This window comes from Bicyclus anynana, chromosome 2 (genome assembly GCF_947172395.1).
Source record: "Bicyclus anynana chromosome 2, ilBicAnyn1.1, whole genome shotgun sequence".
In the NCBI taxonomy this organism is placed as follows: Eukaryota; Metazoa; Arthropoda; class Insecta; order Lepidoptera; family Nymphalidae; genus Bicyclus; species Bicyclus anynana.
The window spans coordinates 2,644,828-2,789,006 of NC_069084.1; the positions used below are offsets into that span (position 1 = coordinate 2,644,828).

Here is a 144,179-nt window from a genome sequence, read left to right on the forward strand (position 1 = left end):
AGCGAAAAATTACATCGTGTGTCCGTGCTACCTACCTTCTGATCACTCTGAAGGCGATTATACCAACAAAACAGTGATGCACTAATTCAAACCATTTAAATGATGAAGTTTCAGTATTTCAGTCAGTTCTTTCCCGTGGTTCCTTCAGAAACGGCTTTAATTAATACGCCACTGGCTAGGCACCGTCTTCAAAGTGATCCGAAGGTAGCACATACGATGTTATTTTTCGCTTTTTTGTGTTTTTGAAGTCGGTTATTTTTTTTGTTACAAATATTTTATACACATTTTGACTACTTGAATCTCCTACCGTCTATTTGAACAACGAATTCGAATAGAAGAAGACAACAGAACCAGTACTTTGCGTTTGTTCGGTTTGTGGATAAGTAGGTACCTTAATAAAAGATTTCCATTTTTAATTCTTCTTTAGCATTTTAATTTTATATAAATAAACAATATACACTTACTGGCATAGGAAATAACTGCTTGAAACTTGTAGAATTGACAAACTTGTAAACCACTAATTTAAATCTACCTATTCTAATTATGGATTAGTTATTCAAGTTTATACATACTTTGAAAATATAATTACTCGTTTATATCATATACACAATACACAATAATTATAAGGAATTTAAATATGAATAACATAAAATTGTGTGAAATATATTTACAAGAGTAAAATTTATAAGTTTGCATAATATTGCACAGAATCACCAGAGAACTACATTGCACCCACTTTCTATACTGAATACATATACAGAATATTCAGAAAGCATGTTCCAAAAGGCTACTAGGATATATTTTACAAGCTACAAACATGTTAATAACTGGTTCTTTTAATTTTAATTATTGTTTTAACATTACTGAGTAATAAGTACTTTTTGTTTTGTAAGGTAACTACCTACCTACTTCGTTTTAACATTAATTAATTATTAATAATAAGGTAAACATTTAAAACAAAACTGCTTACAATCCCTAATACCAATTCTTTCTTGGGCCTTATCCAGTTATCCCTTTCTATGTATTCTGTGTTCTAGGAATATACATGAGCAATAACAGGCGGTAATAAATTTGTATTTCTGGCTATAATAGTAGATACTAGAAACCTATTCGTATTATATTATGCACCTATACTAAAAGATGTTTACATTAATTATCTCAGACAAATATTTACAATTCAACTTTGCACTTGTGAGAGTGGGACCTACCTAATAAATAACTTTAATCTTATCTTATGGGAAATTTTATCACTAAGCTTTTCTACAAACAATAATAGCATCTCAATCAATATCAATGAATCTAATGGAATTATCTTGAAATTCTACGAAGTTATTGTTCTACTTGACACGTATTTATTACCTAATGCATTCATAATGACAATGACTATTATGTTCATAATAATGATAGAATAGAATTAATTAACAACAAGAAACTATGGAAAATACTCGCCCGATTTGATAAACGTTCTATCAAACGAATTGTATATAATATGGTAGGTATTTATATTGAATTAAGCGTAAATATAAATCTATACTACTCACAGTATAAAGAAGAAAGATTTGATTATTTGATTGACACACTCGTACATATACTCGAAAAACATAACCCTATTTTGACAATCTGGTAAAACATATCGGTATCATTTTCTTTTTATCCAAAAGCACCGAGCCCAGTACTTGTACTCATATCTTAGCATACTTACTTTAAATTGAGATCTTTAAATGTTAATTTGTAATCAAATAAATATAAGTATAGGTAAGTATCTAAAATTAAATGATAACCTAAAAAAAATACAACCATTTTTTAATTGCCTACTACATACAAAGCTTTTCTACAAATACAATTTAATAAATACTTATATTCTAAACGTTATTGACTTATTTACAAGTATACACTTCCATAGTGGTAACACAAGTATTACAATCCACACGGCAGCACCAGTGGAACTTGCACTCGCATCTCTCTTTAACAACAATCTTCTTAGTGTTGTAGCCCCGTCCGCAGCACATTAGTGAGCACCCGTCAATGCCTGCTGAAGTTTTGTTGCACTCTCTGCCCATTGTTCCAGGTGCACCCTGGAATACATAAACTGGTTGATGTTGGTAATCGTAACACCTGTTTCCGCACTTTAACTAAATAAACTCCGAGAATATAAAATACAAAAAAGGCGCAATAAATTGGAATTCATTGAAATAATTTTGAACATAAGTACTACACAGTTAATAAGAAATGGAAAATGAAATTTCAGAAGGGAAATTTTCTTCTTTTTTTGAGATACTGTATGAGAGACAAAACTATGTCGCAATCAATACCACCCATCTGGAGATAAGAGGTCGTAAACATGTATATAAATGTAAGAAATAAGTATAATTAACAGTTATTAACAGTAAATTATAATTACAAGTTTTAAAAAAAATATATTAAGGGTGAAGGAAAATAAAGCAAACGATATTAGTTCTACAAAACAAAATGTGTATTGTATAAGTATCCAAAACCAATTCATTATATTCTAACACACAGTATTTATTTACCAAAGAAATATTTCGAATGCAGTAATTTGGTGAGTCCTCCAAATATACAAGATCTTGAGCAGTGGGAAGACTGTAGTTTGGGTTGCTCAGCCTCAGTTTTCCACGTCGAGACACCTTCACCTCCGTGGCACCTTCATATTTATCGCGTAGATAGTCTCCTAATAAAATAAATATAATTAAGAACTAGGCCAGTGAATCCTTGCTTAAACCAAAAAGCTCTTGGATAAGTAAGCAAAACATCGAAAGTTTATAAAAAAAACAGTTGCTATAAATGCACCTGTTGTATGCTGGTCTATTCGCTATAGGCTAACTGGTATTATTAATTTTAAAAAGATTGGTAAACATTTTAGTAGTAATGATATGCCAATCAAATCAACATGATTTGATTTATTCGTTATTCAATCATACAAATAGAGAGGGGTTTGTTGAAACGGGTTACGGGAGTAAGTAGGTAGTAACAGCTTATTAACTCTGCTGGCTTCTAATATTTTGTTTCGATTTTAAACTCAACGTGCTTTTTATGATAAGGTTTACGATGTAGGCAGAGCCAGTAAAGCGCGAGAGGTAGCCGTGACTGGTTTTTGCCAGGTCACTAACAAATATTAGTTTGGAAAATTTGATTTCATGATAATTTGTGTTGCACTAATGAAACTAACGCACAATAGTCATTTCACATGTCCCAAACTAATATTAATAATATCACAAGCAATTGTCTAATAATTTCTTGTATTATAAGAGAATGTACAGTGTACTCTAAGCTTAACCCACATCTATTGTCTCTGGTAATAATTTCAAAATAAGAACGTTTTTAACGTTCGTTATGTAAGTTGTTTAAACATGACTGCAATATTAGCTATTATTCTCATGCTAATATTAAGAATAGTAAGTGACCGTTATTACTTTTGTATTGTTTGGGGTTTTTACATAATATATTTTATAGCTAGACACCAAGAAATGTTCTAATAATTTACAACGCCATAAAATTTAATGAGACCACATCAAACGCAGCATGGATGATAGAGCGAACACACAGTTAAAGAAATTAATTTTCCATGTACTAGGGACAGCATGAAGCGACAGGAGAATTAATAGAACTCATTAGGTGAACAGTATCAGTTGGAAAGTACAATGCAGAAGCATTTACTCAGTTACGGAATGTTAGTTTTGGTCTCTGCGGCGAATGGTCACTTAATAAAGTGATTTGTGAAATGTAATGTATTGGAGACGATTTATTTCAGACTTGTTGGTGCAGTTTATACCGACGTTACTGTCGAATGATTATGGTCGCCTGGTATTTATGATGTTTTATATTTTGGAAACTAAGGGTCTCTCTCTACCCGAAAGATTTTTTGATTTCTCCATATTTTAGAGCATCAGAATTTTAAATTTCTATAATGTACTTCTCATCCAGAATATTCTATAATGTATTACTCGGGAAGCTCGAGAAAAGTGATAACTTAAACCTGCTGTCGTATGCGTGAGAGAAAGGGCAGCCAGATAGAGTGGTTTCCTGTGAAAGGGTAAACCGTAACGCGTTACGGTTACCCTTTCACAGGAAACCTATATTAAGATATAACAAAATGTTTCACCGATCTCTCTGAATGTGGCCAACTGTTGCCAGCAGGTGATGAGGCTGCAGGAGCCGGACACGCCGTGGCACTTGCACGTGACTCGCGACTTCTTTATGACAGCCTGGTGACATGGAACACAAACTATTAGGCACTTTAACCATTATAAGCCCATTTTAACGGCCCAGTACCTGGGCTAGGCAGTGGCGGAACTACCCCTTGACTCGAGAGGATGTGACCTCAAAAGTAATCTAACCCTCCCGCCACACACTGCACGAGTAGAGTGGGAAGTAAGCAGAGACGTCGTGTGGTCACGTTACTCTTTTTGCCGCATTTTATGCCCATCGCTCCAATTTTTGTCGGCGCGAGTCAAAGGACTAGTGTTACGAGTTCCTCCAGTACGAGTGGTATTATATTATTGTAAAAAGGAGGTATTTGTATGAAGTTGTTACAATAGTAACAGTAAAAATAAGAGGGTATTTGATGACTTGAGTTCAGTTGTTTGTTAGGCAGCGTGAACACGTCGAATAAGCCGTCACGCTGCTAGTCGTGTTAGTGATTTTGTGCAATAATGTTTTGTAATTATTAATAATGTTAATGTTTTATGTTGTAATTATTGACCATAAATTGTTTAGTGTGGGCATGGAGAACATGTCGGGCAAGGAAGGTGAGTAATGCATTCTAAAGGGATCCCTTAAACCTACACCCAAGGTCACAAGTCCTGGCACCTGCTCGAGGTGTTTCCTCTACCACAAAATGATGGTACAACTATATATTATCGCTGCTCGTCACGTCATACAAGAATATTAGCGCGAGTACAGTCTGTATGTACAGTGTAGCAACGCGAGCAAGCAGCAAGCCTCGGGCATTGTGTAGCAGCGGCATAACACTAAAAAATACAAACAGACAATTTTTCTGGAACACCAGTCAATAAATTTCCCACGGACTAGTTACGCCACTGGGGACAGGCCCTTTACAGATAACTATTTTAGGAGTCACGGAATAATATAAGCAAGTGGTCATTCGATTCCAAAGAAAATATCAATAGGTACAGTTTTAAATCTATCGTTATCGCTCTTTTTACAACCAAAGAAAACAACAACATAATACATAAATACCTATATTAACATCAATAAATAATAATAATTAATTAAAAATCCACGCATACGGTGACGTCAAGTTTTGCAAAAATAGTTTCACACAAAATACATACGAGTAGGTACGAAAGCACGAAAGTTAATACTTCACGGGAATACGTAACGTTTACTTAACACGTCCCGTGGTCGCCCCGTCCACGTCCTAAGTCCGTTCCGTAAAATTGATATAGCGTTCAACAGGCTACTCTCGTATTACTCTACAAATGTTATGTATCCCTGGTACAGTAGGGTCACTTCAGAAGAAAAAATAATAAATTTTCTCCCTAGAGAGAAGAGGGACCAATTGATTTTCACGTAAAACCGCCCAACATGTTTGGCAATGAAAACAATAAATGTGTCAAAAGTGCTTGTAAACTAAGCCTAATTTTGAATTTTGACTTTAGAATTTAACTAACAGTTTGCCATAAAAATAAGCACTTCCACCAAGTCTTGGTCATCTTGGTCAACGAATGTTAGACAGAAGGTAGGTATTCTTATCAATCTCGGATGACGGTAATCGGATCTAGAACGTAAGCTACCATACAAATATTTCTATGACCACTTCGGAACGTAATTTCACAGATAGAATATAGTGTGAAACCGCCCTAACGTAATCGCAACCGCATAAATGGCATCCAAGCCTCTGAAACCGTGTAAACGTTGCATAAACGTTACTTAGTCATTTTTAATCGTATTCAGAGAAGTAAAATTCATACCCGCCTGCCAGCTTCATTGTTGTGTCTATTCATAAGCTGCCTGCCCTGTTCGCGGCTGCCTCTTTTCACTTTGCGTTCCCTTTCCCGAATGTCCACGAAACCTTCCGTGAATCTGTGGACAATTTTCGTTTTTTAAACTTTTAAAAATAACTTTTTTTAAGTAAGTAACATTATGCTAGTAAAATTTTCATTACAATCCCATTTGATAGGCCGTTACACGAGAATACTTTCTAAATTCCTAAACAAGATATTTGGATATATATTCGGATTGTGATTGAGATTATTTTCGTTTAAATTTTAAAAAAAGTTTAGTACAATAACAATACCAGTACATGAAAAAAAACTGAAAACAGAATTATTACCATTTGGTACCTCAACTTAATGCTACAAATTACAACTTCGTATAAATCCCGGTTCCCAACTTTTACTCCTGGTACATGAAACTTTACTATCGCGAAATATATGAAAGCTTTCGCGTAGAACAGAGATGGCGAAAGTTCGCATTTTCGCTTTAAGCCACGCCCACCGCTACGACGCTACGTAGCTGCTTAATATCGATTTGTAGCAAATTGGACGTGTTTCTACTTTTGAACCTTTTGATTCTTGATATAGAGTCGTATTTTAATTGCTATTGGAAGTCAATACTATTTTTGCTTTAAATATTATTAAACTTGACCTTTGACCGTGTGGGTCAAATGTAGGTATTTTCTTGTAGTAATAATAATTATTATTACAATTAATTATTAATTTTAATTACGAAAGATGGCACTTTAGACATCTGTCGAGCGTGTCATCGTCCCTCAGGTATATACTGTCTGGGTGTTCTCACCTTGCTAACGGCGAATACTTACATAGAGATAATCAAGTAGTCAAGATAATCCACCAACAGCTTGCTCTTCAGTATGGCCTTATCGATTCTGTGATCGATGACCGAACGATTTTCACTGACAGGTATATTGTAGCCAATAGACCTGATATAGCACTATATCAGTACAATCATTGTTGATATTACTGTTCTACATGACGATAATCTAGTGAAAGCCGAAAAGGAAAAAGTATCTAAATACTTGGACCTTCCTCACGAGATTACCGCCATGTGGAATGTTGAGTCAACTATTATTGTTCCAATAATTGTTTCAGTCAATGGTCTTATAGCGAAAAGCTTCGACCAACATCTTAAGAAGCTTTCACTTAACTGTTGGATCAAGAGTCCGATACAGAATGCAGTGATTCTTGAGACGGCGCGTATTGGGCGGAGATTCCTTTCTCTGTAGCCCTGACCACCGGTTGCTTAGGCACTCAAATTCCACATAACGGGAAATTGATTTTTTTTATAAATTATACCTATAAATTGTTTTTTTTTATAAATTGTACCTATGTTATTTATAAACAGTTTTTTTTCCTTGAGGAGGAAAATGTCTCTACGGACTCCTGCCTGTCTACAAGTCATGACCGACTTGTACGGACTAAAATAACCTCCCCTGTGAATGGTGACACAGGACCGCAATTCATTAGTTTATCCCTCTTACGATTTTTCTCTCTTCCTCTTCTCATCTTTTTCTCTAATCTCTCTTCTCCTTGTAAACATTGTCAATTAAATTAAAACAAAAGTGTAAATAAATAAATGAGAGAAAAAAATAGTTGACGGACCAAGTAGAATAAGTCAACCTAATGGACTTGCCATTTAAATGGTAAAACTTTGCGGAGCATGTCCTCATGCGCCTCAATAATTAATGATAATAATTACTAAAATTTAAACTATCGTGAGTGTTATTCATAATCAATTAATAGTAATTAATAGGGTATAAATAAGGATAGGGTAGAATTTGTAACGTGCTCTACGATTCACGGTGGTGTAACTAACTTCCAAAGTCTTGCTACTGAATTAAGAAATGAAAATTTATTTTATTTTGTATTTCGAACACTAATTGGCAATAAGCTAAAAGTTTGTTATATATATAACTTACTTTGAATGCCAATAATTGTTTGAACATGCGTTACATTACGATTTTTTGACCTTAAATCTACGGTTTCACCCGCGTACTCGATACGGTGATAAAAAATTGCCTATATTACTCCTTACAATAACTGGTAGCTTATTGTTGGTGAAAGAATTTTTTAAATCGGTTCTGTAGTTTTGAATGTATTCGTTACATAAAAAATATAAAATTTTTCCTCTTTAAAAGATCAGTATTACAAATATAATATAAATAATGTAATGTATAGAAATAAAACATGAAACTTCAAAAATACATATGTTTGATAAAAAAATATTTAGTTAGTTAACTATGAAACATAGACACTCCAATTTCCAAGTACGGGAAATGTTTTCCCTCAGGGCGGGCGGCCCGGAATCCGGATTATACGCGTACACACCTCTCAGAAAGCTATGGTATCCTAGTATATGATCGCGGATTTAAACCTGCTTAAGCGGGTATACCCGGCTTAGCCAGGTTAACCCGGTACTTACTTATAAGTAAGTAAGTGTAAGTTGACAAATAAAACAAAACTGAAAAGATTTTCTTTACTAAAATATTTGGTACCATTTCTTATAAATAAGAATATTTATGTATTATTATTTTTTGTTACCAACAAGCTTAACAAACAAACCAAACATAAGTATAACAAAATATCGTATAACTCCGGCTGTATGATCAACGATCTTAGCGTGTCCCCGTTATGGACAAACTAAAGATGAAATATAAATGTCGTAAAACGTAGCAAACTTTTTTTAACAAAATAATGATTCCATTATTAAAGTAGAATTATCAAGATTTTTTTAGATATAAGTAAATTGCCGGGTGGTTAGTATAGGCCTGGGCCGGGGATTGGCATCCCTTTTGTCATGAAAGATGTTAGAATCCAACACATTCCTATAAACTTCTTGCCATCCGCTGTCGTCCTAGTATAAAAAATACTCGAATGCGGGAAAATCTCCTTTAAGATGTTGAGCACCCACAATTTTCCTTTAAGTTTTTCCCCCTCCCCTACAAGCTGAAATTCCTTGCATACCTCTCATAATTTCACAACTTCTTTCCGTGCTGAGTTCCTTATCAAGAAAATTCAAAGAGCTAAAAATATGTAGTCGTTTTTGTCAAAGGATTTGCAAATAGAGAAAGGCTGAAAAAAATAAGTGCTTTTCTAACTTATTATTTTCTATTGTAGTTTGTAACCAATTTTCACATGGAAATTATTTCGGCATATTACCAATATATTATAAATAATTAAATACGTAACTTATACTTAATAAATAGTTCCCGATAGTGCGTTGGGATATGAACACGCGTGACGAGGTTCGTTTTTGAAAACTGACCTGAAATTGTACCTAATTATATAATTTGCAGCTTGCTTGTTTCGTTAAATAATTAATTTAAACCTAAAATTATTATTATAATATATAGTATTTAACAAAAGTTAACATTATTTTTAATGAATAGGTTTTATAATTATATGCAAGTTAGTAGGCACAATATTGAATGTTTTACCACGTTAGTTAAAGATTAAAAAATTGTACAAATTCTCCTGTACTTATGAGTAACAAAACTATTTTCTTTATTTTTTCTAAATTTTAGCTTTAATAATTTCGGAGTTAAAAAGAGAATCGTTTTCAAATTTGAACTAATATTCACAAGTATATTTTATTGAATAACTTAGAAACCATTTATTTCAAAATTACAAAAAAAGAATATTGAAGATACTCATAACAAGCTTTTTCATTTGATTATATAACACGCTGCAGTTTAATTTTTATTTATTTATTTTTAAGAAAAATCAACAGCGTTACCAAGAATACAATTATACAATATTTCCTGTATGTTACAGCCATAATTACAGATTTTCCATAGTTAGAACAATTTATAAAAAATCACAATCTGAGAATATATTCAAGATAAGGAAATAATAAAAAAAAAGAGAAAGAAAAAAAATCACATTAAAACGTATGTATGAGTGAACGTTGGTATGAGAAATTGTGTGTGTGTGTGTGGTTGAGTGCGGTGTGTTGTGGGTGTGTGTGTGTGTGTGTGTGTTTGTGTGTGTGTGTGTGCTTTTTTTTCATGTTTTCCATGTTACCTCCAAAAGTGACTTTCATATTTAAAAAAATCTTGAGTTCTGAAGTTTTCCGGAAATCTTCAAGTGGAAAGCCAACTTCTGTATCTTTTTCAAAATTTCAGGTTTAGTAGTTTCTGAGAAAAGGGGGATCGCAGAAAAGAAGAAAGGGCTTTTCTGAGAAACTACTAAACCTTAATTTCTTGAATAACTTGGAAACTAATTATTTCAAAATTACAATTACAAAAGGGCATGTCAATTATCGTTTATTTGTTTAAATAACTTGAAAGCTGTGTTTTTTTAAATCAAAAAAAAATGTATTTTTAAAATACTCATCTTCATAAAAAGACCTTTTGTTTGATGTATCAAATAAAAGGTATACGATACACTATGTAAGACGATACACTATAAGGCTTGTAAAAGTTTTTTTTCAACTTTCAATCGTACCCCATAAGTGCCCCCATATTCAAATTTTACCTATTCACGATGCATCCCCGTATTTGTTTTTTTTTATTATTTTTTACAAGTTAGCCCTTGACTACAATCTCACCTGATGGTAAGTGAACACAAAGTGGGTCACAAGAATTGATATGTGTACCTTTCAACTGGATTAGTCCAGTACATTCGGAGAAAACAGACAGACATCAAAATGTGCGCGAGTGATAAGAGTTCCGTTTTAGTACTACGTACGTTCGGTACCCTAAAAAAACAACAACAGAAACTGCACGGCTATTCTCTAACGATGATAAGTATAAATCGCAAGTGCGAGTTTCGAATTCATCTCTATCTTTCTCATTCTATAGTGTCGTGATAAATAGAGAGAGATAGAGGTAAATTTCAAATTCGTACTTGCGAGTTATAAAAATATCGTTACAAAATAGCCTAGCTGATTCCTAAAAACTGATAAGGGTCGTTGGGGGACAGCTAACAATACACTTAAGTTATCCTGTCTGTTTCAAGTCTGAATAAATCTCGGGTGTTTATAACTATCGGAATATTTTACCAGCAGAATAATCTCTTCTTTTCCAAGATAGTAATTGCACTTAATTGCTTGTATTAAGAACATCACGAAAAAATAGCTGCCCTTTGCATTTTACGTCAGGATTCATACCTACTCATAATTTTACGTTTGAATAGCAATGTGAAATCTGTATGGCGATTGATTTTATGAGAAAAATGGTTTGGTTTGGCAGTCGCCTTGCGAGAAACGAGTCGGACTGCTCTTAGATTTTGTTATCCTGGTATTTCCGATAAGAAATATGCAGAAAATTCCTGATTTTCTGTTGGAGGACCCTTAATTAATAACCATTTTTTCTTTTACCGCTTTTGCCATCTGAAGAAAGTTTGTCGAAAGTAATATTTTTGTGTAATGACGCTTTCATGAACTGAAGTTAAACTTTTGTTACAACAGAGATTATTAACGGTCCGTTAACAAATTTATAATAATTAATAGTTGATGGTGCAAAATTTAAACGAAGAAAAACGATCACTTTTTTCTACTTAGTTGCCGTTGTACAAAAAGAAAAGAAGTTTTCTTTCAACCAGGCATTACTGGTAGATTTTACAATCTTGTTAATTATTTGTTTCTCCTGTCTATTTACCTACTGTCTAACTTATTTTATATAAAACAAGTTAGAAATTAAGAAATTAATGAATTATGCATAATGTATAAAATGAATTAATTCTAAACAGATAACGAATCGTAAAGAAATATTTTCAAAATATGAATGAAAGAATATTCTTTTCCATTTAAAGCTTTATTGCTCTATAATTCAACCCCTACATTTGTAATGTAACTTCCTCTTGTCTCGTGCAGTCCTAGTACTCAACCTGTCTTAAACCATGCTTTGACACAACCATGAAGCAATTTTGACAGCAACCCTGAAGCATTAATGAAAACAGTTCCCTAATGTTTGTCATTATATGTATGTTTTAATTACACCAAACCACAGTAGATATAAATTAATGAAAATTATTTAATTTATGCTTCATTTGATTACGAATCTGCAATGTCTTTCGCAATTATATTAATTTGTGTCAGACACACTTACAATTAATATTAATTTTAAATTATCTATAACTTTTTTGGAATGAAATTGCTATTTTCACCTGCTCGAGATTAGAATGAAAGTAAATTTTTACCTGTCTTGTGTCTCACCTGAGAGTACTAGGAAAAAATGAATTTGTAGGAAACGTTTTCTACCTTGACAAGAGAAATGGAAGGGGAATACTTACTCATAAATTGCACACAGGTGCAAGCCCAGGTGAGTTCACATTTACCTTGGGTTTTGTAGTGGGTGTGGAAAATTACAAACACACTGAAATAAATGATAAATAGAGACGGAAGATATCTTTTTTCTTTCTGGCACATAGGGAAAACTTTAAGCGTTGTGGGTATACACACATCAAAGGCACGTACATCGCATACAATTCGCCAGTATTTGCGTGTATTAGTGTGACGTGCGACGGTGCTACGTGCTCTATTTACCTTCTATATTTTGTTGAGCTCCTGGTAAACAGGTACAGAGTAAGTCAGGTGTTTTACCTGTAGCAAACTGACCTTTAAATGTTCGGTAGTTACTTTAAAATTCAAAGACTACAAACAGTTTCAGAATTAGTAGGGCACAAAAGAGTTTCTTTCTTATTTGGATGAAATATAGTACCAGGGCAGCATAATTATTAAAATAGTTTTACCATCAGGCGATTTAAATAAAGATAAAACAGGGTAGCATAAATGATTGGGATGTTAGTTAGGTGTTTCAAAATATTTATTTTTATACTAGGGGTATGTAGATAGTTGTAAAATAGTTAAAGCTACGAGGGTAGCAGGATCACGCGGATATCTCTATAGTTCGTACTTGTATTCATAGGCGGGGGTTGAGTTTATAGATGAAAATCGAGAAAATTAGTTACACTGAACCATGATATCGCCTAAGAAAAATCACATCTTTTATGCGATGTAAGAGTCTGTCTGGTCATCATAGTATAAATCATGACCTCAGTCGCTTATATTTAGACTTTAAAGCTTCGCGGCAACCTTTCCTCACTTAGGTACCTATGTTTAGACTGACCATAATTTTTTTATTTCCAACACCTCATTTTTGCAGATAAAAGAGCTTAAGAGTAACGTGCACTAGTCTGAATTCTAGAAGTGCATCTCATTCGAGGTTGTGCCCACACCCAGTTGGAATGTAGATGCCGCAGACGAGCCGCGCGGCTGCAACCGCACGACGCCAGCCGTCCGTCTCGACACGCGCGGCTCATCGCGTGGTTGAACGCTAGTAGTAGAATTATCTCACTTGTATCCATACTCGAGGTTGTCCCCACAGCCGCCCCACACCCAGTCGGAGTGCAAATGCCGCGGCCGAGCCGCGCGGCTGCATCCGCACGACGCCAGCCGTCCGTCGCGACACGCGCGGCTGATCTCCAGGGACACGCCCGCCGCTGTGATCGCGTGGGTGAACGCGGTTTCTCTTGACGCTGCGTAAAAGACAATTTTTTAATATTTGTAAATACACTTATTAGTAAAAGTGTGGGGAAGTCCTATTTGTGAAGATGCAATTGGTGCAGTTATCATTTTTATAACCCTCACAGAAGCACTCGATACATGAGTATTATTAGCGACGAAATCTGACTGCTATATCATCTTCACCATAAAAGACATTGGGGCTTGTGCTTTTCATCGGTTCCGTGACATCGAACCGGAATGAAGTGAAAGCATTGTATCGATAGATGACCGATTCAATGTTTTAAATGAAAAAAAATGTGTATAAAACCAACCCCCCGTATAGTGCTTAACCTTTATCTTAACTTACTAGATACTTTGTTTTAGACAAAGTGCGAATTGGACTATTATTTGGTCCAATTAGAGCATATAAATATTGAAACTAACGCCTATATTGCCGCATTATTTTTATTTCTGCCGTCAAACACTAAACTTCGGGCTTTGTAAACAAATGGTGTTTTATGTAAATAAGAGAATTATTTATCTCATTTTGTTTCTGTAATTACTAGTACAGTCAATATTAGATACAGCATAAACAAAAGCTAATCTTCGTGAAAGGAAATAAAGTATTGGCAAGGGAATAGGTTATAGGATCGTTTGTACAGTTTTTACGATGTTTTTATTATGTTTTATATGAACGGCTCCTTTGGCCTTTGCTTACGTAATTTATTGGAAGTTTCATCTTCATAAACAACTTCTGTATAAATCTGGAACTAAAATCTCTTGAGTAATAATAGTAAATAGTAATAAATAAATATCAAATTCATAAAATATCTATGTGCCTATATACTATACTTAACTCTACTTTACTATTTAATAGAAAACCTTGAATTCAGGGTAGGGGTAGGGTAGGGGGTAGGGTAGGGGGTAGGGTAGGGGGTAGGGTAGGGTGTAGGGTGGGGTAGAGTAGTGTAGAGTAGGGAATAAATTTTTTTAATAATATTGAAGTTTTTACGTCAAGATGATTTGTTAACATTACTTATCTTTGCTTGTTTTGTAGAGCATGATTTCTCAGTAGGTAATCGGGTTTCATTCATTTGTACTGATGTCATAAACATTCGTATTTACTCCTCACACTAATATTTATATCTATTCTGAGATTTTCTCTTAGGTATTTTTCTAAAGATAGGTGGTAAAGTAAAGGGTAATTTGATCACATTAGAAGGCTCCTTTCAAAATGTTTGTCTGTTTGTCTGCTTTCTTAGAAATCACTCAAAAATGTGATGACCAAGATTTCTGGTTTAAAAAAATGAACTTACTATAAATTTTGAATCCTTTGTGGAATTCGTAACAGTACCTACGCTAAGAGTTCAAAGTACCAGGACTGTATAACCCGTAAAGAGAACAACATCAATATTTAACATTTTGTGATCTTCAAAACTTTGTTCTCGCCAGTTGTTGTCTGCAGAGTTGGAAATACAGTTTTCATGTAGAAGACTTTTTTAACAAAACAAAAACTTTTCACAACTAGAAATTTCAAATCCCGCGTTGAGCTGGGAGCTCTAAATCTTCGGTAACCAACGTCGGGCGCAGTCGACAGGCGCTGATTTATGGCAGGACCGGCTCCTGCTTTTATTTTAAAAACTGTTCTTTTATTTATAGAGAAGTTCCCACGAACAAGAATTTTGTGTTTACAGCTTTCTCGTAACAAAAAAGTGTCTACTGGTTTCTATTCTCTGGTCATTTTTCTGGATACAAACTTTATAGATTTATCGCTTGCACACTGAATTGTTATTTTATTATTTCTAACGCGCAAAGCATTGGGCGGTAAAGTGTTAATGTTACACAGGTATTTTGTTAAAAAAAAGCTTTGACAAACATTTCATACATGTCGTGTCGCTTGTTATTCACAATACCGTCAGGCAATTTAAAATCATCCATTTAAATTCAAAAAAATCACAAGTAAAGGTAAAGGTACGGACAACTTGATGGGGTAAATCAGCAAGAGTGTATGTCCTCCCTCCCTGATGTCAACAGCAATGGACTCGTTGGCCGTAAGATGGCATTAACACCGTTAATTCTGACTGATATTGTTAAAGTACCTACTAACTACTAACCAATCAATGTCAAGGGCCCAAAGACTTGATATTAGCACTCCTGTATAGGCCTACTCTAGAGTTGACACATGGTGCATAGCTGCATAATGTAACCATTGAACTAACGACACAGTATTGACGTAAGTGAACACTAACCAATGAATGTCAAGGGCCCAAAGTCCACCGCTTGTACTTGATACTGTTCTGAGACTGTCCTGTATAGAGTTACCCTAGAGTCGACTCAAGATGTAAAGCTGCTCAGCTAACAACCGGGCCAACGAAACATAGTTAACGTAAGTGACTACTAACCAATCAATGTCAAGGGCCCAAAGACAGTCTCGTCAGCAGTGACGGTGCAGTTCCACCGCTTGTGCCGGAACTGGTGCTGGCACTCCCTGATGCCGCGCAGCACTCCGTCGCCGACCGCCGGCATGTGGTCCTTGTGTCGGCGGCACACGCGCCGCTGGCCCGGAGTCAGGCCGCGCAGGTGGGCACACACCCGTGATTTTCCGGAGAATACCACCGTCTGGTTCGACCATTCCTTGAACTCGATGAGGCCCATGTTGCTGGAACAAATAATATGGTGTCAAACTCCATTGAAGAAACGTGTTATCTTAGATCAACAATGTTAATCAAAGCGAAGGTGTTGGTCAGGAATCAGGATAAGAATCTGAATATGGAATCCAAAGGTGTTCATTAAAAATGTAATTTTAAAACCTCAGTTTCAAAATAAAAAATAATAATTTGAGAAAACGACTTTAAGGGGTGTACTTATAACATTATTAATTATTGTACGTAATGTTATATTATTATTTAATATCTATTCTAAAAAGAAAAACTGTAATCTTAATTAATAAAGGATTTTTTTATTTTACACATTGCCTATTTAGATTGAGAGCTGCGATTTTATAAAAACTGAAAGTATATCATAACCGTGGTGACTTTGGGACATAGGTTTCAAGAGCCCAGACCCTCCTAGTAGGCGTAATTTAATTTAAGCGTATTTTTTTACATTTCAATTAGGCATTGTACCTATTAGATAAGAGTATAAATGCTCCTATTCGCCAGTCCCTATCTTCGATGTAACTCCTCGGAAAATACTTGGTATTAAAGCTCAAACTTTAAGGGTTCACTTTACCTTTAGCGAACGAAGAGTTACATCTTCCTTACTAGTACTACCTTACTACTTAGTATTACCTAAAACAAACTTTTATAAAATAACGAAGGTATGGTCATCACAGGTTTAACTCCATTATACATTCCACGTATTGACTTTTAACTCGTCATAGTACCTACATAACATATGATTTCTTAGTAACTATCTACATAAGTATGTACTTAGTTTATTTGGTTATCACGACAACTTACTAAGAAGACAATAAAAATCAAACAAACCGTTACAAGAATTATTATCACTTGTTCTAGATTGTTTATTAATATTCTGATTCATTGGAAAAATATAATATATTTTAAAAGGAGTGGTTCTTGGTGATAACTGATACTGATACGAGTATGGTATCTAGGTTAATAGGAAAATAAATAAACGTTAATATTTCATATATTTTCCTCTAGACTCTAGAGGATGTCAATATAAATAAAATTTAATTGCTAAATTGTGTTGTTAAGCGCAGACTAATTTGGGTTATATAATATTTTTAATTTTTCCTTCATCGTTCGAGTTCGTATATTTATTTTCTTAAAATGCACATAGCTGAAAAGTTAGAGATGCATGCCCTTGACCGGATTAAAACCTACGCCTTCCGATGAAGGGGCTACCGAAACTCCGATGGAGGAAAAATCTCATGAGAAAACCTGCATACCTGAGAGTTTTCTCAATTATCTACGTGTGTGAAGTCTGAAAATCCGCATTTGGCCAGTGTGATGGACGAAGGCCTAACCTCTCTCATTCTGAGAGGAGACTCGTGCTTAACTGTGACCCGAATATAGGTTGTTAATAATGAATATTTTTCATACTTTTAAAAAAGGCTCAAGAAAAGTTCTTACTCGTAGAGAATGAACGTAAATATTGCGACGAAAACAATTTTCTTTCAAACCAAAAATTAATTCTAAATTTCCTTGTTTATGCTATTATCTGTTGAACTGTAAAATAATCTATGTATGTATATATTGTGAGCATCAAGATGAAACTGTTAAAAAAACATATTCAATTTCATATAGTCAGAAACATGGATTGAGATTTAATCCTCAATTTTCATGTAAAGTGGACCTACATTACTGATTAAAGGTAACTTTACTAGAAATTCGAGATTTAAAACCTAATCCATGTTTATAAATAAGGCCGTACGAGTTCCATATTAACTACGGAATCCTATAAAATATAGTGTTATATATTGTTTACCTTGTACTGTTAGTCTGTTGAAAACAAACCGACGTAACTGATAACAAAGTGATAATACTACCGAGAACTGTTATAAATTATAATGTATCTACTAATGAACAATAATTAAATTCTTCTCAGACTTATCTTAGGAATGTAACTGTCATATACATTACATAATGTAAAAAGGAGATATATATATATAGTTATTATATTATATGTAACAGAAAGATATTTTAGCTGTGGATGGTGACAGCGAAATGATGATTTTGTATGAAAACTTAGAAGAAACAACGCTCTTATTATATTTAGTGATTCAGAAGGAAACGTAAGAGATCGAAACACCCTTAATGATGATGATCTAAATAAAAAGCATTTATTTATTGTTAAACTAAAAACAAAAACAAAAGTCATAAGCAAACAATTTAATAAATAAAAATAATATTTACAATACTTTGTTTAAATAACAAAAATAGTTTTTATATGGCAAGACAATACAAAATTAAATTTTAAGTACCAGGGCAACATAACCAATTAGTATCTTCCGTAAATAGTGATGGTGAAGTTGAATCCGTGACTTCTTTGACTCTTCAGCTTGATTTTGACGAACCGTTGTCCCACACCGCCGGCGGATATAGTGGGGTAACCCCCCGTTCCATCGATGTAGTTGTCTTTCACGTAGATGGATTTTATATAGGCGAAGTTATGCGTCCCTGGTTCTGGAAACTCTATGGTACTGGTCCTCACTATTAAGGGGAATCCGTATTTGTATTCGTTGACCTTGTATACAACTACGTCACCGTACGTCGCTTGCCCTAGAACCAAGTCGTGGCTCTGGCACGAACCAAGGGCTAATACACACAGCAGGGAAAGAATCGCTAGGACGCGCATTTTGGCTGCGTTCGTTCGTTTCACAGTTAACACTGATGCTCTAATATAATTTGCGATGTGCTTTATATATTAAATGCGTGTTATGCAAAAGTGAAGCAATATTTACTACCGGTGTGATTTTTTCATAAGTTTAGAATAACGGAAAATCTTTTTAATCATGAGATTTTCTAATAAGGAGCAATAATGTGTAATTCATTTAATTCAAAGTTAAACAATTCATAGGGAATGGGATAATAATGAATTATTATCTTATACCGACTCGATAGTTTCAGAGATTCACTGAATAGGTTATTTTTGCAAAAAAAATAATGAAAATTTTAATAAAAAAAATTCAACCGACTTCCAACTCAAAAATTAACCTAAACTAAAAAGCAAAAAATAACATCTTACCTATGTGCTACCTTCTGATCAGTTTGAAGGCGGTGCCAATCCAGTGTCATGTTTTAATTAAAGCCGTTTCTGAAAGAACCACAGAAATTGTGTAATTTAAACTACTTGAATTAAAACATCACTGGCTTGGCACCGCCTTCAAACTGATCAGAAGGTAGCACATAGGTAAGATGTTATTTTTTGCTTTTTAGTTTAGGTTAATTTTTGAGTTGGAAGTCGGTTGAATTTTTTTTATTAAAATTTTTATTTTTTAATTTTTAGTGTTAGCACACCTACTGAGTGTGAACTGACTGTCCTCCGTCTTCATCACCAGACCCCCTATGCAGTCACAATCCATATGGGTGGAAAGTTCTCATCAATATAAAATTTATCAAGTCCAAACACAAGGTAGCTACTGTGAACCGTCGAGGAGTTCCCTTAACTCTCCTTCATCTTCATCACCAGACCTCTAATACAGTCACAACCTATCCAGGTGGAAAGTTCTCATCAATACAAAATTATCAAGTCAAAACACAAGGTAGCTACTGTGAACCGTCGAGGAGTTCCCTTAACTATCCTTCGTCTTCATCACCAGACCCCTAATACAGTCAAAACCCATCTAGGTGGAAAGTTCTCATCAATACAAATTGATCAAGTCCAAACACAAGGTAGCTACTGTGAACCGTCGAGGAGTTCTCTTCACTGTCCTTCGTCTTTATCATCAGACCCTTAATACAGTCACAACCCATCTAGGTGGAAAGTTCTCATCAACACAAATAAATTAAGCCCAAACAAAAGGTACCTGCTGTAAATCGTTGACGAGTTCCATCGTCTGTGTTTCGGCTCCATCATCAGACCAACTCCAGACCTTCATAAAATTGTAGTGGTTTAAAATACCTTATGGAAACACTAACAAACGCACTAGCCGTCTCAACGATTTTCGAAAGTTCCCCTCGATTTCTCCAGGATGCCATCATCAGATCCTGACATGAAAAAAATGGGACCACCCTGGAATCAAACCCTTCAAAACAAAAAAAAAATTTTCAAAATCGGTCCACAAATGACGGAATTATCGCTGGACATACATAAAAAAAAAAAAAAAAAAAAACATACATACAGCCGAACGTAGAACCTCCTCCTTTTTGGAAGTCGGTTAAAAAGGTTAACGACTTTTACTTTAATAGGTAAAGTTATTGATAATATAAAGAAGTTAGACTATATTTTAGTTTCGTAATAGGTACTTAGACAAAAACAGTTTTGAACGTGACAACGTATTACAATTCGATGGAGCCAGCATGCACACTCGAAAAAAAAATTAACGTCATGCGTCATTCCCTCACTCTAGGGTTGCCTACTTTTTTTACAAAAAATAAATTATATTCTGATCTATGAAGATCATTAAACAGTATTTTAGAAAAACTAACATTTTCTTTTGAAAAATGCAACCATTTCATCAGTATTTTCTTATGACGTTGTGACGTTCAACTATCGTCAGTAAACCGGCTTTACAGACAACTTTTTTTTAATAACAGATAGTTTTGAACTAACATGGAATGAAGGAAATAATGATGGCATTTTTCATTTGGTAGCTGTTTTTTAAACGCAATCGTTGTCAACCCATATACGGCTCACTGCTGAGCTCGAGTCTCCTCTCAGAATGAGAGGGGTTAGGCCAATAGTCCACCACGCTGGCCCAATGCGGATTGGCAGACTTCACACACGCAGAGAATTAAGAAATTCTCTGGCGTGCAGGTTTCCTCACGATGTTTTCCTTCACCGTTTGAGACACGTGATATTTAATTTATTAAAATACACACAACTGAAATGTTGGAGGTGCATGCCCCGGACCGGATTCGAACCCACACCCTCCGGAATTGGAGGCAGAGGTCATATCCACTGGGCTATCACGTCTCTAAACGCAATACAAGCTGCTTTTTACGTAATATAAGCTGCTTTTTACGTAAACTATGCTGGTTATTACATAATCCTGCATACTTATTGTGGTCTATTTTTTTTAAGATTAATAAAACCGAAATTGTTCTGTGTTGCATATAATCATCCTCGGGTGCAAACAAAAGGACACTATCATCTACATCTTATTATCCATCACGTTTGAGACATGTTATATGACGCGGGTTTCAGTGTCACCTGAAGTAAACAAACATGTAGGTATATACATTCCGTCACTGGTCACATTGTTCTATGGAATTAGGTACATAATGCACGTATTTTGTTGTTGGTTACACTACGCGTGTTAATATCGACCTCTCAAGAACTTTAGTCGTTTCAAAGTCAAAGTCAAAGTCAAAGTCACAAACCGTGCTAAGTTTTAAAGAAATTGAAATTAAGTAAAAATTTTATTAGGCTACCAATTTCATTATTCCAAGCAACAAAGGTATTTATTTATTCATGTATTTAATGTATACATTACTCTATACATATAATGTATCCATTATCCGCGACTTCGTAAGCGTGAAACTCGATTTAAACTTTCAACTAACCCTACCCTACCCTACCCCTACCCTACTCCTACCCTACCCTGCCTGTACCATACCCCTACCCTACTCCTAACCCTACTCCTAACCCAAACACATCAAAAACAAAATAGTGAAATCGGTCCAGCCATTCACGCGTGATGATGTGACCAAGGGATATATGGATTAATTTTTATCTGTTATCTTATTATCTGTACGAGATTTTCAATTTACCTTGTTTCGATAGGTGTTGTTGTTTTAGAAGTCAATCAGTATTAATTATTTTTATAATGTTATATTTCTTTAATTTCTTATAAATCAAAATTCAAAAATTCAAAATTCAAAATTCAAAATTCATTTATTTCAAGTAGGCTCAGTTTACAAGCACTTTTGACACGTCAGTTGACTATTTGTAAAGATTCTACCACCGGTTCGGAAGGCAGGTTCTGCTGAGAAGATACCGGCAAGAAACTCAACAGTTGCTCTTTTGAAAAAGTCATACAGTATTACAATTTACATTTGATAACAATTAAATTACAATTTCTTATAGTTTTATTTCCTGTGTGAAGGTGGAAGCTGATCCAATGGCCTCCATGCACCTTTGTCGTTAAGGAACTCATCAATAGTGTAGTAACCTTGACTAAGTAAATGTTTTTTAACACATTGCTTAAAGTTGTGCATTGGCAAGTCCATCACAGTCTTGGGGATCTTGTTATAGAAGAGTACACCCAAACCCACAAAAGATTTTTTAACTCTTTGGAGACGATATGCAGAAATAACTAACTTATGCCCGTGTCTAGTAAGACGTGGGTTTAGATCTCCTTTTCGTTTGTACAAATTAATATTTTGTCTCACATAAACTATACTGTTATATATATACTGACAGGCTACTGTTAAAATGCCTATTTCTTTAAACTTTTGACGAAGGGACTCGCGTGATTTTAGTTGATATATTGCTCGAATTGCTCTTTTTTGAAGTACAAATATAGAATGTATATCAGCAGCCTTGCCCCACAACAAAATACCGTAAGACATTACGCTGTGAAAGTACGCAAAATAAACAAGTCTAGCTGTATCAACATCAGTAAACTGTCTTATTTTTCTCACTGCAAAAGCAGCTGAGCTGAGTTTACCTGACAGTTTTTCTATATGAGCACCCCACTGAAGTTTAGAATCCAAGGTCACTCCCAGGAAAACTGTGGAATTCTCTATTTCTAGTGTTTCACCATTGATCATTATAGACTTATCTAATTTTATAACATTTGGTAATGAAAACTCAATACATTTAGTTTTCTTTGCATTTAAAAGTAAGTTGTTAACAGTGAACCAATGCGACACATGCGATATGGCACGGTTTACATCGTCGGAATTATCTTTACTTCTGTCACTCTTAAAAATTAGGGATGTGTCGTCAGCAAACAGTACTATCTCACAGATGCCGCTAACATGGTGTGGTAAATCGTTTATGTACACTAGGAATAGAAAAGGACCCAGAATTGAACCCTGTGGGACGCCCATTGTGTTAGAAAAACCGCGAGACTTTGAATCATTTATGCATACCTTTTGTGTTCTATCACTAAGATAAGAGGCGATGAGATCGAGTGCAACACTTTTTATGCCATAGTGGCTTAACTTAAGTAAAAGAATGTTATGGTCAACACAATCGAATGCTTTGGACAAATCACAAAATACACCAATAGCATTCTTAGCATTTTCCCATGCATCATATATATGTTTTAAAAGTTTAGCACCTGCATCAGTTGTACTGCGACCTTTAGTAAAACCATACTGTTCAGGGTGAAATAAATTATTTAAATTAAAATGACTTAAAAGTTGATTTAAAATGATTTTTTCAAAAACCTTACTAAGTGTTGGCAGTATTGTAATTGGTCTATAATTATTAACATCAGTTTTGTCACCTGATTTAAAAAGTGGTAACAGTTTGCCATGTTTCATTAGGTTCGGAAAGATACCCAAATCCACGCATTCATTAAAAATAATAGCTAAGTGGGGAGCAATGACATCAATGATGTTAGATATTACTTTCACTGACATGCCCCACATGTCTCCAGTTCTTTTTAATTTTAACAGTTTAAAAGTTTTTTTAATGTCTGATACAGTTATATGATGAAATTCAAAAAGAACGTTGCACTCTTTAACATGGCCTCTTAATATCCTCTGGGCTTCCGTAGCAGAAGAGGAAATATTCTTTTCAATGGCTTAGTAAGGCATAAAACCTATCAAACACAAAGTTAAGGTACATTCTCGAACTGTAGTGAAAATGGGAAGTCCCACAATCTCGGAAACAGGAGGTGGCGTAGGAAAAAATTGCATGTTCTAGTTATTTACACTACTAAAACACAATCAGACCATTTTAAATTAGTCTGTCTGTCTGTCTGTTTATCAGGGTTAACTCAGGAACGACTGAATACATTTCAATGGAACTTTCACTGGAAGAGACGAAGTCGCGTGCATCCGCTAGTAGCCTATATAACACCATAAAAAATACAATTTTTTTTTCTGTTTTAGTATCTACCATTTCATATTTTTTAAATACTAGTAGACGCCCCGCGGTTACACCCGCGTAGCTCCCTAGAGTACGACGATAGAATATATCATATGACACTCACAAATAACGTGGCTTTCTAGAGGTGAAAGAACTTTCAACATCGGTTCAGTAGATACAGTGATTATCCCATAAAATACAATAAACTTTACCTCTTTATAATATTACTAAAGATGACCAATCGTCCTGTAGGTCTGACATGCGACCAAACAACGTATTTCACGATGAGAATTAGACAAATGTCAACCAATAGCAACACAGTCGGGAATACTTTCGTTGCGTTGGGACGAAATAAATGAGACTGTGGCATTTGACATTTTGTCTATTTCTCTCCACGAGATAATTTATGTCGTTGGTCGTATGCTAAGCATATTGATCCCCTCCAATTAGTCGGCTTGTATATTAAGACCTCTATATACTTAATGCTGTCGTCTTCGTTGTGTCCAGCAGACGGGGATCGAACCTGTGAACACCCGGCTCTTTTTAAGGAGGAGCTATTGATTCTTCAATATTGATAAAAGATTGTTGACATCACAAGCGTACAAAAGGAATCTTGGAAGGAAAACAAAACTTCATAGGTATAAAGGAAACGGTAAAACCGCGTTTTCCTCGTCTCATGATGTCATCGCTGTCTCATTCAAGGTGTGTATTGTATTTGGGGGTCTTTCATTTCTCTTACCTATTGTATATGTATGTCATAATACACATTTGTACACATACGTACCATCGTATTACGTCATAATTACACGTTCATAACATTTATACACATATTCATCATCATCATCATTATCAACTCATATTCGGCTCACTGCTGAGCTCGAGTCTCCTCTCAGAATGAGTGGGGTTAGGCTGATTTACCTGAGATTATGTACTTAGGTATTATTATATCTCAAACACACGTTAATCTATTAATAATAATAAGAGCCGTATTAGCCCAGTGGATAGGACCTCTGCCTTTGAGTGGCAGAGCATGTACTTCCAACTATTCAGTTGTGTGTATTTAAATATCACGTGTCTCAAACGTTGAAGGAAAAAGATCGTAAGGCAAGGCATACCTGTCAATTTTTTAATTCTCTGTGTGTGACGTGATAGCCCAGTGGATATGACCTCTGCCTCCGATTCCGGAGGGTGTAGGTTCGAATCCGGTACTGGGCATGCACCTCCAACTTTTCAGTTGTGTGCATTTTAAGAAATTAAATATCACGTGTCTCAAACGGTGAAGGAAAACATCGTGAGGAAACCTGCATACCAGAGAATTTCTTAATTCTCTGCGTGTGTAAAGTCTGCCAATCCGCAATTGGCACGCGTGGTGGACTATAGGCCTAACCCCTCTCATTCTGAGAGCAAACTCGAGCTCAGCAGTGAGCCGTATATGGGTTGATAACGTAAGTGTGTGAAGTCTGCCAATCCGCATTAGCGTAGTGGACTATTAGCCTAAACCCATGTTATTCTGAGAGAAGACTCGTGCTCTACAGTGAGACGAATATGGGTTGTTATTTAATAATGACACGTTTTATGTTATACCTATCTAGCGTCCCTCACGTAACACCCGTTCCCGAGGGATACAGGTGTAAAATGTGTTACTCGTTGATAATGTAGTTCTTTTCGGATATCCAATTAATCAAAACCATCATTGTATTGATATGATGGAAATTCGAGACTATCAAAGCAAGGCGCTTTCCTTGCTGTCTGACCAAAGAAAAAATTTAAATCCTTAAACAGTGATTTTTCATATGAAATATGTGTCAATAAATAAACACCCTAAATATCCTTTTTTTAATTAACAAAGAATTGTTAAATAAAACGATTTACAACATAAAAATATAATAATTTATTTTATTTAATCCAACTTAATTTATTTAGTTAATATTATTATAACAATTAATTAAGATTCACTTCCTAATATTTCCTTGCAAACTGAGTGTCAGCATACATTGGCGCAATAACACCGCCTTTGTTGTGATACCTTTCGTTCGGATTTTCAGCAAACACTTCTATTTCAAATCTGTAGCCTCTTAAAATAGACGGACTTTTTAATCCAATAGTAACACTTTTACCACCAACACCACCACTCTCGATATAGGCTTCACCATCCTTGTATTCTCTTAAATCAGTGACAAAAATGGCCGAAATTATTTCATTATTCGGTGCATTTATAATAACATCATCTGTTCTCTTCCACAAAGCTGGGTTTGCTTCCTTTATTTCACTGTAGACTTTTCTAGAATTAGCTGAAGTGAAACCTAATCTAATATCGTTTGCAGCCACGACAGTTACACAGAAAAACGATAATGCTAAACTTTTTGCAAACATTTTGAAAATTTATGTTTACAACTTGATGGACAACTACCAAATGATTGTTCTTGGACGATCACCCCCTTATATACAGGTTAAAAAACATAAATATGGTGGTATGAGATCATGGTATTGTCAACAAAGCTATGATGTCTCTTTTTAGATGCTATTGTAGCATGGATCTAATTTTACATGGAACTTACTACTCATTCCTTATTAGCACAATCGTAAAGATATATTAGTGAGAACTGACTTTGCTCATCATGCTTATATTTTGGAAATCAGAACACATAAATCTGACGTTTTTAAGCCATTTATAATCAATGTCTTCTTTTAAAGTTTTTTTAACAAACGTTCATTTGAGTTTCAGTTAATTACTAACTCTACATTCTCTGATGCATTTTTAATCTACCTATTCATTCTTTTTTGCCTACAAATATCAGATTTTATGTAGATTCTGAAACTACTAAACTAAAAAACTATTCAAAATCGATTCAATATTGTCAAACTTTTAACCATCTAAACAAAGATTTTTTTGTTTTTGAATTCTGATTTTTTTATCAAACAGACAGACATCAAATGGATTTTTTTTGTACGTTTACTATATATGCTTCCTTTTTGTAGAGTAACTTTATTCATTAACACCTAAAGCCGTTCATAGAATATGATTTCACGACAAAGTGTCAATTATTTACGTAATTTATTTGTTACGTATATTTTTGCGTTCAAGTTTAACATTTTCGTTACAAACATTTGAAGTTACAGACGCGTTTTTGTCAAAAATGTCGAAGATTTCTATTGCCACTTTACTTTTGGTCGTAGTTTCATCGAATTGCCATGATTTATTTCTCGGTTACCCAGATCTGACTTCGAGGGTGATCTACAGTAAAGTCCATCAGGAAAATCCAGCCATTTGGATTAGATCGGAGACTTTTACAGTGAATTGTTCGAGACATGAGGTCATCAATGCTATCAAAGTGATGGACTTGAGGCATGACAAGTGGGGAGAAGCGTACATCAAAGAGGGTGGCATTGGGCAGAACTACGTGACAATTGAGTTGAATAGTCCCAGTGTTTTCCGTGGATTTAACTTCCTCGTCGAAGTGTACGCGATTGAAACTGGATATTTTATGTACAATCATGGAAAATAATTTATCTTAGATTAACAATTGATTGGTCATGGTTACGCTTTGCTGTGCTAGGTCACGAACTATCCTAAATCTATGTTGTTAATAAATATTTGTTATAAAATTTCATGTTGAATCTTGTATGTGTCATTTAATTTATTTAAGTGCAGTAATATCATTAAACATTAGTTTTCTTTCGTTTGATTTTTATTTCTGAATACCAGTCATCACCAGTAAAACTCCATTGTTCTTACAATCAGTTTTCTTTTATTGACTTCTAAAGAAAGGCTTATCAAAGCGTCCACGATTGCGTTAAATTTTGCACTACAGCTCACCTTACCAAGTTTTTGTTTTTTTTTTTGTTTTTTCATTTAATTTCATTCTTTTTATTCCAACTAGACGACAATGAATATTTAAGACCATGGTGTACTTGGAATTAAAATAAGTTTTTACAATTTCCACTCAATTCTGTAACCATTGTCTAGCGTCTATATTTAAGTGGAGTCATAGAATATATGATATATTTAATTGACCTCCATTTATCTACTGTTTCAATAGTCAGCAATTTTTATTACCTCAGCTTCTAATTGACGTGTATAAAATGTATTAAATATCATGATGTAATTACTTTCCATATACAAGTACGTCTGACCTTGTCATTATTGGATGTAGATTGGAGATGAATCATATCACAGTCATTTATTAGTTACTTGCGTACGTATCCATATGTCAGAGGCTCGTGACTTTACTTGTACTATTTATGCATGATGGATTCCTATTCCTAATTTTACCTAAATCACAGACGATGGCATCTAAGTTTATTTTAAGTTAGATTGTATTGCCAATTTATTTACTTCCTTTTTAGTTAGGTCCAGGTTTAGCCAGTCTTTCAAATTTTATTTATCCTGATTAGTTTAACAAAAGTGATTATCGAAAATTTTAAGGTCGTCCTCTATTGACTATAAAACTAATATATTATTGAAACACATGGAAAACATCAAACATTTTAGTTAATCAAATTAAATGTTTGAGCATGGTTTGAGCATGATAACTTTATAACACCACTGTATCATAATTATCTTCAAATAAATGCTGATCCAAAATAGGTATTACATAACGTTCGAAATAATAACGCAACGTATTACGTAATCATAAAACAACAACAGTTTGGAACGAATGAGTATCGATAATACATCGAAGAAAAGCAAGTAGCTCACGCTAATAAAAGTCATGATAAGTAAGAAACATTTACATCTGAATTATTAATTAAAAGTACATAATTTAATTAACAAAAATGAAATCAATTAGGCGAGTTAAAATTGATTGAACATTCGGGCAAGTTTTGCCTATGGAGTATCTTTTTAGAGCACTTTTTTCCATGTCTATAGTAGTAATCAAACAAAGACAAATAAGACTTCAGTAGATATACGTAAATATAAGTTAGATTTATATTTATCAGTTGGGCATTTTAGAACTTAATCGAGTCGTATTTTGCGTTATTAAACTTGTGTATAATCTGTGGCATCATAAATCTGTCTATTTATTTGTATTTTTCTTATCTCCTTTTGTATGTGTGTCTATATCATCATCATTATTGCTGTTGAAATGTGTTTGTTTTAGATTTTCACGTATTTGCGTTTAAAGGTCACTTGATCAAGAGTTTTCAATGCAATTTTACCAAACAATCAATTTGGCGTTAAGAGAAACCATCGGACATTTAACAATTTTATTTTACACTTATTGAGGTACTTAATAGTAAAGCACAAAGAACAACAGTTTTATTACGAAGTCTTTATTTTAGAATCTCATTTAAACCAATTGAATACGAGCGATGAAATAATAAAATCACTTCACAAAAAATACAAATCACGCGTAAATTTCGACAAGGAATCTGAAACCAGAACCTCTTTCACTCTTTAGCTTTATATTCACATTAGGGAAACCAATCCCTCCTCGAGTTATGGAAGGTTCAGCTAATCCATTGTCCAAGTCCTTTATAGCTATCCCTTTTATCTTCTGATCTCCCACTGGGTATTCGAAGTACAAATCCTGCTCCCTTTTTATAAACGGTATACTAGTAGCTTCGACAGTCTTTTCGTAGACTTTCCTCACTTGGCCGTTATAGTCCAAAATTTGACCAACTATCACAGTCTTTGAACTAACGATAGCAACGAGTGCACAGAGTAGTAAAATTCTAAGAAACATCTTGATGTGTCCAGTTCTCTTGACTTGAGGTAATGTAATGAAGTAGATCAAGTTCGCTAGTGTTTGTGTGTGTGAGATTGAAAGGTCAAATGTGTGCGTTCAATGAAGTTTACCGGAGATACGTGGCTGTGGTTACATGGTGCAGTTATTTATAAGGCAGAACGTGTGTAACGCGATGTGACCAATTACTTTATTCTAGGTGATTATTATGGTAAATATTAAAGTCCAAGGGAAAGTCAATAATTACTAGCCCTTTTTATATTTTAACCTCCCTCACTATAGGAGTGGGATATGGAGATCGGAAGAACAAACACTCTTTTACTATGCGGGTTTGCAAGCTTAGGGTGATAATGTGACAGAAGTTAAAATTGACCGAACATTTTTTTTTAAATAATATTTGCCATATCTTTTTAAATATGACCAATATTATCATTACTAGTCGGGAAAGACTGTGCTAGGAGTGGGTACGACAATAGACCAACGGGGATTGAACCACCACCCCTCGGTAATGAGTCCGACCACTCTTACCGTTGAGCTATTGAGGCTAAAGACACAGAGACATCAGTAGGTTACCCAAATATAAGTTAGATTGATATTTATCAATTCTGGGCGTTTGAGCACTTAATAAAAATCGATTCATTTTTGCTTTATTACCCGATTTCGTCAGACGGAGGGTAATGTTTTTCGAGCGTAGATATGTGTGTATGTGTGTAATGTGTATGTATGTCCATTTCTTTGGCACGCCCTACAGCCCAAACGGCTGAACGGATTTTGACATGTGAGGTGTCATTGAGTTCGTTAGAGTTGGGGTATTGACATTGGCTATATAAATTTTCAAAATAGCGCCCGTAAATGAAAAAAGGTGGGGGGTGGATAAGTTTTTTTTAATCTACCCTTATAATATGGGTCGTAAAAAGACAAATTCAAATGAAAGGTCGTAAAAAGACAAATTCAGCGTGATGCCCGGTCAACAAAAAATACGGATAGACAGACAGACAGATAGACAGACAGACAGACAGACAAGAAATCGAAAAAAAATATTTTTAACTTCAGTATAGTAAAGCACAAACAATAACACTTTTATAAAAAAGTCTTTATTTTAAAATCTCATTTACACGAATTACAATATTACGAATCGAATACAAGCGACAAAAAATACAAATCAGGCGTAAATTTCGATAAGGAATCTGTAACCAGAACCTCTTTCACTCTTTATTCTTATATTGACATCAGAAAAACCAATCCCTCCTCCAGTGATGGCAGGTTCAGCCAATCCATTGTCCAAGTCCTTCATGGCTATCCCTTTTATCTTCTGATCTGCCACGTTCGTGTCGAAGTACAACAACTGCTCCCTTATCAGTAACGGTATGGCAGAACGTTCGAGACGCTTTTCGTAGACTTTCCTCACTTGGCCGTTAGAGTCCGAAATTTGACCAACTATCACAGTTCTTGAACTAACGATAGCAACGAGTGCACAGAGTAGTAAAATTCTTAAAAACATCTTGATGTGTCCAGTTCTCTTGACTTGAGGAAATGTAATGAAGTAGATCAAGTTCTCTAGTGCTTGTGTGTGAGTGATATAGAAAGGTCAAATGTGTGCGTTCAATGTAATTTACCGAAAATAAGTCGCTGTGGTTACATGGTGGAGTTTTTTTATTGCAAACTACGTCATAAACATTTCAATTTAACAACCAATTCATCGTGGGTTGAGTGGAGGCGAACGCTTGAGTGAATCACTATTTTATTACCAGCTGGGGCAAGGTCCGTTTATATCTACAGCCACAGTGCGTCACAGACAAGCAGCGTGGCAGACACCCACAGACACCGTCTTTTCAAACTGCCTAGCAGGTAGCTAGAAACACTTAAAGTCCTTTTTATGAAAGAAGTCCCCCAGATGCGGCGCTAATGTCTTAATGGCGCTGATTATCATTTGGTAATGGCGGTCTTCTTGTCATTTGTGTAAGGCGCTGTCAATTTATTTCAGGTTTCATGAAAAGGAAAAGGAGGCGAAGACTCCATAGGCGCGGCCCGTGTCGATCAACGTCTGCGAAACCGCGTTACGACAGATATAAATACGTTAATAAACACTGTATAGTAGAATATTGTTTTGTCTGCCACGGCACGTGTCTAGCACGCTAAATGTCTGCAACGAACGAAAAGTTCAGTAATTTATAGCCTGGCCCAGGACTCGAACCCAAGATGTTGTGATCCATAGCAACTTAGCATAACTATTGGACCGACGAGTATCTAGCTGTAAAGGAAAAATATCGCGAGGAAACCTTCATACCTGAGAATTTTCTCAATTCTCTACGTATGTGAAGTCTACCAATCCGCATCGGGCTAGTGGTGGACTATTAGCCTAAACCCTCTCATTCTGAGAGGAGACTCGTGCTCAACACTCAACAATGAGTTGAATATGGGTTGGAAATGATAAATAAACTTCAAAGGGAGCTAGGAAATTACAAATTCCCAAATCGCAACATCCGAAAATATCTATTTCGCATTATTTAAAGCTCCATTAAAACTTAAAAAAAAAATAGCCGCATGTAAGCCAACTGTAACATACTGGCCGTCAAGTAGGTACCGGGCGTATCACAACAGGCAGAGGTCAGTGCTATCGGGCCATTTGCTAAATTACCCGAATGTAGCCCCTACCCCGCCGAGATAAGAGCTTTTGTGTTCGAGCCAATCTGCTTAATGCACGCGCTCGGTTTATGTTAGAGTTCCGCACTCAAAGATTAAAACGACACCATATTACTAAGTCCAAGACTCCCAGGTCCTTCCAGATGGTCGCATAAAAGGTGGAGGATGGATAGATATCCATCCTCACTTTAGATTACTAGTAACACCTAGCATGCGAGCATCGACTTAGAAATAAAGAGATATAGACAAAATGTCGCAACGCAACGAAAGAGATGGCCATATTTCCGGTTTCGCCGCTGTTGGTTGACATTGATTGTCTATTTCTCTTCACGAGTATCGTCGTTTGACCGGTGAAAAATACATTATCTCATGACAGACATTTGAAATTTTTGCTAACTTATTTGTGTATTTCTGTCGTCGCTTTATCAACAAATACTAAAAATATAACAAAATAAATATTTAAGAGGGCTCCATTCAACAATAGATAATGATACGGAACCTCTTGTACACGAGTCTGATTCGCACATGGCTGGTTATTAGGTAAAGTACCTACCCATAAAATGTTAAACAAACCCCATATTGTTGACATAATACTCGTATATTTATCATTTTGCATACGGTTTTTCTTTATTTTGACTAACCAATTTAAAAGTAATCTTATCACACTAATATTACAGATGCAAAAGTTTGTATGTAAGTCTATATGAACCTATGTTTGCTACTTCGGTAGAAACTTGGAATGGAGATAGACCCATAGATAAATTACCTTTTTCACACTGGATTTGTGAAAAACAGTAGAAGAAATAAGTACATGGAAGATTAAAATTTCCCGTAGATGCGTGCCGTACTATGTACGTGCCGTGCCGACGTATGGGCTAACTGGTTCAATTAATAGCATTGGATGATGTGATGAATTGCGGTTAAGTTTTCTGTAGGCGCCATTATGTTATTTGTTACAAATACGTTGATTGGCCTTGTGGCTCGTTGGTTCATATCTATAGAATATTAGATCCCAAGTTTGAATCCTGAGTCCTGCGATGATAACTAGACTATTTGATTTTCTTTTGCTTTTCCGCCAAAAATAATATCTGAATACATTTGGAGTTGCTTTCATAGATTTTGATAGTAATCGATACAGAGGCAGACATCCACAATCATGTTATGAAAGTCTGTTTCTCTATTACCGTTTTACAGCTAAACCGCTGAACCGATTATGATGAATTTTGGTATAGAGATAAATTGAACCTTGTAGCAGAATATAGACAACTTATATCCCGCAAAATTTAATGGCGTCTGCTAGTTGTGTATACCTACTCGTGCTATATACTATAGGTACATTACTAGTTACAATAGTGGCTAGTCTATGGTATGCAGTAGCGTTTACACCATAGATACAAAAAAGGGTTACCTGGACTGAATTACGCAGGATATATTATAGTGCACAAGTGTGTGCGCAAGCACAGGTGCACTCTCTCTTCCCTCACTCTCGAAATCCGATGGGACGGCAGACCGACACGACCGGTGAGAGATCAGGCGCAGGACCGACGGCTTTCGTGCTCTCCGAGGCACGGGGTTACTAACACCGCCAACTTCCCAACTCCAGCATGCTATTAAATCCCAAGAACCTATTTTTTTTGTTGACCTGACCCGGAATTCGAACCCTGGCCCACATTGTCCGTAGCTGAACCAGCTAACCACGGTACCGATGAGACAATTTGTATTATGCCTGGGTCGACAATATAACGAATTTCACCGGCAAACACTGGCTACTGAAGGCAAAAGACCGATCAAAATGGCAGCACCTGGAGAAGGCCTTCACCGCAAAGTGTTCTTCTTTTAAATAAAAGGAAAAAAGCATTTAAAATGCAATGCAATAAAATTAACACACTTAGCTACCTAATAACACTATTATGAACAAATTAAAGGCTTTTTTATTTATTTACGTATAATGCCTACCCTTGTTAAACGAACCAACTTTATGCACGCCACTGATGGTATGGGAAATACCACTTGCTACTTTCAATGGATGACGTTGAAGTGCTACTACGAGTATGCTAACGTGAGTGTTTGGACTCTCCCCACAGACGTTGAAGTGGCACCTTAGATTCAGTGCCGGACTAAGCTAGCGTGGGGCCTGTAGCAAATTTAAACAGGGGCCCTTTTAGGTTAAAAAAAAACAAATTCTTATTTGTCTTTTCCCGCCAAAAGTGACTAGCATATTTGAAAATTTGAAGGTCTAGATTTTCTTAAAATCTACAAATAGGAGGAAGCTTGAGAGATACAAGTTTGAATCAGGCTTGAACAATACGAGTATATATCCTTGAATGACGCATATCTCACTCGAAAACCTATTCATTTTGAAATGATCCTCATATGAAGCTCTTTCATTTAATGAATAACACTATGCAGTTTGCAAAAAAAATAAAATTGTCCAGATTGCCGACCAAAATTGACCTTCACATTTTTTTTCTCGGGCACGTAGCCCCCTATCTGCAGGGTTATTATGTAACTCGGTGTACCATTCAAGTAAGCAGTCACTACATCGTTTTTCGTTTTTGTGATGATTTAAAATAGTTACTTCAACGAAATAAGCTTGACTGCACTATTATACATTAAGTGCTAATGTTTTTTTTTGTTTCTACGATCATCTAACATGATTATTTCAATACAATTACGTCAATACCAGTTTTTTTGTTAAAATAACGCTACTATCTGCCACTATCACTACTTTAATAATGTTATTTTATGTAAAATGACGATAATTGTGTAATTTCATTAAAAACACAATGTTAGATGGTTGCAAAAACGAAAATACGATGAAAAACGATGTAGTGACTGATTACTTGAATGGTACACCGAGTTACATAATAACCCTGCTGATCGCGGGACCTGCTGGCCTATTTCCTATTTTGGTCTTTATTATCAACCCATCAAAATAAAAAACAAATCAATTGACAAAATGTCATCCACATACTATGATACAAATTCCAAATGTCACCCGGTACTTACGGTGTATAATCATTTAATATGTAGATGACACTTTGTTGTCCACTTCAATAAGTTGATAATAAAGACCAAAATAGTGAATTAGGCCACTGTAGCAAATGCTACCGCCCTATGGCTAATCCAGCGCTACTTAGATTTTGTTTAGTACGTTTGGATTCTCCGCAACATCAATTCTTCTGAGCTCCCTTATCAGGGTTACATACTTAGCAATCATGTTTCAGACCATGATACTATCTAGTATCAGAACATTATCAAAAATATCTTCTAAAACGTACACCTTATCTCTCACAGTGTTCGTTCGACACGTGATACATAGTCGCCATTATTTGCGATTATATCAAAAATACAACTTTGCTTATAGAAAATCTTGTTAAATTACTTGTTAAATACTTTACTCGATAGTTATTCTATCAGTTAATTTTTATTCTCTGTACATCTGACATATTGAATAGTAAAAAATATAATAAAAAGTGATATATTTAAAAACAATATGGTGTCTTTGTGTAAAACGTTTCTCTTGTGTCTAGTGTTTTATAGTGTAAACTGCTCAAGTGTTTATATTGGAACGAAAACTCAAAAAGACAGGCTACTACACAAAAGTGAACATGTGAAAATACCGAACTATTACATCCGTACCGCGGATATCGCTTTCCCAAAATATTATGAAGAGAACGATAATATTATATCAGCGATACATATTATAGACAATTCTGATTCTGATCGCGGCGCTTCTGCGGAGGTTGATTATGGCGGTGTTGGTTTGACGTATGCTAATGTTCATTTAAGAAGTGCCCTGTGGGGGGGATTCAATTATACTGTGGAAATTTATGGCAGCAAAGCGGACTATTTGGACTATATCCCTGAATGAAAGTGTTAATAAAGTTTACAACTTTCTTTTGTTTTTATGTTTATTCATCATCAACATCCACCCATATTCGGCTCACTGCTGAGCTCGAGTCTCCTCTCAGAATGAGAGGGGTTAGGCCTTAATCCACAACGCTGGCCCAATGCGGATTAGCAGACTTCACATACGCAAAGGATTAAGTGAATTCTCTGGTATTCCTCACGATGTTTTTCCTTCACCATTTGAGACACGTGATATATAATTTCTTAAAATGCACACAACTGAAAAATTTAAGGTACATGCCCCGGACCGTATTCGAACCCACACCCTACGGAATCGGAGGCAGAGGTCATATCCACTGGGCTATCACGGCTCATGTTTATTACCTTTACGATATTAATATTGAAAAAGAACACTGTCATTTTAACTTTCTTAAAAGAAAGAAGAGAATTGAAAATTTCTTAGAAGAAAGAAAACCTCAGTATCTCATAGCCCATCTCGAAATTCGAACCCAGAACCTCGTGATCTGAAACCGCATAGGCTAGCCAATGGGCCACCGAGTCATTCTTTCAGTTGCGTCTTAATGACATAGCCACAGTAATATTACTGTGGCATAGCCTTTACTTTAATCAACAACAGCAGACGCCCCGCGGTTTCACCCTTGTAGTTCCCGTTCCTAGGAATACGGGATGAAATACAGCCAATGACGGCCGCGTGGCGCAGTGGGTAGTGACCCTGGTTTCTGCATCCACGGCCGTGGGTTCGATTCCCACAACTGGAAAATATTCGTGTGATGAACATGGGTTTTTTCCAGTGTCTGTGTGTATTTATACATTATATAAGTATTTATATGTAGTATATAAATGTATATGAATATTATAATATCAACTATGTTAGCACCCATAACACAAGCTACTCTGTATGCTTACTTTGGGGCTAGATAGTGATGTGTATTGTTTAAGTATATTTATTTATTATTTATTTATTATTAATGACACTCACAAACAACGTGGCTGTCTGTAGGTAAAAGAATTTTTAAAATCGGTTCAGTAGATTCAGAGATATGGATCCCTCTACAACCTCACAAACTTACAACGCGTTTCCATGGGGCTGGGAAAAATGCAAGTGGGGTGTCGAGTTTTAAGGGTAGTCAGTGCATTATTGCATTTTTTTTTTAAATTTATTTTATTGATAAGATATAACAATCATTTTACATATCGATACTCTCGCCAAACTGTACAGGCAGTTGGCGAGTTGACGCTCATTATTCTAGTTATTTTTTAAAAGTAATTGCTAAATCTAATTTTGATAAGATAATTAAAACTAAGGTAACCTAGGAATTTAATATTATAAAATGAAATAATACCAAAAAAAAATTACAAAAGGTGCAAAACAATTTCTATAAAGTAAATCCGTCAGTGATGGGGTCCCCAAGGAAAACTTTCTTTAATTTCTTCTTGAGGACTCCTTCACTGATCTCCCTTTCTTTTTTGAGCCACTTAGTTTGATAGAGAACCTTTAATAAAGTGAGTCACAAAATAGGCTGTAAAGTCGGCTCTATAAATATTTTTTGAAGGCGTTAATTTATTATACTAAAGTGGACTAATGAGGGTCCAGTCTCAAAGGGTGGCGGCAAGGGGCCAGACCGGTTTGAGGGACTCGGCTTATCAATTAAATTGGATTCCTTGCTTTTATAGCATAATCCACACTAATAACATATTGAGAGTTACTTTGTTACGTTACGTTGTGTCTAAATCAATTTTGACGGAATCCGTGGCGCAGTGGTATGCGTGGTGGATTTACAAAACGGAGGTCCTGGGTTCGATCCCCGGCTGGGCAGATTGAAATTTTCTTAATTGGTACAGATCTGGCTGATGGGAGGCTTCGGTCATAGCTAGTTACCACCCTACCGGCAAAGACGTACCGCCACGCGATTTAACGTTCCGGTACGATGCTGAGTAGAAACCGAAAGGGGTGTGGATTTTCATCCTCCTCCTACCAAGATAGCCCGCTTCCATCTTCATCACTTACCATCAGGTAAGATTGTAGTCAAGGCCTAACTTGTAAAGAATAAAAAAAAAGGATTCCTTGCTTTTATAGCATAATCCACACTAATAACATATTGAAAGTTACTTTGTTACGTTACGTTGTGTCTGAATCAATTTTGACGATACGTAAATAGACTGGAGTTTGGAAGCGGATAGGTTATTTGACAAAAGACAAGCTCAGTATTTCACAGCTCGACGCAGGATTTGAACCCAGTACCTCGTGATCCGAAGTCATATAGGCTAACCACTGGACCCAAGGAGGTAGATAGATACAAGTAAGTACACTAATAGCAGTTCCAAATTATTGAAAAATTTAAAAAAAAGCCATATTATATTCTATCATCATCATCATCATCATCATCATCATCATCATCATCATCATCATCATCATCATCATTATTATTATTATATTAACCAATGGACTGCATGGACTTCTAAACACAACGGTCTCGAGCCGAGAGCATCCAGCGGCTCCCTGCGTTCCGCGAGCATCCAGCGGCTCCCTGCGACTTGCTTGATGACCTCGTTCCACCTAGTGGGGGGTCGACCAACACTGCGCTTTCCGGTGCGGGGTCGCCATTCTAGCATCTTGGGACACCAGCGAACTTTTTGAGCAAGAAGAGTGATAAAGAAATGTTTTTTCTTCAAGCTGCAGCGCAAAGGAGTAACAAACTTACACACTTACACACAAACTTTCGTCGTCGTCGTCATCAACCCATATTCGGCTCACTGCTGAGCTCGAGTCTCCTCTCAGAATGAGAGGGGTTAGGCCAATAATCCACCACGCTGGCCCAATGCGTATTGGCAGACTTCACACACGCAGAGAATTAAGATAATTCTCTGGTATGCAGGTTTCCTCACGATGTTTTCCTTCACCGATTGAGACACGTGATATTTAATTTCTTAAAATGCACACAACTGAAAAGTTGGAGGTGCATGCCCCGGACCGGATTCGAACCCACACCCTCCGGAATCGGAGGCAGAGGTCTTATCCACTGGGCTATCACAGCTCTCAAACTTTCACCTTTATAGTATTAATGTGATCAAGTACTTTTGGTAGGAATCGGCAAACTACATGGACGAAGTCAGGTGCCCGCTATTAATAATACATACTCGTGTACAGTTATTTAGTTATCGTTTTTATATCGTAATCAATTGTCATTAATTTATTATCACTAGATAATGCATTATCATTCCGCGATGTAACTATTCGTGTGCGTCTAATTAGTTTTCAATTAATAATCCTCCACTGTTTTTAATTAAGCATGTTTGAAGAGATCGATTTATACGCGGCACGTTCAAGAATAGTTTACTAATGGTTATTACGAGGAATTCGATCTTTTTGTTATGTTTCTTTCGCGTGTTTTTCTGTGCTGAACCGGTGGTTGACTCGGATGGTGTGCCATATTTAGCTGAAGTGAAAGAGGAGGAAGTCTTTCCCAGCGATGTAGAGAATGAAATACTGAACGCTACGTTGTTTAGAACGATTAAAAAGTACTACTGTAGCGTGGAAACGGAAGAAGGTAAGAGAAGAAGAGAGAAGGAAGAGTCTTTTAAATCTTGTCATACTAGCTAGTGTTTCTTTGTGGAAGTTACTTATGAAAAATGCTATATTAATATATAATGTTATATTGCTAATTTTCGCGGAAACAGATATAAGTATATAAATATAAAGACCAAATAAAATGCATTGTATGTAAGTTTTATTGCATAATTACCGTAAATTTGTCGGTTAAAGTAATATACTTAAATTCCATTTAAATAATACAATTATTCATTACAAACTGTTAGGTACATTTTTCTTCATTTTTTATTTGTATTGTGAAGGATTAATCACAAATATAGATTTTTGTGATCAAATTTCACATAGGTAGGTTTATATCTATTGATAGGTGACATAGTTGTATGTTTATTTTTTCATTGATAATGTACTGTTATCATTATATTTGTTTTTGACAATCTTTGTAACGCTACAAAGTATGTTATAGAGGTTATATAATAACATAATATAGTCGGATGCAATCTTAATGACGTCTCCGAAATAAGCCGCAGGTAGCATTACCCACAGCTCATACGAGTAGGTGCAGTTCTGGAATTAGCCTATCAGCTATTAAAGCAATAATTTCTTAGGGCATCCCTTCTAGGGAAGCAACAGAGACGAACGAGAAATCCGCGCAAAATTTAAATTCTCGTTTATTGGTTTATTCTGCCTACAGTACCTACGTATGTATTAACATTTAAAAAAATATATAGATCATCATCATTAGCAACCCATATTCGGCTCACTGTTGAACACGAGTCTCCTCGCAGAATGAGAGGAATTAGGCCAATAGTCCACCACGCCGACCCAATGCGGATTGGCAGACTTCACACACGTAAAGAATTAAGAAAATTCTCTGGGATGTAGGTTTCCTCACGATGTTTTTATTTCACCGTTTTAGACACGTAATAATTTCTTAAAATGCACATAACTGAAAAGTTGGAGGTGCATTCCCCGGAATATTTGAACCAACGTCCTCCGAATCGAAGGTAGAGGTTATATCTTCTGGGCTGTCACAGCTTGTGTATAAGTATATTTAATTATTAATTTCTCAGAGCAAGAGCTCCTCGTGTACGGCACGAAGGCTTGGACGTTTCCTTCTCAGGACGTGAACCTCCAGTTCCGCTACCCTCCGGAAGAAGTAAGTTCTGTTTTTAACTTTACTTCAAACTAGCGAAACCTCGCAACTCGTTTTTTTACTAATCACGCAGGAACCATGGATTTTTTCTGGGGAACGAGTAGCCTTTATCTTGCTCATTACCCTCCTCAATTTTACAGTGAAAGTCCCATTAAAATAAGTGCAACTGTTATAGAGAATAGCACGTAACAAGCAGACAGAAAGACATACAATTTAAAAAGTTTGTTCGTGTTTTAAAACTGTTTTAACAACTAGCACTTGTGGCACTCAATACATTAAAGAGAAAGTCTGAAAATGGCGCCAGTGACAGAAAAATTGAGGAATACCAAGCTAATCTTCACCTTGGTATGGACATGTGCTGCGGAAGGATGAAAATCATATTACTAGAAAAATGTTGAAGATGCAAGTGAAAGGACACTAGAGGAGAGGAAGAACAAAGAAGAGATGGTTGGAATGTGTGAAAGACGTGTCTTTAAAGGGAGTGGATGATGAGTTGACGAGTAACAGAGACGAATGGAGAAGATTGACATATTTTGCCGACCCCACTTTGATTTGATTTGATTGAGTTGAGGGATTTACAATGGTTTTCCTTTACTAATAAAACTTTATTGTCGCAGCAAACCGACCCGCAAGGAGACGAAGATAGCACAGTCTATATGCTGACACAACTCAAGCTAATTTTCAATCTGTCGGGACCTGATGGTAGAGGTTACATCACTAGCGGGGGCATGCTACAGGTAAGCTCCTTTTAATACATAGTTATGTTGGAAAAGCTTTTCTAATAAAGCTTTTTAATGGAGTATCACTGAATGAGCCAGAAATAGAGAATGTTGTAATATAAAAGAAAATATGGTGGCTTAAATCGAGAAAAGTATACATATTAGTTTGGGCACGTTGAAAGGAGGATAACAAAAGGGATAAAAGTGTGAATGTGAATAAGCTTGCGCTAAAACTATAATAATGTTGAAAGGGGATGTGGAATTCAGGGTCTCGTCAAACGATGCCACATAGGCTAAGCACTGTACAGTTATGTGTATGAATATTTTGTTAAAAGAAAAAGAATTTATAGAAGTTGCAGGGGCACCCCCGAATTTTCAAATGCATAGAGTTTAAATTCGACAAGCAGCGGTTGAACGATCCCCTGGGGGCGCCCCCACTACGGAAATATCTACACCTTAATGACTAGTTTTTATTTCCTATCTACCAGGAGCACATAGGCATGTCGTTCGTTTTCCGGAACATCACCAGCCTCGCATACCAGTTCTACTTGCACGGCATCCCGAGGAAGACCAATTTCACCGAGAATTACGCAGTCACCCTTAACTTGTGCTAAAACTTTAATAAATGGTACGATTAAACAATAATAAACGATGTATTTCTATCCATTGATGTATTATTTATAGATTCCCAACAAGAAGGGGCGTAGCTGTTGCCGTATCTGCCGTATCAATTTATGGCTGGTGGGAGGCTTCGGCCGTGGCTACTTACCACCCTACCGACAAAGACGTTCCACCAAGCGATTTAGCGTTCCGGTACGATATCGTGTAATAACCGAAAAGGGGTGTGAATTTTCATCCTCCTCTTAACAAGTTAGCCCGCTTCCATCTTAGACTGCATCTCACCATCAGGTGAGATTGTAGTCAAGGGCTAACTTGTAAAAAATAAAAAACCATTGATACGGGGCCCCGGACTATAGGGGCGCCTTAAGTGTGAAAGCAAAAATTTGTAAAAAGTAATCTAAAACAAGTATTACTTAATCTGGTGGTGATTCCCGGAAAATAAATACATTCTGTTGAAAGAGTTAGGGTAGAGTAACTTAATAACTAAAGAGATTTTTCGGGATTTGCCGCTCATCTATTGGGCCCTCCAACTAATTTGGGCCCTTTATAGCACACGTTACGCCACTGCCAATAAGTATAAGTATATATAATAGATTCAAAAACAGCGCAAATTAATGAAAAATTAGCTATTGGGACGTTTCAAAAGCCACGGTGAGCAAGGAAGCTGTGCCAACAATAACTGTTAAGAAATGGTACCATGGTTTGATCCATGCTTGTCACCACATGGTGGCATTACCAACAATAAACAACATTCGCTTAGTTATTCAGATCGGTCCGTCCATTTGGGAGACACGGTGACATAGGCACTTATACCGAAAACATTTTTTGCGTTAAAAGTAGTTTATATGTGTATTCCTGTATGTTTGTTACTCCTTAACGCCAAAACTACTGAAATTATATGAAATGGATCACTCCATGGATAAGGCTACTCTTCCCGGAAAAATACACGGTTCCTGCAAAATTTGTATACAAAACATATAGTTTCGCGATCGCAATTGGAGTCTGCTAGTATTTTGTAGAAATTTTAGCTATCACCATCATCATATCAGCCGATGGACGGCCTCTGCAGGACGTAGGCCTTTTATAAAGACTTCCAAACATCACGATCCTGAGCCGCCTGCATCCAGCGAATCCCTGCGACTCGCTTGATATCGTCAGTCTACCTGGTTAGGAAATTTTAGCTAGCGAAGCACTAAAAAGTTAGGGAGCAAGCTATTTATACGTCAAAATTAAAAAAATATTAGGTGAAAGCACCCACGAATTAATTCCAATAATAAGTGTTGCTATATTATAAAATATTCACCATTTAGGTAATTAAAATTCACCATTTTAATCTAAATGAATATCGAGCAGGTACATATAGTGTAGCACTTAGTTTTTATTGCACGTCTAGACTGAAAGGCTCAGGTGGCCGGTCTACGGAGTAATAACCATAGACGTTATAGTACCAATACAAAGTCTATTGTTTAGTTACAAAGTTATTTGGTTTACGATTTTTTATCCGGAGGGCATATTGTAGTATTGGTATCGAAGGATTTTAGGGTTCCACGTACTTTATTTTGTTACAATAACTAAGTTATTATACTAGTTTCTTACTTAATACTTACCAATTTGATGATGAGCATGGGTGTTTTCCAGTGTCTGTGTGTATTTATACATTATATAAGTATTTATATGTAGTATATAATTGTATATTAATATTATAATATCAACTATCTTAGCACCCATAACACAAGCTACTCTGTATGCTTACTTTGGGGTTAGATAGTGATGTGTATTGTTTAAGTATATTTATTTGTTTATTTATTTTTTATTTATTTATTTAATTTAATTTATCTATTGTTTTACTTTCTGATACTCCGTAGGCTTTTTATGCAACGAATAATTAAGAAAGCTTCAGGAAACGATTATTTTATGATTGTCTGTTACTCGATCACGGTTACTCTATATTATTATGATCTCGAATCGTGGGTATATGGTTAAGTCATCATCATTAACAACCCATATTCGGCTCTCTGTTCAGCACGAGTCTCCTCTCAGTGTGAGAGGGGTTAGGCTAACAGTCTACCACGCTGGCCAATGCGGATTGGCCGACTTCACACACGTAAAGAATTAAGAAAATTATCAGGTATGCAGGTTTCCTAACGTAGTTTTTCCTTCATATTTAATTTCTTTAAGTCCACATAACTGAATAGTTGGAGGTGCATGCCCGGACAGGATTCAAACCTACGCCCAGCAAATCAAAGGCAGAAGTCCCAATAAGCTATCACAGCTTATATGGTTAAGTGTGTTCTCATTACATGCGGACGCCCGCATATTCTCCCGCGTGGAAACTTTAACTTTCAAAACAGTGGATTGATGAATAGATAGGTATATTCTTCGCATGTGCTTATATCAAGTAAAGTAATAATTTATCCCCAATAGGACGAAAGTTATCAAATTTTCATCAATAAACTTTCTTGCTGAATCTCCACTATACTGTACAGAACTCTACTTTATGTAATAAAACTCTAAAATGCAGCAAATCAATGAAAATGAAACCAGAGCTGCATTTAATCAGTGGCGTGCACTTCGTGGACACATAAACGTAATACCCTGAGTATTAATAGAGCCTACCCTAGTTGAAAACCTTGTGAAACTACGATACTACGAAACCTGCGATTGGCTGGTGGGAGGCTTCGGCCGTGTCTAGTTACCACCCTACCGACAAAGACATACCACCAAGCGATTTTGCGTTCCAGTACGATGTCGTGTAGAAACCGAAAGGAATGTGGATTTTCATCCTCCTCCAAACAAGTTAGCCCGCTTCCATCTTAGACTGCATCATTACTTACCATCAGGTGATTGTAGTCAAGGGCTAACTTGTAAAGAATAAAAAAAAAAATAAACCTGCGATTTTCCCGCCAAAGCTCATAATAGACATGATATACTCACAACCAGCTGCCGTTGGTCCAGGGCTCCCTCCGCCCGCGCGCCGCCTGCACCCCCGCGGCCGCCCCCGCCAGCGCCGACAGCACCAGCAAGCGGAACACCAAGCAACACGACATCTTGTGCTTCATCACATTTTACACTGTATTTGGGTTTGTTTAGTCTTTACATTAACACCAAAATTCCAATGAGTTGAAGCAGTTCATATTACATTCTATGACATCACTCAGTTGAGGGTTCCTAGTCTTTACACCAGCGTTCCCATGAATTGAAGCAGTCCATTTTCTATTCTAATACATATCATTTAATTTAGATTACTTTATTTTAAATAGGCACCTACATAGGTCTAGCAGGTTTAGTTTGAACGTGGGAACGTCAACTTGGAAAAAATATTGTGGTGAGATAATATAATGTAGAAGACAAACGACCACGAGGTAAAGATAGAAAGAAAGAATAATACGTTTATTTGAAATTACACCACACATCACAATATCTCCAGTACACCTGGTCATCTAGTCTTTAGTACACCTGGCCACCCTGCGATGTGTGGCATAACCCAGAAAATGACCCCAGCTCAGCATACGTGACCATTTGAATTACGACATGTAGCGCTGATTTTCAGCTGTAACCACAGATCGGGATAATGCCATCTCCATCATCATACCATAGGGTAGATCTGCAACCCTATAGTCGGATCTACGAGTACTCAAAGAATCAGGTGATCGTACTCGAGCAGCATTGTTTATCGAAAGATGACTCACTAGGTGGTCACGATCCTGTCATAGGGATCGACTGAGAGAGGGAGAATTAGTTATAAGCACTTTTGAAACGAGTATGTACATAACTCTACTGTATAGAATACTGTACTTATCTGATAAGTAGAGTCGGCAAGAAACTATATAGATTGATTTCCAGTAGAATGTCACGTAGAAACCATGAAAATCGTTTTACCAAAAGAAAGCTAAGTTATTTGTGAGTGACATGGCTATATTTTATCCTCATATTATAATGGGGACGAGAGCGTTTTAGGTTGGTACCTTTAATACCTTAGTAGTTGGAGTCTTTTTGGCAAAAAATAGTAAAATAGGTAAATCAGTAATAAATAATTTATTTATTGAAAAGGGAAAACGAAAAAGTATCAAAATACTTTGACCTTACTAATAAGATAACCGTACATGCGGAATGTTGAACTGTTACTGTTCCAATAGGCATTTCAGTAATTGGTCTTTAATAGAGAAAAGCTTAGACCAATACCCTATGAAGCTTTTGGCTTAACTGTTGGATCAAGAGTCGGATACAGAAGGCATTGATTCTTGAGACGGCGCGTATTGTGAGACCTGACCACCGATTGCTTGGGCACTCAAAATGCCGCTACGAAAGTCCCGGCTTTTTTGATACATTTTAATAGTGTTTTGTATTATATTTTGTATTTTATAAACATTGTTAAATTTAAAAAATGTATAAATAAATAAATCAGTGTTTAATTGTTTAAAAATGAAAATTTATCAGTTGCTAGGTTTTGAGTTTGCATAACCAAGCTGATATTTAGTTCAGCCCAACTCGAAACATAATATTAATTTTACCGTAGGAGATAATAACAGCTTGGAACTACAATTAATAATTGTAGGGCCACGGTCTGTAATTAGTTTTCGCTCTTATTTCTTTTAATTTAAGTTAATTATTTTCGACGGGCGCTCTTAGCTCGGAGTTTCGTTTCACTTTTACTTGGAATGTTACTATTTGAGATGGTTAATTAAAATAATTACTATTATGAAAGCCTTTAGCTTCGTAGCTGATTCAAAATCGATTTTCATTGTCTATTATTATTATGTACTTTTAGATATTATACTTTCATGCAAACGTGAGAATAGTTTTTTAGTAATATTTAGTTCAGCGACATCGGCGCGAGTAATCTAGCACTGCGCTGACCAACCCGCATGCCCAGCGTGGTCAGTATCGGGCAAAACTTTATATGGACAGAACAAACACAACACAGCCCCTAGTCCCCGGCAGTCCCGCTATTCCTGGCTCTGGCAACGGTTACGGTAACGGCGGGGCAAGAGGTGTTAAGAATTTAAGCGCAGTGTTGGCCGACCCCCAACCAGGTGGACTGACGACATCAAGCGAGTCGCAGGGATTCGCTGGATGCAGGTGGCTCAGTATCGTGATGTTTGGAAGTCCTTACAAAAGGCCTATGTCCTGCAGGGGACGTCCATCGGCTTATATGATGATTCCCGTGGGAATACGAGAATAAAACATTGCCCAAGTTACTCGCTGATAATGGAGCTTTCCATTGGTGAAAGAATTTTTAAAATTGTCTAGTATTTTTTGTTATGGCAGGCATCAAAATTGATATTTAAGCCGAGTGCGCGAATTGTATGCCAAAGTATTAATAGGCTTAATACTTATTATTAAGCAAAATTTATGGGCTACTTTTAACATCAATAATTTCCGCGAGATTTGTGAAAAACTGAATTTCACGCGGACGAAGTCGCGGACGTCCGCTAGTTGTTAATAAAATATAATATACTTAAAGCTTATAGGCTAAAGTCAGTCGTCATCCCTTGTAATAATTTCAATCTCATCAACACAATAGCTCCAAAGCGTAACTAATTTCACCGTGGGTGCGGAAAGGTTGACTTTTATAGCATCCCGACACGACATGGCCACGATTTCAGTACGATATGATCTCCCAATTTGATGTGCACAAGCTTCGATACGCGCCCGCTGATCTATTTGTCTAAGATCAAGTTTATTGACGATCTTCACCGAGCCGGTTACTGGACTGAAATTTTTTAGGTGGAGCTGGACTGAAATTTTTTAGCTGGCTTAATACAAATTTAATTTTATATTAAATACTTTTCATCCAGTAAACCGATCAACGAAGGTCGTCTTTTATCCGGATCCTCGACTACCCACTTCACAGTCATCCCAACGAGATAGAGATAGATAGATATCCAAAACATTTACTAAACATAAGATATATAGCAGCAATTTATCATAACATCATCCATACATTTTCTTTAAAAAAGAAATCATACCATATATTTTTGCAACTGATTTTCTTAGAGACTCTAATTCTCTCTTCCGAAACAATCGAAAATCTCTACAAACAGATAAACTTGACGTTAAAAGTGCTTAAAAACTAAGCCTACTTGAAACAAACAAGTTGAAATATTAATTTGGTTATTTCATAAGTTCTAAATAAAATTTAAATGTCAGTCTGTAATTTCATTTTGTGACAGAAATTTTATTACTGTTTTACATGATACTAAAACAAAAACTATCTTTTTTAAGTTATGTGTCTTTCTGTCTGTCCGGGCTTATCTCTGGATCGGCTTAACCCATTTTAATTGGATAGAAAGAAGATAGAGGAGGTTATTGAGCAACATATGGTCTACTTTTTAATCCGGAAAAATGTATAGGTATTTATAAAAAAAATAATTTTACACAAACGAAAACGCGGGCATCAACTAGTCTCTAAAATCGCCGAGTGTAAACGGATTAATTTTTACGGAATATACTCTACTACGTACCCTACTTGGTTTATTTTCTTTTCTTTTATTATTAAAATAACCTTTGGAGCTTTATGACGTCATAGCTTTTGTGATTGTCATCGGATTAAATTCCGTACGCAATTATTTAATTCTATAGACGAACTTTTATTGTTGGACTTAGATTGTTATTCCAAGGAAAGTTTTATTATCCATAGACAAACCAAGTTTATTTTTATTAAAGATATATAGATGTAGCATACAAACTTTTTCTTTATAATAAAATTTATGTTAATTTATTTAAGTAAATAAAATGTTGAAAAAAAAAAACAGAGGAAGAATCAAGGTCATCATCATCATCATTATCAGCCTACTTTATCGACTCACTACATATCCAGGATTCCCTCCTTATAGGAGAGAAAATATAGAGGTTAGAACCACCACGCTCCAATTTGGGTTGGCGAGAAAATCAAGGTTTTACTTACGCGTATTTATTAAATATACGACCTATCGCTGTCTTATGAAATTATTGAAAATAACAAAGTAAAAAAGTTTCTTTGCAATGCATTATTAAAAATGTTTAATAATATAATTTCCATTCAACAGCTAAGCAGTAAGTATACTTCAATTTTCAGGGAAATTGTTAGGGTGATTTTAATACAAAGATAGTTAATTTTATTTGTTAATTTATATTTTATTTAATCACTATAGAACAGACATAAACAGCCTCGTAAATATTGAATAATTCGATAATATTTTATAAGTTAATATTAAAACGACGCACATGGGTTTATGGTTCATAAACCTCTTTTTTTCTGTTGTATTTAATTTTGGCGCTTATATTGTCTTGTAAAAAGCGCCAAAATTGTTCTTATTATTTCGAATTATATAGAATACAAATTATTATTATCAACACAAAGGCATAGAACATTTTCGCGGGGAAAGTAAGACAACACAACAAAGAATAAAAAAAATCAAAACTTCTTTAAACAAAAACTAAAACCAAAGTTTACACAACTGATAGAACTTCAAGAACGTCGAAAAATATCGTGAAGTTATACGAAAAACAATAGAATCACATTGTAGCCTAACTTTTTTACGTGAAAATCCACTAAAACACAATTTTATTACGACGCCACGATTTATATCACGACGAAATCGGGGTTACATCGAACGTGCACCCCTCCCGAAGGTTTGAATCAAACTGATCCAATGTTTGAATCTTTTCATCTTCGGCAGCAGGGAGTGAACTTGGATTCCTGTATAGAGGTTGTAGTATAGGTGAAACTAGTTCTTGGATACAGCTGCTATTTAGGGTTCCGTAGCTCAAATGGGAAAAACGAAACCCTCGGGAGCTTATACAAGCCTAAAAAAATTGTATTGTAGAGCTTCTTGTTGCAAAGCTATTTTTGGAAGTACTACCACCATACTTCTGACGTCAGTAGCAGCGCTGTTTCGGTCTGAACGGCCTTGGAAGGGTTGCCGAAGAACTTACAGGCATTTGAGACTTGACATTAACATCTGATTGATGGACATAGGGCGGCGCTTATTACAATTAAACCTATTATTGTTACTTCCTGTTGACCTAGAATCATGAAATTTGGCACAAAAGCATAAATAAAAGTGGAAAAAGCTGTAAATGTGTACATATTAACATGTCTAAAAACTTTAGAAAAGGTATTTTCGAAGCGTTATTAAGGAAACTCCGTAAATTTTTTTAGCAGCAATAAACTTTAAGTAGATTTGACGTTAAAGGTTTCTATTTTTTGCTATACTGTATATTTGATTTGGTTCTCTGTAGTTTAAGGGTACTTTTTCTGAATTCAATTATAATACTAATTGTCATTGTTTAAGTCACGGATATAAGATTTCGTATTCATTCAATCATGGATAGAACTGGTAAATTAATGCCACGTACCTGTAAGACAATAGTTTTCCAACGGCAAACATTAACACGACGTTGTAAAACTCAAAACCGTAATGAACTTCAGTAGTATTATGTTTAGGTTTAAGAAATTAAATATCACGTGTCTCAAACGGTGAAGGAAAAACATCATGAAGAAACCTGCATAACTGAGAATTTCCTTAATTCTCTACATGTGTGAAGTCTGCTTTGCATGTGGCCAGCGTGGTGGAATAAGGCCTAACCCCTCTCATTCTAAGAGGAGACTCGTGCTCAACAGTGAGTTGAATATGGGCTGTTAGTGATGTAAGTATTAACTATTGGTACGGAACCCTAGGCGCGCGAGTATAGCTCGCACTAGGCCGGTTTTTTACAACTATTTCGGACTACAAGTTGAAAGTTCTTACATCTCAAACCTCTAATTGGTTTCAAATTAGAATGTTTGTATATATTTTTTCTTGAACAAGTTAAAGCTTGACTACTATCTCACCAGATGATAAGTGATGATGCTGAGAAAATAATATGACATAATCAACCATCTCAGCGTTTATTAATATCTTGATTTTTTTATTCTTTACAAGTTAGCCCTTGACTATAATCTCACCTGATGGTAAGTGATGATGAAATCTAAGATGGAAGCGGGCTAACTTGTTAGGAGTCCACATCCCTTTCGGCTTATATTGTACACGACATCGTAGAGTGGTAACTATCCACGGCAGAAGCCTGCCACCAGCCAGACCTGGAACAATTAAGAAAACCTCTATCGGCCCAGCCGGGGATCGAACCCCGAAACCCCATCTTGCAAATCCATCGCGCATACCGCTGCGTCACGGAGGCCGTCATAATGTAATGATTATCAGCCGATTTTGTCTGCCCAGTAAAGGGCTAGGCTTCCCTCCTTCTAGGTGATAGGATATGGGGCTTAGACCCACCACGCTAGTCCAATGCGGAGTGGTGGGCTAATATGTAAAATTATTTTCTATACTATTTTTATCAAATGCTAATAATAATGAAATATATGCCTGGCATGCGACCAACGACATAGTTTGGTATTTATATCAATCAGTTCAATATTTTCTTTTTCTATAACAAATACATATTAAACCAACGACATTGAAGAATTTATATAAGTTAATTAAAAAGACAAAATGTCAACCAATAGCGGCGGAGTAGCCCCATTCCCATAACTTTTATCCCAACACAACGAATGAGATAGCGATATTTCCAGTTGCGCTGCTATTGGTTGACATTTGTCAATTTCTCTTCACGATATAGGTACGTCGTTTAGTCGCATGTTAAGCCTACAGGCTGATGGTTTAATGTGCTCTCTGAGGTGTAAGTATCTTATCCGAGCTAGAATTTTTAACTGAAGAAAGATGAGCTGAGAAAGATTTTATAGCCTTAACCGGGGCTCGAACGCAGGACCTCGTGATCTGAATCCGAAGCCACATAAGCTAAAGCACTGGAGCAACGAGTTAATAATTAACATTATTTTGTATAGTAGCTTCTTATAGTAAGGGAAGCCTGGTAAATTAGCAAATACAAAGCTTACTAATACTTTATTTTAATAAAGCCTCAGGACCGATTAGATTTGGTAGATTTGGTAAAGGAAGAATTAATGGTTATATATCTTTTCGATTTCAGCGGTAAGGAAAAACTACTAAAGGCAATTTTTATTACTTCTCATTGGCGTATCTAGGATTATTTCCTAGCCTAGGAAATAGCCGAGGTTATAAATGGCCCCCGACATCAAGATTAGTATCATATTAGAATATCATCGGTAGCTCAGAATCCTGGAGTGCGCACAGGTCCATTCTAGGGTGGGCCCAATTTTCAACGGATATTTTCAATTTTCTTTTACATTGTTACATTACATTGTTACGTGTACTTACTTAACGAAAGCCGTGTTTATGTATAAATATAAAAACTTTTCACTGCAATAAGAATAAGAATAAGAATAAGAATTGTTTTATTTGAATAAACTCAGTACATAAATAGCAATGACGTCCTGGCCCTTAAACTAGGTAAGCCCGTGTCTTAAGGGCCAGTGACTTCCCTGGGTACATATGGGTACCTACATCGAACTACCGTTCGATACATAATCTCGCGTTCCTGCACCTATAAAATTGGAAGATATTTTTTAGAAATTATTAATATAGGAAAAACACACGAGTACATACACAGATACAAATAATAATAATTTATCTTTAAAAAAAACTGTGTCCCAAAGACAATAATATATCTGTCTACAAAACACTATAATAATAAGCAATCAATTATTTGTATTTAAGCTAAGATTAGTTATTTAATCAGACGGGAAGACATAGAAGCAGGGTTGTCCAAAATCAAAATTTTCATCAAAAATATTAACTATGGTAGCCGCCGAATTCAACATTATGTCGATAACAACAATTTGAATTAATTTTATTTGTTTCAGATAGAACACATTTGCATAATACAACGTATTCATATCTATATTAATTTACAATAGAGTTGCGTTATATGCGAGTATGAAATACGCACAAAACGCAACCTAATAATATAATATTGCGTTTTCGAACTTCCTTATCAAGCATTCAAGAAACATCAATTAAATCGAACTGTTTTCACAAAGCTAAAGTTTAAGGCGACTAAGGTCCTGAAAATAACAAAAATACCCGAAACAAATCGCCGAAGAAAACTTATTAAAATAGATAGCTTTATACTCGTTTATAGTATTGGTAAGAGCGAGGGCTTACAATCTTTCAAAATGACGACGGTCTTCCCATCACAGACTATAGCTGAAGTTTTCATAATATAAAATTAAGTTCACAGAAGGTGGACACACTTTAGCGACTGGTGCGTGACAACCCTGCTGGCAAGTGTAAAGTGGTCTTAGATTGGAGATGCACGTTCTATGTAGCTGTTGTAAGTGAAGTGTTGACGATTTATTGGATGCGATGTTTACTGAGACACTGCGTAGTTGTGTACAGGGACGGAGTGTGTGCGCGTGGGGCATGTACATCTCACCTTTAGAATTATAGAGACCTAATGCAAAAAATCTAATTTTTGGAAAACAGCGAAGATAGATTCGTAGGTCACGACATTTTAAATCAAATAGATGGCATTTGGATATTGTTTAATCATAAATATTTTTTTACAGTTGCATATCTTAATATACTTATCTACTTACCTACAAATAATGGGGATGATGACTAGTTTTGAATATCAATATATTTACCCGAATGTCTCATAACATATTCATAACATGAATATGTTATGAGATATTCGGGTAAATAAGATCAATGTTAACTAATTTATACGTAAAAAGCAAAGATTGTCTGGATGTTCCTTATATTAAAAACAATATCCGAAAAAAAGTTCAGACATACATCCATACAAACTTTCACGTTTATGATATTAGTAGGATTGAAAAGTCTTTTACCGATAGAAAGCCACGTAATTTTTGAGTGTCATAGAGTATATCTTATAGTTTATCCCCGTATTCCCACGGGTACGGGAACATTGGAAACGAAAACGAAGGATTCTCAGCCCGGAGTTGGGAAGTTGGTGGTGTTACATACTCATGCCTCGCAGAACACGTTAAACTGTCGGTCCCAGGCAGTATCATTAACATCTGATGGTGGTGGTCAATGGATTTAACCACCCTAAGCCCGCCAACCTGTATTGGAGCAGTGTGGTGGGTCTCGACTCCATATCTCATGATCTATAAGGAGGGAGGCCTGGCCTTATAGTAGGCCTATAATTATGGTTGGTTCAATATAATGTATGGAGGCACTTACTGAGTCCGTCCCTGTTCTAATGTTCGTGTACAGTTGGGCAATGTTGCCAGGTTACAATTATGTAGGTAGAACTCGTAGACTCTTTGTTACTTACTACATACTACATGAAAGCGCACTTAGATATAAGTGTAGGTGAGGTCAGTGGCGTGCATAAGGTTTTTAACTAGGGTATGCACTAAAAGTAAAAAATAGAAAATTCCTTGTCTATGTATTCTGTGGTCCGACAAAGGTTTGTATTAAGTCCTTAGGGTAGGCAGTGTTTATTTCATTTAGTGAACGCCACTGGGTGAGCTAGGTAGGTGCTGGAACGCTAAAGTATACCTAATAAACTAAAACAACAACTATTAAAGGTACCTTTTAAATGCGGCTCCAAAAAGCGGTTCTACTCTATTTCTGTGTTTCACATATGCACGAATTATACAAATACTACGTTGACGAATTCTCTGTCAACGGGCTACTAGTTTATAGTACTTATTAGCGGACGCCCGCGACTTCATCCGCGTGGAAATCAATGTAAACTTTCAACACCTACCTTTAGGGGTTGAATTTAATATCCTACCAGATTGTAAGGGAATATATTATGCAAAGATGTTATTAGTACCTTGTTTAATGGTTATTTTTATTCATCTTTAATATTATTAATTTAATTTAATTATTATTATTTAGTATTATTATTACGAGCATCTTTGAATATAAAAAAAACAGTGTCATTGTTTAATGTAATTTTTTTCATTTTTGGCGTTACGACACTGACATCTGTTGTCACACGATGAAACATCTTAGCTAGAGTGACACGCGATTATATTTTAATTATAGTACCGCTACTCACACCTAGATGGCGCTCTAATATTAGCATACCTCTTGTTACCGTAAGATGGCAGTGAGTGTTTCATTTTATACCATCTAAAATTATAACGCTTTTGATTTTTGATTTTAATAAGTAGTATAATTAAATTACTTCAGTCATTTACGTAATATAAAATAAAATAATTTTGAATTAAAAGCTATATTTTGAAAATTTAGTACATAAACCAATACATATTACTTATTTCGGTAAATGAAATCCTACTGATCCTATCTACATATAAATAGGTACTTACAGCGAATATGTAAGATTTGTAAGAACTAAAAAGCCAAAATAGATACAAAATTTGAATACATTTAAGTTAATCTCAAATTATTGAATAATTTTGAGAGTTAAAAATACAATTGTAAAAATCGAATCGAAGTTATTTAGTCATTTAAAAGTAAACATAATTTTAAATAAAATAATGGTAGTTTTCCAAGAGACAGGAGCTATGTACCATATGGCAGCTCAGGTAGGCGGGAAAAAAACGGACACAAAAACACTGGCTGTCAAGTAGCGTAGACTGAATAGGGTTACCATAAAATTATAAAATTCAATTGTGTCACGGAACAACGTGACGCAATAAGAAGTGTCCGCCCCCCTTCTAACACCTATGCGGTTTTGTAAATAATCACAGAAGGAGCACAGGTATAAATGAAAAATAATTAGAAGGAAAACTATATCAGCTAAGCCGCGATTGCCTTCTAATGAGTAAATATAGTCCACCAACCATCTTACCTAGAACACGACAATTGTATACAAATTCCGTTGTCAACTAATTTTCATGCGGTTTTCGCTAATACCTATGTAGAGATATATGTTAGAGGTTTCGGCGTAATATAATTTATTAAGATTTTGAATAGGTAAAATGATTCTTTGACGATAATTTTTTAAAGTGTCGGAAGTCAAGCCGCCTGGAAGTATTCAATGAACACGCTGCCTATAATCTTTTGGGGAGATATAAAATAAAACATTCATGATGTACCTAATCCTCTTCTATAGATATACAAGAAAAGGAGATATTATTATATAATATAGCATAACGGGTAGATTTAAATATAAAGTCGTAAACTAAAACTTATATTTACAGTATTTTTTAGTTATTTAATCTAAGCATTTGATATTTTACATTGTATAGTAAAACAAAGGAACAATTATAAAAGTATAAAATTCAAAAGGAATTTTATACAAGGTTTACAGTTCTTGTTGTAGCTTTTCAAAATTACTAATAAATTAATAATATTGTTTAGTTTGTCCCGAATATGGCCGAATGCTTGTGCACCCTCGTCGTGAATCATACCAACATGAATTCTGATTCAAGTCGTCCTTCAAGGAATGCTAGTGGAGAGTGTTAGAAATTCGAATAAGTTTTAAAATAAACTTCTTAATGAGTTTAAAATTCGTACCTACATTACGATAATATACTCATCTACTAAACGGCCTATATGTTGAATAATTATGTGCACACATTATCGAATGTTTAGCGACGTATCAGGTAACAACGATGTTTTATACTAGATATAGGGCACTAGAGCATCAAAACTGAGACGGACAAATTAATGTGCATAATTGTCTTAATTTCATTTTGTCGCTTAATAAACAACAGAAGTTATTAAAACAAATAATACATAAATATTGTCTACAATGTCGATGTCGATGTCAATGTACTTAAATATATAATGTAAGTAAATACTAAATATATGCACATGGGCTCAGTGGACTAGCTAAATTTGGATCACTTTTTGCCGTAACTTAGTAGGGACGTAAAATATCTATAATATAAAATATCGCTGTACGGTAAGAGGTACTTGTACCACGAGTAACCATAGCAACACCACTATATAGCATCTTGCTTCTAATGTTACCTGCCGAACGACTATCATTTTGTTTCAACTCACTTTCCGAGGTCTATGATGAGGTTGGTATAAGTACAAAAATTCCAAAAAAGCTGAAACCCAGAAAAGTATTGTAAATAAATATTTAGTTCTATCAAAAATCGATAGAATGCTTTTTAAGATGTGTAGATATAAAATTGTGTCCCTATAAAATTATAATTGTAAATCTATTTCTCAACGGTTAAAAAAAACGTAATTTCAAAAACAGAACGAGTCAAGTGGAACGGCCGGCTCTACTGCACGCACGACGTTCCACACGCACACACTCACAACAGCTGATTTACATTTTATGTTTACTCATTCCAATATCATACAAATTTAAACCATAAAATAATGAAAATACGTTTCATATTTCATTGAAGTGTCATTGTTATCTGCTTTAAAATGCAGATGATTTTCAACTCAATTGCATTGTCATAAGATATATATTTCAAAGTCGATAACAAATTCGATGATTCTGTGAATAGTCCATATTGCTAATCTATTTTCTGCTTTATTATTAAGCACAGTAAGTGTATTTTTGCTTAATTTTTATATGCTTCCTATTCTGTTATGTTAAAACAAAATTGTCTGTGTGTGAATCACACTGTAGGTAGGTATACCTGTATTATAATTTAAACATGGCCGACTTATTTTTATTTTGTTTTTTAATAATAATTATAAAGCCGGTAGGTGCCTTATGGAATATTAACCATAGTGGTATGGAAATGTTTATTTTAATTTTAAATAAGTAGTTTGCCGTTATCCTTAATGGACCGAAAGACTGCAATAGACATAATCTCATTTTAGGAAGGTTGAAAGGAGAATGCCGTCTTTTGTATGGAAACTCGGCTATAATAATAACTATACTGCGTCTCAAAGTCACTGCAATACATTAAAATGTGCCTAGAAATATGTTTTGAAAAAATAAACAAGATACTCGACGGGAGTTTGTAATAATCTGACTTTTAAGTTAGCTCTTTTGGAGGTTATTTTTTGCAAATCTCTCAGTAATTACGTATCACTATTTTTACTATAAGATAAAAACATTTCAAAACAGTTCAAAGTATTTGTTTATAGCTGTACCTAAATCATATGTATAAAAGACGTAACTGTAAATAATATAATACTTATACATATAATAATTTAGTTACGTTTTTTAGGTATGGTGACTTTGAAAGATGGCAGGTTTCAAGGGTCCAGTCAATGACATTTTATACTAAAGACATGTTACGCGCCTACAAAATCACCGCAAAAAAGTGATCCGAATTTAGTTACTCCATTGAGCGCACACATGCACAATTTTGAGTTTAAGTACTTATATATTTATGTATATTTTATACTTAGGTATATTATATATTTATTATTTATGTACATAGTTTTTAATTCGCGTACAAGTAGGTATACCTATACAAAAAATAACACAGACTCGAAAAGAACCGCCTTCTATTTTTAAAGTCGGTTTAAAAATACGTTTTAGGTGGACGTTTGTGTGATTGGACTGGACCAAAGAGCCAAAGACTATAAATATAATAGAGATATTATAAAATCTATCTTACTTACTAGTGCGTCGTAACTGAGGCGCACCATGGTGGCTAATTGTCTTAATTTCATTTAGTCGCATAGTAAACTAATCAAACATTTTTTATACTGCAAATTACAGGAACTATAATTTGCAGTATAAAAAATGTTATAAAGGTATGCAACATTATCTATATCTATTTAATTGTCTATAATCTCAGATTTCATCTACAACTCTCATTCAACATATTTACGTATTTAGGTACCAATAATTACGGTTCTTATGGATACTAGTAGACTAAGCAATAGTGCTGGAGATCAATAAATAATCTAAGTACCCTAGTAAGTAGAGAAATTAAAAAGCAAACCTCGTAAAAAACTTAAATTTTAAGTAGCTTACGCCGCGGTTCCTTTCTGGGCCGATTCAATTCGAATTTCGAATATGATATTCAGCCAGCAACCGGTTGCCCTTGTAATAGTTGGCTGATGTTATCAGGCGCCCAGTTTGTGTGACCCGTGTCATAGCTCCGCAGTTTCCTTATGTCATACTCATAGAGGCTGTCGCGGCCAGAGATAGGGCTCTTGATAAAGTGGTCCTAAGCCGTCGGCAAGTGCAACGCGAACGAAAATATACGGCGCGCTGAGTTGTTTTGCCGCCTTATCACTGTGGTCATAGAATATACGGTGGAAATACGAACAGTTTCATGCCTAAAGGTTCAAGTTCTAAGCGAGCTTGATTGTAAGGTCAGTTACATACACTAGGTACATGATAGATTACATTAATTAAGAATGATTTTTGTTCTTCCTTAATTTTCAAAATTGATGTTAAACATAATTACTGCATAGGTTACGTATGTAAAATAATTATTAACGAAGTGAAATAAATATCCGAAGAAATAATGGAAATGCTATGTGTTATACTAAGTACATACGTTTGATTATTATTATGACTCAATCGTCTTAATTACTCGAAAAAATCGTCATGCAATTTTGCATAAGCTTTATCAGGAGTAGGTACAGAAAAGAACAAACTATATTTCGTTAAAACAAAATTTACTGATCCCGAAGGATAGAAAGAAATTATGACAGTTGATCATATCAAATGAATTTAATTGCTTGTAAGTGTTAGAGCTACAAATCTAAATTAAAGTAACATACTTCGATTACTATAGTAGATATTATGAGAAAAATGCTTTTATTTAAATGCGATAAAATAGAATACTTTCGTTGCAAATATAGGTTGTGTAATGTGTAATATCTGTAGACTGCATATTCTGTGAGACGGGCGTAGCGGGCCGCGCGGGACGAAGGCGGGCTCTCGGCCCGCCAACTTAAAAATGCCGCCGCAGAGCCTCCGAATCGATACGTCGCGCGTCACGTGCCGCCGAGCGCGACCAATAGCGAGCGAGCGGCGGGCGGGGGCCGCTCTCCGCCGCCAGTGCACGTCTGAATGCCGAGCGGGACGGTCGCTCGCTCGCTTCCCGCTCGATTTCACCGAAAACCGGTCCGTTGCGATGTGTATTGCCATAGTGTAGTGCGATGAGTGCGTGGACGGAGGAAGTGTTGTCCTGGCGCGACGACCGGCTCGGCCTGACCGAGCTGCCGAGCACGACGAGGCGGAAGAATCGCACCGCGCCTTACAGGCTCCACCGGCCGCACTTACCAGCGGCGCACGTCCCCGAGCCCGCGCCAGAGCAAGGCACCCACATCTCGCGGCTCTACCCCGAGCTGCTGGCGCTGATATTCGAGCGGTTGCCGGTGCGGGACAGGGGACGGGCGGCTCAGGTGTGCCGCGCGTGGCGCGACGCGGCCGACCGGCGCTCCGTGTGGCGCGGAGTGGAGGCCGCCTTGCATCTGAGGAGGCCGGCGCCCGTGCTGTTCGCTTCCCTGGCGAGACGAGGCGTGCGGAAACTACAGGTTCTGTCCCTGCGGCGCGGCCTCCGAGATGCGGTCGCCGCTTTACCCGGCCTGGAGTCCCTGTCTCTCAGCGGCTGCTACAGCGTCACCGATGCGGCACTCGCAAGCGCCTTCGCGGCTGAACTACCAGCGCTCCGACGGTTAGATCTCTCGCTGTGTAAACAGGTCACGGATTCATCCCTCGGCAGAATAGCGCAGTCATTAAAGAATTTGGAAGAGTTGGAACTGGGCGGCTGCTGCAATATAACCGATACAGGACTACTCTTAATCGCGTGGGGTCTGCGGAAATTGCGCCGTCTGAACCTGAGGTCGTGCTGGCATGTGAACGATGACGGCATAGCGCACCTGTGCGGCGGCGGGGAGGCGAGAGGGACCCCCGAGTTGGAGCATTTGGGACTACAAGACTGCCAGAGGTTGACGGACGAAGCATTGAAGCACGCCGCTACGGGGCTTCCGAAACTGAAGTCGATCAACCTGTCGTTTTGCGTGGCGGTGACTGACGCCGGGTTGAGGCATTTAGCTCGACTCTCGCATTTAGAGGATGTCAATCTGAGGGCGTGCGATGGGGTGTCCGACGCCGGCGTCGCTCACCTGGCGGAGAGCGGAAGACTGAGGGCTCTAGACGTGTCGTTCTGCGACAAAGTCGGGGACGAGGCCCTCTCGCACGCGACGTTGGGGCTGTCGGGGCTCCGCTCGCTATCGCTGAGCGCCTGCCGCTTGACCGACGAAGGCCTCGAGAGAGTCGCGAGGCTGTCGCAGCTGGAGACGCTCAACATCGGACAGTGCACGCGCGTCACCGACCGAGGCCTGCGCGCGCTGGGGGAAGGCCTCCGCAACCTGAAGGCGATAGACCTGTACGGATGCACGTGCATCACGCCGCAGGGCTTGGACCATATCGTGAAGTTGCCGCGGCTCAGTGTACTCAACCTCGGGTTGTGGCATGTGCGGTGACCACCACACTAGTCTGTGTTGTGTTGTGAGTGTGTGAGTGCGACGCCATGTTGAACTGAAGGAACCGTCAAGGTTGTATACTGGACAGCGATTATGGAATTAACCAATTATAAGATATTAATAGTTAGGAAACGGGGTTGCTTTCTCGTTCTGTTTTTAGCAAGTTGAGTTATCGTTGGATGATTGTTGGAAATGAACTGTGATTTTTTTTAATGTCCGTTTTAGTTGAGTTATTGAGTTATTGTAAGAAGGTTGCCCCGACGCCTAGTCGCAATAAAAGCTAGATCTTTTTGTCGCATATATATTTGTATTCAAACTATGTCTTACATGTATTATTGTTAAAAGCTGTCTATTTTTCTGGATTTCCGGAAGTAATGAACAAGAATATCGACTCATTGAGTCGGACACTAAGTAATTCTTGCGTTAGTTAAAGTATAATAAGTACCTACCGAATTAGTATGACTATTATACATAAAATGTACCTACCTACTTTATTTGTCAAAAGCAATTTGTTAGCGATTACGAAAAGGTCTAGTTTTTTTATTATAATTGCTCCATTAGGTAGATACTTAGCCATTCTTCTAATTATTATTATTTTTAATTCGACCATGCGCATTGGGAAATAGCAATTTGTTAATGTTTCCTCAATAAGTATGTTTGGTGGCACTGATGTTCAGAAAGCTGTTACGATCAAAATATCTGTATATTCATCTATATTAATAAATATTGTATAATATGTATGTTTGTATATTGATTTAAATGTTACATTCCATATTGCTAGCTAAGTAGAACTTCTTATGTCAGCCAAAGTAGATCAAGTAATCCAAAAAGTAAATTTGAGTAATCTTACATGCCTGTAGTGTTAATGGCTTGACGTCCGATAAAATTGATTGTGTGTTGGTCGCGATCTGCATGATGTCATGCGCATCGCGACCAACACACGATCAGTTTTATCGCCTGTCAAGCCGTTAGTGCTGCAGGCATGTGAGATTACGTGATCGTCAGTGACTGACATTAGAAAAGTGTTGCTCGCACAATTTTGCTCATGATGATGATGAAATGAATTATACCTAGCTATTCATGAATCTCGGAGATTTTTAAAAATTTTGCGAGCAAGACTTTTCTATTCTTTTTTTTGTCAGAAATTCTTTCCATCGTAGTAGAAAATCGCCAATAACTTGACTGGCTTGTAGCTAAGAACTCTCAGAACACTCAGCTTTCAAACAAGAAAAAACGCATCAATTTGGCCCATTTTTAGTCAAATTTGTTTAGAAGCTAGACTGTCGGAGATTTTAAAAATTTTGCGAGCAACACTTTTCTATTCCTTTTTTATTTTTGTCAGAAATTCTTTCCATCATAATAGAAAATTGCCAATAACTTGACTGGCTTATAGTTAAGAACAATCACTCAGCTTACAAACAAGAAAAAAAATGCATCAAAGTTAGACTGTCGGAGACTAAAATTTTGCGAGCATCACATTTTTATTACTATTTCATTTTGTCAATTTTTTTCCATCATAGTAGAAAATCGCCAATAACTTAACTGGCTTATAGTTAAGAACGATCTCTCGGCTTTTACACGAGAAAAAACGCATCAATTTAATCCATTTTGAGTAAAATTTAGATTTAGATGCGTAGGTAGGTAGGTATATCAACACAGTTGGTGACACTATTTCTGAAATAAATGTTAAAATTACTCCCTAAAATTATTTTTGCGCTCAAAAAGAAGACATAACTTTAAAAATCTATGTCGAGTATAATTATTTAGGTAGGCATTAACTTCGTTTATAAGTGTAAAAATTGTCTTCCATCTTCAAATTGTTCTTTTATTGTATTTTGTTGTGCGCAAAATGTTTGTAAATTTCATCAAGTAACCTTGATTTTAGAGTTTCCTTGCAAAAAACTAAGTAAATTACGCTATTCAAGTGTTATATTTTAATAACTAGAAAAGTTACTATTCCAGCCTTAAGTCAATAAACTAGATCACAAAGAACGTGTAAATAATTAGAATCTATACCTACCTACATGTTCATAGTTTTATGAATTGGTTTATTTTAAGAAATACATCAACTTTTCAATGTTATTTCTATTGGATAGTTTCGATTTAAGACTAAGTTACATACAGATACTCTCTCCAATACGATAAATAGGTGATAGTGTCTTTATAAACAATCATAGTGTCACTATGGTGTAAAATAGTTACCTCAAACTATCCCTCGGATTCTAGAAACTCACCTAGTGTAAAGTAGCCAAGTCTCTGTTAAGGTAGTCACATACATATAGTCTCTCCAAGACGAGTGATAGGAGACAGTGTCTTTCTAAACAATCATAGTGTCACCATGGCGTAAGATAGTTGCTAAAAACTGTCCCTCAGATTCGTGAAATTCCCGTAATTCTATTAGCCAAGTCTCTGTATAGGGCTAATTTATACGAAGACAGTTTCCCCAATACGAGTTATCACTCGTATCAAGACGTATCATCGTATAATGGTGACAGTGTCTTTCTAAACAATCATAGTGTCTCTATGATGTATAATAGTTGCCTCAAAATACCTATTCCTCGGATTCTAGAAACTCTCCCTTGTGTAAATTAGCAAAGTCCAAATGTTGAGGTAAAGTTACATAAAGATAGTCTCTCCAAAACGTGTGGTGACAGTGGGTTTCTAAACAATCATATTGTCACTATAGTGTAAAATAGTTGTCTAGAACTGTCCCTCAGATTCTAGAAACTTTTCTAGTGTAAATTAGCCAAGTCTGTGTCAAGGCTCACTTACACAAAGACAGTTTCTCCAATACGTGTGAAAATTTGTGACAGTGTCTTTCTAAATAACAATCCTCGTGTCACTTGCCTACGAAGAAATTGTCCCTCAGATTAGAGAAACTTCTTATAACTAAGCCTTAAAAGTAATAATTCTAATATTTACCAAATAATATCCATCTCATGCATCACTGACGTCATTTTATAAAGTAGACTGTAAAGCCTGGCGCACACTCAACATGGGTCGTTCAACAAAGTTTTATACTGTTAAATTGATTGACACTATGATCGTTGAAATAAAGTCGAAAACTAATTACCAAGACTATTTCAACTTCGCTAGTTTTTAGTATAGCGTTTTGTATTACTCCGAGCTTGTCTTTTACTTATTTCCGATAAGCAACATTACTTCCTTAGTCTGTGAGTATGGTTAGCGGTGAAATGACAGTCATCATGGCTGAATGCCTATACCTCAGTTTGAATGACACAGGACATGTATAATGTTGCAATTCCTGCAAAGTGTTGTTGTTGTTGTTTGGCAATGGTTTTCCACTTAACAATTTATAGACCATCTGTTTATTACATCAACTATTATTAAGTGTAAGTCCGTTTCGTTTTGGATGTAGTGGAGAGATGTCAGACTGTGCTTAGTCTGACATTTCTCCACTACATCCAATATATGTTATGTGTATAAACTATGTTTGTGTGTATAAACTAAAGATTCCTTTTGATAAAGAACTGTGTGCCTAGTGGGAGTTTTCAATATTTTCATACTGTTACCATCACGTTGACGTAAACGCAAATTTATATGGAATTGAAACAGTTGTGCAGTAGTGCCACTTGATGGCGCTGTTTCAATTCCTTGGAATATCGCGTTCGTTACGTAACAGTAACAGTATCAAACTTCTCAGTACGCCCTTTTCAGTAGGTACATTCAAAGCGAAACAGACTTTCAAAAGTGGATAAACTATTCTAAAATAATCCCAGATATACTACATAGATGTTAATTTATTTTCAACTTTATTTCATTGTAAACAATGTATTATATGAATTCAACAGTGATATTATGTACTTTATTTTTTTCTGATTTTGTACTTTCGCTAGGTGTGCGTCGGCCCTATATTAGAATATTTCGAACAAAACAGACAAAATCTGGTCATAAATATTGATAGCTTCAGAACTCAATGCCACGATCTCAATTTATATACGTAATTTTGATATTATATTTTATTTTTTGTATTATACTAATGACGCATGGTCGAATTGAGAATAGGATTTTTTTATTTCCAAAAAATATGTTGTTTTCTGTACAAAACGAATGTAATATAGGTGAATTGTATTAAAAGTCATCGTTTAAGTTGCAAATTAATTAAAGTATTTTATTTCACCTTTTCCTGGTAGATAAAGCGAAGTTCGTGGAAATATTTGTATGATAATGAAAATTGTACCTACTTATTTACAAAGCGATCTTGTATAATGTATGGAATGCCTACATTACTCGTAGCTGTGTAGTTTACCTCAAGAAGTCGTTCTACGAGTATATTAGTAGTTATAACTTGAGAGACAGCACAAAGCCTTTGTGTGTGTAAATTAAAGGAACCTCAACTAAGCAGAAAAGAGAGTGATATGGGAGGAGCCGTGTGGCAAAGAAACCCTTTTACCATCAAACCGTATGTTTGCTGTGCCGTTGGTAAAAGTTAAACGCAAGTTAGACATGTTTTACACAAACGCAGCTCAAGTCTTTCAAAGAAAAAGTTACAATTCCTCAAAGTCGGATAGTTTGACAGATCAACGCATTAAAACATGGTTAATCAAAACTAACGACATTTTATACTATAGACATTACAGGCCTACAAAATTACCGCAAAAAGTGATCCGAATTTAGCTACTCCACTGACTTGTCTATATAACTTTCTTTGTTTACTATGCGACTACATAAAATTAAGACGATTAGCCACTCTTGTTTGCCTCAGTTTCGACGCATTAGTCGCATATCTAATAGTATAAAATCGTTGGTTTAAAACCAGTTAGCTTTAGCGTTCTAGGTTTTGTGGATAAAACATTAAATCAGTGGCGTAACTATATCATTGACGATTGTTGGCGAATACATTATACGAGCCGCACAAAAATCTTCATGATAGATTACCTTTGCTTTGGACTGGAGCAATGTGGTGGGTCTGAGCTCCATATTCCCTCTCTTACATGGATGGAGGCCTGGGGCCTTAGCCATATAGCACATCGATTCTCTATCTACAAATGCTAACGTTTCGAAACTAACAAAATATATGGAGATGACCGATCCGAGGGCCTACTTGCAGTTAGATACGGTGACGATCGCGTTAACGTAAACTTCAATTTCCAACAACTGTTTCAATTCCATATAAATTCTCGTTTACGTTAACGCGATAGTAACAGTATGAAAATATTGAAAACTCGCACTAGGCAAACCGATCGGCAACTTGATCACTTGACCTGTCGATAGTGAATGTCATTCCCATATAACAATATTTAATTTTCGTAGCGTTAGCGTTTGTAGAAAGAGGATCGACATGACACTAGGCTGCAGGCCCTGGTCTTTTAATAGCCGTTATAATAGCCTGATAATGATTTAAAAAATATGATTGTGATTCTTGCATTCCGTCCGCCGATCTTCTATTAAAAACAATGATTTTTTTCTCTTTCCTGTATATGCTAGATTAGTCTCTTAACTGTTAAATATGTCGTTACGAGGCCCTGCTCATCCACTGATGAATCGTCGTTCCAGCATACTAAAATACTGACATAAGTTAGTTGACAAAATTGAGATTATACGTGTATCTAATGTCATCCGTTCCCTACTGGCAACCTTTCGTGCCATACAGTAGGTAGATGTCATTTCAAAGTTGATTTGATGTTTATTTTAATAGATTTTTAATAAAGATCAATTAGTTATGTTGGCCAAATAAATTATGTGTCAAACTTATCCTATAACATATGATTACACAATTATTCGCAAAAATCGGTACCCAAGTTGTCACTTTACGTAATATATCAGGGATAACCTAGTTTTTGTTAATTCAACAATAAGGAATGTAAACCAGCACACTATTCCTAGAACCAGTAAAGAAGGTTGCTTGTCGGAATAACGAAATAATATACGTTTACCTTTATACTAAATTAACTAGCTATATGATATACCGTGCACGCAATGTTTCGTTTTTATTATGACAAAAACCGGCCAAGTGTGTGTCGCCACGCGCAGTTTAGGATACCGTAGGTGCACATTTTCAATAGAACTTTTCAATTAGTACAAAACTTTCCATCTTCAAGTTTACTTTTATCCAAAAAATCTCAATAATTAAATCATAACTATATCAAAAAAAACTTTTTCTACAACGTTTTACGTTGTGACAAAAAATGTAGGAAAAGGTAATAAGTAAAATTAAAAAAAATATATTTTTTTCAAGATTTTATTTTATCACGTTGCGTGATTTATTATTACCCTTTAATAAATTAGCTTCCAAGGGTACGAAGAGTCGCTGAAACTGCGAACACACTGACAGACATGACTACGGAACCCTAAAAAGCTGTAATTTTACAGTTAAATAACAATACGACTGAGTACCGCTTACTATTATGACAATTACTTACCGAGGGTTGTAACTATGGCTTACATTTTAAAGTATAGAACCGGAAAGCTAACTAGAAAAGCTTTCTTTTGTAGCCAATTTCTATGTTGCTGGTAATGTCATCTTTGTTCAGGCATTTCAAGGTACGGCACCTACCTAATATAAGTAGGTTAAAGGTTACCTTCATTAATCAATCCCATACTAACGATATTTCTGACGCAGCTAGCAATGCTGCATTTCACAGAGAGGAACCGACGAGTGGATCGATTCCAAATTCGGGTCAATTTGAAATTTTTAACCGACTTCCAATAAGGAGGTTCTACGTTCGGCTGTATGTATGTTTTTTATCGCCAAGCGATTTAGCCTCATATAAACAGAGATACGAGTATGGGTAGAATCATAGACTTACCAAACCTGCAGATGGTATCTCGCTGACAAACTAAAGCACTATAATGGTGCCATCTATATGTTAGTCTATAAACAGTCTGTCTTTATTTGTACATCTGTGTGCGTATATTATGCGCGTGTACTATGCGAAATGGCATCATTGAGGTGTTTCACTTTTGCGATCAAGAGACGGTACCTAGATTTTTATTACATCAATGGGTAGAATTTTGTCCCTACCTTTACCAAGAAAGCTCACTAGAACGTAAACAGTATCGTCGCGTGACATCAGGTGAAGTCGCTAGGTTATCTTGTCATTGAATAAAGAAAACAGTCCGAGCATGCTTTTAATCTATGGTTTCACAGCAGTCGCCCAGAGATCTTACATTCTGCTGGCCCTTGGTCTTAAGCATGGAAGATAGGTACCTATTCAGCTCTCCAAACTTCCACAGAGACGCTGCTGCGGTTCAATTCCTAGTCTACATAAAATACTTTTTTCAATATTTTTTTTCTTTACAAATTAGCCCTTGATCGCAATCTCACCTGATGGTAAGTGATGATGCAATGTAAGATGGAAGTAGCCCGCTTCCATCATATATTGCATCAATGTTGTAACACTTGTTAGGATGAAAATCCACATCCCTTTCGGCTTCTACACGACATCGTACCGAAACGCTGATTGAAATGAAGTACATTCAAAGTCGCTTTCCAAAGCTACAACGAGCACAGAATGGTCTTCAAAATGTGGTAGTTATCTATAACTTGTTGGCTCCATAAAAGTACCATAAGTACACAGTATCCAGTTTCTGTTGGCACAACCTATGGAATGTGACCTCCACAGCAGTTAACGGGTGAAGCAGCTACTACCTAATTAACTAGCTAAATGAGAGACGCTTTGAAACACATCCGTATACCATAGCACGCGATGTTACGTTTTATAATAACATTGATATTAATGACTTTTTACCATGAATATTCTTGCACGCCTCATAACACAAAGCGTTTAGGTTGTGCTTTATATTATACACAGCAGCGGCGAAGGATGGAATTTAGATGAAGGTAAGCCGTCCCGAAGAAAGCTCATTTTTTAATCGTTAGTTTCAAGTTCGAAATTCGATATAATACAAAAGTTTGGATTCGACAATATTGTTCATAAAGTTTTAAAATAAAAGATGTTTGCTAAATTTTGTAAAGTTTTTGAAAATATAGTATTTTACGTACCATATCAATAATCAGTATATAGTTCCCGTTTCTATGGCAAAACGAGGATAAAACATAGCCCATGTAACTCGATAAAGATATAGCTTTCTAATGTTGAAAGAATTCTCAAAATCGCTCAAAGTACTTTTTGATTTAAATCGTATCAAACAGACAAAGAAAAAATTAAATATTGCTATACCAAAGCCTCTACAATCCAAACAGTCAAACACCATAAATTGGCTACCATACTTAGCTATGGTAGGAACATGGGATGACAAAGGTTCAGCGTTAAAAATAAATATTGAATGAAGTATGTCTGACTATCACATGTTTGCAATCAGTATCCATAATGTCGGCCACTGACGATTAAGTAATCTCAAATGCCTGCAGCGCTATCGATAAAGCACGTGTGAATGTGTGTTGGTCGCGATGTGCATATAGCGCTGCAGGCACTTGAGATTATTTGATCGTCAGTGGCTGGCATAATGATAAGATCCGTATAAACGGTAGGTAAAGTATAGCGCGCCATAAATTTCACGTAATACCTATTCTATTTGGGAAAGTCTATTTGTCTTTGGATGTAGTAAGGCGATAGTATAAACGCATGTGTGTGTGTGAGCCCAATGTGGGTTCATGATCATTTCTCCTCACAAGTCCGTGAGCCCATTATAGGCTCATAGTAGGTAAATACTTGAGAATTTTCTTTTAACTTATTGGTATTTCTGGAGCGGTAAGATAACTTTGTATAGAACTGGAGGCTAAAGGAACGTCAGCAAAGACAACTGATTATAAGGAAATCGGATAAAAATAAAAAAAAAATCTGTTTTTTTGAAGTTTAGTGTCACAGTATGAAACACACAAATCACTCGTTATTTACCTACTCCATAAAACCTTGAGTTTTATAATTTTCAATATTATTTAAGTTATCTCTTACAAATGTATTTTTATTTATTTTACACAGTAACAAAATGTAACCTGTATGGAGTTTTACATTCCCACGACTTTCTACTTTCCCTAAAATAGAAATTTATATAGCTTCTCTTTATTTCACAACTCATTCTTTGAGCTCAATGTCAAACAAAACAATGAAAACGACTTTTTATTGATCCCTATTGTTAGTATTTTTGTGTTAGAATTATACTAACTGTAGTATTTACAGTTTATTATTCTTTGACTAGCAGGTATTCCATATCCTTCAGTTGCATCTTGCTTGCACCTATAACACCTTATATATCACTATCTCGCTCGCACTGTTCCGGCAACACAAACGTCAGGACATGGTATGTGTGCGAAAGGGACAAGGGATATACTTATCAGGTAGCGTGAGCGGGATGCACAATCTGTCAAAAAATCGTAGTGAACTGGAATTCCAGAACTAAAAGGATAATAATGTTGAGATTTTTGAAAGATTAAAATATGTTATTGTAACAAAAACGAAAGCTCTAACGGTATTCATGTAACTAAACAGCTTAACTTATCCTAAACATACTTAGGCTTAGGCCCAAGAACAAAATCTTTATTCATGACCATTCCAATATTTGTATACTCGTGGGTGCCTATTTTATCGCTATTCGGACAAAACTATGAGTATGAGCGTAACGCACCATGAAGTTTTCCTTCCAAGTAATCTTTCAGAATTTGGTTATCGCGGTAACAAAATATAATCATCATTTTCAACCCATGTTCAGCTCACTGCTGAGTTGGTTTATTATCACGTGTCTCGAACGGTGAAAGAAAAAAGATCATGAGGAAAAAAAAGGAATTTTCTTTATACTTTACGTGTGTAAATACTGCTAATCATTTGGACCAGACCATTGGACCAGAGTGGTGGACTAAACCCTCTCATTCTGAGAGGAAACTCGTGCACACTCGTTTTGGGAGGCTTCGGCCGTGGAGTTAGCCCGCTTCCATCTTAGATTGCATCATCACTTGCCATCAGGTGAGTCAAGGGCTAACTTGTAATGAATAAAAATAAATCAGTGAATAAGTGGTTTGGGTTGTGATTGATGGTAAGTATGTGGTACAAATGTCCTTACTCACTAAAACTCAGCTATGAAATTGTATAATACTATTTTAAATTTTATAATCAAACCAACAACCAACCTTATGAAATTACCAGTAGATAGATAGACCTACCTAAATTTAGTAAATTGTAAAATGTATTAAGTGGTAAAATAATTAGGATAGGTATAAAATAAATTAGAGACAGGTATTATCTTATCTCTAATCTAAATCTAATCAACCTACCGTACCTATCTATTCATAACATTTGAAAACTAGATATCTTGCTCTGAGAATCCATGTGGAATGTTGAGTCAACCGTTATTGTTCCGATAGTTGTTTCAGTCAAAAGATCGACTAACACCCGATTGAGTGTTGGAACAAGTATTTGATTTCGGATACAGATGACAGTGAGACTTCAGACGGCGCGTATTGTTGAGAGGTGTCTTCTTCTCAATATTCCCTGCGGCACCCTGCGGCCTAGGGGTGATGACTAGGTTTGAATATATTGATTTTTATGATACATTCGGGTAAATAAGCTCACTGTTAACTAATTTATACATATAAAGCAAAGATTTACTGGATATTTTAAAAATTTATTAATAACCTTTTATCGTAATTAGATGAAAATTCATACAGTTTAAGCTTCCTAACACATTTTCAATTTATGTATAATTTACTACTAATAATTTACTACTAGCTGACGCTGCGCGGTTTTTTATCTATACTAATATTATAAAGAGGTTAAGTTTGTAAGTTTGTAAGTTTGTCACATTTTTTAAATGGGGTAATCTTCGGAACTACTGGTCCGATTTTAAAAATTCTTTCACCAGTAGAATGCTACATTATCGAGGAGTGCTATAGGCTATATTTTATATTAGTATCATATATATTAGCCGAGTTATCACAGTTTTTGTCATACAGGTCGGACTGAAAATCCTCTTAAACAGACTTATTCACATGCGCTGCCTTAACTATTGTGTAAAATTGAAATTAATGTATGGAGACTTTATGTATCTTTAAAAGTTCTACAAAAAAGTCCGCGACACCATATATCTATCTTCTATATATTAGCAGATATAGTACCTTTTGTGTTTTAAAAATTATTAATTTTATATACTTAGGTTTACGTCATTATTTATACAACTAAACTTTAATCCTTATTAAAATAAATTATTTAATAATCACAAGGATATTATGGAGATAAGATTTGCCCTTTACAGTATGTTAATTACTTAAATAGTTTCGGAGATAATACAAAATTTCTAAAAGACGCAGAAATTCCGCTATATGACGCCTGGCGCTTTCATTTACGTAGTTCCCGTTCCCGTGTGAATATGGGGATCAAACATAGCCTATGACATTTGCAAATAACGTAGCCTTCTTTTGGTAAAACAATTTTCCAAATCGGTCCTTACCTTAGATTACCTCCTACAACCACACGAACTTTACCTCTTTATATTATTAGCATAGAAGTGTCTATTTCTCTTGGTCATATCACCACTCTCGAAGGACTGGACTGATTTTGCTAAGGGTAGGAGTAAGATAGAGAAGTTACAGGGTAGGGTAGGGTACGGGTAGGGAAGCGTAGGGGTAGTGTAGGGGTAGGGTAGGTTTAGGGCCGGGTTTAGGGTTGTGGTAGGGTAGGGGTAGAGGTAGGGTAGTGGTAGGGTAGAGGTACGGGTAGGATAGGGTAGGGGTAGGATAGGCGTGAGATATGGGTACGGGTGGGATATGGGTAGGAAAGGGATAGGGTACGGGGAGGGTAGGGGTAGGATGGGGGTAATGTGTAGGTAAGGTAGGGATAGGGTAGGGATAGGTTTGGGGTAGGGTGGGGGTAGGTATAGGGTAGGGTAGGGTATGGGTAGGGTAGATGTAGGGGTTGGGTAGGGTAGGGTAGGGTTGGGGTAGTTGTAGGGTAGGGGTAGTAGTAAAGTTGACATCGAAATTTACGCGGACGAAGTCGCGGGCGTCCGCTAGTAAACTATAAACACAAACGCACATATAACAAAGATATTAGTAATTTTGTTTGACCGCCCATACAAATCTAACGACCATTATGGACCTACGACGTCATTAAATCGTACCATGTCAGAGTACAGATTGACCATATTGTATGGGGCGTTTTTCAAGGATCCGTGGCAGCGCCGCAAATCTGAATCTCTGTAGCTCCGAAAGTAATGATCGTAGATCGTAGATAGATGTTACTTTTACAAAATTGCTTTAGGAGTATTAGCATACTCCTAATTTAGGTACATACCTACAATTTTAAAAAACTGTCATCATCCCTATTAATGAGTCCACTACATCGTTTTTTTTTGTTTTAATGATCATCTAAAATAGTTTTTTCAACGAAATAACTTTTTACATGAAATCGTAATGATTATTATTTATTTGTTACAACGACCATCTAACATAATTATTTCAACGGATTTTTCATAAATAACTACTTTTTCGTTAAAATAACGTTACTATAGGCTACTACCACGACTGTACTAATTTAAGCTTACGTAAAATGACTATAATTATGTTATTTCGTTGAAAACAAAATGTTAGATGATTGCAATACCGAAAATTCGATGAATAACGTCAAACGTAGTAGAGACTTATTGTTTCAATGGAACACCGAGTCACATAATAACCCTGCTGGTCGCCGGTTATTTGGGCACTGAAAGTCTCGCATGGGATAAACTGTTCAAAAGCATTTTTAAAATATAAAAAACATGTTTATTTTTAGACGATTGAGGGTCTGGACCCTCGAAACTTGTCACCGGTCCAATCTCCATAATTAGTTACCGTACACTTTCTGTATTTTTTAGAATTTAAACTATCGTTAAAAACTATATTAATTTATTATGAAACAGAGTCGGAGTATTCCCTACTAGTTTATAACCCATACGGGGCCCTTAGTCATTAGCTGGTTCTTGCACTATCCAAAATTACAAACTGACAGAAACTAGTCGGACTCACGTGAGCTATAAAAGGGTTTCATAAAATTTCAGCTTTTATAAAATGTCTAGATATTGCAGGCTTTCTGCAATACAGTATAATAATAAATTTATAATCAACGTTTTTTCTTTCTTTCTTTCTTTTTTTCATGTTATAATTAACTCTAAAAGCTACCTATAATCGGATGATTAATTCCAGTCAGGAAAATGACAAGTGCAACTGTCACTGAAATGTTATTTTAGTAGTAAAATGACATTTCAGTGACAGTTGCACTTGTCATTTTCCTGACTGGAATTAATAATCGTACTATACATCGTTTTCTATTCAACTTGGTAGGATATAATATAATATATATATATAACGACAGAATCAAGACCGGGAGCCGCAGCAGAAAAAGCTGAAACCGGTAAGTGGCTCAAGTATGCCTCTCTGACAGAGAGTTACATATTTGTACCTTTTGCCGTGGAGACCCTTGGGCCATGGAGTCGCAGTGCCAAAAAATTTTTCCGTACTATTTCACCGCGGCTTGTTGCCTCGACTGGTGACAGAAGGGCTGGCTCATTTTTTGCGCAAAGGATCAGCCTGGCTGTCCAGCGCGGAAATGCAGCCAGTATTCTTGCCACCATTCCACGTGGGCATGATTTGTATAGTTATTAGGATAAGTTAGCTTAAGTTCCTTATTGTATTCTTTCTCAATAAAAAAAAAAAAAAAAACTTGGTAGGTAGGTACATATTAGGAACATTCTGGACTGCTGTGTAATGTTATTGCATTTATATTTTTAATCTTGTTTTGTTCATAATGTTTTATCAGAATTTCCGGCGTTTTTAGTCCGCTTGAGGAGCGCGGGTCGTCCATAGGTCAACGTCCTGATAACACGCTTGCATAATGTAGATACCTATCGACCGACAGTTTCGCAAAATAACATCACGCATAAATTATATACCTACCTTCCTACCTACTAGTTGACCCGGTGGACTTCGTATATCGACGCATGACTGCCGAATTATCGTAAGCGACACTTTTATTGTAAGCGGCAATTTAGGTATAACGGACATTTTCAAAGGGCTTTTAGTATAAAGTATATCGTTAATAAAACTATTTTTAACCGACTTTAAAAAAAGGAGAAGGTTCTTAATTCAAGTCTGTTTTTTGTATGTATGTTAAATCGAGGGGTAAATTCAAAAATTATATGGTTGATTAGTGTGTTCGTAATTTTTTTTATTGAGTAGGTATTTTTAAGCACTACAATTTAATGAAGGTTTGGAATCGATCTGATGGCAGAGTCAAAATACAGATGAGGGAACTCCTCAACGTAAAAACGTACCCACTAAACTAAAAAACGAAAAATCCTATCCTACTAATATTGTAAACGCGAAAGATTGTATGGATGTTTGTTTTTTTGGATGTTTGTTACTACTGAAGCGATTTGGCTGAAGTTTGGAATGGAATAAATGGATATGGATAGATTTTACTCTGGATGAACACATAAACTACTTTTCACCCTGAAAAAATACATGGTTCCCGCGGGATTAGTGAAAAACTGAATTCCACGAGGAAGAAGTCGCGGGCGTCCGCTAGTAACATTATAATATTATTGTTAAGATGGTGCTGTAATTAATGGATGAAATGAAAATGGTCATCTAATTATCTCAAACTAGTTGGAATACTTGGTTGATAAAATGTATGAATAGAAAATAAAATGTAAAATTTGTAATTGGGCTAAAACATAGGGAATGACGGCTGATGTGCTTGCATATGAGGTCGCGGGCGATGTTAGTTTGTTTTAAAAAAAATCGTCAAAGTAAAGCGATTGTATTAAAAATTAGCAGCTATTTTTTTGCGGCGGCCGGCAAGAGGCAAAGTCCTCGGCTGTCGATGACGCGTGTGGCTTGTGACGTCACTCTCAGTAAGATAATGGCCGTCAAAGCGGATTGCGAACTGCGCGTTGCTGAAATACTGAGCCATTGTGCGAAGTTAGACAACATGCTGTGTATCAACCTTCACGATTATGATAGAACGACTGTCAATAGTAAATAGTACCATTACCATAAATACAAATAAAAACTGTATTGAAAATACTCTACTACCAAAATGTTTACCTAATTACTAGAGATGCGCCGACTAGCCGACTAGTCGGCAACTATCGTTGTTAGTCACTAGTTTTGAGTTGAGGTTGGTCATTAAAATATTTATTAGATACTTATTATTTTAAATCAGGAGGTTTATTTAAAGTTTACATTAATTTTTTTTTAATTATTTATAGTCACAAACTATTGCTAGTGATAAGATATCCTACTCCTACCGTAAATTAAAAAAAATAATATATAATAGTGCCATATTTTTTACGCATGTGTATAAAAAGTTGTTTGTATTTTTGTGATAAATTAACAACTATTAACCATGAGTAGTGGATATAATATGAATTGTACATACAGAGTTATAGCCAAATTGAGATTTCTTATACTTTTAGACTTACATTTTCCTCGCAGTAGTGAGAAGAAAAATTTTGTATCGCACGGCAGCAAATTTATTTATCTCTCGTACATTCAAGGGGAATGTCTCGCGATGCTAAGGATTATTTATTTGAATCTTATAATCCTTCACTTGCTCGGCATGCAGTACGCGTGAACAAAAATTAAGAAAACAATGCCAAGTAAACGAAACACATCGTACATTCACTCACACATTACAAATCAGATATATTTAAACTAAGCTTTAGGGATAGAAACCGTGATCGGCTTGGTAAATTAATCGGAATCTTTGCAAATGACTAGTCGGCTAGTCGGAAAAAGTCATAGTCGGTGCATCTCTACTAATTACTATCTTTAATATCAGTATCAGCCTATTTTAACTGCCTACATGCCGCCGATTAACTGTAGGTACTCTGACCTGCTACTGAAAATTTCCTTGAAAAAAAAATCAACAACTTTATTTTCATTATTATTCGACTACTACTACTACACTAGATGAACAAGGACATCATCATCATTATCACCACAATCATTTTCATCGTAGTGGAAAAATACTGATGTAACCAACGACATTTTATACTATAGACATGTTACATGCCTATCTGAATGTAAATCATCTGAATTTAGCTACTCGACTAAAACACAATTTAATAAAACACAAATTTGTGCAAACATGCACAAATCTGTGTTTTATTCCATTATATATTTATGCATATACAGTTTTTACAGTTCCTGAACATACAACTCTACATTGTATACAATATTTGTTTACCTAAATAACTATGCGACTCAATGAAATTAAGACAAATTAGCCGCTTTTGTTTTAATGCGCTAGTGACATAATTATCTCTATGACAAGATCTTTGAATATACCCATAGTATTTTAGGTACTTGTACCGACCCGTAAATGTATGGATATACCTATCTTCGGAATTGCTTATTATGGAGATACATATTATAAAAATCTAAAGCATTGACCGTTTTTGGTCTACGTGGCCAACATTAGCATTAACAAAAGGGCTCACCAGTCACCAGTCGCATGGTCGGCAAACAAGTTCTCTATCGTCGTTTCGACCTAACGGGACATCAAAAACGACCCTCATCTATTAGGGTTGGCAGAAATCTTTAAAAAAATTATTTGTTAAGACGAAATTTTACTGGACATATTTTAGTAGGTACTCTTATTTTGTAGACGTACGAACTTCGCAACTTTATTTATTTAATTTAGTGGTTTGACTACGGATTCGATTCAGGAGGTTAGGCTGTACATATGAAGTACTTAGCGCTTCTCTTTCTTCTAAGTTTTTAGTAAAAATTGTCAGCCTGGAGTTGGGAAATTGGTGATGATACACCCCGGAAAACACGTTAAGGCATCGGTTTTGTTCATTATTTTTAGAAACTACTTTCAGAAGCGTCAGACATCACTCTGCAGGGTTATTATGTTACTCGGTGTACCATTCAAACAAAAAAACCGTTTTTCATCGTATTTTCGTTTTATGTATCACACATTATGTTTTCAACGACAAATTATGTAATTTTACGTAAAATAAATTAGTATAGTCGTGGCAGTAGCAGATAGTAATGTTATTTTAACGACAAATCAGTATTTACGTATATTGAAATTTTCGTTACATATTCGTAGAAATAACTATTTTAGATGATCACTAAAACAAAAATACGATGAAAAACGATGTAGTGACTCATTAATATAATGATACATAATAATAATAATAATAGGTCCGCAGAACAGCATGTGAGTGACTCAAAATTAATTATCTAAACGAAAAACGAACTTATCAGTTAATTTCAGCCTACAAATTACCGTACTAAAACATTTTCTGAAAAAAGAAATGTAATAAGTGTCGAATACAGAATAATTGTCTTTTTCAGGTCGCCTCATACAAGGAAATACGAAAGATGACAACCCTATAACAACGCTTTCAACCAAAGAATGGCGAATATTAAAATATTTTTTTTTGTTCAAGGATTTAAGTTTTAAAGCTGAGCAAGGGACGCTGCGGTGGGATCAAAGACTAGCTTTCTAGTTATTTGCCTTCTTTGTCGGAACTACAAAGGGTGATGCGACTATGAATATTATGGTAAAAACTAAAAAAACTATTGAGAAGAATGAGCATGTAAATAGGTACTTAGAGAATGCTTTGAATTTTAGTTGTGTTTATGATTTTACATTACTAGAGGATCATTGCTGTACATGTTTATTGTCTATTTCCTTTGAATTTTAAAACAACATTACTGCTATGCTAAACCAAAAATCGAAAGTTACTTGTAAATATATAATTGTCAAACTAAAATCTAAATGTTTATACTAATAGCATTAACAACTGAGTCTTAGGGCCATAAATCATTTCTCTATATCTATCTCGCTTGCACTTATGGGTCTTATGGAGCCGTCTAGTGAAGGGTGTAACAATGAAAGACATATTATCGATAAGTAAAGTTTATTATCGTATCTTGTTCACAAAATTAAAAAAATTAACAATATTTGATTTAATATAATACATATTTCATATTATATAATTATTAACTAAATAAAATTAATCTTCATCTGAGTCTTCATCATCAGAATCTTCGTCTTCTGCCAAATTTATTATATATTAGTATCCATAGTGCGCAACGAGTAACACATGAATGTATTTATTTAATTGCAGTAAACACATTTATAGCAAAAAAAATACGCAATGCAATTACATTAGAAACCGACCAATCAGAATCGTCCAAATCATTATTGACTCATCATTAGCACGTGCGCAGGTAGCCGTTTATCGATAATTAGGGTGCGCAGGTAGGCGCGCTGCACATCCCTATCTTTTTTGACTTTTATGACCGGACGACTCAGATGATAATGCGCATACTATAGTCTTTTATCTTTCATACTGTTGATTACATTTACCGAGTATGACGTCAATATTTGGTGGGTAGGTAGGAACATCCCAAAAAATTAACTGCAGTATTTTTTCCCATTGCTGAATCTACTAAACTAATAGGTCACCGCGACGCTCGAGTAAGTAAACGTTTAGTTAGTATCATGGGCTCCTCTACCGCATAGTGCGCCTAACTACCAGGGATTGTTTTGTGACTGACGCTTCAATTGGTTGATGAATTAATGATTTTATACTATTAGATACGTTACGTGCCTACAAAAATCACCACAAAAAGTGATCCAAACTTAGCTATTCCACTTGGCGCACTATGCACAATAATTTTGTATTTACTTACATTAAATAGTTTTTAACTTTTTACATTTCCTGAACATTCATCTTGTATCTCTGTCTCTGTCATTGTAGATAATATTTGGGTATTAATATGCTCATGTGATTTTCGTTATTCAATAAGCGACCAAATGAAATGAAGCCGTTTGAGTGACTTTGTTCGCCTAAGTTTTAACGCGTAAGTGCCATATTTATAGTATAAAATCATTGTTTATAGGTTGGTTTATAGCCGTTTGAAATATATTTCAAAACAGCCATCAATTGACCTTTTAATTATACCAGTCAAATTGACACACAAGAGAATTTGGAAGTACAATATTTTTTAACGTATCGCGACATCAAAAGGAATATGAAACACATATTTTATTATTCCTTTTTGTCACTGGAACCCGGTAATTAATTCCGTTTACGTCCAGTCGACAGTAAAACAACGTTAGCCTTTTTTACATTCGCTCTCCGGAGTTCTGAATGACGGTACTGTTTTACCGACACTCTGTTAAAATGGTGTTAAATTCGAAAAAAGAATTCGACAAATCCATAGACTTAACTAAAAAAATCTTCTTTTTATCAGGATTTGAAATAGGAGAGTCGTTTATTTTTATCAACTGGTTGTATTATTTCAATTTATTATGGCTGTATGTTGATGTTTTGGGGGAGTTATCGTGGTTGGTAGAAGGGATAAGGATGGGGAAAAGTTTGGATGAATTGTCTATGGTTGCGCCGTGTTTTACCATTTGTCTATTGGGTACGGCTAAAATTCTGCCATTTTTTTTTAATAAAGAAACATTTCAAGAGGCATTGCGAACGTTGAGGGCATTTCATCCAAATGGAGAATTGAATGAAGTAGACAGAGAAATCGTCGAGGAGTCCCATAAATATGTGATGTCAGTTATCATGTTCTTTTTCAACGCCGCCGCGTTGGTGGTTGTGATGTTCTCATGTGAGCCCCTGATGATAATGGGCTACGAGTATTACACCACGGGGATCGTCGTCTTAAAGTTGCCTTTCTTGATCAAATACTTTTTCGACGCTTACGCTAACGTCACTGTTTGGAGCTTGGTTTATGTTCATCAGGTTTGGTCTAGTAAGTATAGATACCTAATAACATCAAGAATATTAAGAAACATAAGGTAACTTATTCTAATACCCATACAAATCTATACTAATATTATAAAGCTGAAGATTTAGTTCGTTTGCTAGAACGCGCTAATCTCAGGAACTGGTCCGTTATGAAAAATCATTTCAGTGTTACATAGCCCATTTACCGAGGAAAGCTATAGGCTATATAATATCCCCATATTCCTACGAAAACGGGAATCACGCGGGTGAAACCAAGCGGCGTCAGCTAGTCATACATATTATGTAGAATAGATTTTTGTGTACGACAGCTAGGCTTATACTTTGCGCAAAAATTTAACTAGCTCTCAGAGTTATATCATCATCATCATCAGCCGATGGACGTCCACTGCTGGACATAGGCCTTTTGTAACTACCTCCAAACACCACGGTTCGAGCCGCTAGCATCCATCGGTTCCCTGTAACCCAGTTTCTGTTGTCGGTCCACCTAGTGGGGGGTTGAATCACACTGTTTTCCGATGTGGCGTCGCCATTTCAGCACTTTGAGATCCCAAAGTCTATCTGCTTTTCGAACTCTATGCCCCAATTCAGCTTCGTCACTCGCTGAGTTATGTCGGTGACTTTGGTTCTTCTGCGGATCTCTTCGATTCTGTTTCGATCATTTCATTCGATCGATTCAGTCTTCAGAGCTTAGTGGCATAAATAGCTTTATAGACATGGTTTGGCATTTAATTGGTTCATGTCTGGCTAGCTGTCGGCCGTGGTTAGTTACCACCCTACCGGCAAAGACGTACCGCCAAGCGATTTAGCATTCCGTCGATGTCGTGTAGAAACCGAAAGGGGTGTAGATTTTCATCCTCCACCTAACAAGTTAGCCCGCTTCTTTCTTAGATTTCATCATCACTTACCATCAGGTGAGATTGTAGTCAAGGGCTAACTTGTAAAAAATAAAGAAAAAAAATAGACAGTTATTTTAAGGATATCAAGCAAAACAAAAATTGAGTTGTTAAATAGGTCCGAACGGTCATTCGAGTACATAACTAATCATAATATAAGAATAAGCTGTTAAAAAGTACGTGGAAGTGATAAACATAGTTCTCCTCTTACGTTTCGCCGCAGTGGAGTAAAAAAATATATAATTTTCAGCTGTGATTGTGTGCCTGTACTTAATAGCGGCCGACTCTTTGTTCTATATCTTCTGCACATACCTGAAAATGCATTTCCGTATTCTCGGCAATGAGCTCAGGAATGTTGTGACTTCCTCCGTAGATGACACCAAGAGGAATATGAGGAAATGCGCCAGTAGACACCAACAGCTGATCGCGTAAGTTTTAAAGCTCAGAAATTAGACGAATATCTTAGCATTCGATGGATTACGGAATTGATTGATTGATTGGATTGATCAGGTGGCAGAGATATAATCTTGTACTTTTTGAACTTACTGTAGTTTTAGTCCTTCGGAATGTTTGTCTCTCACTTGTCTGTACTAAACGTTTAATTTGTTTGGAGAAACTAACATGTCCGGTTTAACAGAAGATCAGTCCAAGATGGCCACCACAAAATAGCTTATTACTTACGTATTTTTGAATTCTTTACAACTACCTCAATATGGGTATCAATTAATGAAAGGGCTTCGGTATTGCAATACTAAACACTATCATAAATTGCAATCCAAGATAGCTGCCACTACAAAATGGCGAATAACAAATTTCTTTTTTTGTAAGGGATTTTAAATTGTTTTAATTTAATATTTGTACGATCTGTCTTTAAGTATAAGTAAATTGTCTACATACCCTAGCATATTTGAAATTAGATTTAGAAAGAATACAATAGAAACTTAAGCAAAGTTATCCTAAAACTATACAAATCATGCCCACGTGCAATGGTGAATAACAATACTGGCTGCATTTCCGCGCTGGACAGCCAGAACGATCCTTTGCGGAAAAAATGAACCAGCCCTTCTGTCACCAGTTGAGTCAACTAGCCACGGTCAAATAATTCGGAGAATTTTTTTTGGACTGCGGAATTACATTTCAATTGAGTACTTATTAATAATATTTTATTCTCATTTTCAGATTGGTAAACTTACTGGAGCTAATATATTCAAAATCAACTCTTTTCAATATAATAAGCAGCTCCATTTTGTTGTGCTTAAGTGGATTTAACATAGCGGTATATACACATATTTTTATTTTACTTTTAGAATAAAAAAGAAAGAAAGATCAGAGTTAGGCATAATCAGAAATGAGGAGATCCGTAAAAGGATCAAAGTTGCCATAGCCCTAGTTGTTAGGATGGCCCCGCACTAAAAGCCACTAGGTTTTAATTTCAAGGTCATGGGTTCGATCCCCGCCCGCTGGATTATTGTCGTACCCACACCTAACACAATCTTTTCGGCTAATTGGAGGGTGACATGGGCATATTAAAAAAAAAACCTTAAATATTTTGGAAGTCTTTGGTAGCCAATAGTGGACTTTCATCGGCTGATGAAGGTAATGTATGCCTGATGAAAAATGATCAGTTCTTAGTTTGTGCATTTCTAGAAGATGCCTACTCATATCTTGAAGATCTTCAAATTTTATGTAGGCAAAGTAAGCCTACATAAAATTTGAAGATCTTTTGAAACGTCGAGTTTGACTATTGTAAAGACTCTAGCACCGTAGTTATTGGATAAATATAAAATTAATATTATGACAAATATTCGATTCGATGCAAAACCTCTAGAACAGTTCGATGTTTAGTGTATGCCATTCACCTGACGGCAGATGCTTCAATTTTATTTACATGTATTGATTCCATTGGTATCTTATTAAAAAGGAGATCGGTTATTGATTCATATATTATTTTAGGTGGTACAGAAGACCAGCGCAGTTCTGACATTCGCTCCATTCCTGATCATGAGCCTCACACAAGTGTTTCTCATGTGCTTCTTCGGCGACTTGCTCATGGCTTCTGTAAGAATCAACAAATAACTATCACATTTTTCGCTCATACATAAAAACATGAACTCCGGTTTTCCTGGTTTGGAGTTTCGTTAGAAATCACGTGTCTCAAACGGTGAAGGAAAAACATCGTGAGGAATCCTGCATTCCTGAGAAGTTTCTTATTTCTCTGCGTGTGTGAAGTCTGCAAATTCGCATTATATGTATATAGGCCAGAGTGGTATACTATTTCCTGAAGAGTTTGTTTGTTTGATTGAACGCGCTAATCTCAGGAACTACTCATCCGATTTAAAAAATTCTTTCAGTGTTAGATAGCCCATTTATCGAGGAAGGCTATATTTTATGTATTCCTACGGGAACGGGAACCACGCGGGTGAAACTGAGCGGCGTCTACTAGTGCACTGATACTTTGAATGTTAATAATTATTGTTGTCTTTTAGAGTATCCAAATAAGCGATGCAGTTTACGGCTGTGGGTGGTACGATGCGGAGCTGTCGATCAGGAGGATTGTTCTGATTATTATGATTAAGTGAGTTATAGCATATTATACAGAGCGGAAACCTGTGATAGTTCATAACATAGCAGGCAACTTTAAAATTTTGACCGTGGTGGCTTTGGGAGATAGCAAGTTTCAAAGGATATTAGTTCAAGTTTAATTTAGTTTACACACTTGTAATTTTAACACAATGAAACATCGACTCTATAGACACAGTTTGTACAGACGTTAGATCATGATCATATATTTTTGACAGAGGGATAATGTCTCGCGAGGCATGTCCTAAGGTAATTGGTCTGAGCTAGAACCCAGAGCCGTAAAGCTTATTATTAAAAAAAAAATATATCCATAATAGCCAGATAGGTACTTGGCGTATATTCACGATACGCGAAATATATGAAATTAACCCAGTCACAAACAGTCGCTAGATGCTGGCGGCTAAAGACGATGGTTGTTAGTTTGTGGTCCTCACAAGAGGCCTATGTCCAGCAAACATTGGCTGAAAATGTTGGAAGAATTTTTAAACAGAAATATTTGTGATGAAAACTAGTAAAGGGAATTGCTATTGACCCTGGCCTACCCTAACCACCCGGCAATTTACAATAGACAACTATTTTAGATCCTTATTTATACATCATATAATCTCATCATATATCTCCATATACTTTTATACGAGTCACGAAGCTGAAGTGGCAATGGGCAGGCCACATAATTTGAAGAGCCGATAGACTTTGGGGTCCCAAAGTGCTGGAATGGCGAACCCGCACCGGAAAGCGCCGTGTTGGTCGACCCCTCACAGGTGGTTCGAAGACATCAAGCGGGTTGCAGGGAGCCGCTGGATGCTGGCGGCTCGAGACCGTTTTGTTTGGAAGTCCATGCAAGAGGCGTCCAGCAGTGGACGCCCATCGGCTGATAGTGATGATGATGATGATAATGATGATACTTTTATACGGGGGTATATCTACCTGGGTTCCCGCGGCCGACATTGAATTGGCCGGTGTTCATTCTTCTTTAGTGTAGACTTCGGAACAGCCTGTATAATTGTATACTAGCGGACGCCCGCGACTTCGTCCGCGTAAAATGAGTTTTTTAGAAATCCCTCGGAAACCATGGATTTTTCCGGGATGAAAAGTAGCCTATGTGTTAATCCAGAATAAAATCTATTTCCATTCCAAATTTCATCCAAATCGCTTTAGCAGCCGCAGCGTAAAGGAGGAACAAACATACACACACACACAAACTTTCGTCTTTAAAATATTAGTGTGATAGCGGTCATGCTTTCGCTTTCGCTTTTACTTATGTACACATCTTCCCTACCCCTACCTTACCCTACTCCCTACCTAAACCTACCCAACCCTACTGTGCCCCTACTTTTCCCTTACCCTACCGCTAACCCTAAACCCTACCCTACCCCTGCCTTACCTCTACCCTACCCTTACCCGTACCCTACCCGTACTCTACCCTACCCGTACCATACCCTACTCGTACCCTTCCCCTTCCCTACCCTATCTCTATCCTACCCTTCCCTATCGTACCCCTACCTCTACCCTACCCCTACACTGCCCCTACCCATACCCTAACCTACTCGTACCCTACACCTTCCCTACCTTACCCCTACCCTTCCCCTACCTTTAGCAAAATCGGTCCTGCCCTTTGAGCGTGGTGCGATGACCAAAGGACTATTTCCCAAGAAACTAAAGTGGGGTAATCTCTGGATCTACTGGACCGATTTAGAAAATTCTTTTACCAGTAGTAAGCTACGTTATTTGCGAGTGTCATAGGCTATGTTTGATCCCCATATTCACACGGGAACGGGAACTACGTAATTGAAAGCGCGGGGCGTCATGTAGCGAAATTTCTGCGTCTTTTAGAAATTTTGTATTATCTCCGAAACTATTTAACTAATTAACATACTATAAAGGGCAAATCTTATCTCCATAATATCCTTGTGATTATTAAATAATTTATTTTGATAAGGATTTAAGTTAAGTAGCATAAATAATGACGCAAACCTAAGTATATAAAATTAATAATTTTTAAAACACAAAAGGTACTATATCTGCTAATATATCCCTTTACACCCGAGAGATGAAGTTCTTCTATATTGTGTTTAAATGTTATTCCTTAACTTCCATAGTGGTAGAAAATGATGAGAAAAATATTGAAAAAAATCCTGGTGCACCTGGTTTGCAGCAACCAGACCCTCACGATCGTGAGTTACAGGAAATAATTGTAAGTCGCACGATCGTGAGTCTGTGTTATTATACAGGAAGAAATTTTTTCAAGTACGGATATTTTTATATTTTGTACATAAACAAAATTTAATGAACACGTATTTTTTCTTTTTTTTTTAACTCAAAAATAACAAAGTTATCGTTAGCTAAAGTTATTTACGTTTAAACAGAATTTGAGGGTCACCCTATCGCTGTACTAGGTAATAGGCAACTACAAAATCAGCTGGTAGGTAGGTTAGCGAGCGCCCGCGCCGAGGGCCGTTGACCTTTGTGCGTTTATTTTATTTTTGTTTGATACCTATTATTTTTATAATAATTAAAGGTCGTCACTTTTGAGCTGAGTACCGATATTCCTTTCATACTTTATTGGGCTTAGGACCATCAATAATGCCTAAAGTGCATGCGTAATAATAATAATAAAATTTTTTTTATAAATTTTTAATAATGTTTTGTATTTTATACTTATATTGTTAAAAATTTAAAAAAAAAGAAGTAATAAATAAATAAGAGACAAAAAAATAATAAAAACTATGAACTTTCGATTGAAATAGTGAAATACAAATGATGATTATTATTACGCAAACTTTTGCATTAAAGGCGTATTTAAAAAATTGTAATCAGCATATTTACATTCATCAATGATATCTTAAGTAGATATCATTGATAAGTTTGTTTTTGTTAATTTGAAAATTTTAATCACTGTATTTTAACAATTGTTCGAAATGAAGTCCATTCCTTTCAAGGCACAACCGAGAACGTTTTAATAAAATTTTCATTTAGTTTATTTACAACACTTGTTCCTCACATTAGGCACTGCGGGGTTCAGGATTCCTTGGGCTCGTGGCCTAGGAACACTCACTCGTACATTGTGCAAGCTGCACGAAGGCTTTCATTGCTGAGCAAATACACTCGCCCCATTTCGTAATAGTCGCGATTTGAAAATCCCGACATAGTAAATGCGCAAGCGACGGCAGATTGACTGTCACTGGTCGCCCATCGGCAATTTGGTAGGCGTCCTCAGGGATTTTTCGATCCCCTCACCTCTGCCACCCCCGTCAGTCGAAGCCGAAGCGATATGCCTACGGCCGGTATTTCTTTGTCGGCGTCTTACAAAGTGCCGCCAGCATTTGCGCAGTTTGTTTGGTAATGTGTCCATTATTTTGTTATTTCTGAGACATAAATTGATAAAAAAAAATTACATAAAATGTATCGAACTGTTTGTAGATTTATGTTCTATTAATGATACTGAACCACGAAAAAAAATATCGGTACTAAAGTCCGAATCACCCTGTATAGCAATATAACAAAGAAAATAATAGAATAATGATTGATAGTTATAAACATTATATTTATTTTAATAATTATTATAAAATCAACACTTTTTTACTTAAGTCTTAGACTTAAGTTAAACAAAATAAACATTTTAATTGATGCTCGGTCAGGAATCCTGTACTGCATAATGGTTCCTGTCGAATGCAACCCCATCTTTTCCATTTTCTCAATTAAAGGAATGGTATAGTAAAATATTGATTATGATATACACAGCAACCACGTGGGCACCTTTTATCAAATATAAAATTACTGAGGGTCCAAGACCCAAGATTTGTATCGCCGAAACTGCTTCCTTTGTGAATTTCGAAATCTAGCATCACCATCACTTGTGGAAAGGATAAAACGTTGTAAGTCTACAGGTCGTGGTCTATTTTTCACGACCTGCCATAGCTTACAGCGTCCAGTGAAGGGGATAATCAATCGTGCTTGTCAATCGAGTAGAATCCTGGGACTCTTACCAATTTTTTGCAGGCTTATTTAACATGTCAATCATGTTAAATAAGCTTGTAAAAAAGCACGTATGGAAGCTTGTACCTTCCATACGTGGTTATACACTTCGTTTGGAGCTGGTGAATAGGACTCGACAACATGGAGTGCATTACCAGTTAGAGTAAGGAGCCTGTCTCTTGTCATCAGGTCATTGATCAAGCCTAACTTCATACCAACTCTCCAATACATTACTCAAGGGTAAGGAATACAGCCCATAATAAGATGAATAGCAAATCATTTAGCTATTTCAGCCCTTAAAGAGTAAGTTCATGATCTGCAGTGCGTATGGTAATATAATTTGGAACAATGAGATATCCTTTCCAAAAACTGTGTATCAAAATAACCATGAAAATATTCCATTGGTCGTCTTACCGGGTTTATTGGTAAGGTAGACTAGTTGTGAGCGTTTTCTATAAAAGCAGTTTGCTTCCATATTCGCTTTCTTGTTTCTTGTATCTAGAACTGATTCTGCCCCTCGCCCTCTTGAAGGCCTTCTACCACGTCTACTTACTGGCGATCTCGATCTGCTACTGTAGAAGGCAAACATCTTGATTCTCGCACAGTAAAACGCGATTCTCTCACTGTCGTTCTTAAATTTGGCGGGACTCTTAATTCACATGGTGGTGACGATGGTTTTAGTTCTATTACCTCAAAGGAAGGTGGTATTTGTTTGTCATCCTGTTCTTCTTCTGACGCTTTGTCTGCAGTGTGCTGAAATCAGACATCTGGATCGAATTCTGTGTTCAGAATCTTCAATATCAGATATATTGCCGTTCGCCAAAAGGTCACAAATTGTTTCGCCCATGAGTGAACGCTCTAAAAGTAAAAAATACATACATTCAAAGGCATTAAATCACATAAATAAAACTAAAAGATAGGGTAACATTTGTTATCAAGTTTACGTAGTAAGACCGAGGTACTACGATCGTGCGAGTTTAAATTTCGAGGCATAGTATGAACCGATAAATAAACTAATGTACAAAAAACACATGTAGTATTATTTAACAACTAATAAAGTAGCAAACTACATATAAAAATATTAGTAAACCATTAGCATTACGAAAACATTAAATACTTACTTGTTCGAGCGGCGTGGTCAAAAAACACAGTCATCTTTTTCGTGTCTTCCGGACGACTGACAAGTTCCACCATGTATCTATAGCAATAAAGTGTATTTTGGCATGTCCTCAGATAGTCCCACGATCATTCGACGACGCTTGCGTCCGCAAAAGCTGTTACGTGTGTAGTGTAGAATTTTTCAAAGTCAAAACTCACGATCGTATAAGCTCGAGTGTAAAGGGATATAGAAGATAGATATATGGCGTCGCGGACTTTTTTGTAGAACTTTTAAAGATACATAAAGTCTCTATACATTAATTTTAATTTTACACAATAGTTAAGGCAGCGCATGCGAATAAGTCTGCTTAAGAGGATTTTCGGTCCGACCTGTATGACAAAAACTGTGTTAACTCGGCTAATATATATGATATCAATATAAAATATAGCCTATAGCACTCCCCGATAATGTAGCATTCTACTGGTGAAAGAATTTTTGAAATCGGAGCAGTAGTTCCGAAGATTACCCCATTTGAATAATGTGACAAACTTACAAACTTACAAACTTTACCTCTTTATAATATTATATTAGTATAGATAATATTAGTATAGATATAGATATAGATGAACGTGGAAATTATTGTGCAGATCTCAAAAGCCTTGTAAAGTAACGGCGGCCAACTTCGTAGACCTGAATCTGGCAGCTTTTACGACGGTTAGTATATACATTTTTAACTTACAATTTTAACAGATTTGTTTCTTTTACGGCGGAGTAGTCCTGACTCCGCCGACATTAGTTGACATTTTGTCTATTTCTCTTCAGGAGATAATAATAATAATTATTAACCACCGACGCAAAAAGAGGGGCTATAAGTCTGTCTGTGGCTAGGCTATAGCTCCCAAACGGAACAGAAGCGATTTTTAATTTAGTTTTTTGTTTGTATTAAAGGTGACTTATGTGCGAGTGTTCTTAGATATGTTTGATGAAAATCGGTTTAGCCGTTTAAAAGTTGTGGGGGGTGAAAGTGGGGAAGAATAACCGAATGTCTGAAAGAGAAAGACTGAAAGAGAATATTGATGACTTGATCGAGAATGTAATTAATAATTTCATGAACTTCGGGGGTTTTTCATAATTTTCAATTTCATGTTATTAGGTACTAGCGGACGCCCGCGACTTCGTCCGCGTGGAAATGAATGTAAACTTTTAACCTCTACTTCACCACTTCAAAATTCTTGAATCACATCATATTTCGTATTTTTTTATGATTTATGACCAAATTTTTAAAACTCTAACTCTAAAAATGTAGGACTTTCCATCCAAACTTTTAACCCCTATTTCAACCCCTTCTATTTTTATTTTATGGTCAAAAACTACCCTATGTTTTGCTCCGAGGTCCCCTTTACTATTACACCAAAATTCATCTTGATCGGTTCAGCCGTTTAACCGTGAAAAGCTAACAGACAAACAGAAAGACAGACAGACTTACTTTTGCAGTTATAATATTACTAGCGGACACCCGCGACTTCGTCCGCGTGGAATTTAGTTTTTCACAAATTCCTCGGGAACCATGGATTTTTCGAGATAAAAAGTAGCCTATGTGCTAATCCAGAGTAAAATCTATTTCCATTCCAAATTTCAGCCAAATCGCTTCATTAGTAGCGGCGTTAAAGAGTAACAAACATCCAAACATACGTCCAAACATCCATACAAACTTTCAGGTCTATAATATTAGTAGGATAATATATACCGAAAATTTTCTTAGAAGTCTTATCACCAAAACAAACCCGTCTTGTCACTAAAATCACATATTTCACTTACGTTATACGTAATTTCTAAAGAACAAAGTGTCTAAATCCTTTATTATACGCATACAGTACGAATTACACCAAAAACTACACCGAATTTACGATTTATTCACATTTATTTTCTGAAAAACAAAATCACAACGAGATTAATTTGCACAGCTTAACTACGATTACGGCAATTTGACATTTCGTAACGCTAGATTGTCTATGAAAAGCAAGGATGGGTAAATAACATCGAGCGTTAACTTATCGATAAATGATAATGAATGATTCTTTAATAATTGATATGTTGTTAGTTTAAAGATGGGAATATGAAATATTTTATAATCATTTTATTTTAAAAAATAGTTTTTTAATAAAAATGTTATACAATACATATGCTCACGTTATTCTATAGCGTAAAAGATATCTTACGAATAGTAGCATTATTCAAACACTTGTATGGATAACATTATCTCAATACGATTTTTAATAAAAATCGTCAAATCAAGATTTTAACAAAAACTAGCAATGTAAATTTAATTTGCAAAATGCGCGCGATCAGCTGTTTTCCAAGAGGTCAAGTAGGCAGGTCACGACTAATAGGTATCTATCTATACAAAGTCACAAACAAACTGCGCGACGTTGTATTGCCGACCGCCGCCGGTGCCGAGGAAAATAATTGCTATCTCTCTCTAACCTAAGCCGCGCGGCGTGGTTATAGTACGCGCGTTAACAACTGAGTCTTAGGGCCATAAATCATTTCTCTATATCTATCTCGCTTGCACTTATGGGTCTTATGGAGCCGTCTAGTGAAGGGTGTAACAATGAAAGACATATTATCGATAAGTAAAGTTTATTATCGTATCTTGTTCACAAAATTAAAAAAATTAACAATATTTGATTTAATATAATACATATTTCATATTATATAATTATTAACTAAATAAAATTAATCTTCATCTGAGTCTTCATCATCAGAATCTTCGTCTTCTGCCAAATTTATTATAAGCGGCGCGTGATCTCTAATTAGAGCTTTTTGTAAATCTTTGTTTTGAAGCTACAGTTCGCTTCAACACACTTTTATCAAAATCGTCAATATTAGTGACGGTTTGTGGTTTCTTAAAATTTGTTCTTGGTATACAGGTACTGCTTGATTGTGATACTTCCGTCTTGATTCGGTCCACTGTCGCTCTGCTCACACCACAAACAAATGCGGCCATTTCACGTGGTTTGTTGAAATTTAGAGAAGCCACTTTATTCGGATCACTTTTCAATTCATTGAGAAACAGGAATACGTTGTGAATCAGTGTTCGAGCTTGAGGGCTAATATCGCCATGTAATTTCTTCAGATCAACGTTAGAAAATAAAGTATCCATAGTGCGCAACGAGTAACACATGAATGTATTTATTTAATTGCAGTAAACACATTTATAGCAAAAAAAATACGCAATGCAATTACATTAGAAACCGACCAATCAGAATCGTCCAAATCATTATTGACTCATCATTAGCACGTGCGCAGGTAGCCGTTTATCGATAATTAGGGTGCGCAGGTAGGCGCGCTGCACATTCCTATCTTTTTTGACTTTTATGACCGGACGACTCAGATGATAACGCGCATACTATAATAGGTATTTTCAAAATATTGAAACTTTAGGTCCTTTCGCTAGACGCTACGCTATTTTTTCTTTAGTTCGTGTTCGGCGGTCTGTTGACAAACAAACCAAAATTCAAAAACCTTTGTGTATGTTCTATGTTATGTTAGTAGTGATTTTCTGTAACGAATACTCATACAATTGTGTCGTTTGTATTATGTGTGTTTGTGTGTGTTGACTGAGAAGTCTTGAAATGCTTAGATCAAATCAATTCAGTACTCATGAATATTGTACCTACTATGACGACAGAACGTCTCGTAAACGAGAAACAACCTGAAGTAAGTTAAAAACCTACCTGTACCTAGTTAAAAACTTGTAAAGTATAAAAAATAGGTAATAAGTAAGTGTAGCCAGCCGATTTGCTGTCGATGCGTACGTACCTACTCGTACGTACACAGTAGATTGCGGAGCGTTGTTATCGCGTAGTTAGCTGTACATTGCGTGCTCAAAATTTTCAAAATCTGAATTTTCTCATTTCCCACGTAATTGTTATTTAAAATATCGTTGTGGAAACTAAATTTAACCTCTTCACGCAGTTTTCGGTATCATGTCCCTTACACCCAGTATGTACGTGGATACGTGCACACTTTTTTGAAGTATAAGCAAATCTTGGACGTTAGTACGTCCCCAAAAGATTAAAGAAAGAGACGGCCGCGTGGCGCAGTGGGTAGTGACCCTGCTTTTTGCATCCACGGCTGTGGGTTCGATTCCCACAACTGGAAAATATTTGTGTGATGAGCATGAGTGTATATAAGTATTTATATGTAGTATATAATTGTATATTAATACTATAATATCAACTATCTTAGCACCCATAACACAAGCTACTCTGTATGCTTACTTTGGGGCTAGATAGTGATGTGTATTGTTTAAGTATATTTATAATAATAATAAAAAAAGATTACTCCATTTCTTAACCACGCGTACCCATAGGCATAAACCGTGCACCGTTCACCGTTTGTGACACGTGATATTTAATTTCTTAAAATGCACACAACCGACAAACGTTACTATACGTTCCCTTTTAAGATAACGTAGTATAGTAACGGATGTTTTAGTTTAGGTATTTCAGTTATAACGATACCTACTTGATATCGTTCCGATGCCCGCCGTTAACTTCTCAACCCTACTGATTGTCTTTGATTCATAGTCGGCCATTATTGTTGTGTAAAAAAGTCATCTAAGTAAATTTCGAGTATAGATGTCGTTGGTCGCATGCTAGGCGTACAGGCTATAGTTTCTGAGCGACTATTGTCTTCATCACAAACAGCTATAGGTAGATGTATATCGGCCCGTTTCCTATTTCAGTTGACTCTTTTGACCGAATAGAGGCGTCAGTTTATTTTTAGAGCTGATTCAGAGGAATTCTGCCTTAATTGAACGGTTGGCGGTGTAATTCTAGCTGCACTGCCCGCCTGGGTTACTCGAGGTCATGTGTACCTAACCTTAGATTTGAACAACTGAATTCTTGCCAGTAGAATCTCTGAAACTGAAAAAGATTCAGTACAAACTTTTGATGATCTCTTTTACGCTGTTGGTAGTGTTGAGGTTATCTTTTTTTTATTCTTTATAAGTTAGCCCTTGTAAGTGATGATGCAATCTAAAATAGAAGCGGGCTAACTTGTTAGGAGGAGGATGAAATCCACCCCTTTTCGGTTTCTACACGACATCGTACCGGAACGCTAAATCGATTGTACGTCTTTGTCGGTAGGGTGGTAACAAGCCACGGCCGAAGCCTCACACAAGCCAGACCTGGACCAATTTAGAAAACCTCAATCGGCCCAGCCGGCGATCGAACCCAGGACCTCCGTCTTGTAAATCTACCGCGCTTACCACTGCGTCACGGAGGTCCCGGGTTCGATTCCCAGCTTGGTTCAGATTTTTTTTTTCAAATCTGGCATTTAGTCAGGCAGCGCTTGAAGCTTGAACCATTGGTGTGGTACCATCAACATTACAAGTTTTTGGCTAAGTGAGCACGAGTCTCCTTTCAGAATGAGACGGGTTAGGAGGGTAGGCCAATAGTCCACCACGCTGTCCCAATGCGTATGCATGTTTCCTCACGATGTTTTTCCTTCACTGTTTGAGACACGTAATATTTAATGTCTTAAAATGCACACAACTGAAAAGTTACCCCGAACCGGATTCGAATCTACACCCTTCGATTCGAAGGCAGAGGTCATATCCTCTGGGCTAGAATATAGCTTTTGACTCCGGAAAAATCCATGGTTCCCGCGGGATTTGTAAAAAACAGAATTTTACGAGAACGGAGTAGTGAGCGTCCACTTGTTTTGAATAAAATCTAAATGTCATCCTTTATGTTACAGATCCTGAGCCGGTCGTGGTCCTTTTTTGCTCTTCTGAAAACTATGTATAACTAGCTGGTACACGTGTCTTTGTCTGCATTATTTAACTGTCATCTATACTATTGTAGTACCTTGTGTAGATTATTTTTTCTTTAAGCTTTTTCAACTTCAATACATATCTAGTATAGAAAAAAATTGTATTTTTTTATCAAGTAACTATCTAAGTTTTGAAGATTTTTTCCGACATCTTTTCAAGGTTGTGAAAAGTTCTCCCGTTTTTGCCGTCGATCTATATGTACTAGCTGACACCGCGCGGTTTCACCCGCGTGGTTCCCGTTCCCGTAAAAATACAAGGATAATATATAGCCTTCCTTGATAAATGGGCTATCTAACACTGAAAGAATTTTTCAAATCGGACCAGTAGTTTCTGAGATTAGCGCGTTCAACCAAACAAACTCTTCAGCTTTATAATATTAGTATAGATACTATCAAAATGTTGAAACTGTTTAGTTTAGGCGTAATAACGTAAAAGACAGTTAAATACATTAAAATATAGTCTGGCAAGTTCGTTGATAACACTCCCATGATATGCGTGCGACGGGGGGAAAGACTACGCGGGTGTGAATTCGTACGTGCGGGGAAGTGACGTGCATCAGTCGTGGGTTTTTCATTCATCGCTACACGCCCGCCTGCGTTTAATATCGGGAGTGTTACCAACGAAGTTACACAAACTATACTAAATTCTGTAGGAGTACGAATAATAAAATATTACTGTATAACTTAAATACGACTGTCCAAACAATAATACCTATAATAGTACCTAATTAGGACTGCGTTTTCCTATGTATCCAGAAAGGAGATGTCCATTTCAGGTACTCTTGTACCCCGTATCATTTAAATGTAAAAATACAAGGATTTTTTTTAAATTGATTAAAGTGAATAAATCTAACTAAATAAAAATAAAGAAATAAAATAAAAACCCAAGTTTTTGAGTTATATCAAGATGGCGCCCATAGAGCAACTATGACATGACAATTGACAGCAAACGTCTAATCGATTACGAAACGTCATCTATCCGCCATTATTACCCTTATTAATGTTGCATTTCTTGGGAGTGAATATTATTTCGAAAGAATTAAAGTAAATTCGTAGATTTGTAAAATCAAAAATAGTTAAAAAAATATCTTTTATTTCCGCTAGGGTACAATGGGCTCCATACAACTTTGGACCATCTCCTTTGTAGTTTTTGTGGCTTTATGTGCTTTTATATATCTACTACAAACTACAATGCAGAGCTAGATCTAGGCACTAATATTTAGGTCACTATCTTCTACTTAGCTATACGTGAGACTATTCCGATGTGATAAAGAAAACGATGCTGATTTCAAGGGTCTGTTTACAACACTACCTTTACACTTTAATACAACTCTATTTCGTATAGCATAAAGTTGAGAATCAGTTTAATCAACTGTAGTGTTAGTTGGTTTAATTAAGTCCCGTGAGAAATGTTATTAGAAAAGCTACTTTATTATTACGTGTTAAGGTAGTTTTTTGATTGATTTAAATTCGAACAGTTATGTTTCGAATGCTCCAAAGGCTACTTTCGAAGAACGAATACGTTCCATTGGTGTGAATAGAAGAAATACAATGTTATTTGTTCGGTCGTGTAGTGCTTATTTTAATGGTATAAGGTATATTATTGTGTTAGTTTATGATTTGTGTATCTTGGTATTCACATGACAGCAGGAGCTCGAGTGCGACGGAATGCAACTGCTGTTACACATGAGATGAATGTAGTAAAGCATTTTATAATATTTTTGTCTTGAAATTCCATTAATAAGTCAAATTAATTTAACTTTACTTAAAAAGGTTATTTTTAATAGAACACTGTAGAATTCCTCCTGTAGGAGTTGGGGATTTGGGGTTCGAACCACCACGCTGTATTATTGCAGGTTGGCGTGTCTATAGATAGATAATAAGTAATATTTGAGTATTTGAATGATCATAATGGGTTAGATGGCATAAATGTACATTTTTTGAGCTACAGCAACGACACTATAAGTTTAGTTTATAAGTGAGACAAAGAAAACTGCAATAATTTAAGAAGAAGTATAGTTTTATACATGTAAATCTTCAGGCCAACAAATAAATATAATTGATATTGATAAATTATCTTAGGAGTTTAATACTTCTACTTATTTAGTTTTTTTACTATTATTTTCATGCACCTCCAACTTTTCAGTTAAATTAAATATCACGTGTCTCAAACGGTGAACGTGTCAAAACATCGTGAGAAAACCTGCATACCTACCAGAGAATTTTCTTAATTCTCTGCGTGTGTGAAGTCTGCCAATCCGCATTGAGCCAGCGCGGTGGACTATTGGCCTAACCCCTCTCATTCTGAGAGGAGACCCGTACTTAGCAGTGAGCCGAATATGGGTTGATAATAATGAAGTAAAAAATTAACAATTCCTGTAAGTTTCCTTCTTACGTAACTATGTACCTTTAATTTTGAAAGGGGTAGGTCGGTAGGTAGGTTGGGATCCCCGTAACATTCACAGTTTCGTGAGATATATCGTAAGATTGATCCCGACGCACGTCATCTCATGTGCAGCAGTGCAGTGCGTTCGTTTGACATGCGGCAGGCGGGTCGGCTGTTGTCGCTTTTTTCTTCGAATCTGTATCGCACTACACGGTGTTTCCACAAAAAATGATCTTTTTACACAAAAAACGAAGTGAAAGTGTTCGAAGATTTTTATATGGACCGTATTGGATGGCTTTAGCAACTGTTATAATATTCTATTTTATGAGAAATATACGCTTTGGTTGTGGGAAACTAAAGGAGCGTCAACAAAATAAATACAGTAGAACCTGTTTAATACGATTTCGCAAGGACCCAACTAAAACCGCGTTTTAGACGGGAAAGCATATTATACGGGATATGGGTGGGGATAGTGAAAAATATAACGACTAATGTACACCTAATGTATACATACCTAGTTATAAAAATTAGTGTATTTAGTGTAAAGACTACCTACCTAATTATGCTACTAAAGTAACCACTTGTTCTGGTATGACAAAAAGATTTTGATGCATTAAATTAAATTTTACTTTTGCAGTGCGTCTTCAAAACTTTTAGTTTAGAATCGCATCATGTCCAGGGTCGTTTGCTGTCAGGGTCTTTCAGTTCTTTAAGATATCATTAGTCTTGTCCTGCAACCTTGTTTATGGACCTTTATGATGTTCTGATCTATCTGTTGTAATTTACCTGTCGTATATGTAGGCGTATTAAACGGGATGACGAATCGTATTAAGGGTTAGGAAATGTATGAAAACATGTCTCAAGTTGTAGGGACTGGCGTTATATTGACGTATTATAATGACGTATTATGCGAGAAATCGTTTTAAGCGTGATCGTCTTAAGCGGGTTCTACTTTACATGATTGTGTTATTTAATTTTCATCTGCACTCAAGTGGTTGCTAAATAACGGATTGTAGTAAGTTTTTTTTTGTCATAAGCCTTCCTCACATACAAATACTTAGGACACACGATGTGTTGCGGCGCCGCATCGCAAAGATTTCACCGTATCAGCGGGCACATGAGCGTTGCGGCGCCGCAACGTTGTTATGTCGCAGCGGTGCCGTAGCGTTGGACAGTCTGTAAACCCTTGTGATGCATATGTCACCGTTAGATTGTAAAACACGTTAGTTTATAATCTCACTCGTGATATTATAATCTGCCGTTATATTGTGAAATGAAAATACTGATTACAATTTAACGTGTTATTTTTTGGTATATTATAATCTGTCGGAAGTGAAACCGTTAAATTATCAATCAGGATAAATTTACCATTGAGTTACCGTATTACATCGGGCATAATAAAAATAGTAAAAAATTATTTAAATAAATAAATCTAATTTTTTTTGTTGGTTTGACCCGCGATGGAACCCTGGACCTTATTATTATTAACCATACCAGAAAGCCGTACTGCCAACAAGGCAGTTAATTAAAGTTGATTTAGTGTGTGTAGAAGTCCATAAAAACCATAAAAATACTTACTGTAAGAAACTCAAGCAACATGGATGCTTGCTCAAATGACCCTTATCAGTAAAGTTACTTAAGTTTTCTTTCTAAAATGTAACACAAACTAGAAATTCTCAGTAGCCGAATATAAATCGTGGAATGTGGATTCTAATGTTGAACAAGTTAATTTCTTACGAAATGTAACCCAAAACCAAGAAAGTTACGCTATTTCACAGAAATGTATTTTTTTTTTCATAAACACTTACACGGAATTTTGGTTTTTACTCTAATAATAAGGACTATGTTGAATTAGTATTAACAGCCATTTATGTAGTACTAACTCTTATTACTGAGGCTATAAGGTTTAGAATACTGCTACAAATCTGTTATTATAAAATTGGTTATATTTTTTTCATGTAAAAGGAATCTTTAAACGTGCCAATCTCGAAGGTTGGTAGAAGGTCAGCACCGAAGCCGACATTATTGCATGTTTATAATTTGTTATGACTAAAGCCTTATTACGTTTATGTACTTGTACGTTACGTTATGTATTGTTTTAAGTAGTTATGAATGAAGTTAGCTTCCATTTTGCTGCCGTTCCACTTGACGTACCAACGTTGACAGTGGGTACGTGTTACAATTAGGTAACTTTATTTTAACTCTTACAACGCTGGTGTCAGTCTTAGTATTGTAAGTAAAGTGGTTGGCATGTGTGGCTTGGGCTCATAATGTTTTCTGTATCATAAGGTCCAGAGTTCTGTACCATGGATCTAAGCTACAAATCCCTTCTACTATAGGAGGGCGTCCGGGAGCTATTCAATTGCTGATGAGTTAATGTAGAAACAGTCAAATTGAGTAGATACAAAACAATGGTTATTTGCTAGCTCCATGTCTATAACACAGCTGACACACAAAACACAGGGTAATATTTATGGTATGCAAATTTTATCCATGTCTGATTGATCAGTTTTATTTATTTTTTACCTTGTAGCCCCTGATCTTAATCTCACCTGATGGTATGTGATGATAAAATCTAAGGTGGAAGCGGGCTAACTTGTAAGGAGTAGGTTGAAATTCCAAACCCCTTTCGGTTTCTACACGACATCGTATCGGAACGCTATATCGCTTGGCAGTACGTCTTTGCCGGTAGGGTGGTAACTAGCCACGGCCGAAGCCTCCCACTAGCCAGACCTGGACCAAGTTTTGTCATCATCAGACTAGAATGTTTACGATTCGACAGTTCGATAGTTGTTGGCACATCTGTAGAACGCTTTAATTTAGAGTCCTCAAATAAAATATATGACTAAAGAACCCCAAAAAACAGGTTCTTTTAAATTTATGGCATGTCAATTTGGTGCGTGTAGCTGTGTGGGCATGTGTGAGTTCACTTGCCAAACACAGGGGGCTCGATGTGCAAGGGGTGTGGCGGAAATAATTACAGGGCTGCCACGTTTTTTAATTAATAGGTAGTTATTTTGTTATTTTTCTGTATATCAAATTACGTAAGCTATCTTTTATGGGACATCGATTCTTCATCGTCCCTTTTATTGAATTCCCTCTACTTTTAAGAGAAACAGTCTTACTTTGCGTCAATAAATATAAATCTGCCGTTTTCTAAGTTATACAAAAATGTTTTTAAAGAATCGTACATAGACTATACTAGTACAATAACATAATTCTCACTTGTGGTTGCATAGGAATTAGGTTTTGGTAGGCATTGAAAGTTTTCATTAAAACTAGTTTTTTCCACAAAAATCAGACAAATTATTGTGGTGCACCGCGCGGTTTCAATCGATTTTGAGAAAAAATTTTAATAAAAAAAATTCAACCGACTTCCAACTCAAAAATTAACCTAAACTAAAAAGCAAAAAATAACATCTTACCTATGTGCTACCTTCTGATCAGTTTGAAGGCGGTGACCTCGATTTCTCCAGGATGCCATCATCAGATCCTGACATGAAAAAAATGGGACCACCCTGGAATTAAACCCTTCAAAATAAAAAAAGAATTTTCAAAATCGGTCCACAAATGACGGAATTATCGCTGGACATACATAAAAAAAAAAAAAAACATACATACAGTTGAACGTAGAACCTCCTCCTTTTTGGAAGTCGGTTAAAAAGGGATTAATTGGTGGCAATAAGCAATTTTGTCAATAACTGCTAATCCTTAAGAACTGAAAATATGCAAGTAAGTAACGTTAAAGATTGTTATTATTTATTTAATTGATTTTCTTTTAAATAATATTCTATAGGGATTTTTAAATGTAATTAATTCTAGCTACTCTCAAATGATACATACCTATAAAGTTTGTTTCTCATAATATATCAACTACTAGCAGGCAACTTTTTACATATGAAAATAGTTAATTCTAGCTACTCTCAGATGATACATGTATAATATTAGATTGTTTCTCACAATATCATCAAGAACAATAGCTTGAATAATATACATTACCTACTTAAATTCTAGATGATTTTTTTCTCTTCAGTGCCAACCCTAACGGAAAATTCCCATAGTCGATACGCGACGCAGCGAGGGGGCGCCCTGTATAACACACACACAGCTAAGTACGTAAGTATTATTATACATATAGGGATGTATCAGTGTGCGTCCTAGACATTATTGTACGAACTTTTTATATAGGATGTGTCAAGTTTGACGTGGGTATGCAATGAATGACAAAAAGTTGGACGCGCATGTTTTTCAAGGGCATGAGAGTCATACATCAGTAGATTGATATCCTGTACCTATCGGAGGACAGGGTTGAGTGACGTCACATCTCTCGTTTACTGTAAGGTTTTCCTCATTCGGCCATTTTGAATTTGCTTTGAAAATTACACTACCTACTTACCTGATATGTCGACTGATGTCAAATGACGATGCAGCCTAATATACCATACAGAAGCATATACATATATAGATTTAAACCAATTCTATCTAAATCTCGGGGTGGTAATTATGCACGGCCGAAGCCGTAAATAAAACAGAAACCACACTTTGATAGTTATTTTAACTACATAAACATAATGTTAGCGGCCAAGTCTTAGAACCATTAGATCTTGGTCGCTAACTATAGGCACAGGATACATATGTGCTATAGGCCTCATAAGAAGGGTCAGAGTCACACAGCGGGCGATGGAACGAGCTACGCTCGGAGTATCTTTGAGTGATAGAATCAGAAATGAGGAAATCTGCAGAAGAACCAAAGTTACCGACATAGCTCAACGTGTCGCGGAACTGAAGTGGCAATGGGCGGAGTACATAGTTCGAATAGCCGATGGACGTTGGGGTCTCAAGGTGCTGGAATGACGCACTTGAAAGCGCAGTGTTGGTCAACCCCTCACCAGTTGGAGTGACGACATCAAGCTAGTTGCAGGGATTTGCTGGATGCAGGCGGCTCAGGATCGTGATGTTTGGAAGTTGACTTGAAGATGACTCCATCGGCTGATATGATGATGATGATGATGATGATGATGATGATGATGATGAACATAATGTAATATTATAAAGAGGTAAAGTTTGTGGTATTGTAGGGGATAATCTCTGGATCTACTAAACCGATTTTGAAAATTCTTTTACCACTAGAAAGCCACGTTATTTGTGAGTGTCATAGGATTGTCACATGAACGGGAACTACGCGGGTGAAACCGCGAAACGTCGGTTAGTATGCAAAACCTTTCATTACTTCGCACTTTGAACAAAATATGAGCCAATGCAGGAAATATAAATCCTACATTAACTCCAGCCGGGAATCGAACCCAGCACCTCTGTGTTAAAAACCGGTACGTACCAACTAGGTACTCCGACGAGGTTGTCAATCACGCCATGGAAGAACAAGAATTTAGAACTATTCTATCTACTATATTCCCAAGTTTTATTACGTTTTAAAATTGTCTTGAAATAAATTGTTTTTTTTCTACCGACGAACTTCTACAAATTACACCTGTGACTGAACGATTACAGGAAATTACACGTTAGAAAACAGTTTTAAACTGTTCATTTAATATTGAAGCACTTTTCACATTAATAAATAATAGTTTTCTATTCGCCGTGCCCGCCATTTCTGTGGACTGTAATTATAATTTCAATTCGTTTTGTGACTGCTTAACATTATTAGGATTCAGTGACAGTTTTAGATATTTTAGTATTTCTAAATTATGACAATTTAGAAATACTAAAATATCTTCTGCTAATGTTCCTATCCTGAATTTCCTCTTTCACCGTTTTGATATACAGATACTCGTGGATCTCGCTATGTATAATGAACATGAACTATGGCATTACTTCATTTGCTTGAGTATGTAATCTCTTTGGATTATTAAAAAGCTGGAGTCACAATTGGAGCCCCAGAGCTGTATTCCATATTGCCAAATTGAATTCAATTCAGTTTTGTAGATGAGAATTTCTCAAAAGCAACTAGTGCAATCCCTTGTACTTCAGTTTTATTTCCACCTGCTTCGTTTCAAAATGTTGTTTCTAGGTCATCTTCCGATCTAGGTGCATAACCAGATATCTAACGCAATTAGTGTGGGCTACTAGTTTGTTACCAATACTAACTGGAGAACCAGTTCTCAGTGTGAATGCTTTGATGTCGAAGCACTAGCTTGAATTTTCCATTCGTCCATCCATCTCTGGGATTTCGTAGAGATTTTGCAGGATCTCTGATGCTTCTATAGGATTTTCACGAGAAGCTAGTAATGCTGTGTCGTCGGCAAAAGTTGCTACTGATACTCCAGGCGTTTGTGGTAGATCAGAAGTAAATAATGTGTATAGGACTGGACCCAACACTGAGCCCTGGGGTACTCCAGCTTCAATATTGTAGAATCCTGAGGTAGATTCACCTTCTTTTACTTGAAAGATATCGTCCGAGAGGTAGGACTTTAATAAAGCATAAAAAGTGTGTGGTAAAAGCCTTTTTATTTTGCACAAGCCTTTGTGCCAAACTTTATCAAATGCTTGTATAAAGATAAGTACGATAATGATTTAAACTATAAAGCCATTGTGGTTTTATACAGAACCCAGATTATTTAATAAACATCCCACAAAAACGCTTCATTGTATGTAAATGTTTATAATTGCACCTTCCCAGCTGGATGTGAATGTATGAATTTAAGTAGTCTTTAATTTTTACGACTAATTATATATTCATAGAGTCATTGTTTTTCCCTGTCCAATAAATAAATTATAATAGAGAGCTTCGTAAGTGCTTACACTGCGGATTAATTTATATTTTAGTATCTAAAACATTTATTTTTAAAATAAAACTTCTATATGCATGCTTGAATTGCTGGATGGCCGGTAAATGTGTTACAAAAAGTGGCTGGGCTAGGCCGTGGCAAGCTTAGCAAGTTCGTTGATAACACTCCCATGATATGCGGGCGACGGGGAGGGAGGAACTACGTGGGTGTGAACTGTGAAGTCGTCACTTACAGGGACAGAGGTTGGAAGTGGGGTGCATCAGTTATGGGCTTATCTGTCATCGCTACCCCCTCGTCCGGCCCCCGCGGGCCATCAGGAGTGTTACCAACGAATTTGCCAAGCTATAGTTACCAAACTACCGGTAAAGACGTACCGCCAAGCGATTTAGCGTTCCGGTACGATGTCGTGTAGAAACCGAAAGGGGTGTCGATTTTCATTCTACTCAGCCTTTTTTTAACGATCTACAAAGCCTGGTTTTCCTCCTTGTAAGAGAGGAAATAGAGCTTAGACCCGCTGCTCTAATGCGGGTAAGTGTTAAATATTATTGACGCAAATGCAGATGGATACTTACATGCAGAATTTGATGTTACACGGAGCATTTTACAACGCCTTTGCCAGGAAAAAGGAAAAACTTCTTACTCTTGAGGCGCGAGTGTTAGGCGTGTCACTTGCCATAACGCTTCAGAATGAAACAGCAGAAGTAAGCAACACAATAAGACTTTCCCGGACAAGTATTGCTCATAAAAAGCCAAAGTTATGACCACTACGCAACCATTAAAGTTAAATACTACTTACACTTAATTACATATGTTTACTTCTTTAAATGTAATGTCCTCCAATCCAAATAATTACACACATACAATATAATAACCCTTCTTACAGTTGGTTAAAACGGCGCAACCAGCAATTAAAAATTTTATATATAAAGAACCCCACGTGTAAATATCACCATTTGTATATCTGATGTAGAAAGTTTACTATAAAGTTAAGCAATCAGCCAAAAAAATGTCCCAACCGATCAACTTCGATAGATCACTACAAAGACTTCAATTTATATTCCATTACTGCGGCCTTACTTTTAAAAGTAAAAAACTTACGGCGAATCAAAAACTTAAACTACGTTGTGTGTACCTTTTCAACTTCTTTTGCCTAAACAGTGACGTACTTGGTGGCATTTACTGGTTTATAGATGGGATACAAACGGGAAAATCGTTCGTCCAACTAACTTACATCTCACCCTGTATAACTTTCAGTTTCCTCGCAAATCTTAAAGCGATCTTTCTTATACATAACGAAAACCATGTCTCTGATTTGATTGACGATCTACGGGAATTAGAACGCAAAGATGAAATTGGTAATGACAATATAGAAAACAATGAAGAAAGAGTTATAAAAGATAATATAAGAGGAAAACACGTTAGATTTCTACATTCAGTGTTAAAATGCTCAAATGTGTTGAGCGTCCTACTTATTTTAACGTTTATCGTTAGTCCGTTAATTTTAATAGCATTGAAATATTACCAAACCAAGGAAGTGGAGTTGATTTTGCCGTTTCTGGTAATTTATCCATTTGATTCGCACGACATAAGATATTGGCCGTTCGTGTATTTGCATCAGTTTTGGTCGGGTGAGTACGGTAACTGCTATAGGAAGAAATTCAGTTAAAAACATGAAACTGATGTCATTAACATAAATCCACATGCAACTGTTGTTACAATTTGTACTATTTATTTTTAAAGTAGTAGATATTATCAATACGAAACCAAAACACAGCTATCAAGTCTAAAAAATTTTTGTAAGTGGTACCTATAACATTCATCAATAAAAATAATAATATGTAACTCTTTCCTCTTTAGATATTTCTCTATGATTTAGTTTATGCACTTCATTAATAATTTCAGTTACTAATTACTCATCATCAGATGAAAGGCATGCGTTGCTAGATATCTTACAAGGACTTCTAAATATCTCTTGAGGCTCATGAATCCTGCGGTCCCGCGATCTACTTGTCATAAGTGCAACGAATGGGAGAGGCATCGACCAACATTACGCTTACCGGTGCGAAGTCGCCATTCCAGCACCTTAGGACCCCAAAGTCGATGGACTTTCAACATCAGCTCTTCGTACTATCCGCGGCCATTGCCACTTTAGTCTCGCACTTCATTCAGCTATGTCCGGGGATCCTATTTCTGATCTGATCATGCACAGGCACTCCGAGCATAGTTCGCTAAATTGCCCTCACTGAATCTCAACCTACTTCAACTAATTCTTATATCACTTAAATCTTTTTTTGCTGTATTCATAAGTTATCTCTATGTTAGTTGGATTGGTATAACCTAAAAGCCTTTTCTTTAGTGTTATGTAGAATCTTCTAGATTAATAAATGCATTATTTACCACAAACACTGATAAATTTAAATCTGTTACCATTATGTAGTAAACGTGGTGCTCCTAAACATCTGCGCCGTGGATGATCTTCTTTATGTCTGCTGCACCTACATCGCAATACAGTATAGATTGCTGCGATATAACATTGAGAATGTGGTTGGGACGAATCGCGTGTTACAGGACCATGAATTGGCAGAGTTTCAACAGAAATGCAACCAATTGATCAAGTGGCATCAAAAACTTATTCGGTAAAAAGATCTTAAAGTAGTTTTATCTATTTAAATATTATTTTGATACGTTCCTATGTATCTTTTAGTATCATTAGTTATTAAATAGAATCAGGCGTTATATAAGATAATTATTATCAATAGGGAATAATCGGTAAATTTCGCTTTTCTACAGATAAACCGTCGAGTCCATATGGACGCAAAAATACCAAGATTCGACAGAAAGTCTTCTATGTTTGAATACGAATTTATTGACTTCGTGATTGAATATGCTAGGATCAACACCTGAGGATGCACTGATCTCGGAGTGAAATGTGCGTAGAAGATTTTCTGTCTTATCTGGGTGACGGTGTCGCTTTAATCGTTCATTTGTCAGTTTTTCGCGGAGAATAGCAATATATTATAATAAATTATTCCCTATGTATCTTTAGTTTTCTTTTAGTAAGCTTATCAAAAGAATTGTATCGGGATTTTTGTCTGTTTGTTCGTTCCAAATTCTTCTTCGATCTTCAGTTTAGCTTGGAATCTATCGTGACATATCCTTGGTAATATTATTTTAATGATGATTGAGAGATTCAGTAAAAACAAAAACTTTAATCTATCGACATGAATTAGTAATTTATCTTCCAAGATTATGCTAATACCATACTATAAAACACTTACAGAGCAAGTTAATTAAAAGATCGAAAGGAAAATAAACTGATGCTTTAAGTGCATTTTACTTTACCCAAAACAATTAAAAGCATTACCATCGTTTTCTACAGGGAGAATGCTTTTAGATTTAGAAGCTTTTAGTGCATTAGGGCTTTATCAATTTAGCTTAGGATTTACGTACAGTTAAAACCTTGACTAATCCTTCGTAATTACTCTTCTTTGTCCACAGACTAGCAAGTATGTTGGAATCTATTTATGCTGAATCAAACTTATTCAACTTCCTGTCGAGCTCTATTCTTATATGTTTAACTGGCTTTAACGTTATTGTAAGCAAGTTATTATTTTTTTTTAAGTTATTAGTTTTTTTCTGATTGTTAATTAACTTACTTACCTTATCAGCCGATAGATGTCCACTGCGGGACATAGGCCTCTTGCATGGTCCTCCAAGCATACCGGTCTCGAGCCGCCATCATCCAGCGGCTCCCTGCCCGCTTGATATTCGGTCCACCTAGTTGGATCGACCAACACTGAGTTTTTCGTACTTATTACTTCATTATACACCTTCCAACGGAGAGGGGATATAGAACTTGGACCCACCACGCTGCTGCATGGTGTGCAGTGGTGCACTGTTAAATTCTGAAAATAATAACGCAACATGAGTCGTCAACATAATTCCATAGGTTTTTTTTTATTCTCTACAAATTAGCCCTTGACTACTATCTTAACTGATGGTAAGTGTTGATGCAACCTAAGATGGAAGCGGGTTAACCTGTTAGGAGTAGGATGAAATCCACACCCCTTTCGGTTTCCAAAGGACATCGTCCCGGACGAAGTCGCTTAGCGGTACGTCTTTGTCGGTATGTACATTCTGAAAAAGTTACTTTTCCTTGCCTTTGCCAATCTGCCTCATTAGTCCAATGGCTGGCATGTCTTAGCATGGCTGCCGGTCTTTAACAACTGGGTTCAGGTTAAAAAAGTCTTGTTATTTGGTTCTTGCAGGAGATGGAAAACGTTGCATTTGCCGTGAGTTTCCTCGTGTTCTTGTCGTCGAGTTTGCTGCAGATATACATGCTGTGTTTCTTCGGTGACTTCCTAATGGCATCGGTATTTATTCCTATAATAAAATACTAGTGAACCCATGATCTCTAGATGTTGAGTCCGGTCCCTTATGCTAGCCACTCACCGTCCGATAAGCTCACACACATGCCCATAAATCTGATCGTGTGTTGGTCGCGAATCGCGATGTGCTACATAATGCCTATCGCGACCAACACACGATCAGTTTTATCGTCTGTCAAGCCGTTCGCTCCGCAACGTGTGAGATTCGTGAATAGTCAGTAGGTGACTTTAACTTTTTTGGCAGTGGCGTATCGTGCCTTAGAGAAGCCCTGTATCAAAATTAGTCGGGGGACCCAATAGAAGAAGGGCAAACCCCGATAAATATCTAGTTTTTGATTTAATATATAATAATTCTATCACCACATAGTGTTTTTTTTTAAGTTAGTAATTTGTGCAGTTTTTTTTATGTTTTTTGCCGTGAAGCACCGGATTAAGTAATATTGTAGATTTTACAAATTTTTGCTTTCACACATAAGGGGTCCCTGAAGTCCGGGGGCCCCGTATAATTGATACGGCTGACAGCGGTAGCTGTCAGCCGTATCTGTTGTCGGTAGGGTGGTAACTAGCCACGGCCGAAGCCTCCCACCAGCCAGACCTGGACCAATTAAGAAAACCTCAATCGGCCCAGCCGGGGATCGAACCCAAGAACTTCGTCTTGTAAATCTACCGCGCATACCATTGCGCCACAGAGGCAATCAAAGTAGGTACTGCTGTCATGCTTATTCTGCCACCACGCATTGCTTACCACCATTGGTTGCTGGTTTACAAGACCTACGCCTCAGGATGGTAGGCTCGGTGTGACAATTTGTAGGACCTGTTCGTTACATGCTCTTCTAAGTGTTGCTCTGTCAATAGGGGATGGTTTACCACTTACCACAATGTGGAACATCTCCTTGGTCCAATTATTAATATAAAAAAGTTGTTTGTGCATTTTTACAGAGCATGGAAGTGAGCGATGCGGTCTACAATAGTAAGTGGTATAACCTCAACGCACGGACAAGGAAGAATTTGCTTATAGTACAAACAAGGTCAGTATAATTTTTTTTTTATTCTTTACAAGTTAGCCCTTGACTACAATCTCACCTGATGGTAAGTGATGATGCAGTCTAAGATGGAAGCGGGCTAACTTGTTAAGAGGAGGATGAAAATCCACACCCCTTTTCGGTTTCTACACGACATCGTACCGGAACGCTAAATCGCTTGGCGGTACGTCTTTGTCGGTAGGGTGGTAACTAGCCACAGCCGAAGCCTCGCACCAGCCAGACCTGGACCAATTAAGAAAATCTCAATCGGCCCAGCCGGGGATCGAACCCAGGACCTCCGTTTAGTAAATCCATCGCGCATACCACTGCGCCACGGAGGCCGTCGAAACAATTAGAAAACAATGATCAAATTATGCCATTTTAAATTAAATGCTGTAGGTAGGTATACTGTCAGTTTAATGTCAGTGTAGGTATTAGTTTAGATTATAAGATTGTGTTGGCTGTGTTCGTGGCGTCAACCAATCTGTGGTTCCAACAGAAAATCAGCGCTACGTGTCCAAAATCAAGTGGTCAGGTAGCATTATGCTGACTGGGGCCATTTTCTGGGTTATACCACACATCGCAGGGTATTGTCCTGGATGTCATGGTGTACTGGAGATATTGTGATGTGTGGCATAATTTCGAAATAAACGCATTTTTCTTTCTTTACTTCTTTCATTGTGTGAGTTTAGAAAAACCGATTGGATGCGATACTAGTCCATAAGTAATTAGTCTAAGTCGCAGTCCACTTTTGCATTAACACAACGAAAGAGTGCGGTATTTTCGATTATTTCGTCTCGTTTAAGGCTCTTGTATGTGCTAGCGAAATTGACGTTGTAGGCGGAGCTATCTTTTTTCCCCGCGCCACCCGCTATATTTTTACGTCGCCACTCTCAAATACTATAAAATAACCTACGGGTAAGCCTCGGCGCTCCTACTAAATTTAAATGAGTGCCTCATTTCGTAATTTCCAGGGCGCAGAAGCCTAGCAAGTTGACCGCTCTCGGGTTCTCTGACGTCAATTTGAAAGCGTTTATGAGCGTGCGTATACTATTCCCTTATTATAAATGTACGCTATTGTTCTTCTGTATTTTTAACTTGTAACCGCAATGACGTAGGCAGCGTTTACCTACGACCTGCTGACGTTATATAACTTTGGTATTACCTATTATGTGTTGTGTTCTGTATTACATAATAGATACTGCTACAGATTGTTACATTTTTACAGAAAAACTATAAATTTTTAAGGCTGTTTGGCCTTAAAAATTTATAGTTTTTTTATACTTTTCTATATTCCCCTATCATAATGAGAGGGGGTAGGCCAATAGTCCACCACGCTGGCCCAATGCGGGGATTAGCAGAATTCACACACACAGAGAATTAAGGAAATTCTCTGGTATGCAGGTTTCCTCACGATGTTTTTCGTCACCGTTTGAGACACATGATATTTAATTTCTTAAAATGCACACCACTAAAAGTTGAAGGCGGATGCCCGGTTCGAACCCACATCCTCCGAAATCGGAGTCAGAGGTTATATCCACTGAGCTATCACGGGTACGCAATTTTGCTACGTAAACCTGCCCCAGTGGTCCAGTGTTTAGCCTTTGGCGTCCATCGGCTGATATGAGATGATGGATGATGATAGGTTAATAATGATGATGATGATGTTTGTTAAGCCATATTGTACATATTGTATGATATGTGCATTAAACAAAGCACGTTCCCGAATAAATGGAAAATGGCACGTATAGTTCCAATTTACAAAGGGGGCTCAAAAAGGAATGTGGAAAACTACCGGCCGATATCAATTCTGCCAGTACTTGCTAAACTTTTTGAACGGATAGTGCATGATAACATTTATCCATTATTACACAACACTATTATTCCACAGCAACATGGATTTGTACATAAACGTTCGACAGTAACTAACCTTCTGGTATTTACCTCGCAGCTATTTGAAAATATTGACAATAACAAACAAACAGATAGCATTTACACAGACTTTCAGAAGGCTTTTGATAGAGTGGACCATAAACGGCTACTTGAAAAATTGGCATATAACGGTATACGTGGTGATCTGTGGCGATGGTTCAAATCGTACATAACAAATCGCACTCAAACAGTAATTATTAGTGGTTTTAGCTCAAAGACGGTTGTGATCACTTCTGGCGTACCTCAAGGATCAATATTAGGACCGCTTTTGTTTATTTTATTCATAAACGATATTCATAAATGCTTCAAATATAGTAACTTTCTTCTTTATGCAGATGATCTTAAAATATTTAAAACTATAGAAACACCAGATGATCACTCCCTTCTACAGGCAGATTTAAATAGTTTCACGGCATACTGTTCTGAAAATAAATTAAGCTTAAGTTTAAATAAATGTAAACATATAATTTTTACTAAAAAAAAGAATATTAGCAATGTAACATACTCACTTGATAGTGTTAGCCCTGAAAAGGTTGACAGTATTAAGGACTTGGGAATAACGTTGGATTGTAAATTACATTTTGATATACATGTTCAAAACATAATTAATAAAGCATATAGAATGTATGGTTTTGTAATGAGAGCAAGTAATGGTTTTAAAAGAACTGCAACGTATTTACATTTATACAAATCACTAATTCGTTCTCAATTAGAATACGGTGTTTGTATTTGGAATCCGTTTTATGATAAATATGTAAAGAGCCTAGAGACAGTTCAAAAAAAATTTCTACGCAGGATGCACTATAAATGTACTCGGAGTTACCTTTCTTATAACCAACTTCTTGAAAAATATGATATACTAGGCTTAAAGTGTAGACGAAAGCAACTCGAAGTCATGCTCTTGTATGATTTATGTAATAACAAGTACGATTGTGTAGCCCTAACGCGCAAAATTTGTTACAAAGTACCACTCAGGGCTCGAATGCGAAGTGTTCGAACGCATCAGCTCTTTGCTACCACCAACTGCCGTACAAATGCGGGCAAACGTTCTCCATTATATAGAATGACGCAATCCTACAATGAGTTTTTCAATAATATTGATATTTTTTCTACACGTGTAGGTACCTTCAAGAGGTTGGTTATAAAACGGTTAAAGAGTTTATAGCTATTAGTTAATTAATAATTTAGTTTTAGTCTTTTCTTCCATCTATTTATTTTTTATTCACTTTTTATTTTTTATTTTAATTTTTTCAAAATTTGTTTGTAATAATTTTATATAAAATATTTAGGTGCGTAGTAGTCTACTTTATAGTATTGTAATCTGTGGTTTCCGAAGCTGGTGTCATAGTTATAATTTTTATTTATATTACTATTATCATAATATGATTATGTACTATGATGTTGTTTGTAAGCCCTCAATAAAATAAAAAAAAAAAAAAAAAAAAAAAGTTTTTGTTTCAGATTTTGAGCAGCGCCTGGTCATACTTCGCTTTATTGAAAACTGTTTACACCCACTCAGGAAAATAAACATTAAACATCCTCAATAGCTTAGTGAATAAATGTGGGAGTAAAAATCAAAAGTTCCTTAGTTAAATTCCCGTAGTTTATCCTCATTTTAATCTTCATCGTCACAACCTGCTTTATTACTATTTCGACGCTGTGTAATGGGTATTTTAAGAAATTAAATTTCACGTTTCTTAAACGGCGAAGGAAAACATCAAATAATTTTCTTAATTCTCTACGTGTGTGAAGTCTGTCAATCCGCATTGGGCCAGCGTGGTGGACTATTGGCCCAACCCCTCTCATTCTGAGAGGAGACTCGTGTGAGCCGAATATGGGTTGTTACTTGTTAATGATGAATTGTTACGGAACTAACAATTTACCACTCAGATATTTTATTTATTTATATGTGTGTCTTTTTTCAAATATTTTAAAAATGTCGAAAAAATACAAAACTCTATTAAAAATGTATAAAAAAAAAAGTTTAACCTTCCCGCTGCGGGACATTTGAGTGCCCAAACAACCGGTGGTCAGGGCTCCAGTGTGAGGGACATCCTAATAATACTCGCCGTCTCAAGAATCACTGCCTTCTGTATTGACCCTTGATTCAGCGGTTAAGCAAAAGCGTCTTATAGTGTTGGTCGAAGCACTTCGTTTTAAGACCATTGACTGAAACAACTATCGGAATAACAATAGTTGACTCAATATTCCACATAGCGGTAATCTCGTGAGAAGGGACGTAGCTACCACCGTATCAGACGTATCGATGATACGCTTAGACCATTATTAATGGTCTAAGATGATACGTTTCACTTAAAACAATCACAATCTCACCTAAAACGGTGCTTCGCGGGAAAAAAAAACTTCGGCAATGACAAAAGTAAGAAAAAGTTATCTCTTTTTCCCCTGGTATGATGGTTTTGGGCCTGCGCCCAAAAGTTGGAAACATTCTACATAGGTTAAGTCACTGTCATATTTATTTTAAGCGAGCATTTTCGTTTCTTTTGTGAGAAATCTTTACCCTTCATTTGGGCCCACCAACTAATGATGATACAGGCCCCCTAAGGCATGCTACGCCGTGCTCGCTCGTGAGCAAGATCCAAGTATTTTGATACTATTTCCTTTAGTAAGCTATTATTAAAGGAGTTCGATTTGACTGAAATGTCTTATTACGAGTCGACGGGCTACTGATCTCTCATTCACTCTCAAATCTGTTACTCTATTTTCTACGGAACCCTAAACACGTTCACAGTGCAACTTGTTGCATACAAAAGAAAAACTCATGTGGCGCACGGCGGACGAAAAAGAATAGCAACGTGTGATTTATAGATACCCTTGCGATACCAGGAATGGGAACGCTTTTGAGCCAGGTTGAGCCGCTTCAAACGACTTAATATTATAGCTTGGCAACTTCGTTCTTAACACTCCCAATGGTCTGCGCGGGCCGGGGGGCGTGTAGCTATGAATGATAAACCACGACTGATGCACCTCACTTCCCCGCACGCACGATTTCACACACGCGCAGTCTTTCCCCCCGTCGCCCGCAAATCATGGGAGTGTCATCAACGAACTGTTTCTGTTGTTGAAGTGTTTGTGTATATTCCAGTCGCGGATTTTGCTATTCTGGGGCCCTTGGCAGTAAAAAATGTGATTTTGGTTCTCCTTTCCAAATCCCTTGCAAGATTTGACTATAGAACAACTCTAAATACTTTTTTTAATTGAAAAATATATTTTTATTTAAAGTACTTTTAGCTCCGCCCCTGCTTGAAATTAACCTACTTTAAAATCGTGTTTTCACTTCGTTAAATGGACAAAAGTATTGTTTAGGTGATTTTCTATCTAGCTTGTACCATAGAATACATAATATGTACAAAGCTTGTACTATTAAGACGTACCTATTCTGTGGCCTTAAGTGCCTTAAGCCAATCTTCTTTCTTTTTTCTTCTATTTAGAATTCTGCTTTCTTTTTTATTCTGTTTAGCTTTCTTCTTTATTACTGAAGCCAGACGTATTTTCGCAGTATAAATAAAATAATATAAAAGTGTCATGTGTGGACCTGGAGGTAAATGTATAATTATTTAAAAGCACGTGTAAATGAAAAAAAAGCAAGCTCGTTACACACATCGTATTTTGTAAATAGAAGCAAGGTGAAAGCGAGTAATTAAAAAAAAGAAGAAAAAAATAAAGCTCGCCGCACAGTGTTGTTTCGTAAATGAAAGCTTACTAGAGTTATAGCGCCGTGTACAGTGGCTGGTACGTTTTTATCTGTGCAAGCAAGTGACAGCCGGTGTCGCTGTCCCGCCACAATAAGTCTCGAGTTGAGCAACAAGTGGTACAGGGGTGCGAGGGATGTGCAACTGCGGGCACGCCGTTACAGAGAATCTTGGCATGTAACGGTGTCGACCTTTGCCTATTTAAAAAAGAAAAAAAATATTTTATTATATATTGGTATAATCAGAATAAAAATGCTAAAATGTGTTTCTCTTTAATTATGTTGTACACATCATCTGTTTCATCATCACGTACACTTTGTCACATCAATTAAATAAAAAAAGAAAAATATGCTAGAGCTTTTTTTTACTCTTTAGGTACAGGTTAGCCCTTGACTACAATCTTAACACTAATCATCACTTACCATCAAGTGAAATTGTTGTCAAGGGCTAACTAAAAGACTTAAAAAAAGAATTTAAAAAAAACCTGATGGTAAGTGATGATGCAGTCTAAGATGGAAGCGGGCTAACTTGTAAGGAGGAGGATGAAAATCCATACCCCTTTTCGGTTTCTACACGATATCGTACCGGAACGCTAAATCGCTTGGCGGTACGTCTTTGCCGGTAACTAGCCACGGCCGAAGCCTTCCACCAGCCAAAAATAGATAGACCAGCTTCTATTATAGATAAGATAGATTTAAAGAAGATCGTTCAAAATTTCAGCCTGGTGTTTGTACTAACAGAAAAATAAAATAACGTACAAATTGAACATCAAAAACAACTACCAAATACGTAAGCTTTATTTTATAATCCACTTTGAAGTAGAGTAGAGAAAAATTAGGTTTTTCTCTTTTTTTAAGAAATGTGGGTATTTCTTAAAAAAAGAGAAAAGCCTCGTTTATTCGAAATCGGTACACTTTTGCTCCATATAATCCAACTCTCAAAGGGCTCGCATTTGTTTCTAGTGATCCTGTATACATAAATATGTAATGTAAGTAAACACAAAATTGTGCATGTGTGTACTTAGAGTAGCTAGATTCGGATCACTTTTTGCGGTGATTTTGTAGGCACGAAACATATCTAATAGTATAAAATCGTTGGCCAATAAAATATCCTACGGTTAGTTTCTAGTCAAATTAGCCGCAGTGGCCAGCATTGTATTTCATAATCACCAATTACAATCACTATTTTTATGGTATTACAAGTGGTACGAATCTTAAGCTTAATTTCAAATATAACGGTTGAATATTATTATATTTAAGTTGTAATTTCTATTACATTTAGGGTCAAGTTTATTCATTAATTTTTCGTTATGGTACATTGATTTGTTGAGTACAAATCAATGTACCGACCGACCTTGAAAACGCTTGCGCAAGTAAATTTGAATGCAATGTTTACAGAATTCTGTTATTTATATTGTCTACTTCAATCATTGCTTTCATAAGATATGGCATTTTTTCAATAAGGCGGAAATTAAAGCTTTTGTACCTACAAGTGTTCTGTACCTCCTCCGTGAGTCGTGAACCTCTTGTGTGAGGGTCGTGACCACATGTGTTCTGTACACCATTACGTAATTTAGCCATTTCCTGTAAGTGAAATTTAAATGAAATAAATTTCTAGTCGTCATCTTTAAAATATTTGATTTAAAATGCCGGGATTTTTATTCTGTTTGATAATAATTTAATATGTATTTTAAGGCTAGATGATGCCTATTAAATATAATGTAGCATAAAATTAATAAGTATAATACATGAACCTATGCAAATAACGAGAGAGACGAATATTGATTGATTGATTGATTGATTGATTGATTGATTGATTCATCCTACGGGGAGAAAAAATTCCGAGCAGACCAAACGGGAACCAAGATGTTTATGCAAGTTATAGAGAGATTTCCTCTCGCACCCACTTTCTACGTACAAACGAAACCACATGGCTATTTTTATAATATAATAAGCGGACGCCCGCGACTTCGTCCGCGTGAAACTCGATGTAAACTTTCAACTACCCCTACCCCTTCATTTTTTTTCTGTCATAAGAACCTTCACCTGACAATAACAAACACATCAAAACACCAAAAAAAAACATCAAAAAAAACATTAAAAAAAAATTGTGAAATCGGTCCAGCCGTTCACGCGTGAGGGATATATGGATTCTTTTTTATATGTATATAAATTATTTCTGTAAAAATATTTGTATCTGTATATTTGTTATTTGTAAAAATAGCACTAAAATCCTTATAACTGTTGGAAGTGTCGGAAAAATTCAAACCGCCTGAGACATTTCATAGAAGACGATGCATTATATTTTTAAGGTATTAAAAAACAGTCCCTGATTTTAGAGGAGGATTCCACGCAAGCGAAGTCGGGGGCATCTGCTAGTATAAAGATAAATAAAAAAAAATCTTAGCGGCCCGCAGTTGCACCTCCCATCAAGATACATGACAAACGCGGCAAAACAAAACCCGCACTTTTGCTCGTTGCCGCTGTTCTGTGGAAAGCGCGCGAAACTCCATATTTCGTCTACGGCATGAACAATGGTCGACATTTTATTTATTCTGCCAATGCATGTGTACTCTTGCTCTCGAATACAAGGATTCATTTTAAATTCACTGTGTGAGGTTTTCCCTTAAATTTTAAACATTTGTATTGTTACCTACGTACAGTTGATGAAATATTCTCATAATACGAGTACCCGTGATACTGGTCCGGGGTCGAATCTGGTCCGGGGCATGCACCTCCAATTTTTCAGTTGTGTGCATTTTAAGAAATTAAATATCACGTGTCTCAAACGGTGAGGGAAAACATCGTGAGAAAACCTGCATACCAGAGAAAATTCTCTGCGTGTGTGAAGTCTGCCAATCAGCATTGGGCCAGCGTGGTGGATTATTGACCTGACCCCTCTCATTCTGAGAGGAAAACTCGAGATCAGCAGTGAGCCGAATATGGGTCGATAACGACGAGAATACCTACCTACGCATGATGGTTTCTACGCAATAACGACATACCTACATAGAGACCTATAATATCTCCCCACAATATAAATAATACAGCTCTCGAAAACTTATTATGAGAGTGCCACCTCTCACCCTAACCAACTAGTAGTTGAGGCTTCCCCCCGATTTCAACGCCGATTGTAGGTCTGAAAAACGTCATATCAGGCGATGATTCTGCGCTCGTCCAAAACCACCGGCATTGCCGGTGATGATGATGATCAATGGCTGAAGTACCATTAAGGAGCCTACGGTACAGTCAGATGAAAAAAAAGAAAAAAAATATATACGGTCGAATCGAGAAACCTCCTCCTTTTTTTGAAGTCGTTTAAAAAAAAGAGGTTAGCCAGAGGATTAGGTACTTCGGTATGTTATACCTATTTATGCAGCATGCATGCGTAGCCACTTAATTTGGGTAACGAAATTGCTATCCCCGAGGCATAGCGTTTAAAATTAAAAGTAAATAGGTAGGTAGGCAAGTAAAATGTTCTCCCAAAAATACATCTCAGGTAGAAAAATCTGAGACGTCGGACGCTTTTCAAAAAAAAAGGTCGACATTTCCTGGAACGGCTTTTATAAAATGTTTTTGTTAGAAACATTTTTTTGTACTACATTCGACCCTAGGTGTAGGGTAACCATATTGAAGTTAATTTTTTAGAGCATAGAAATGTCAACTAGCAGACTTATTCTCTATCTTTGACTTAAGTTAGTTGACATAAACGAAATTGAGATTCTATGTTAAATTGTCATCCGCTGCTTAGGGGTGGATATCACACAGTAGGTAAATGACATTTCGTCAATCGATTTAATGTTTATTTTAATAGGTTGATAATAAAGGCTAAAATAGTGAATAGGCCAGCAGGATCTTCAAATGTTATGACGTTTCGTAACATCTTGCGTTAAGCTAAATCAAATCAAATCAAAAATCATTTATTTCAAGTAGGCTCAGTTTACAAGCACTTTTGACACGTCAGTTGACTATTTGTAAAGATTCTACCACCGGTTCGGAAGGCAGGTTCTGCTGAGAAGATACCGGCAAGAAACTCAACAGTTGCTCTTTTGAAAAAGTCATACAGTATTATAATTTACAATTAATAACAATTACTGTTTACATTTCTTATAGTTTTACTTTCTGTGTGAAGGTGGAAGCTGATCCAACGGCCTCCAAGCATCTTTATCATTAAGGAACTCATCAATGTTGTAGTACCCTCGACTAAGTAAATGTTTTTTAACACATTGCTTAAAGCTATGCATTGGCAGGTCCATCACAGTCTTGGGGATCTTATTATAGAAGAGTACACCCAAACCTACAAAAGATTTTTTTACTCTTTGGAGACGATATGCAGAAATAACTAACTTATGCCCGTGTCTAGTAAGACGTGGGTTTAAATCTCCTTTTCGTTTGTACAAATTAATATTTTGTCTTACATATACTATACTGTTATATATATATTGACAGGCTACTGTTAGTATACCTATTTCTTTAAACTTTTGACGAAGGGACTCGCGTGATTTTAATTGATATATTGCTCGAATTGCTCTTTTTTGAAGTACAAATATAGATTGTATATCGGCAGCCTTGCCCCACAATAAAATACCGTAAGACATTACGCTGTGAAAGTACGCAAAATAAACAAGCCTAGCTGTATCAACATCAGTAAACTGTCTTATTTTTCTCACGGCAAATGCCGCTGAGCTAAGTTTACCAGACAGTTTTTCTATATGAGCACTGAAGTTTACAATCCAAGGTCACTCCCAGGAAAACTGTGGAACTCTCCATTTCCAGTGTTTCACCATCGATCATTATAGACTTATCTAATTTATAAGCTACGCAATATGCGCTATACAAGATTTTAGAAACCAACGGTAACGTAGGGGGGCGGTGGCAGGGCAAAAACCCTTGCGCCCCTATCTCCCACCTGCAGTCGCCTCATGCGTCTTGACTTTATGTATGACCTGCGCGTAGCGCCATCTGTAGCTGATATCAGTGACGTCATAAAGATTGTGTCCGACTATAGAGAAGTATTTAAGAATAACACAGTCAAAGGTATTTCAAATTTCATGATTGAATAAGAATTTTTTATTTATTACTAGCGGACGCCCGCGACTTAGTCCACCCTTAGTGCTCCTTAATCCGGCGCTCTCGCAAAATCCGTTCCTAGTTGACGCCTACTACCTATAAACTACCTCCCTGCCAAATTTTAACTTTGTACGTCAAGCGGTTTTCGAGATGTCGTGATGAATGACCTTTCGCATTTATACGTATTATGTTAACATTAGTGTTAATTAGTAAGTGAATAAATCACTCATATTTTATTGAGACCCATCGAAAACCCCACAGAATCCTAAGAATGCTTCAGTTCCATTTAATGTGAACCGAAGTATTTTCAGGAGATTTTTGCTTTACAATTAATCAATTCTAAATTCATCATTACCAGCCTATTTTATTGGCCTACCATTATGCTCCAGTGCGGCTTAGGATGATAATATTAAAGTCTTTTAGGATCACTATCAGATGCAAATTAATGACAATGACCGGAATTAACGGCTTAAAGAGTCTGTGACATTCATCTATCTGATCTTTCATATCAATACATCAAAGAAAGAATGAAAATAAATTTATTCAAACGTAAGTATATCAATCATCAACATCATCATCAACCAATACATGTAAATAAAAATGAAGTGGCTGTCTGCGATTTCAAAATAACTGTGTTTTTTATACGACAGTAAAACACCATCTAACTTTTGCCTGTCAGAAAGCCTAGACAAAAGAAAGACTAAATTTAATGGATATTTCACTGGAAGTTAGAAGAGGTCATTGAATAACATATAGATGACTTTTTATCACGGAGAAGTCTATGGTTCCCGCGGGATTTATGAAAAACAAAAAAAAAACACGTGGATAATGCCGCATGCGTCCGCTAGTTTATAATATAAAAATCCATACTAATTGATATATCCAAACTAATACAATTGAGAAATTGCGAAAGTATGTCTTTACATTTTCACAGTAAAACAAGTGAAGAATCTCAATAGATTCATTTTTTTTTTTTATGGGAGAATTATTATGAGAGAACTGAAGTTTTTAGCAGAACATAGAACATAGGAAATAGGCTACCTACTTTATAAACCGGAAAATCCATGGTTCCTGCGGGTTTTGTGAAAAACAGAATTTCATTACGGGCGTCCACTAGTATTTTAATAAAGATTAATTTAAAGCATTTTTTGAAGGATTCATCACAAACTTGGACGAATACTAAAAAACTAAATCGTTTGGCGAACCTATTGATACATCTTCATTGTATAGCCTACCTACTTACTTATCGGTGTATTTTGTAAAGATTATCGCAGTACGTATATGTATATTGTTATACAGCCACTAAACTTAATGACTCTGCTTTATTTTAAGTAATATACAAACATTCGAATCATTATCATTATTAAAAATAATAATTATTATTATATTTTTACATTACTTATTATGTTTATTGAATTGAATAATATAAAAAAGTTGTAAGCAAGCCGATGCTCTAGCTCCTACCATAGGAAAGTAGACAATAATTAGTTTGGTTCAGGATGAGTTTGGAACCAGGTTTTGCTACCAGCCACCAAACAAACGTTAAAACTCTGTCTAAACTCTAAAGTTACCACCAAAGATTTTTTACTAGTACTATACTCAAACTTAAACAGTCAAACGTACTACCTATAGTATAAAATCCTTTGCCACGCACAATCTAGTCTACTTAATAATATAATCATCTCTGAAAAGGATCGACACCGTATGAATTCGATCTGAGTATTTTTTATACGAAACTCCATACTGCAACGCACACTAATCAGAATCGCAACGTAAACGCCTCGCCTTGGGACTTGCATACGTCTTCCAGAGCATGTCTCTTTGTGCATGTTTGCCCTTCTCACCCTCCTGCGTATCGCTATCGCTATCGCATTGCCATCAACGTGAGGTCGGCGAGCCGTAAGCGCGGCGTCACCATCGCCTAGTCGTAACCGAATCGACGCCTGATTGACGGCGAGGTGATTCGGTTTCCTATTCAAGATGATTATGTGTAGATTATAGTCTGGGCCATAGATTAGTTATTAGTTACTGCGTAACTGGGCTCTGGAACTTTGAAACCTACTACCTCCCAAAGCCATCCAAATTGAAACTAATAGTTGCCTAAATGCCTACCGTACCTACTTAATGTGTATGAATCGACCAACGGAAACGTAACTATTCGGGTAGAGACATAGAGAAAATAGTATAAAATATCATTAGAAAATAGGTCTATATTGGTAATATATGATTAGAGTGTATTCTTACAGATTTTCAATCAGTATAATAACATCAATAAATATCTTATACAGTTATACCTACATATTAAATAAAAGAAAATAACAAATACGATTATAAAAGCAAAACGCTTAAAGAACGTAAATTCAACAATTTCAACAGCTAACATTTTCCCTAGAATCGTAAAGATAAACTTTCTTAATATGTTGTCTGTGTCTCATCCTCAATTTTTACCCTGTCTGTCTTTAATCTGTATTCTAAATATATCGGTAAAACAGTTCCACAACTAGTGGCGCCAGCCCTGTTTTACCGGCGCTCGGCGATCTGTCATGGCGACGTTCGGTCGGTGGTGTACATTCTGTGCACAGTAAAACATAAATAATGATTCTTAGAATGAATATTTCATTAATGTGCGTTAGAAAAGCCCGTGCTTATTCCAAAATATCATGATTAACGCGTGAGATATATAATTTAGGGTTAAGTGTGCTTTAAAATGGACAAGAAAAATGCCATTCGGAGAGGCAAAAGGCCGTCCAAAGTGCTCGAAGAAAATTATTGGGATTGTAGCGTTTGTACATACAGGAATAACGCCGAAGCTTTCAAGTGCTCAATGTGTGACGTTAGAAAAGGTAATGTGGCTTTAATTTTTGGATAACAACCTCAAAAACCGACTTCAATTTGATGTTCATTCTGCACCTTCGCTGAATAATTATGGACACAAAAGTCATTACACTCATTTGTAAAGTTAATTATAAAGGTGAAACGACGTTCTCTGAATGCAATAATGACGTGTTTCATTAATTAAGCATACTTTGTGCATAATCTTAACACTTGAAAGAACAAAGTCTTAGCAGTATTGATTATTTCTCATGTTACGTACCTACTGAGAAGAAGGGCCTAGATTACGTGCGTAGGTGTTGTATAGTAGGTAGTCTATTGTTTTATCAAAGAAATTTCGCAGCAAATTCCATGAAATTCACATAACAAATATAGATACCTACTCTACAGGAAATAGCAGCTTCTAAAATATGCACAAAGACATTTTACTATCAATAATGTTAAAGCATTGAGCTACATGCTAAAACTAGTTATTAAAACTGTACATTTTACATTTAGTTTAGTTTAGTTTAGTATTTAAACATTTCATTCCTTTTGCTTCGTAATGTAAACAAATTCCCAAATAAAAATAGTTCATTATAAGTCCGCACAAAACGTCCGCCCATGGCGCTGTAGTCGATATAATCCGATAAAATTAAATAGCTGTCACTTGATAGTGTGACTAATTGTTAAACGGCGACTTTTTTATTGTTAGGTTAAAAAGCGTTGACCTCTATCGAGTAGCGAGTAGCAACCACTAACTTGAATACTTGAGTTAAAATTAATATGCAAATTGGGCAATTGTTTAAAATTAAAAAAAAACATTGCAATTAGGTGTAATTTAATGATTAAATAATTGCAAATTTAGTAGTTCCCATTATTTTTTTTTTCGTTGTAGTACCTACCTATCTATAAATAGGTTTCTATACCTACAATATTTCGTGTATACTTAGTCTGTAAGGTTTATTATTTTTTCTAGACTGTGCCATAATTATCGACCCATATTCGGCTCACTGCTGAGCACGAGTCTCCTCTCAGAATGAGAGGGGTTAGGCCACCACGCTGGCCCAATGCGGATTGACAGATTTCACATACGTAAAGGATTAAGAAAATTCTTTACGTATGTGAAATCAGGTTTCCTCAGGATGTTGGAAAAAAATATCGTTTTATATCCGCGAATACACTTGTTTTTGGATACAGGCGCTTTTTGCCAAACGCCCAACTCTTATTTCAGCCACTAACGATCAAGTAAACTAACATGCCTGCAGCGCTACCGGCTTGACGTCCGATAAAACTGATCGTGTGTTGGTCGTGATTTGTATGATGTCATGCACATCATCATCATTAACAACCCATATATTTGGCTCACTGTTGTGTACGAGTCCCCTTTCAGAATGAGAGGGGTTAGGCCAAAATTCCGCCACGCTTCACCGTTTGAGACACGTGATATTTAATATCTTAAAATTTGACGGCCTACGTGGCGCAGTGGATTTACAAGACGGAGGTCCTGGGTTCGATCCCCGGCTGGGCCGATTGAGGTTTTCTTAATTGATCCAGGTCGGGCTGGTGGGAGACTTCGGCCATGGCTAGTTACCACCCTACCGGCAAAGACGTACCACCAAGCGATTTAGCGATTTCCGGTACGATGTCGTGTAAAAACCGAAAGGAGGTGTGGTATTTCATCTAACATGTGAGCCCGCTTCCATCTTAGATTGCATCATCACTTACCATCAGGTGAGATTGTAATCAAGTCAAGGACTAACTTGTAGAGAATAAAAAAAAAATGTAACTGAAAAGATATCCTGTAGTATATGCTAATTATAATTAGTATCGATACAGCATACGTCGCTAGGGCGGGTCCCTAGTGGAGTATAGCTTAGCAACTGCGTTCGTAACACTCCCGATGTTCCGCGCGGGCCGGGGGGCGTGTAGCAATGAATGAAAAACTTACGACTGATGCACGTCACTTCCCCGCACGCACGATTTCACACCCGCGCAATCTTTCCCCTGTCGCCCGCATATCATGGGAGTGTTATGAACGAACTTGCCCGACTATAGTTATGTACTCAGTATAGCTAGTTACCTACGTCCTACGTCTTTCCATATACAATAATTGGTGGATACATTGGAAATGCAAAGACAAGGAAATGCTCGGGGCTAATGCGAAAACTGTGTCGCGTTGGGATGCTGGGAAATTGAGTTTTGAGATCGGGCCAGAGGGGGGGGGGACTTTAGCTGCATAAGTTTCCCATTTTTTTTTTTTACTTTTTTTATCCAAAATTAAAAATTTTACCTTAGTGCTAACCTACTGAGTAAATTCTCATAGTAAGATGTTTCTAATTTCTTATTAAAAAATTAATGACTTTCGTACAAAGTTTGGGATAGCCCAGTGGATATGACCTCTGCCTCCGATTCCGGAGGGTGTGGGTTCGAATCCGGTCCGGGGCATGCACCTCCAACTTTTCAGTTGTGTGCATTTTAAGAAATTAAATATGACGTGTCTCAATCGGTGAAGGAAAACATCGTGAGGAAACCTGCATACCAGAGAATTATCTTCATTCTCTGCGTGTGTGAAGTCTGCCAATCCGCATTGCGCCAGCGTGGTGTACTATTGGCCTAACCCCTCTTATTTTGAGAGGAGACTCGAGCTCAGCAGTGAGCCGAATATGGGTTGACAATGATGAAGCAGATATTAATTCACCTGCAACCATATATCAGAGCAAGCCTGCTTAGCGGCACGAACCAGTTGATTGATTCATCATCATCATCATCATATCAGCCGATGGACGTCCACTGCAGGACGTAGGCCTTTTGTAGGGACTTCAAACATCACGACATTGAGCCACCTGCATCTAGCGAATCCCTGTGACTCGCTTGATGTCGTCAGTCCACCTGGTGGGAGGCCGGTCAACACTGCGCTTACTAGTGCGGGGTCGCCATTTCAGCACCTTGGGACCCCATTGATTGGTTATCCGTGGTTGATGTTATTCCTCGTCGGTCGAAGGTACCTCCACCCGCAAGCCGCGCATCAACCCGGCGCTGGTGGCGGCGCAGGCGGCGGGGACTGCGCCCACCAGCTCACAGAAGCGGCCGCGCTCCGCCAACTCGCTCAAGAAGAAGCGCCGCCCGCCACGCCTCAACAACGTGGACAGAAGCTCTGCACAGACCAGAGAGGTGAGATATAACTTACTATTGTACTTAGTATATCATAATCAACCCGGCGCAGGCGGCGGGGACTGCGCCCAACAGAAGCGCCAACTACGACTGGTCGCTCACGCACTATAGCTTGGCAACTTCGTTCGTAACACTCCCAATGGACCGCGCGGGCCGAGGGGCGTTTAACGATGAATGAAAAAGCCACGACCGTTGTACCTCACTTCCCCGCACGCACGATTTCACACCCGCGCAGTCTTTCCCCCCGTCGCCCGCATAAAATGGGAGTGTCATCAACGAACTAGCCAAGCTATAGTTCAGTTCGTAAATTAACAGCATCCCGATAATGGTAAGCGTTCAATTCAATTTTTGATTTTATGTAAGCGTTCACAGATCCGTATTGTAAGTATCGGACGCATCGCATCCAACGTATTCTTTGTACGGAAAGTAAAACAGTGCGGCCACTGATCCGCTTCGTACGGATCGCACGAATCTACCGTAAAATTAAAAATCCGTTTTATGCGATGCGTCCGATACGTACGATGCGGATTTGTGGATGCCTGCCTTAAGAGCGCGCAGGACGTCGGTACGATATGGATATAGTTCGAAGCGCAAACGAGACGCCGAATTATTACTTTCACGTGAGTGAAAAGCACGGAGCGATTGACGCGCGACGCAAATTTTATGACGTGAGCGCCAAAACCATTTTTACCTAATTGCAAGTAAATTAAACAACATAACGAAAAACAAAATGGCCATGTTCAAGATATATACCTAATTTTCTATACAAAACAAAAATTTAAGAAAATATGTTTGCTTTTCCTGAGATTGAAAGCAAAATGCGAGCAAAACATGTATTTTTCAAAAAAATAAACTATCGAGAAAAGTTTTACAAATTGTGTATTTTGTATAGTCATAACAAAGCTAACACTTTGAAATATCATTTACCCAAATATCAAGCTCCTAATTTTTTTTAGAATCTGAGATCCAGAACCATTTGTAACCACCAAATTACATATTGCACACTCTTAATTCGCCGCTTCACGACCGGTCGTGGCCGAGGCCGCAACCGCGCAGTCTAACCGTAGCGAAGCTTATGCGACCACGGCCTGCAACTAATCGTAATCGTGGCCGCATAGTGTGTGATATGCCTTAGTTATTGAAATATGTTCTGTTACAAACTTATCAGCCTATAAATATATCATTGGCAGCTAAAGAAACGGTGCAGGTGGTATGAAATGTCAATAAAAAAGACACGTTATCTGCTAATCATTTAGATAATTTTATGCGTACGCACAAAAACAAATCTTTGAATATTTATAGATCGGTTCACTTACCAAATTGGTCGGCCAGCTGATTGTAGGTACACCTGCGCTACGCCATTCCCGTTTGTGGCGAACTTTTTATACGACTAGTAAAATAAGCAATGGATAATTTAAAGTATTATTACAAAGCGAATTTACATAATATTAATAAGCCCTTTTGTCGGAGTTTGACATCAGAAGCGGTTGTCTGCAAAACACAGTATTGAATGAAAGTCTGTCAGGTCTAACAATTCCCTCTAAGAATGTTACCAATAAACCCTGAGTAGCAGAGAATGACCTTGAGTGGAGTCACGCACTTGTGAACGATGTGTGTAGGGTTAAAGGATCCTTTGACTGTTAACAAACACTCCCCTTTTCCACTCAAGTCACTCTCCCCGCCTATTCCAAGTAACCCATAAATAATTACACAACAAGAGATGTGGACGGCTCGAACGCCACGAGCACTGAAGCCGTCCGTACCGCAAGTCGTTGCAACGCGGCTATAACACTTTAATTCCGTGTTTTTTAATTAGTTGCCGTGAGAATACGGGGATAAAATATAGCCTATGACACTCACAAATAACGTGGTTTTCTAGTGGTAAAAAAATCTCAAAATTTTGGGGAACGGGAACTACGCGTTTAAAACGGGGTTGTACAAAATGAAAAAAACAAATTCGAAATTTATTGTTTCATAGTTGTAATCGCGTTCGTCGGTTAATGAGGTTCGTGAATAAGCATGCACCTTCAACTTTTAAGTTTTTAAGTGCATTTTGAGAAATTAAATATAACTGTGAAGAAAAACATCGTGAGGAAGCCTGCAAACCAGAGAATTTTCTTAATTCTCTGCGTGTGTGAAGTCTGCCAATCCGCATTGGGCCAGCGTGGTGGACTATTGGCCTAACCCCTATCATTCTGAGAGGGGACTCGAGCTCAGCAGAGAACCAATATTGGTTGATATCGAGACTACTTGAGGGTGAAACTAAACCGCGGAGGTCTCCTAGTACAAAAATGTTTCTCAATATTACCATTCACCACCAGGTAACCGTCAGCGGTGTGACAGTTGTGATAACAGAGTACAAGCCCAAGAAGTCCGTCGCCAGCAGCTCCAGTGACGTCGAGTCGTCCAACGACGCGCAGCCCTGATCTCTCGCTCACGCTCACCACACTCCGCATCTATCTGTCTCTCACAACCGCCAGGTAACACCTTCCACCAGGCGATCATGATACGTCGGATTACCATTCTATACCTTCCTAGGCCAGTGCACATAAGATATCACTACATTTCGACATGATAGAAAGGTAAATGTAGACCAATAGCAGCGGATTTAAGTGAGCCCTTGATTACAATCTCGCCTGATGGTATGTGATATGAAACGGGGTAATTTGTTAGAAGGAGAATGAAAATCTACACCACTTTCGCCTTGGCCTTTCTACATGACATAGTACCGGAACGCTAAATCGCTTGGCGGTACGTCCTTGCAGGCAGTAGAGTGGTAACTAGCCAAGCTGAAGTTTCGCACCAACCAGACTTGGGCCAATTAAGAAAATCTCCATCGGCCCAGCTGGGAATCGAAGCCAGGACCTCCTTCTATTTATCGATATTTCAAATCCACCGCTATTGGTCGACAATGTCTCTTAATCTTCACAGGATATTTATCGTTGACACATGCTATGCCTAGCTGCGACCATCGACAATTATCTCGTGAAGATAAATGGATATAATATCAACCAATGGCGGCAGAGTGGTCCTAGTTTTATCTCTTTCGTCTCAACGTAATGAAAGAGATAGCGATATTTCCAGTTGTGTCGCTATTGGTTGGTATATTTGTCTATTTCTGTTCACGAGATATGTCGTTGACGCCCGCTCGATCTGACGGCTTATGTCATATTTTAATAGAAGTATATCAAAGCGGATTGTTGAAACTCTTAGTACGTCGAGGGTAGATAGAGAATGGTAATGGTAAAAAATATTTACAACTATGAATATAGTTTTTTTTTTAGTGAATAATTTGCGCTTGAGCTTTGAAAACTTGAATGTTTGGAAAAATTTAAGATTAATTTTTTAAATTTCAGTTTCTAAATATTAATTAAATTAACTGTGAATTTAAATCTAGTTATCTGTACTAAAATATCACAAAATTAGTATATATACTATTAGGTGCCTAGACTATAAGTTTATTTAATTAAATGTTTTACTTAAAATGAAAAAATAACGTTCTTCCATGTAGAACGTTGTGATTGTATGAAAATTAAAGCAATACTTTTAGCCTTGAAAATTAATTTAAATATTTATTTGATCCATTTTCAAGTTTTCAAAGGTCGTGAATCATTTTAGTTTTAACTTCGGTGCGTAGTATTTATTTTAATGATAAACTAATTTAAATTAATAAAATAATAATGATAAACTAATTTAAATTAATTAAATTAACACAAAGCTGCCATGTACGAAATGCTTTGAACATAATTTATTTGGATTGCATGTTACGGACCATGTTGAATTGTGTGCTTTCAGAGTAAAAGTTGGTGCGTTTTAAAATTATGTCCTCCTGTCGTGTGCAAACAGAGGGTAGAAATGTAAAACATGTTTGTATAATAAACGTCAAACGTTTAGTCCACTCTGAAGTTGCTTCACGATGAACTGCGTAACTATACGTCTTGAGTTCAAAGCGGACTAGAAGTTTGTCGTATACTTTACTTCTAGGATTTACTTTATAGATACGGTTGATACAGTTGCAAAAGTGATTGCTAGTGATTATTATGCGATTGTACATTTTATCGTGCCATGAGGGTCATTTTGACTTTTTGGTATGTCGCGTCTGCATACTTCAGTAGGTCTTACATGGGACTCACGACGTTAATTTCGTGAAGAGAAACAAGACATGTCGACCAATGGCGGCCGATCAATCAATCTCTTTCTCGTTTGGTTCAATAGGACGAAAGAGAAAGCGATATTGTCGGTTCGGCGCTATTGGTCGACATTATGACATTTTGTCTTCGCGAGATAAGTATTGGGTCACATGTTAGGTCTACTGGCAAGAAACTTTGCTTATTTAAGCAGTTAATTTGAATTATCGATATGAATGCAGCACAACACTAGTAAACACAATATTGTCTATGCTTTTCTTATGATTTAAGGCTGAAAGCGACTGTAAGGATGACATAATTTCGAGACGTTATGTTAGCCACCCACGGTCAGATATACCCACATGTTTGCAGCGCTGCCGGCATGACGTCTGGTAAAATTCATCGAGTGTTAAGCCGGATTTATATTTGTCTGATGAGTCGTGTCGTGATGCATCAGAACAGAATCGGTATCACACATTTTGTATGGCAACGTTTACATTTATGTGACATGTCGTGATGGCTTCATGTGTCGCATACAAAATATATGATACCGATTCTGTTCTGATGCGTCACGACACGACACGTTAGACAAATATAATTCCGCCTTTAGTCGCGATGGATATGACAGCGAAAGTGTCGCGATCCACACACGGTGAGTTTAACCGGACGTCATGCCGGCAGCGCAGCAGGCATGTGGGTATATCGGACTGGCATTATACTAAAATAAATCGTAATCGTATCGTAAAATAAGTCGTGTGGAGTTTGTCGGTTGTAAATAGGAAAGGACCAGCGGTCACTGCCGAGTTGTAGAAGCTGTATATAAAACGGTTTTGGATTAATTGTTATATTGAATGAATAATAAGTAATGAGTAATGTTATGCGAACAGTGATGGGATGTCATTTATAATTGGAAAATTATTGGAAAATCAATTTAATTTTACAGCATTTTCAGACTAGAGGTTTTCGCTTGAACAAGCATTTTTTTGGAATCGCATGTGACGCCAGCTAGACACTCAAGTTTGCCGTGAAATCTGCAGCTTGCTTATGTTATGGATGTGGGCAGTGAAAAACTGGCATGGTTCCGATATTTTTTTTTCACTGCCGCATGCCTAATATTCTGCAGACTTGACGGTAAACTTAATCGTGTGCGTCTGCCATAAGAGCTTAGAGAAGCGTCTTTTACCAACCGATCTACTTGTACCAGTATTGACACGCTGATAAGATAAGTCAGAATTCGTGTTAGCACGAACACGCCAGAAAAAAATACGCTAGTCTGTGACTGCCCTTAGGTACTTTTTAAACAGTTTTAATAAAATTTTGGTCAGTTCAATTTTAATTGTTTTTAATTACCAAATACCGTGCTAATTCTAATATACCAGAGATTTTGTAAGTGTATAAAGATTTCATAGCTTTATTGGCTGATAAATGAACAATATATTACAATAACGCACAAACAATAGACAATATTGTACCAATCTTATGAGTAAACACTGTATAATGAAATTGTTTGCTGTTTGAAATGAATTATGAACCATGTGTTATGAATAGGTCTGGAAAAGTGTGAACCAAGTCTTTATAGATGGATTTCAACAAAAGTTACGTCACATTAAATCAATCACCTGCTAAAAACAAAGTATATAGATTTTCTGTTTTACTGAGTCCAGTGTATTGGTAAAATATCGTTAACAGAGATATGCGTGGATTACGTTAAAATATCTGTGTATTTTTTAATACAACCTATTACGATTTTCTAAAGTAAACAGAATGGTTAAGTGATGGAAATGATTTTTGGCTATGCACTGGATTTTTGGAAAACGAGCCGATAACGTGCGCCGTATGCGTTAAGGGGACTTGGCTTGGCAACGCACAGTATGTTGTAACCATTACACACGATCTTCGCATTTGTATTGCTACAGAAGCGTAGATACGCCAATAGAACGCATAGAATCTGTTAATACGTGTTAAACGCATAGTAGACGCGCGTTTAAAACGCGCTTCATCGGCTTGTTTGAAAAACCGCCGTGTTCAAAGGCCCTTAATGGTAACTTTTGTCGTGAATTTGATTTATTTTGACAGATTTGAAGGAGTTTTGTAATGGGATCTACCGCAGGTAGCGCTTGTTGTGTTCCAAGCATTAAATAAGTATTTATTTTAGCTTTAAGTTTTACTATTATTAGTATTTAAATAATAATCTTAAGTGATAACAATCACAAATATATTAGGCTGAATTAATACATACTCAACGTACGTTCAGTTTTGTTTACGTGTTTTGTGCAGAACGAAGCGCAGAACGATAGCATTTTGATCGCTTCATCTCAGTTTATCGCATCACACGTGCCATGGACGATACGCCTATTTATTATAATCTTATAATATGTTTTATAACTACCAATTTCAACAAGAATGATGGGCGTACAGATATTTTAACCCGGCGATAGCTTCCACGCCCATCTTGATCCAATTATAGTTCCACAAACTTTTCTAACCCAAAACTAGAACAACCGTCGCGGCGGTCGCCATTTTTAAAAACATAATACTAAAAGCACCCAGCAGGCTAATTCTCTAACTTTGATGTTTGTTAGTTGACATATACGAAATTGAGATTGTATGTAATAATTGTCATCCGGTGCTTATTGGTGGATATCACACAGCAGGTAAATGATAAGTATTTTGTCAATTGATTTGATGCTTATTTTAATAAAGATCAAAATAGCTGATAAGTTGATGGCACTGTACAAATGCACACTGAATGTCGCTATCGTGTATAGCTTGGCAACTTCGTTCGTAACACTTCCGATGTACCGCGGGGGGCGTGTAGCGATGAATGATAAACCCACGACTGATGCACATCACTTCCCCGCACGCACGATTTCACACCCGCGCAGTCTTACCCCCTGTCGCCCACATATCATGGGAGTGGTATAAACGAGCTTGCCAGACTATAGATATGCGTTAAAACCATCGCATAGCCATTCATCTATCGGCCATTCGATGGTCGTGATATCATCCATCGTGTAGTAGCAGTATAAGTGCCAGCATATTTGGTGATAAACTTTGGTAGCTTTAAAAGTTTGGGGTTCAATATAATTATGTTGAAAAAATGTCAGAAAAAGTAAATTCAATAATGTATACAATAGGTAAAATGCGTTACACCGCGCTTAGTTTTCTACTGAATGTACTTCAGTTGTAAAGGCGTTCTCTAACCAGCCACACACGAACAATTTATAGTCAAGCCTTCAGAACAAGTTATAGTCAAACTCACATCACTACGCTGCAGACTTGACTTGTAAACTTGATCGTGTGTGGCTCGCGTAAAAGTTCATCAAATAAACGCGGTGCATATCGGGTGCCGGCTGGCTCTAATGAGATGTGATTTTTATCTAAGCCCATTGCACTAATAAAATTATATTAATATTAGGTGGTTTTAGAAGACTTGTGTGTTTTGTATTTTTTAATTAAATTATTAAATAGTAATTAGTGTCACCGCTAGATGTCGTGTAAGTCTTATAAACAAGTATTAAAATAATGACGGTTAATTAAAAAAAAATAATGTATAAATTGTTGTTTAAGTAAAATTTACTGAGTGTGCGTTTAAAATTAAAAATAAAATATTTTGCTAAAGCATGCGGTATTTTTATACAGAAAAAAGAACTGTTAAGACGCCTTCACACTATCCGATCAATGTTACCCACCTTTTTTGTCTATAAATTTTAGAAGTTTGCAGTATAAAGTAGTTTCCCACAGTCTGTACGCTTAAATCTTATAACTACGCAGCTGTTTTTAATGCAGTTTTCAGCATGAGTATGTCTATAAATATCCTTTTTATGATACGTTAGGCTTAGTTTTTTTTAACTAGGTAGCATCCCCATGAAATTGTGCATATTGGATGATTGTCAGCTTGCTGTAGTTGGTGTAAAATGAAATTTTAATTTTGATATTTTTACTAAAAGTACATGGTGACAATTTTATTTTTTAACTATGACATTATCAACATTTTTAACAATATTTCAAATGAAATTTTAATGAAAATAATTAATCTATTTAAAATTAATTAAATCATTTTTTTGCTTTAGTCATAAAAATACATTTGACTGTTAATGTGGGTATAATCTTTAAAACGTGTGCAAAGTCCGAGTGTGTTTAGGTCTTATAAATTGAATTCATATTTCGTAATGCATAAGAGATTTAAGGATCATCGCTTATTAGATCCACCACGCATCAGACCTGCTTCTAGTCGTAACGTGCAACTGATGTCAGCCGATAAAAATGATCGTGTGTTGGTCGCGATCAGCATGATGTCATGACACGACCAACACAATCAGTTTAATCGGCTGACAAGCCATTAGCGCTTCAGGCATGTGAGTCTACTTGATCGTCAGTGGCTGACACAAGGTAATCGGTACGGTGAATACCTTGTTATAAACAATACTCACCGCACGGGTCGAGATGAGTGCCAAATGGTTGTAATGAGTAGTAACCCTTATTCTCTTATGTATTACAAATTGAATTGGCATTGTTTCCAATATTTTTTTTAAGAATTAATTTATTAAAAAATTTTCGTAATTACCTACCGCTGAATGTTAACTCAATGTGTAAATGTATTAGTGCTAAATGTTAATTATTTTTAAGTCCCATATCTATGTAATGTATTGTATATAAAGAATGTGAAAACTATGTGTTTGGTTTTATTCAATTCATACCTACATTTTATAATTTTTTTAAAAAGGGGAAATCTATACTAATATTATAAAGCTGAAGAGTTTGTTTGTTTGTTTGAAAGTGCTAATCTCAGGAACTACTTGTCTGATTTGAAAAAAATCTTTCAGTGTTAGCCTATTTATCGAGGCAGTTAAATAAAGTATAAATTATCCCCGTACGGAAACTATGCAGGTGAAACCGCACGGTATCAGCTATTAAATATATATTTAACAAATACAGTTACCGGGTGCTTAGTTTAAAAAGCATCAGAACGTCCTATAACGAGCGCTAACGTCGCGCAGCTATCAGTGTACACAATCTGGACAAAGTCGGCACTTGAAAGATATTCCTACGTTATTCGGTGACGGCCGGTGGCTAAATAAAGCGCACAATCTTGATGCGTCCCCAGTGCGGCGGCAAAAACCGCTCAAAGGACGCCGCTCGGGGCTTGTGACACAGGACAAGATAGACGAAAGCTAAATCTAGCGAATGAAACTCGCAAAGGATGCTGTTAGGAGTAAGGGACTTGTTACAGACGAAGCTATGACAGGCGAAAGCTAAATACGGCCCTGAAACAATGATATTAAATACTGTTGCATAAATTAATATCATTGTTTCAGGGCCGTATTTAGCTTTCGCTTATACTGTTGCATAAAAAATGAGGCGCTTAAAAGAGGAAATTTATACACAACTCGATGATAGTTGTGGTCAACAACGAAGGTAATTGAAACAAATAATACCTGAATATCGTCTACAATATTGACTTGCGTGTTCAAGAAGTGTAAAAACTATACATACATAAAGTTAAGTACATGTAATGGAATTAAAGATAAAATTGTGCATGTGTGCGCTCAGTGTTGTAGCCTTATTATTCGGATCACTTTTGCAGTGATTTTGTAGGAACGTAACCGATCTATAGTAAGTATAAAATTATCATTGCCCTGAAAGGATGTCGCTCGGCCCCGGGACTTGCGAAACCGAAAGGGGTGTGAATTTTTATCCTCCTCCTAACAAGCTTCCATCTTAGGTTGTCATTTACCTGGTGAGATTGTAAGGGCTACCTTTTAAAAAATAAAAATATATGTCCAGTGATGAAATTGTAACCGCTCAAAGGTAAATTCGGGGCTTGTCACACAAGCTATGAGAGGCAAAAGCAAGCTGGATACAGACGCCAGTCGCAGGCCGCAAAAATCGCTCAAAAAATTCCATCACGATAATTTCCAAAATGTGAGTGTTAGTGTTAGTAATAATTAATCTTAATATTAGCTTGCAATAACAAACAGCGCTTCGCTTCGTCAAGTGTACGCCAGCCCTAAAGTCCTGCCTTCCATATACGGCGAGGACAGCTATGGGATATCGCTCTTTGAAGCTTTCAATGCAGTTGCCTCGCTTATAAGTACACGCATCTAAGCAGTGCCGGATTATGGTAGGCGTCCACTGATCCGCATCGTACGTATCAGTTTTATCGGACGTCAAACCGTTAGCGCTGCAAGCATGTGTACTTGATCGTCAGTGGCTAGCATTATGCAACATCAAAGAATTGAATTTATTACCTACCCGTTAATAAATTGTAGAAGTTTTCACCTCGTAAATATATTTTCATGAAAAATGGCACATAAAATGCTTAAGGATATTAAAAAATAATATATTTATTGCCCAGTCCGTAGAGTCCATTAGTGCCAAGCTATAAAACAGCGTAGAAAGAAAGAGTTATAATATGGCACACAGTATGAGTTATATGATAGCATTTTATATTACTACTTTGTCGCTTCTATAATGTTTTTTTTTAACTGGAAATAAGTATACTCACACTTGATTTCATTATTTAGAGGAGTTTCTTTGTATTTTCATAACATCTCTATTTTTAAAACAATGCCTCATTGTTCCAGTGGTTAGCCTATTTGGCTTGTGATCACGAGGTCCTAGATTCGAGCCGTGGGTCGGGACTCGGTATATTAGCTTTTCGTTCTTGTACAGGGTTCCCAACTTAGGGGTTTTCCCCCCAGATTTAGGGGGCAAATAAGTGAAATGGGATTTTTTTAGGGGTCTGAAATTCTTAGGGGTATTTTCAGGGATTTTTTGACTGTCTTATATTTTTAAATTGATAATAATTTTAATATTTCTTTCTTGACCTAGCGACTTACAACGTTATTCTACAACCACTCTGAGGCAACTTGCGGCAATTTTCATAGAATAAAAAAAAAATTAAATTCGAATTCGAATCCGAATCTTCAGTTAAAGACGTAATATTTTGTCTGTATTAAATATAGACTTTTAAAACATATTATTTCTAAATTATTATGAATTTATATTTTTTAGGGGGAGAACTCAATAATTAAGGCGATTTTAGGGGTTTTTGACATAAACTTTAGGGATAAATATTTTGGAAGGTTGGTAACACTGTTCTTGTACGAAATTTTCAGTAGGACCTAAAATTCTCTGGATGGCGGTGTCGTCTCGGATGGAACGTTAGGCCATCGCTGCCGGTCAATATCATGAAACATCCGATACAGGTCCCACCAACCTCCTTTGTAAAAGCTTGGTGGGTCTAAGCTCCATATCCCTTCTCCTATAAGGAGGGAGGGCAGGCTATTGTTGGCTGTATAAGCCGTTAAAATTGGCTGATAATGATGATAATAATAAACCAAAGTTCTGTCTGTTTGTCTGTTCGCGACAAACTGAAAAACTACTGAAAGGATTTTCAAGCGGGCTTCACCAATACAGAGTGTTTCACGAGGAAAGATAGTAGACGTACCTATATGACTTTGAAAACCTTCAAAGCGAGAGTAAATAGGCACCTTCAAGGCAAACGTTTTCTGTCTTGACCTCATCAATGCTTTCAAACATGATTGTACATAACCACAAGCATAATCAATCGTCAAAAAACATTACCCTTGGCTTGGCAGTCGGGTAAAAAAGAAATCACATAGTGTATGGGATAAAACAGTAATAATGCTACGCTCACGGCATCGTGTCGAGGTCAAATGCTATTATTTTTATATTTTTGATCGTATAATGCGTTATAAAATAGGTACTTTGCACACGAGGGCGTCAAAGCAGGCAACTTCGTAAATAACTTTACGAGGCCGTTAAACGTACAGCGTATTTTTTTTAGAATAAAAAAAATACGCTGTTATTTAAAACAATATTTATCATGCCTTTAAATCTGTTCAATATTTCCGTACCCTTCAAAAAAAAGCCATAGGTTTATAAAATAGCGTTTGGAAAAATAAATAAATAAAACTATACTTGGACGATTGATGGTCTGGACCTTAGAAATCTGCTGCTTTTCAAAACCACCACGATCAGAACTCCATAGTTGTTCTTACTGATGATATATAAAATGTCAAAGATATGATTATCACATCCTTCGCCCTTATCCATATAATTAAAATTTGATTAAGTACTTTAATAATCACAGAACAGAACAACAAACGCTTTTGTGATAATAATGCTTTCATTGTAATAATTGTTCACTAAATAAATGAGTATTGATTGTGGATCCGAGACTTGGTCGCTGACTATGGGCCTCAAAGTCACTCAGCGAGCGATGGGGCGAGCTATAACTACTTGGAGTTTCTTTGCGTGATCGAATCAGGAATGAGAAGATTCGTAGACGAACCGAAGTTACTGACATAGCTCAGCGAGTCGCGAAGTTGAAGTGGCAATGGGCAGGCCACATAGTTCAAAAAGCCGATGGACGTTGGGGTCCCAAGATGCTGGAACCCCCCACTAGGTGGACCGAGGATATCAAGCGCTTTGCAGGGAGCTGCTGGATGTTGGCGGCTCGAGATCGTTATGCTTGGAGGTCCATGCAAGAGGCCTATGTTCAGCGGTAAGTAAATAAATGTCAAACAAACAACATAGCATTTGGCGGTTTTGGCATTAAAATTATTAAAATACATTACAGTACATTTATTTCTACGAATTTATTAGTCAAGAGAGAGTAGGTACATTAAAACGAGAGCATTTTTAAAATGAGATCATTTGGATACTGCAGGCTATTAGTCCATATACCTACGTCATACACGATGGCAACTAATATCTGAATAAAATTTTAAAATGTTGTGTAGTTGTTTTTCATTATCAAATTGAGGTTTTTCTCACAAAAAGAGCGTTTTTTTATTATTTATTTAAATTTCTTTCACCCTGCAAGTACCTAGATGGTAGGTACTAAGACCCTGAGATGGTTTTACAGCTGGTGTATTTTTAGTGTAAGGTTTAAAGGCTACAGTGGCGACGGAATGACGCAATATTACTTAGGAGTATATACGCTTAATAACATCGGAAATGAGGTTTTGGTTCATGACGCCATAATGTTTATAAAAGAACCACTTCTAAAATTGCGATTTGGCATTTTTACGTCAGTTTTATATCCACGGATCTATCCTAGGTTGCCCTAGGATAGATCCTTTCTTTCTTATTATTTCTTAAATCGAAACTACAATACAGGGCCAGTGCGGCTATTCTCTGTCGATGTTTTGTATAACTCGCATGTGCGAGTTTCGAATTCACCGCTATCTTTCTCATTCTGATTGAGATGAATTCGAAACTCGCACTTGCGAGTTATAAAAATATCGTAATATAGCCTAGCTGGTCTTCCTCCTACTGGGAAAGGCAATATGGAGCTTAAATCCACCACGCTACTACAATGCTTCTTGGTGGACTTACGGTGATGATGTTAAATTCTTTAATGACTGGAATCGATGGTAATATACCTATAACAAGCTCCGAGCTACGGTGTTGTAACACCAGCAACTTCCCAACTACGAGCTGAAACTTAGTGGAATGCCCACCGGCCCATACAACGTCGACCCATAGAATAAAGGTATACCCCTGTATAGAAGTATATGGGGATGATAATATGATGTATAAATAAGGATCTGGTTAAATAATTGGCTTAATAAAAGTATGTTTCATAAGAAAAATAAATTTTTTCACACATTTTTGACGGCCTCCGTGGCGCAGTGGTATGCGCGGTGGATTTACAAAACGAAGGTCCTGGGTTCGATCCCCGGCTGGGCAGATCGATCTTTTCTTAATTGGTCCAGGTCTGGCTGGTGGGAGGCTTCGGCCATGGCTAGTTACCACCCTACCGGCAAAGACGTACCGCCAAGCGATTTAGCGTTCCGGTATGAAATTGAAAATGAAAAATGCCGTGTAGAAACCGAAAGGGGTATGGATTTTCATCATCCTCTTAACAAGTTAGCCCGCTTCCATCGTAGACTGCATCATCACTTACCATCAGGTGAGATTGTAGTCAAGGGCTAACTTGTAAAGAATAAAAAAAAATACTCATTTGGGGCAAAATGTGTATCACTTAGTGGCGAAGTAACATTTGAAGCTGTATTTTTTTCAATCATAAGTCTTCAAAAATTATCGTAAAACTCAGGCTGTGTTGTCAACGATCGACGAGTCAACGAGCTTGCCCCCGTTGTGGACAAATTACAGATAAACTGAAAATGTCGTAAAACGTTGTAGCAAACTATTTTTGATAAAGTAATGATTTCATTATTAAAGTATAATTATCAAGATTTTTTTAGGTATAAGTTGCCGGGCGGTAAGGGTAGGCCTGGGCCGCGGATGGGCATTCCCCTTTCATAAAGAATAGCTCGACCCAAGACTCAAACCTTGGACGTCGTGATCCGAAGCCACTAACTAACCTCTGAACCAAATAAGCAGTTATATTTAGATAGTGCGGGAAAAATATTTCATATCTCCGCAAGTCGCGTATAGTTCCGTATATTAGTTGGCGGAGGATTTAATCAAGTCGGAATGAAAAATGCCTGCGGACCCCTGCGGCGGGGTAATGTTGTACCGTGCGCAAAAATAAATATATTATTCATTTAATTTTTTTTCCATTTTATAACAACTTTAAGAAATAATACAACTCAATAATTAACCCTTATTGGTTCAACGGTAAAGGATCCGAATCCAACCCCCCGTCCACAATTCAGTTATGGGAATATTATATAGTTATGTCCACCACGCGGGCCAAATGCGAATTGGTAGACTTCACACATGCAGAGAATTAAGAAAATTCTCGGGTGTGCAGGTTTCCTCACGACGATTTTCCTTCACCGTTGGTGAGACGTGATATTTAAATTCTTAAAATGCACAGAACTGAAAAGTTGGAGGTGCATGCCCGGACCGGATTCGAACCCACACCCTCCGGAATCGGAGGCCAGAGGTCGTTTCCATTGGGCTATCACGGTACCAGATAAATAGCAATCATACCTACTATATTATTACCCACGCTCTATTATCTATACTTATAATAAATCTGTAGAGAGGTCAATTCTGTACATGAAATATATTTCCAAAATAACTATCAGGGAGTAATTAGTGATCGATACTGATGCCAAAAATGCAATCAGTAAAATTTTTGTCTGTCTGTCTGTCTGTCTGTCTGTCTGTCTGTATGTTCTTTATAGAAACAAAAACTACTTGACGGATTTTAACGAAACTTGGTACAATTATTCTACATACTCCTGGGCAGGTTATAGTATAATTTTCATTACGCTACAATCAATAGGAGCAGAGCAGTGAAGAGAAATGTTGAGAAAACGGGAGAAGTTACTCAATTTTTTAAGCTTCCGTCGCGTGTACAGCCTTAATGGTTAAAGCTACATAGAAATCATGTATGACGGAAATATTCTCCTTAAAATTATCTATAAAAACACAACAGCATATATATGTCTATCTTTTATGGTTGACACACAATAACACGTGTAACTCCCGATAGCTTAGCAGTTCGGAGCTTTCTAATTATATTTGTCTACTCTTATGCTTATAACACTCATCATTTATCCCTAATAAAAAAATTAAAATTATAACCTATTCAATAAAAAAAAAATCATAAAAATCGGTAAAGAAACACCAAAGTTATACAAGAAATACGCTAAAGCATCGCGCGTGAATACTAATTCATGCTATATGGATTATTTTTGTGTAAAGGTTGCCGCGCTCGACGCGACTTCGCGGGGGGTGGGGAATAAATAAAGAAGTGCAGCCTTAATGAGTAGGGTAGGGGTAGGATAGGGTAGGGTAGGGGTAGTGTAGGATAGGGGTAGGGTAGGGGTAGGGCAGGGGTAGGGTAGGGGTAGGATAGGGGTAGTTGAAAGTTTACAACGATTTTCACGCGGACGAAGTCGCGGGCGTCCGCTAGTTCTATACTATAATGCTTATACTAGTCACATAATATTTAACTATTTACTATTTTCCCTAATTAGTAGTACTTACCTATATTTATATAATATTGCTGCTTCGTATATTTTTGTGCTGACCGTACCGGGGGTGGAATCGCAAAGGGTTGCAATAATGAGCAGAATGAAAAATGGGCGCGCGGGGTACGCTGCCGTAGGTATTAAACACTGCTAGCTAGTGCTGCCGCCCTGCGCGCCTCGCTTGTTGCGGGTACGTACCATCTGCATCACATCATCACTAATGGACGAAGATCCTCCAATAACCTCATATTTATAAAGGATTTTTATTTTTTTAAGAAAATAAAATATTCTATGACAAGTTAGCCATCCACTGCGAATAGGCTAGTTGACGCTTTTTTTAAATGGTCCTTAATTGTTTATTATCGTTCTACTAGATTGAAAACAAATATCATATTTTACCCTATTACGATCTCATCTAATGTTAAGTGAGGATGAAATCGCTTGGCAGCACGTCTATGGCCGTAGGGTGGTACCTAACCATGGCTACTAAGCCATAGGTAGTAAAGTAGACAATTATGAAATTTGGTAATTTTAGGTGACAGGTATCAAGAGTGCAGATTCCGAAATTTCCAAGTACAAAAGGTAATTTTTTAATATTTTCTACGGGATATCATGAATAATCATATCTCCTGTCACCAAACCTGTAGCTTCGTACTAGGAACCATTCGCTAGACCCGCTAGAGACCCTTAAGTTTGATGTTTAACGATATTTTTCGAAGAGTGCAAGGCCACCACAGAGGATTACATCCGAGGTTTAGGGCGCCTACCACCAACTCTGGACTACTCGGAATTTCATTTGCTTAACAACCAAATTAAAATTAATTTTCTTTATAAACCACAATTCCATTAAAAAGTTACACTCGTCGCACTGCGATTAAAATTGTTCGTTGAATACGTCGAAGACTCGAACCTGGATCACACGGACATTGTACCACCACTACGCCGAGGTCACAGCCGACACGCTAGGCAAGTCAGTCGGTACCCTGCTTCATTGGCTACGAATCAAACCTATCCAGTACAAGGACGTACAATAAACCTGAAAAAAATTGATGTGGCATTATATGTAACGTACATAATAAAGGTAACGTTTTTTTTATTTTTACTTAAGTATATTTAACCGTGTGTGTGAAGTCTGCCAATTCGCATTGGGTCAGCGTAGTGGGCTATTGGCCTAATCTCTCTCATTCTCGAGCTCAGCGAGACCGAATATGAGTTGATAATGGTGAATGATGATATCTAACCATA

General features: G+C 36.6%; 7 protein-coding genes and 1 long non-coding RNA gene across 10 annotated transcripts; 5 read left to right on the forward strand and 3 right to left on the reverse strand.

The window, feature by feature from the left end:
* Window positions 1–351: 351 nt before the first annotated feature.
* On the reverse strand, window positions 352–49,981 carry LOC112045386 (protein Wnt-5b-like). Of its 2 annotated transcripts, none has more exons than XM_024081550.2 (8): window positions 49,878–49,981; window positions 45,298–45,581; window positions 15,849–16,105; window positions 13,298–13,478; window positions 5,952–6,063; window positions 4,121–4,223; window positions 2,532–2,689; window positions 352–2,075 (listed from the first exon to the last, which is right to left on the reverse strand). In XM_024081550.2, exons 2-8 carry the CDS (start codon window positions 45,420–45,422, stop codon window positions 1,878–1,880), a joined length of 1,134 nt encoding a protein of 377 aa, XP_023937318.2. In that variant the 5' UTR covers window positions 45,423–45,581; window positions 49,878–49,981; the 3' UTR covers window positions 352–1,877. The 2 variants fall into 2 exon arrangements, with proteins under 2 accessions (XP_023937318.2, XP_052740776.1); XM_052884816.1 differs by having other exon boundaries at window positions 45,298–45,670; window positions 49,878–49,979.
* On the reverse strand, window positions 18,288–18,802 carry LOC112045406 (probable salivary secreted peptide). Its single transcript, XM_024081573.2, has one exon. The coding sequence runs from the start codon at window positions 18,766–18,768 to the stop codon at window positions 18,412–18,414; it is 357 nt and encodes a 118-aa protein (XP_023937341.1). The 5' UTR covers window positions 18,769–18,802; the 3' UTR covers window positions 18,288–18,411.
* On the forward strand, window positions 39,623–42,376 carry LOC112045397 (uncharacterized). Its single transcript, XM_024081562.2, has 4 exons — window positions 39,623–39,868; window positions 40,941–41,026; window positions 41,641–41,760; window positions 42,231–42,376. The coding sequence occupies exons 1-4, from the start codon at window positions 39,661–39,663 to the stop codon at window positions 42,354–42,356; spliced, it is 540 nt and encodes a 179-aa protein (XP_023937330.1). The 5' UTR covers window positions 39,623–39,660; the 3' UTR covers window positions 42,357–42,376.
* Window positions 49,982–60,048: 10,067 nt separating the features above from the next.
* On the forward strand, window positions 60,049–65,707 carry LOC112045427 (F-box/LRR-repeat protein 14). The gene has a single exon (XM_024081596.2). The coding sequence runs from the start codon at window positions 60,252–60,254 to the stop codon at window positions 61,578–61,580; it is 1,329 nt and encodes a 442-aa protein (XP_023937364.1). The 5' UTR covers window positions 60,049–60,251; the 3' UTR covers window positions 61,581–65,707.
* A 13,016-nt stretch (window positions 65,708–78,723) lies between these two features.
* On the forward strand, window positions 78,724–96,168 carry LOC112046420 (odorant receptor 85b). Its single transcript, XM_024083044.2, has 7 exons — window positions 78,724–79,046; window positions 82,401–82,578; window positions 83,330–83,426; window positions 84,104–84,208; window positions 84,637–84,725; window positions 90,452–90,518; window positions 95,571–96,168. The coding sequence occupies exons 2-7, from the start codon at window positions 82,469–82,471 to the stop codon at window positions 95,622–95,624; spliced, it is 522 nt and encodes a 173-aa protein (XP_023938812.2). The 5' UTR covers window positions 78,724–79,046; window positions 82,401–82,468; the 3' UTR covers window positions 95,625–96,168.
* LOC112053385 (uncharacterized) lies at window positions 88,253–90,046 on the reverse strand. Its single transcript, XR_008251828.1, has 2 exons — window positions 89,827–90,046; window positions 88,253–89,563 (listed from the first exon to the last, which is right to left on the reverse strand). It is a non-coding gene; the product is annotated as an uncharacterized LOC112053385 (long non-coding RNA).
* Window positions 96,169–105,741: 9,573 nt separating the features above from the next.
* LOC112046434 (putative odorant receptor 92a) lies at window positions 105,742–113,764 on the forward strand. 2 transcript variants are annotated; one of them, XM_024083053.2, is made up of 7 exons: window positions 105,742–106,402; window positions 107,212–107,410; window positions 108,273–108,369; window positions 109,043–109,147; window positions 110,102–110,190; window positions 111,159–111,225; window positions 113,578–113,764. In XM_024083053.2, exons 1-7 carry the CDS (start codon window positions 105,781–105,783, stop codon window positions 113,641–113,643), a joined length of 1,245 nt encoding a protein of 414 aa, XP_023938821.2. In that variant the 5' UTR covers window positions 105,742–105,780; the 3' UTR covers window positions 113,644–113,764. The 2 variants fall into 2 exon arrangements, with proteins under 2 accessions (XP_023938821.2, XP_052742273.1); XM_052886313.1 differs by lacking the exon at window positions 111,159–111,225 and having other exon boundaries at window positions 113,578–113,681.
* A 9,656-nt stretch (window positions 113,765–123,420) lies between these two features.
* On the forward strand, window positions 123,421–135,684 carry LOC112045437 (YY1-associated factor 2). Its single transcript, XM_024081608.2, has 3 exons — window positions 123,421–123,741; window positions 126,714–126,883; window positions 129,205–135,684. The coding sequence occupies exons 1-3, from the start codon at window positions 123,606–123,608 to the stop codon at window positions 129,307–129,309; spliced, it is 411 nt and encodes a 136-aa protein (XP_023937376.1). The 5' UTR covers window positions 123,421–123,605; the 3' UTR covers window positions 129,310–135,684.
* Window positions 135,685–144,179: the final 8,495 nt, after the last annotated feature.

Coding starts and splice junctions, on each gene's coding strand:
- LOC112045397 (XM_024081562.2), top strand. CDS start 39,661: ATGGTTATTACGAGGAATTCGATCTTTTTGTTATGTTTCTTTCGCGTG. Junction 39,869..40,940: donor TAGCGTGGAAACGGAAGAAG/GTAAGAGAAGAA, acceptor TTAATTTCTCAG/AGCAAGAGCTCCTCGTGTAC. Junction 41,027..41,640: donor TCCGCTACCCTCCGGAAGAA/GTAAGTTCTGTT, acceptor TTATTGTCGCAG/CAAACCGACCCGCAAGGAGA.
- LOC112046420 (XM_024083044.2), top strand. CDS start 82,469: ATGCATTTCCGTATTCTCGGCAATGAGCTCAGGAATGTTGTGACTTCC. Junction 83,427..84,103: donor TAAGTGGATTTAACATAGCG/GTATATACACAT, acceptor ATATTATTTTAG/GTGGTACAGAAGACCAGCGC. Junction 84,726..90,451: donor GTTCTGATTATTATGATTAA/GTGAGTTATAGC, acceptor ATTATTGTGCAG/ATCTCAAAAGCCTTGTAAAG.
- LOC112045406 (XM_024081573.2), bottom strand. CDS start 18,768: ATGCGCGTCCTAGCGATTCTTTCCCTGCTGTGTGTATTAGCCCTTGGT.
- LOC112045427 (XM_024081596.2), top strand. CDS start 60,252: ATGAGTGCGTGGACGGAGGAAGTGTTGTCCTGGCGCGACGACCGGCTC.
- LOC112045437 (XM_024081608.2), top strand. CDS start 123,606: ATGGACAAGAAAAATGCCATTCGGAGAGGCAAAAGGCCGTCCAAAGTG. Junction 123,742..126,713: donor AATGTGTGACGTTAGAAAAG/GTAATGTGGCTT, acceptor CGTCGGTCGAAG/GTACCTCCACCCGCAAGCCG. Junction 126,884..129,204: donor GCTCTGCACAGACCAGAGAG/GTGAGATATAAC, acceptor ATTCACCACCAG/GTAACCGTCAGCGGTGTGAC.
- LOC112045386 (XM_024081550.2), bottom strand. CDS start 45,422: ATGAAGCACAAGATGTCGTGTTGCTTGGTGTTCCGCTTGCTGGTGCTG. Junction 16,106..45,297: donor TGGACCAACGGCAGCTGGTT/GTGAGTATATCA, acceptor TATTTGTTCCAG/CAACATGGGCCTCATCGAGT. Junction 4,224..5,951: donor ACAATGAAGCTGGCAGGCGG/GTATGAATTTTA, acceptor CCATGTCACCAG/GCTGTCATAAAGAAGTCGCG.
- LOC112046434 (XM_024083053.2), top strand. CDS start 105,781: ATGTCCCAACCGATCAACTTCGATAGATCACTACAAAGACTTCAATTT. Junction 109,148..110,101: donor GTGACTTCCTAATGGCATCG/GTATTTATTCCT, acceptor GCATTTTTACAG/AGCATGGAAGTGAGCGATGC. Junction 110,191..111,158: donor TTGCTTATAGTACAAACAAG/GTCAGTATAATT, acceptor CGTAATTTCCAG/GGCGCAGAAGCCTAGCAAGT.